Below are 144,179 nucleotides of genomic sequence, written 5' to 3'. Positions count from 1 at the left end.
AGACCTGGAGTACCTGAATAGTCCAATTAACATCAAGGAAATTGAAATGGTAATCAAAAGTCTTCCCAAAAGCAAAAGCCCTGGTCCAGATGGATTCACTAGCGAGTTCTTCCAAACATTTAAAGAGGACCTTTTGCCAGTCCTTCTCAAGCTTTTCCAGGAAATTGATGAAACAGAAACCCACCCTAACAGTTTCTATGAGGCTCATATCTCCCTAATACCAAAAGCAAACAAAGACACCACAAAAAAAGAAAACTACAGGCCAATATCCCTGATGAACACAGATGCGAAGATCCTCAACAAAATATTAGCAAATAGAATTCAACAACTCATCCAAAAGATCATACACCACGACCAAGTGGGATTCATCCCTGGGATGCAAGGATGGTTTAACATCCAGAAATCAATCAACATAATCCATCATATCAATAAAAGAAAAGATAAAAATCATATAATCATATCAATAGATGCAGAGAAAGCATTTGACAAGATCCAGCATCCGTTTATGATGAAAACACTCGCCAAAATGGGTATAGAAGGGACCTTCCTCAATATAGTCAAAGCCATTTATCACAAGTCTATGACAAGCATTGTCCTCAATGGGGAAAACCTAAGAGCCTTCCCTCTGAGAACAGGGACGAGACAAGGATGCCCACTCTCTCCACTTCTGTTCAATATAGTACTGGAAGTACTTGCAATAGCGATTAGGCAAGAAAAAGATATTAAGGGCATTCAGGTAGGAAAGGAAGAAATCAAGCTCTCACTATTCGCAGATGATATGATACTATACCTAGAGAACCCTAAAACCTCTACCAAGAGATTCCTAGAAACAATAGAGTCGTATAGTAAAGTTGCAGGCTATAGAATCAATACCCAAAAGTCCATTGCTTTCCTATATGCAAATAATAAGAGAGAAGAAAGTGACCTGAGAAAAGCAATCCCGTTCACAATTGCGCCTCAAAAAATCAAGTACCTCGGAATCAGCTTAACAAAGGAGGTAAAGGACTTGTATAATGAAAACTATAAAACACTACTTCAGGAAATAAAAGAGGACACAAGGAAATGGAAAGACATCCCCTGCTCATGGATTGGAAGAATTAATATTGTCAAAATGGCAATTCTCCCCAAAGCGCTGTACAAATTCAATGCAATCCCTATAGGGATACCCTTGACATTCTTCAAAGAAATGGAGCAAGCGCTCCTGAAATTCATATGGAACAATAAGCCCCCACGAATAGCTAAAGCAATCCTTGGGAAAAAGAAAATGGGAGGAATCAACCTCCCCAACTTCCAACTCTACTACAAAGCGGTAGTCATTAAAACAGCATGGTATTGGAACAAAGGCAGAGCTGAAGACCAATGGAATAGGGTTGAATACTCTGACATACACCCCCAAATATATGATCATCTAATCTTTGATAAGGGAGCAACAAATGTGAAGTGGAGCAAGGAAAGCAAATTGTGCTGGCAAAACTGAGCAGCTACATGAAAAAAAAATGGGCTTAGACCTCCATCTATCACCATGTACAAAAATCAGATCAAAATGGATTAAAGACCTCAACATCAGACCAGAATCCCTAAGGTACATTGAAGATAAGGTCGGCAAAACCCTCCACGACATTGAAGCCAAAGGTATCTTCAAAGCTGACACGCCACTGGCCAAGCAAGTGAAAACAAAGATAAATAAATGGGACTATCTCAAACTAAGAAGCTTCTGCAACTCAAAAGAAACAGTGACCAAAATACAAAGACAATCTACAGAATGGGAAAGGATATTTATGCAGTACCCATCCGATAAAGGGTTGATAACAAGGGTATACAATGCACTGGTTGAACTCCACAAGAAGAAAACTGCCAACCCAAACAAAAAATGGGATGATGAAATGAACAGAAACTTTTCCAAAGAAGAAATCCAATGGCTGAGAGGCACATGAGAAAATGTTCAACATCACTAATTATCAGGGAGATGCAGATCAAAATAACAATGAGATATCATCTCACACCACAGAGACTGGCCCACATCCCCAAAAACAAAAGCAACCGGTGTTGGCATGGATGTGGGGAGAAAGGGACTCTCCTTCACTGCTGGTGGGAATGCCGACTGGTTCAGCCCTTTTGGAAAACAATATGGACGATTCTCAAAAAGTTAGATATTGAGCTCCCATTTGACCCAGCAATACCACTCCTGGGAATATATCCCGGAGAGGCAAAAAGGTATAGTAGAGATGACATCTGCATTTTCATGTTCATTGCTGCTCTGTTTACAATAGCCACAATATGGAAAAAACCAGAGTGCCCGAAAACAGATGATTGGCTAAAGAAACTCTGGTATATTTACACAATGGAATACTATGTAGCTGTCAGAAAACATGAAGTCATGAAATTTGCATATAAGTGGATCAACATGGAAAGTATCATGCTTAGTGAAATGAGTCAGAAAGAAAGAGACAGACATAGAAACATCGCACTCATATGTGGAATATAAAGTAGCTGAGAGATACAAGCTTACAATGTTGCGATTCCTGGCAGACATTTCTCTGGACTTAGTTACTAAAATACTAAAATACAGAAATCCAAAACTATGCTGCTGCTAGTGCGGCCTCCTGACTTCATATCTCTTCATTCTCAGCAATGGAAAACAAATCACCAAATGCTTTCTTTTCAGCAGATCGACTTTAGGGGGGAGAAACTCCAAATCAATAATAGTGAATTTTTTTGTTTAAATATTGAATGTAATCAAAGTAAAGTGAAAGTAAAGTGAAATTTACCAGTTACACATGCGGGGTGGGGGGCTGGGGAGGTGGGAGGAACGGGGAGGTATATCGTGATTCTTGGTGGTGGAATATGTGCACTGGTGAAGGGATGGGTGTTTGAGCATTGTATAACTGAGACTTTAACCTGAACGCTTTGTAACTTTCCACATGGTGAATTAATAAAAGAATTTAAAAAAAAAAAGAGGAACATGGGTTTTTATATTTCCCTGAATTAATTATTAGTTAGAGATAATTATTTATGAGTATATTGATACCTATTACTAGAAAAAATATCATCCTGAAATCTAAAATTAATTCATCCACCACACAAAATAGAAATACTTTTCCTATTATCATTTTTGGAATAAAGCATTTAGGAACAAATTTTGTTTCACCTTTTTAAAAAGTATTAATGGTAGAGGCCAGAGAGATAGTGGAGAGGGTAGGGCATTTGTCTTGCATGTGGCAAACCTGGGTTGAATTTCTGGCACTCTTTGTGGTCCACTGAGCCCTGCCAGGAGTGAACTCTGAAAAGAGAGGCAATAGGAATCCTGAGCACCACAGGATGTGGCCATCCAAAACAAACAAAATTTATTACTGCTAACTCAGAGTAGATCCTGTCCCATACTACTGGCATGGCTGGTAGTGAAAGAATTCAGCATACATCATCATTTAGTGCTCTTTTACTTGTAGAAAAGTCTCTTTTCTTCTCTCCCTGCCACAGAACCACCCAATAAATGTAATTTCCCATTACTATTCCTTTAAAACGTATCAGTCATTTGACATATGAATCCACATTACATATGTGTTTAAATGTACTCTTATATGTACTAAAATACAAAGGTTTACTATGTAACATTTTACTTTAATTAAGTTCATAAATCTCTGTTAACAATGAAACAATGCAAAAGAAAGGGATAGTAACATCTATTCACCATCTGTGAGGCATCCCTAAAGAATGAAAATTCTATTATAATGAGCAGTCACTGTGCTATGCAATTTATATTTGTTATTCTAGCCATCTTTGTAGATATACTTATAAATAACCTCATTATAAATGATGAAACTGAGACTGAAGTGTGAAGCACTTTGTGAAAGACAAAGATTGCCATTAAATAAATCTACATTTTAACCCACCTTTTGAGACAGTTTATAATGTGCCTATTTATCAACCCAGTGGGAGGGAAAATATATGCACTGATCTTCAATGATATGCCGTGTGATTCTACAAGAATCTCAAAGAAAATTTATAATTAAAATAAGAAAAGAAGCATTTTTTAAAAGTCACAAAGAATTAACTTGATGAGTTTAGAGAGAAATTTCTCTAAAAGGATATGTGTAAAACAGGAGGAAAATGAAAATGTATGGAGTCAAATCAGAAGCCATACGAATAATGGCGTGGAAAGTGTAGTGTATGAGAGTATAAGCTTAGAAGCACAGATATTAAGTTCAGTAGTTGGTGTATTATAAAATTCCACATACTAAAATTTGGTAAACAAATAACTTAAAGCTGTTTGTCTCAAAAAAGTCACTTGAACTTGGTAAATAAAATTGCTAATTTGAATGAACCAAGAAAAGAAATGGAATCTTCACCAAATGTTCAGAACAACTAATACCAAAATTTTTAAAGAATTTTGTCCCTGATAGACATCCTCTCATTATTTTTATCTTTAATTCATTTCTTTTAAGATAAAATAACAAAGTGAAAGCCTATTCTATAGCAGCTCAAAATAGAATATTTTTGTTTAGATTTTTGTCATTATTAAAGATAGTGATATGACTCCCTGCTCTTATTTTTTTTTAATTTTTAAAACATTTTTTAAATTTTACTGAATCACCATGAGATAGTTACAAGCTTTCATGTTTGGGTTACAATCTCACAATGATCAAACACACATCCCTCCACCAGTGCACATTCCCCACCACCAATATCCCAGGTATACGCCCCCTTTCCCACCCTCCCCCTGCCTCTATGGCAGACAACATTCCCCATACTCTCTCTCTACTTTTGGGCATTATAGCTTGCAACACAGACACTGAGAGGTCATCATGTTTGGTCCATTATCTACTTTTGGCATGCATCTCCCACCCCAACTGGTTCCTCCAGCCATCATTTTCTTAGTGATCCCTTCTCTATTCCATCTGCCTTCTCCCCTCTGCTCAAGAAGCAGTCTTCCAGCAATGGGACAATACCCTGGCCCTTTTATCTACTGTCCTTGGGTGTCAGGCTCATGTGATGTTATTCTATCTCCACAAATGAGTGCATTCCCTCTATGTCTGTCCCTCTCTTTCTGACTCATTTCATTTAGCATGATACTCTCCATGTTTATCCAGTTATAAGAAAATTTCATGACTTCATCTCTTCTAACAGCTGCATAGTATTCCATTGTGTAGATGTACCAAAGTTTCTTTAACCAGTCATCTGTTTTAGGGCACTTGGGTTGTTTCCAGATTTTGGCTACTTGCTCCCTTCTTTTATCATCAACAGTCTCTCTAAATTTCATCGATTCCCTTGTGTCTAAAAATCTACAGTTATTGTACAGAGAGTAGAGCACTTGTCTTACATGTAGCTGACCTGGATTCAATCTCTAGTATCCTATATGGTCCTTCAAGCACTGCCAGGAGTGATTCCTAAATGCACAGCAAGGAGTAACCCCTATGCATTGTCCAGTGTGGTCCAACAAAACAAAGAAAAAAATATACCCCAGTTTTTCTAATTCTTTGTCTTTATGCCATGGTTCTCCTAAAATTGCACCTCTGCCAATCATCCTAGTTCTCCTTAGACGTCTAATATCCATCAAATGTAACATGTCAAAGAGAACCACTGATTCTGTATCACTTTCAAAATAGTCATCTCCCAATTCCATCATTTTCTATCCTGAATCATGTCATGATATTTCCAGTTTCTGAGGTTCCAACAGTGGCTTCTTCTATAATGATTTTTATCCTGTTCTTAAATAAATAGTAAGAATAAAATATAAGCATATATATGTATATGTCAAAATACTAAAAATGCATAGAAAGACAGCATACTGAATCTCAAGTATAATAATTAGAAATTACTTAAGTGAAGGTTCTACAAAGTGAAAACCTGATGACTTATCTGGCAAGCAGAACCCATATTATAAAGGGCAGCATGTACTGTGAAACTCTCTTGTTAGCATTGTCATCAAAGCTGAAAAAGTTCCAACTTTGACTCTTTGTTCCTGCATTTTCCAGCTCCAAGAATCAAAGGATAGTACAATAACCTTTCAGTGTTTATTTTAATTCATGGTTATATAACTCACTCTCCTGATTTTCCATTCTGCTATGTTTATTCTTCTACTTTGAAAATACTGCGAAACAAAGGCTCTTTTAATTAAAGACTTATGAAAAATAGAATTTCTGTAAGACAAAAATTCTAAAGACTTTAATGAAAAGAAATATAATAGATCGAGGTGACTTATATGCATCTGAACTCAGATCCTGTCAGATAAAAATTTCTGCATGCTTTTTCTCTGTCATTGCATGAAGGAATCAGCATATACCTCACCTCTCTACTTATTACCTACTCCACTTATCCTAATACCTGTCACAGTTCAGACTCGCAGTGCTGTATATCAAAAACCTCACTCTTAGTCATCACTGATAGATTTATGCACCTTAAATTCTATCATCACTGCCTTTGCAATATGGCTTTGTCCACGCTTTACCCTAGACTGATATTACCTTTCTTTACTGGTTTATCTGGAAATTATTTTCTCAGCCTTCCCTAATATAATTCTTAGGGAATTAGCTTCTTGTAATTCTGTTTTTTTCTACTAACTCTCTAGTCTTATTCAGAAAAAAAAAATGCTTGTTCATTTACCCTCCATTTTACTTTTAAAATCCTTTATTCTTCTTGCTGCTTTATACTTATCTATTGATTATAGTTCTTTCTAGAGTATAATGTCCCCATGGATAAAATCTACCACTAATCCATATTTCTATCCTTCCAGCAATGAATGGGGTCACAAAATAATAAATGCCCAGCGTGTTATTTGTGAGTCTTGAATTGAGGTAAAACCTATCATAGAAAAAGAAGTTCGATACTTATGTTTATCAGCTTCATTTATAATGATCAGCTACATGGGCAAGAGAGAAAAAACAGAGGGGGTATGTGCTTGCCTGGTACACTGAAGACTACAGTTAAACCCTTGGTACCTCAAAGGGTTGATTCCTCATATACCACAAGGAGTAAGTCCTGAATACTGCCAAGTGTGACCCAAAACACACATACACACAAAGTTAAAAAATACATTGATTATTGAACATTGTATGAGGGAAACACAAGTATGAAAATGTGTAAATCTGTTACTGTAGCCTCATGGTGACTCACTAATTAATAAAAAAATAATTAATTAAAAAATACATTGATTAGCTGCACATTAATCAACTGGGTAACAGTTTTTAAGACTTACATGAGATGCCTAAAAGAGTCTAATCCTGTAATAAGGCTGTTATTTTAGAGAAACAATGCAAAGTGAACATGAAAGGTACTAAATAGGTTTGGTTGTTCATATTTTATGTTGTAACTACTCATGATTTGTATAGAACAACCTCTTTTTAAAGGGCACATACAACTGTTTGAATACTACTGTGAAACATATCTTAAATAATGACAATAATAGTAGAGGTATTTTATGCAATTACTAAGTCAGTGGGTGGACAGAATTCATACCATTGTGAGTAAAATCTCCAAATTACATGACCATAATAGAATGAGCTATTGTCTTATTATTTTCCTACATCACTGCACATAACTTCAGAACCAACATTCTTTATGGTACACTTAAATACCAAATCTTGCACATATATTTTGGTTCTTGAAAGCTTGTTTGGAGGTTCTAGCAGGGAAACGCAGCTATTCGTATACCCTTGACCGAAGACTATTCCGTCTCTATTCATGGAAGGCCGTCCTCTTCGACCAAGCTCACAGCTTCGGGAGAGAGGCACATATGTAGAATCTCCTGCCCCCGTTCCTGGCTATCTTAACCAGGGCACCTCGGAGGGGGCAGGTTGAATTTCCCTCCTGTCCCCAAGCAGAGCCCCAGCAGCTGAAAACCTCCAGAACCCAGGCACAGCCATGCTCAAGGCCAATCTCCACATGCTCAGATGAGCCTCATGCATGAAGGAATTGACAGAGGAACCCAGGTATGAGGGACCCATGGCTGAGATCTCCAAGCCTGCTTGGATCGGAACTGGGCCTCCTCCACCCAGGTCCCCAGTTTTCCAGTAGCTTGGCAGCCACACCCACAAAATGCCCCCAGTCCCATGTAATCTCATCAATGGCCAAGATCCAGATACTATAAAACAAAGCTCCCGGAAGAGAGCGATGCAGAATCTCACACAATAGAGCCTGGCAAGCTACCCATGGCATATTTGTATGCCCAAAACAGTAACAGTAATGGACCTCATTCCCCTGACCCTGAACGCAACAGGGACAAATGGAAATGTTACTGGCACCCACCCAAGCAAATTGATGAGCAATGGGACAACAGTGATATGATGATATTTTGGTTCATTTTTATTTTAGGGGGAGTTGGGTCACCCTTGATGGTGCTTTGTACTCAGGGATCACTTGTGGCGAGCTCAGAGATCATATAGGATACTCAGGCACAAAGCTGGGTCAATTGCTTGCAAGGCAAGATCTCTGACCCCTTATTATTTCTTTGTTTAGTTTTTTTAAGTTAGTACTACTCTTATAGGAGCCACACTCAGTGGTGTTCAAAGAGTTGCCAGAGTCACTTCGTTTGTGTCTGTGTTATGCCAGGGATTAAATGCAGAGTTTGGACATGCAAGGCATTTATTCCACCATCTGAACCACATCAGTGCCCCTAATATTCATTGTTACTGTTCAGGCTGGCTTTCCCTTTTTCTTAGTAATTGTTTAATATTTTTCATATAACCTCTGAGTAATACCCTATTAAAGCTATATTTATATTTTTAATATTTTTATCTTAAACTGTGAAGGATATGTGTGTGAGAGTGCTGTATCTATTTCTATATTTATTTGTTGATTATAATATCTGTATATATCTCTATCTTAGAGCATTTATACGGAATAAATATATTTTAATCATCCTAAGATAGGGAACTTGAGTACAAATAAAGTTAAATGTAAGTTAAGTTAAACTTAAGTTAAACAGCTATATTTTATATTTCAAGATCTAATTCATTTTCATTTTTTATTTTTTTAATTTTTATTTTTTATTGAATCACTGGAGTGATAGCTCAGCAGGTAGGGCATTTGCCTTGCATGTGGCCTACCTGGGTTCGATTCCTCCATCCCTCTTGGAGAGCCCGGCAAGCTACCAAGAGTATCCCACCCGCACAGCAGAGCCTGGCTATCTACCTGTGGCATCTTCGATATGCCAAAAACAGTAACAACAAGTCTCACAATGGAGATGTTACTGGTGCTCACTCAAGCAAATCAATGAACAACTGGACAACAGTGCTACAGTGCTACATTGAATCACTGTGAGTCAGACCCTTGCAGAGCTGTTCATGATTAGGTTTCACTCAAACAATGTTCCAAGACCAGAGTACATTTCCCACCACCAGTGTTCTCAGTTTCCTTCCCATCATCCCCCTCCCCACTCCAGGTCTGTCTCAATGGCAGGCACCTCTCTCTCTCTCTCTCTCTCTTCCTCCCACCTATTCACCTTTTGGTAATTGAAAACAGGTAGATTTTAGTTTCAATTTCAAACAATATATATGCAATATGTATTAATTATGATTATTTCTCCAATTTATATTTAGTGCATGATAAAAAGAATCATGTTTTGCAACTATAAAATTAAAGGACCCCTTATCCTACTGCTACGTGGCTTGCACCTTTCCTGTTTAAGGACAATCACCAGAATTAGATAGGAAAGAGCCCTTCCAACGGCCTCAAAAAGAGTTTAATTTTTTTAAAGCTTTTAAGGCTTTCGTAAGTTTTTAAGCTTTTAAAAACCATGGAAATAGTGGCCAGGATATAGTATGGTGGGTAGGACATTTGCCAGCTATGCAGCCAACCTGGGTTCAATCCCTGACGTCTCATGTGGTCCCCTGAGCATGGCTAGTAGCGACTCCTGAGCACAGAGCCAGGTTTAAGCAATTATCATAGGAATGGCCCCAAATCAAAATAAAAAGCCATATAGAATTGTTATTAATACACAAAATCAACCACACAATATACAATTTAAGCAGGACCTGCTGGAACTGCTACTAGCATGTGGCTCCAAGTCTCTCAGCAACAGTGAGGAACCACTTGACTCCAGCATCTTTGGCCACTGCCCTCAGTCAGAGTATCCTCACTGCAGCTGACAATAGTAACCCAACAAGAACTCTGATCCTACATAGCAACTGTTGGGTCATAGTTCTGACAGCTGATTCCATCAGTTCATAAATTTACCTGACTTTAAAAATAATTATAAATAATTGTTGTAGCTCTACTTCTTTTTTGATTATTTTAGTTTTTGTTTCTGGACAACACCTGGCTCTGCTCAGGGCTTACTCCTTGCTCTGTTCTCGGATCACCTCTGGTGAACTTGGGGGTCATTATGGGGTAATAACGTAAGGGATCAAACTTAGATTGGTTACATGCAAAGCAAATGCCTTACTTGCTGAATTATCTCCTTGGCCCCTTGACTTCTTATCTGCCTTAGCTATTACCCAGAATCTAGACCACTAAAACTATATCAACTCCAAATTACATAATTTTTATCTATTTTCTCTACTTATCCTTTCTTCCAAATCGTCCTCAATAATCTCTATTACCTATTTTTCACATTATCTATTTTTTTAAATCTATTTCAGATAAAATCTTGGTATCTCCAGAAAACATGATTTTCCCTTTATCTTTTTCAGTCAAGGTGGTGTGTGTGTGTGTGTGTGTGTGTGTGTGTGTGTGTGTGTGTTGCTTCCTTTTCCTGATTCCAATGCAAAAGCGTCAAGCTAAGAAGAGGGATTAGTGTCGTAGTTTCTAGCACTGCATCGATATCCATTTTTTTTGAATCTTTAAGATTCATATCATTAGCTTCACTACTCAGCTCTACTCCAATCACTAAGTCAATCTTAACATCCACCTATGCACTACCTTAATTTTTACTTTCGCTGCTGAAATCATCTAGCAATATCTATGAACCATGTAATGAATTTTGATTGTGTTTATTAATCTTCACTAGTGGTCTCTACTTGACCTAAGTGACATGCTCCATCCTTCATAATTTTAACACTGATATCAAAAGAAACCCAACCACTTCCAAAGTAACCATCTCAAATATCCCACTCTGATCACACAAGTCCATTACTTCTCTTACTAGATAAGAATGATCCACTCTACCCTGAAACAGTCACTGATCTGCTGAGATAGCCAACCCTCTACCCCCACCACTTTTACTATAGCAGTTGGATTTTCTATCTTCTCTTTCCATATATGGGCTCATTGCCAGGTGCACTATAAATCCAAACACTCACACCCTGACTTTGACAATAAGGGAAACACTTTGTTGCAGTCCAGAATGCAAGGAAGGTAAGAACTTTGACTATTCATTCAGATCTATTTGCCTATTCCTTTGTTTTTGCGTTTTGTATTGTTTTGTTTGAGAGTACTTATGAATAAAAGTAGTGGCTGAAACATCTATCCTGTGTATTTATTGAATACTTGTCAGTAGGTTTCAGTATAGAATATTGAGGTCTCAGTATTGAGAGCCTTGATGTCATCAGGTCAATTGGTTTCTTGGATAATGATAATGTGTTTTCTTTGTATTTCTCCTAAAATAGAACTTGTAACAAGAATTATACTCTGCTGACTTTTTAAAGGTTAAAAACACCAGCAGAAACAGAGTTGGGATAAGGTGGGCCGTGTTTCTGAGTTTCTGTATGTTGCTTTTTCCTGAAAAACAGTTGTAAGGTATTTGCTTCCTATGTAATGCAATTACTATGAAACAGAGAGAGCGTAAGCTAGATTGTCTTAACCAATGTATCAGTGTTAGCTTTGTCTCTTTAATGCCATGTCAGGCAGCCTTTTCAGGTGACATTTTTAATAGTTTCAGTTCCATAGTTATTCATTTCTGTTACAGGTTTAACTAATTTCCTATGTTTCACTTTATGATCACAAAAAAATTAGAAAAGCATGGTTCTAGAGAAATCCAATTATAAGACTCTTCAAATATTTTTCTGCAATTTTTTTCTCTATTTTTTTCATTTCTGTTCTACTACAGCTACTTCCAACTTAGCTTAAGAAATAATAGATGGGGCTGGAGCAATAGCACAGCTCGTAGGGGAGTTTGCCTTGCATGCGGCCGACCTGGGTTCGATTCCCAGCATCCCATATGGTCTCCTGAGCACTTCCAGGGGTAATTCCTGAATGCAAAGCCAGGAGTAGCCCCTGTGCATCGCCAGGTGTAACCCAAAAAGCAAAAATAAATAATAATAATAATAATAATAATAATAGGGACTGGAGCAATAGCACAGCGGGTAGGGCGTTTGCCTTGCACACGACCAACCCGGGTTCGATTCCCAGCGTCCCGTATGGTCCCCTGAGCACAGCCAGGGGGATAATTCCTGAGTGGCAGAGCCAGGAGTAAACCCTGTGCAACACCGGGTGTGACCCAAAAATAAAAATAAATAAATAAAAAATAATAATAATCACTCACAATGCCAAGCAAAACTGAGGAAAATCATGAGTACTCTGGCCTTTTGGCTGAAAATTCTGGGGCTCTCTCCAGAGGCAAGTGAGCCAAGTTCCCACCCTGTCAAAGTCCTGGCAGCTACACCCACACCCCACAGATGCTGCCATACACATGGCTCAATTTCACTGTTTCACAACTAGTCCATTAAGAGACACTAAGTTAATGCAACTCCCAGGTACATAGATTCCGGAGTTCCTGGAGCGTTCCTTGCATGCCCACATGACACCTCCAAATCCTACAGTAAATAACAGCCCAATAGGACAAGAGCAAATTAGATGGAAACATAGCAGGGAAAATCAGTAAGCACAAACTATAATACAGGCTCAACTATCAAAAAATAGCTTATTAAATTCTCAGACAACGACTTTAATAACCCCATTGTGAGATACATCAGTTTTCTTTTAATAAATTATCTATTGATGGCCATTAATAAATAATTTAGTAAACTGATCATTTTGTTGTAACAAGATATATAAAATAAATTATTTTGTTCTCTCCTCTTTTTTGGGCAGTCCTCTTCCATCCGTACTGCCCAACTCCGTGTCTAGTTTAGATCTTTAAATTTTGGAATTATGTAGGACTCACATATAGGCTAACTACACATTTGAATATATCCTCATATCCTAAGTTTGATATTTTCTCCCCTTTAAATCATATATATAAATCAAATTTATATTCTTATCCCATCCAGTCTTGTAAGCCTTAGACTAGTAGCCAAGTACCTGAATGAAATACCACTTGGCTATTCTACAGTCAATCAATTTATGCAATTACCTTAACAATTTGCTTAAAATTGTCCTGTCATTTTTCAGTAATTAAAAAAAGGTAAATATATCATGTATAAGCAATAGAATTTCACCACACCAGTCCTTAAGATTAAAAACAGTAGGGAAAAAATAAATGTATTTCTGAACTACAATTGGGCTATCTCGACATAAACCATACTTTGCTCTTCTCAGAAATACTGTTTGTAATTATATTTATTTTTATGTTTATTAATTTTATTACCCCTTACACCTTACATGAACACTGTGGTTTACAAAGTTCTTCATGATGATTTGTTAGAGACATTCACTATATTAACACAAATTCAAGCCCGATTTTACCTTCCCACCACCATTATCTCCAATTTTCCCAGCTATATCTTAAGCCCATCCCATATAATTTATTTTATATTGCTTGTTATAATTAGTGAAAAAAATGATCAGAACTTGACTAACTTTCTCTCAGAAGAAAGTTAGTCAAGATTTTGCATCTTACTGTGAAACTATTAAGCCCTTGTATAACAGATTACTAAAATGTCACAGGTTAAGCCTAAAGTATCTCCTAGTGGTACCCCATTGACAGCATCTCATAAATATTTTTTGCTTGGGCCTAACAAAGAGGTACTGCTTGGAAAGGTGATACTGGGTGCTTATAGTGCCCTAGATAGTGCTGGTACTACCAGGGTTATTTTGTGCTGAAAGAGGAGCAGTTGGTGCCACGTATTGAATGTAGTGCCTTGTACGGGCAAGGCATGCATTCTACTCTTTTGAACTATATCCCAAGTCCTAGAGCTCTTATTCTTCCATCTTTTTCTAAGTCTTCTGAAGGCCGGAGATCATTGGTGAGTGAGAGCGAGCTTTCCTGATAGGTGCAAGTCTTGGATATAACAATGGTACTGCATTCATATAGAAACAAGATGAAAAGTAAGGCTGAAGACCCGCTTGAAACTATTATGTAAAAATGAGTGCTGGATTTTCCTTTTGTGTATGGCTCATAAAAGGGGAAAACTGTGCTCCTATTCATTTCCAGAATGGTGGTGCATGGGAGAGCAGCTTCTTTTAATAACAAAGATCTTCCAGCCGGGAACTGCGTCCAGTCTGCCTTTCACTTTGAAAAAACATGTTTATCAACTCAGAGATGAATCATTGCAGCATTTATGCTAAATTGACAGTCTAAGGCTACAGAGTTATTTTCCACTGCCACAGCTGACTTTCTCTTCTATTTACATCTGAATCTCTCCCACTCCTATTGAATAGAAAGTCTGAGGACCTTTCTGACTTCCAGAATCTGATGATGAAGTCCTAGAGGATAGGGCCTTTTGGAGTGTGCTGTCTTGAGGGCCAACTTTAGTTCAGTGGGAGCCCTGCTGCTTGCTCTAATTGATGTGTGATAGACATAACGGTTGCTCTGAGTCATCAGCAAATTTAAGTAGAGTACAATGTGTTCTGAAATGATAAAGACAAGCAGGTTCCCTTTCCTGCATGGTTCACTTCTAACTGCTAACAACACACAAGAGATTTAGAACACAAAGCTTCACACCGATCTTTATTATGCCTCAAAATATACCTGCCCATTTTAGTGGAGGCAAAGACAAGTTTATGGATCAAACTGTATTTGGACCTTGATATAAGGTCATGTATTCTTTTTTTTTTTTTTAGAATTGGGGAGTATTCTTTATTTTTTTTTAAATTTTATTTCATTGAATCACCGTGACAAAAGTTACAAAGCTTTAAGGTTTAAGTCTCAATCATATAATGATCAAATCCCCATCCCTTCACCAGTGCCCCTGTTCCCCCACCAAGAAACCCAATATACCCCCCTCCCACCCACCCCCTACACCTGAGTGGCCAATGATCTTCACTTTATTCTTTCCATATTTTGGATACATTCAATATTTCAACAGAGAACTGACTATTTTTATTTGGAATTTTACCCCAACAATAAAACCTGCTGAATAGGCATCATTAGATAGTTTGTTTTCCATTGCTAAGAATAAAGATTATAGGAGCTCTGGATTATTTGGATTTCTGTTGTTTTACCTCAGTTTACAGTCTAGATGCATTTCTATAAGTCTCTGGGTGCTAAAATGGGTTAGTAGAGTTCCCGGATCGTAATCTTTAAGGAGCAGAGGGGCCGTGTTGTGTGCGGCTGCTCTGGATCTCATCTGGGCCGAGGGCATACTGGTAACACTCCCATCCCATGATCTCTTGAGCGCCACATCACAACAAGCAAGTACCTCTGGGTTGTGAGTCCTAGAAAATGGCAGACACAGGTGGGCGCTGGTGCTGCTGCCGCTGCTATCTTCCCTGTAGAAAGAAAGCGTTGGGAGAGAAAAATCCTTCCCCCTCCCTGAGCGGCATGGGGTCGTAGCTCAGCTCACAGTCTAGATGCATTTCTATAAGTCTCTGGTGCCAAAATGGGTTAGTAGCCCTCCCGGATCATAGTCTTTATGGAGCAGAGGGGCCGTGTCGTGCACGGCTGCTCCGGATCTCATCTGGGCCGAGAGCATGCAAGGTCACTTATTCTTGGGGAGATAAGTGCTAATAAAGAATAGTTTTCTCTACCAATAATTTTTCTTAAACTTGTCAGATTATCAGAATCTTTAGGCGTTAAATGAAATACAGTGTATAAATGGCAGAAAATCAAATCAGGGACAGGATAGGTTCAAAAGCTGGTAGATACTATTAAAGGAGATACTGTTATATTAATTATCGTTCTCTATAGGAATCTAATGTTTTTTAAGCTGTTACTTACCACCTTTCATTTGTTATTAAATATTCTACTATTTTGGCTTACCTGTTCTTGGCATACTTCTTTGTATAATATATTCCCTTTCAGTTCAAAACAATTTAATTACCAAAAAGGACCAAAAATAAAACATTAGTCATGTCCAGAAGAGGCAGAAATAAATATTACTTTAAAATTCAAACACTTATTTATTTGAAGTTAATTCAACACAAGCTCTACTGAAAACCTGATTGTGATATTTGACTGTTTTTTTCCCATGTCTGTGATTTCTAAAAAAATATGAATGGACTTAAAATTAGGTAGTTAGACACTAAAATATAAAGAATATGCCAGAATGTTGAATAATGGATTTATGGGGGAGACACAAACACAATATAAAATTCAAAGCAAACAAAGTCCATAGTGATTTAATAGATGAAGCAAACTTTCTATCTACACACAGATAGAATTTATACTTCCTCTTCAGCCATGCTAGCAAGAGTCTAATGATTGAAGAAGGCTATGACGCACTTTGATAACACTGAGAGATTGCTATCACAGCCACCCCAGACTGCTGACAACTTAGATGGACTGGACATTTGCTATTCTTTTGGCCCCTTCATCTTCACAGATTACCTAGATTTTCTACTTCTGGTCTTTAATATTGCAATCTCCTATTCCTTGGGGCTGCCATAACAAAATACCACAGGTTGGCTCTCTTAAACAACAGAAATTAATTATCACAATTCTAGAGGTTCGAATATTAAGTAATAAGTGTGTTTGGTATTGCCAGATGCCCGTCTCCTTGATTTGCAAATAAACTCCTTCCATAATCCTCACCTGGTCTTTTTGCAGACACTCTTTCTCTTCTCATAAGGATACGAATTTTTTTGGATGATGTCTCCATGCTAATAAATGCATCATGAAAAATAATGACCTTTTTAAAGGGCCTGTCTCTAGATACAGTTGTATTGAGAATTAGGAATTCAACATCACGATTTTTGGAAAACTGTGTTCTGCTCATAACAACAGTCTTGCAAGCTAATGTACTAATAAGATCAACCCCAATGATGCTGATTGTTTAGTAGAATACTTTAATAGTTGAGTATGAGAGTTTAGGCAACTTCTGGGGAATATGTTTGTACCCTATTGTTGGAGCCTAAAGCTAAAGCAGTAAAACCATAAAGGCCCTTAAAAACACTCAGATACATTGGACCTTTGAACAAATTAATATGATAGCAATTTTTCACAAAAATTACTTAATCAAAACAACATTCATTGAGTATAAAACTTTTTCTTATTTATAGTGAAAAACAAATATAAAGAAAATTAAAATGAATATTCATGTATCAATTCAATTTAATCAAATATTAATTCATTTATGGTAATTATTTTTAAATACAAATTAAAAAATAAAAGCTATATTTACTTTACGAGAAATATATTACAAGTATATGGAAGCACCTATGAATATCTTTTTCATAATTTCTTCTTTTCTTCCCCACAGTCAGTGATTTTTTTATTTTTTCCATCTCTAGATAGGATATTTTTATATCTTTGCATCACACAAATATACTATTTGTCTTGTTATCAAATTTCATGTAAATGGCACTATTTATAGGTATCAATCCCCACTTTTTTATACTTGTGGTTCCAGCTATCTTATAGCTTTCCAAGGCATCATAAAATGTAGCCATTTATTCTTCTCTTAGCAGACATTTAGATTGTTTTCAATTTGTTAGCTATTTAAAAAAAAAACACGGTAAGAGTACTTGTACTTACTCTCATTCTTCACATGTTCGAAAGTTTTTCAAGAAACTAAAAGAAAAAAAAAAATTCCTTTCGTACTCCTATGGTGCAAGTCTGAATCTAAAGTGAAAATAAACAGGACAGGTTAATAGTGAAAAGCATACACATTCATTTCATTTTTTTATAGAACAAAGGAACTTCACAAGAGTCAAAACACCAAGGATAAGGTTAAATCTATGCATTTTTGTCTAAATTATATCATAGTATAGAGTCATAGAAAATATAATAAGTCTAAGGTAGGCATGAGGTAAGTGAGAAGTAACTGGGGGAAAATTAGTAAGATCTGTTTGGATTCTTCTTGAATGAAGAATGTCTTCATTCTTACGTCTTCAGAAACAAGTATTCACCTTTATTTTCTGGTATTTACTCAGGCATCTCATCAGAGAATCCTATAATGAGTTTAAGGAAAAGGATTTAGAGAGAGGTCAGTGACCTCCCTACTACTTTCATATTCTCAAAATTTTTTAGCTTCAAACAGTCTCGATGTCATATCATGGATCAGTATATCCTGAGCTTCATCAAGAATATGCTCCTGAAAATAAAAGAATTCATATCTCCAACTTTGGGAATCATAGACAAATAGCTTACAAATGGTAGCATTTATTATATTTCAGTTACACCTTCACCCAAATTTGGTGTTATAAAATATTTTCTCAAATCTTGAATATCTTATGTTAATTTTGTGTTATTTTAATTGACACTTTTCTAATCTCAGATAAGTATCTTTTGCAAGTTTATTTGCAATTTAGGTTCTTTTCTTTCTTAAAAGTAACTTGCTTATTTTTCTACCATGCTATCTCACATTTTATCATTGATATTTCTGGAGCTCTACATATATATATATAATTTTCTTCATTGAATATATTCATTGCAGCTATGTTTTGCTAGTATCTAGTCCATCATAGATTTGTTTATGGTATATTTTACTGTACAGAGAATTTCAATTTTTATATAAACAAATCATATTTTCCCTTTACAATTATTTGAAAACCAGAAATCCTGACCACTAGACCATGTGGAAGATGATGCTTTTGTAATTATTTGAAAAATGAATAATAGGTCCTTTTTCTATCCTGAGGGCTGGAGCGATAGCACAGTGGTAGGGCATTCACCTTTCACGCGGCCGACCCGTATTTGATTCTTCTGCCCCTCTCAGACAGCCCAGCAAGCTACTGAGAGTATCATGCCCGCACGGCAGAGTCTGGCAAGCTACCCGTGGTGTATTCGATATGCCAAAAACAGTAACAATAAGTCTCACGATGAGAGATGTTACTGGTGCCTGCTCGAACAAATCGATGAGCAACGGGATCTAGTTGGTTCTAGTCGCTTAGTCAGTTTTATCCTGATATTAAAATATTTATCTGCATTTTTATTCTGACTTTTAAATTTTCAATTTTTAAAAATGTGATTCTATTACTCATAATTAATTTAAATTGGTGAGTACACTTACTGATTTTATGATTTCTAATAGTTCTAATATTTTTATATCTTTGGTTTATCCTTTTCACCTTGCTGCAGGGAGCTTAGGTTTATTGGGTTACTCTCATCACAGTGCTCCCATTCCTCTGTGTTTCCTTGTAACCTCTTTCTTTGTGCTCTGTTGACTTGTAAATATTGTTTTTCTCCTCTCCTTAAGTCCTTTGCATAGTTAATTCAGAACAAGTTCCTTTTTGTATGGGCACAAGAAGACAATTTATGCTATGCTTTTGTAGCATAGGAGTAAATTGACTACAGATAATATTGCCTCTGGGGCATCTATTCTTTCGAACCAAATCTCAGTTGCCCTTACTTCCTAGCACCTCAAAAGCAAGGTCCCAACGACAGACTGGACGGGCCAGGGCAGGCCATAAGCTATGTATTACACTGGCATCAAAATGGGCCTGGCCAAAGTGCCATAATGCTTAATTATAAGTTAAGAGCTTGGTCATAGACAAATGCTGCCATGATCCAAAACGCAATAACTAGATTTGGACACTGCTAAGGTTAGGAATGATTAATCCGGCCTGAGCACTATAGTCTGAATCTGGTGAAATGTCCCCAGGAGAGTCACCTTACAAGCTCAATGTAACTTTTACTGTGTCCATACAAAATAACTAATACTAAGAAGTAGAATTAAGATATTAATTAAGTTATTGGACTTAGGAAAGGAGCAAAACACCTAAAGTGGTATTTTGTCCATGAGCAAAGGAAGGGCTTTCTTATGTTGATTTCGCTACTGGATGGGGTGTGGTGACTACCCCCACTATAGGGAGTTGGAGAGAGACAAGATGAGAGAGAGACCAGGACAGCAAGATGGAGCGTGGGGAGAATAGCAAGAAGGACAGAGGGAGAAGAATGTAGGGAAAGAATGAAGGTGCACGGAGAGAAGAGAGAGACGCAGCTGCGAGAGGGAGTGCAGAGAGATGAGTAGGAGAGACAGGAGGAGATGGGAATGAGGGGCAGTGTGAGACTAGAATGGGGAGCTTAGTGAGACTGGAATAGGCGGGTGGGGAGAATGGAATAAACGGCAACTGATCATCAACTGGCTTGGCCCTCATTTCCTCCTTCATCTGCCCCATGCCCTGGGCTGCCCCCGGTGGGGGAGTGGTCTAATTCCACTTATTGTGGGCAGTGAGAGGGAGAGCAGCCGGTGCTTCCCTTAGACACCCCCGCCCAGAGATTACACAATAGAGTCCATTCCACCATTGGTTATACTGTGTCTGGGGACTTAGTTTGTATTATCAAATTGTCCTTAAGAGTCCTTAGTATATGAAAATCCTGAGAAAGATGGGTTTGAAATGTCCATCAGTGTAGTTGTGTAGTCACTGCATCTGTGCAGTTATCTAAAATTTCTTTTTAAGTTTTATTTCACATGATCGTTTTCTGAACCTCTGTGGTCACTGTAAATTGGTATTATAACAGTACATGGTTATGTATTCTCAGGGGAAATACTCTTCCTTTCCTGACAAAGGCCCAGATAAATACCTATTAGATTTTTTGAGAAGATCAGCTGCCCTAGTAGAATAGCAATTCTACTTTTTAAAATAAGAATATATTCCTCAGGGACTGGGGGTTGGTAGCATAGTACTGCTTTTATTTATGATTTTCCATAACATTCCTGAACCAAAAATCCACATTAAGCTTTAAAAACACTAGAAAAGTAGAATAGCAACCAGCTACACCCACTTCCCAACATCTCTACTGCACAGAACTCAGCATCCAGAATAATGCGAGTGCTACAATGCTCTCACTTTATCTTAACAATTTTCTTAATTTTCTTATTTGTTCAGGCATGCATTTAAAATGTTTTGAAAATATTGGAATAATTCTAGTTATTTTGTTATTTATAAGAATTTCTGTAAATTAATGTCTTGTTTTCATGTTAATAAATATCATGTACTATATAGATTTATAGTTTCCTTTAATTGTGCAAAAGCAATTTACATTCTTAAATAATAATTTCATGTTCTATAGTTTCTATTTTCTCTTCAACATTTTATAATTTTTCTTATTCAGAAATCATGTTGGAGGTATAGCAAGAGGTTTAGAATTCAGATTAATTTCCTATAAACAAAACTGCATCATGAATTATTTATTTTCAGTATTTTATCTGAGTATGAATGACTGCCAATTTTCTGCTGTCATAAAAAAGTGAAAAAATAAATAAATAACTGAAATAATTGTACTAACAAGAAGTGTTGCTTGTTTGTACCACTTAAGGGTAGAAGGAGAACAATGTAAATACTTCCAAATTGTTTCAATAATATTTTGGTGTCCCATCTAGATAATTTCTCTGAACAGTTTCTCAGCTATCTAGACCTAATACCACTTACCTAACACTAGACAGCATCAAGTTACTCCTTCTCTGTAATTTCTCACTTTTCATTTTAGAAAGGTTTATCTACAAGGAAAATTTTTAAATCAAACACAATTTATTTTGTATGTCTCTTCATCTCCCCATTTTTACTTACCTTTTCTTTCAAAACTCCTGATCCTGTTTTCTCTTGAGAAACAGGTAGATGGCATACAATTCATCAGCAAGTAAAGGTCAGCTTTGTTTTTACTGTTTTTAAAATTTTGTTCATCATCTTATTTTTTCTGCATCTTCTAAAGTAATAAATAGTATGCTACATGGTATCCAGACAAATGAAACCAATATATGTACAAAACTTAATGGAATAAGGGTATAAGTCAGTGCTCAAATGCTTCTGATGTTTTACCTTTATTTTTATGAGATAGATCTATTCTGTGAAAGAAGAGAACAAAAGATTTTTCCCAATATTTTTACTCTACATTGAATAGAGATTATATGTGTTCTGAGAAATTTTGGTTATTGATAGATAATAAATCATGGGCCAGAGAAATTTTACAGCAGGTAGATTATTCATTTTGCACACTGCCAACCCAGTTTCAAACCTGGATACTACATATGGTCCCATGAGCACCTCCAAGAGATATCCCTTAGCAAAAAGCCAGGAATAAGCCCTGAGCACCACTGGGTTTTACCCTAAAGCAAAATACGTTAATTAAATAATAACTTACTGGAAAAGTTTTCTTACATTTTTCTACTTTTATAATACATAGTTTCTAGAAATTAATCTTTTAAGGGCCAAAATAAATGCTACACTTTTTCTATTACCAGGAACTTAAGAAGTTATTTATCAATGGCAACCTCAAAGTACCTTGGGATAAAGTATACCTCTAATATAAATCTCTGATATGAGAAAGGTTATCTTTGTTTTCAAATGATATTTTATCATTTAGGCTGAGGAACTCAGAATATGTGTAATTTAGGATGCTATGTTTTAAATTCACTTGCTGAATCCCTGTTCTATACCATGTGAGACTGTGACTATATTTGAAGAGAAACTTTTTGTTTTGGTTTGGTTTTTTAATTTTTTTAACTTTATTGAATCATCATGAGATAGTCACAAGCTTTCTTGTTTGGGTTACAATCTTACAATGATCAAACACACATCCCTCCACCAGTGCACATTCCCCACCACCAATGTCCTGGGTATACCCCCCTTTCCCACCCTCCCCCTGCCTCTAAGACAGACAATATTCTCCATACTCTCTCTCTCTACTTTTGAGCATTATAGCTTGCAACACAGACACTGAGAGGTCATCATGTTTGGTCCATTATCTACTTTTGGCATGCATCTCCCATCCCAACTGATTCCTCCAGCCATCATTTTCTTAGTGATCCCTTCTCTATTCCATCTGTCTTCATGAAGCAGACTTCCAGCTATGGGGCAATCCCCCTGGCCCTTGTGTCTACTGTCCTTGGGTGTCAGTCTCATGTGATGTTATTTTATACTCCACTAATGAGCGCAGTCCTTCTCTGTCTGTCCCTCTCTTTCTGACTCATTTCACTTAGCATGATACTCTCCATGTTTATCCATTTATAATCAAAATTCATGACTTCATCTCTCCTAACAGCTGCATAGTATTCCATTGTGTAGATGTACCAAAGTTTCTTTAACCAGTCATCTGTTTTAGGGCACTCGGGTTGTTTCCATATTTTGGCTATTGTGAACAGTGCTGCAATGAACATATAGGTACAGATGTCATTTCTACTGTGCTTTTTTGCATCCTTGGGATATATTCCCAGAAGTGGTATTGCGGGATCATATGGAAGCTCAATTTCTAGTTTTTGAAAGAATGTCCATATTGTTTTCCAGAAAGGCTGGCCCAGTCGGCATTCCCACCAACAGTGTGAAAGAGCGTTCCTTTTTCCCCACATCCACGCCAGCACTTGTTGCTTTTGTTCTTTTGAAAGTGTGCGCCAGTCTCTGTGGTGTGAGATATCTCATTGTTGTTTTGATTTGCATCTCCCTGATGACTAGCACTGTAGAGCAGTTTTTCATGTGACTTTTGGCCATTTGTATTTCTTTTTTGAGGAAACTTCTGTTCATTTCTTCTCCCCATTTTCTGATGGGGTTGGAGGTTTTTTCTTATACAATTCTACTAGTGTCTTGTATATTCTTGATATTAATCCCTTATCAGATGAGTATTGGGTAAATATTCTTTCCCATTCTGTGGGCTCTTTCTGTATTTTGGTCACTGTTTCTTTTGAAGTGCAGAAGCTTCTTAGTTTGATGTAGTCCCATTTGTTTATGTTTGCTTCCACTTGCATGGTCAGTGCTGTTTCGTCCTTAAGGATGCTTTTAGCTTCAATGTCATGGAGAGTTCTACCTACATTTTTCTTCTATGAACCTTAGGTTCATATCTGATATTGAGGTCTTTAATCCACTTTGATCTGACTTTTGTGCCTGGCATGAGACAGAGGTCAGAGTTCATTTTTTTGCAGGTAGCTATCCATTTTTCCCAGCAATTGAAGAGAAACTTTTTAAAAGATATCAAAATAAAGGCATTAGGTGGGTACTTATAAGAAGAAATTTGGACATAGAGAAATGTGAGGGATTCTCTCCCACAAAGGAAAGACCACATGGGGATAGAGAAAGGAGAGACGGGTGCAGGCAGAGTGAGCACTGCGGTGGGAGTGGGGTGCAGGCAGGGGTGGAGACAACATACTGACACCTTGATCTTGAACTTTTAACTTCCAGAGTGGTAAGGAAAATAAACTACTCATTTAAACCACTTTGTAACATCTTCATTATTGGAATCATTTTGAAATGTAGCTGCAATGAGAGATTTAGGAATATAAAAGTTATATTTTTGTTTTTGTTGATGAGGTGGGGAAGTGGTTGGAAGGGGTAGGATGAGGTAAACTATGCAATACTCAGGACTTACTCCTGACTCTACACGTCTGCCGAGTGCAAGGCAAACGCTCTAGCTGCTGTACATTGTTCCAGCCACCTGGAAGTTATATTTAAATCTGAGTGAATTGTATTAGTCTACAAACAGCAAGTCTTACAAGAAATTACCTTTGATTGCAGTCCACCACTGAAAAGGGTAAAATGATTTTAGTAAGAAACTGGGGATGAACTGGATATTTTAAATACGTAATTAGAGAAAAATCTCTTTTGAATCCTTTGATTGCCATAACACACCTCCCTACAAAAACAAAGGATTTAATCTCTGTTATGTGAATATCTGAAAAGAAAAAATGCAGTAGAAATGAGCAAATTCATATTAAACAATTTCTGTGCATTCACAATCTCAGCAAAGCATTATAAATAATGCTAATGAGAACATAGGCAGCAGATGAAATCAATACCACAAACATTAAAGATTAGTTTGATATAAAAAATATACAATATTTGGTGTGAGAGGAAGAAATCACTCAGTAAAGGAAATATCCATAACTTAAAAATGTATAATATTAGAAAAATAGGACAATATGGGCTGAAGCAGGTGGGGCATTCGCCTTGCACATGGCTGACCTGGGCTCGATTCTTCCACCCCTCTCGAAGAGCCTGGCAAGCTACTGAGAGTATCTCGACCGCACAGCAGAGCCTGGCAAGCTACCCGTGGAGTATTCAATATGCCAAAAACAGTAACAACAAGTCTCACAATGGAGGCGTTACAGGTGCCCACTCGAGCAAATCAATGAGCAATGGGATGACAGTGACAGTGACAGGACAATATAGCTTAGAATCCAGAGTTAAAATTTATATTGAGAGTGTTCATTCTCAACTAACATTGCCACAGTGGTTTCTTCTCTATCCAACTGCCATCTCTGCCAGTAATGGAGGCAGGCTTCCCACCATGGCCCAATCCTGGCTCATGCTTGTGCTGTCCTTGGGTATTAGTCTCATAGTATGATTTTGTGTGTCCCACAAATTAGTGCAATCATTTTTTTTTCTTTTTGGGTCACACCTGGCAATGCACAGGGGTTATTCCTGGCTTTGCACTCAGGAATCACTCCTGGCGGTGCTCAGGGGACCATATGGGATGCTGGGAATCGAACCCAGGTCGACTGCGTGCAAGGCAAACGCCCTACCCGCTGCACTATCGCTCCAGCCCCAAGTGCAATCATTTTATGTCTGTCTCTCTTTTCCTGACTTATTTCCCTCAGCAAGATACTCTTCACACCCATCCATTTATAAGCAAATATCATTACTTCATTTTTCCAAACAGCTGAGTAGTATTCCATTATGTAGATGTGCCATAGCATTTTTATTCAATCACCAGTTCTCGGGCACCCAATTGTTTCCAGATTCTGGCTGATGTGAATATTGCTGCAAAGAACATAGAAGTGCAGATGGCATTACTGCTGTGTGTTTTTGTACCACAAGGCATATTCCCAGAAGTGGTATTGCTGAGTCATATGGAAGCTCAAATTTTAGTTTTTTTGAGGAATATCCATATTTTTCTACAAAAAAGGCTGGACAAACAAGTCGGCATTCCCACCAACAATGAATGAGAGTCTCTTTCTCCCTGCATCCACACCAACACTGATTGTTCTTGTTCTTTTTGATGTGTGCCAGTCTCTGTGGTGTGAGATGATATCTCACTGCTGTTTGATTTGCATCTCTCTGATAATTAATAATGTAGAGAACTTTTTCATGTGCCTTTAAGCCATTTGTATTTCTACTTTGAAGAAGTTTCTATTAATTTCTTCTCCTCATTTTTTGGTGTGTTGGAAGGTGTGTTTTTTTTTTTTTTCGTAAAGTTTTATTGAGGCCTTAAACCCATTTTAATCCATTCTAATTTGAATTTTGTGCCTGGTGTTGAAAGTAGGTACAAACATAATAACCTCTTAGTATATGTATAGCAAATCACAATGCCCAAAATGAGAGAAAGAGAGACAGAGACAGAGACAGAGAGACAGAGAGAGAGAGAGAAAGAGAGAGAGGCAGACTGGGGGTGGAAAGTGGGCATAGGGAAACTGGGGACATTGGTGGTGGGAAATACACTGGTGGAGGGATGGGTATCAGAATGTATGACTGAAACCTGATCATGAACAGCTTTGTAACTCTATCTCATGATGATTGAATAAAAGAAAAAATAGTGATATTTATATTTACAAAATATATTAAATTACATATGAAAAGAGCAAAGTAAATTATAGTAAAATAAGTGAAGCAGGAAACAATGGACCAGATTATAGAGTGGATAAGGCTCTTGCCTTGCATGCAGCTGACCAGGGTTCAATCCCAGCACTGCATATGGTTTCCTCAGTACTTCCAACTGTGATACCTGAGCACAGAGCCAGGAGTAATCCCTCAGCACAGCTAGGAGTTGTTCAAAAAGAAATGACATACTATTTGAAGAGTAAAACATGAAGACAAATACAAAGGCAGCATATGTAAAGGTAAAGCTTAATATAAATGTTATGTGAGCAAATTTACTAACTGCATGAAAATGTTCAACTCTTCATAAAAAAATAAGTATAATCAACACCAACTCAATTAGGAAATAAAAATCACAACAAAAGTCCTCAAATCACTGGGGAATTAAAATGAAAGGCTTACATATTCCACATATTCCCATAGTAAAGATACACATTTCAGATATTATTAATTGAGCTTTGCCAAATATACAAATAAGAGATAATCCAGTCTTACATGAACAGTTTGCAATGCTATATTATTAAGAGATAAATACATAGGTACAAAACTCTTGGAAAATAATTTAGTTAGCATAATTTGTTTTAGCTGTTTTTAAGAAGAAATAAAAGGGACTCATGTGGAAAAGTGACAGAGGTCTAGAGTTAGGCTGAGTTGCAGATTAATGAGTGATCTTTCTATTGTTATGATAATACATATATACTGTAAATGTTTAACTGTTAGTAATATCTAATAGTATACGGTAATAACATTTCTTAAATTTTTATTTTATTTTAAATAAATAATACATTTAAAATTTCAACAATTAAAAAGTAGAAAGGTTTTAAAATTTATTAACACCTTTGCCAAGACACTCAATTTTCAAATTCCCTAATGCACACAAACAATGCAACTAATGTCATTAGTTATTTTGTCTTTATACACTTTCTTAATATAAAATAAATATTCACTTTAATTTTCCCTCCCCATTTTTGAACACTAAACATAGTATTCTATATAATTGTCTTTATCTTCAAATATATGAGATCATCCTACATAATTTGGTAAATATTTTCTATATTAATATGCACAAAATATATATTTATACATAATAGTGTATAGATATTATAAAGGTATATACATTTCATATATTTCAATACAAAACATAAATATATAAAGTGTTTTTATATGATATATATCTTTCTATCTCAAAAGCATATTCTCATGTTTTGTTCTGAGTATACTGGTTTAATTAGGTTCATGGTATCTAATCATTAGTAGTGCCCTTTCTATAGGCTATATTATATATATTTCAACGTGTTTTATCTTCTACCCTTTTCTTCTTGCAAACAATTATGAATATCCTAGGAAAATATTTAACATTAAAATAAAATTTAATATAACTATGAAATATTTCTCATGTATGAAAATATTTTGAATTATAAATTACCAGAAATACAGTTGCAGAATCAAGATAAATCTTCTTTTGTAGATTTATAAAAAGGAATATCATTTTTGTTCTAAAAGCACTGTAAGGTACTTTGTTTTCCCATAATCTCCTAGAACACGAGACAGTTATCAAATTACTTCATAGTTTAAATTTTTATTTCTTTTAAGTTTATTTTAGCATATTTTCATATTTTTCTTTCTGTTGACCATCTGTTCATCTCAGCTGCCTTCTATTGGATTTTCCTTTTCTTATAAGTTTCTAGAAATCTTTTAATATATTTGAGTACTGTATTTTTGGAATGAATTGAAAAGTTTCTTAATTTGTCTTTTTACTTTTCATGTGATTTCTTTTTAGGTAGAAAAACTTTAACATCATTTAACAAAATATATCTATTTTTGTTGTCTGGAGTTTGAATCATAGTTATAAAGTTCTCCACCTCAATACTATGAGATAATATTTTAACTTTTTTACTGAGACTTTAATATTGTAATTTTTTTGAAAAATTTGGCATATTTAAGATTTATCATAATATTGATTTATAAAGTTATAGTGATTTTAATCGGAAACTTTTACAAAGGATATATAATATATAGATTGTTCTCAACTTAGGCTACAATATTTTAAATGCATTATTTTGAGAGTATGACCTTTAATGTTTATATTTGCAGTGTGTTTTTTTTTCACATTACTTTAAAGGTCATAAAATTTAGTTTAAATGTTAAGTAAAGATGGGGCTGGAGTGATAGCACAGTGGGTAGGGCATTTACCTAACATGCAGCCAATCCGGGTTTGATTCCCAGCATCCCAAATGGTCACCTGAGCACCGCCAGGAGTAATTCCTGAGTGCATGAGCCAGGAGTAACCCTTGTGTATTGCCACGTGTGACCCCAAAACAAAGCAAAACAAAAGAAACAAAACAAAACAAACAAACAAAAATTAAGTAAAGGGGGCCTGGAGCTATAGCATAATGGGTAGGGCATTTTGCCTTGCATGAAGCCAGCCCGGGTTTGATTCCCAACATCCCATATGGTCACCTGAACACCGCCGGAAGTAACTTCTGAGTGCAGAGCCAGGAGTAACCCCTGTGTATCACCTGGTGTGACCCAAAAAGCAAAAAAAAAAAAGAAAGAAAGAAAGAAATGTTAAGTAAAGGAATTAAAAGTTATTATGCTGATCAAAGTCAGCCAGAAAGTGAGGGACAGATACAAAATGATCTCTCATTTGTGGGATAAAAAAGAGGCATGGTAAGGGAATAAAAAATGCCCCCCCACAAAAAAAAAAAAAAACACCTCGAGAATGGTCTGCAGAACTGAGCTTACTATTACCAAGATAGGGGAAGGTGATGGGGGTTTGGGATTCAGAGTTGGGGACCTTGAGATAATAATGGAGGAGAGGAGTCAAACTTGGTGGAAGCTATGAGGTTGGAACACCATACTCATGGAAACTTACCGTTAATAGTGTGAATTACGGTGACTAATTTTTTTAAAAAATAATAACATTAAAATAAAAGTCAAGTAAATTGAAAATGACCAAGCAACTCTTGAAATCATCTTTTTATAAACTCAACATTAGCATTGCTGAAATAATTTCAGAAAAATTCTGATAGAAAACCTTTTGCTCCAGTGTAGTGAACTGAATTAAACTGAATTAAATATTTTTGTATGCTTGGATTAGCCAATTTAGAAGATCCATGTTTCTCTCTATTTTTTAAAACTTGTAAAGTGACAATGTGTTCAATATTGTTACCTATAAAATTCCTAGAGTAAATTCTATAAAAAAACACTTGTCATAAATTAACATAGTAGGGGGAGATGCCTAAATCATCCCATGGAATGCTTTTCCTAAGCAATATCTCAGCTCTCAGCCGCACCACATAGATACTGAGCAATCAATATGAGATGACAGTAAACTTCTCCAACATCTGACCATCTATTTTTCTTAAATCATTGCAAGGAATCTTAAATATAGCGAGGAAAACCAAGAATCAAACTGAATCCAGGTGTTCTGCAGACCACTGTCCAATTGAAGAACATTTGCAAAGGGATGTGAAAAGGGCACAGAGAAAGCTGTTTTTCCTTTTAAAGCAGGGAACACAGTCTACTGTACACAATAGTTCACTTCCTGGAATGATGCTTCTTTGACTTAGACATAGGCTGAAAGCTTCATCTGACAGTACTGGGCTTAATGTCACCATCTATTGATTTCTAAGATCCTGACATGCTGAGAACAGTGGATTAGACTTTTTTTGTCTAATATTGTTTCCAGGGTATTGCCTCTCCTTGCAGACTTTAATCTAATCTAATCAAATATTGAAAAAGAATTCTAAGCAAAATAACCATGGGGAGAAAAAAATAGGGTCATATACAGAAAGATTGAGTTTAATAGAAAAATATAAAGTGTCAATAGAACAAGGTGGAAGATACTGAAGCAACTACAGTATTGCCAGGCTGATTGAGCCTTGCTTTAATCCTAGCATTTCCTTGAACTGTTGTGTGATTTTTAACAAGACAGACTTTAGAGGTCCCTCTTATATACCATTATATGCTATTTTATTTATTTATATTTTTTAAAATTTTTTCATTAGATGCTATTTTAAAATGACGGGCTACTTAATTGCTAAAATGATCCTTCAGTTGTAGCATCTATTATTCTCAAAGAAATAACAGAGATGACTTTTGGTTGGTCTGAGCGATACTAATAAATTATTTTTCCCATTTACTTCGGTGTTAATAAATGTTTTGTTCTGCTTTCTCTTAATCTGAGGTGTTAAATTGACAAACGATTTCATAATTATTTCAAGTAAAAAGTATGTACACTCACAAATTTCTGAGCTTTCTATGTCATTGATAATATCTAATGTTTTTCCACTGCTTGAGAAAATTTTGTTAAAGCATGTTTATAACATCAATTTCATGGCAAAAAAGTATATATGGTCTAGAATTCTTCGAACTTGTGAAATGCTTTCAAATATGGGTCAGCAAATAAATTATAAAAAAATATTTTCTCTATTATTTCTGGCTAAAATTTTCAACTTTTGCTAGAGTTCTTCCCCCAACTTAAGATGGTATATGCTCTAATGAATCTATGAAAACTGATAGTAAAACTACAATGAAAATAGTATAATTTTAAATGTATATAAATGTATCTATCATAGGGAACAAAGATTAGACTTCATTAAATGTACTCAAACTATGGGCGTTGTGAGTGGGAAATCAGGTCATGAGCTCCCAGTATCACAAGGAAATATTTCTATGGTCCAGGTAATATCAAAATATAAATAATGGACATCTATGTAATTTTATGTTTCACATACCCACTAACATATGAAAGCCATAAATTAAACTATCATAGTTTGGTATGTACCATTTAGATATAATAAATAAGGAAAAAAATGTATGAAAACTTTATAAGTCAAAAGTAGGCAATCTGAGGTGTATGAATATTGATTCTAGAAACAAGATACTTCAATATGGCCATACTATTTCTTTTTTTTTTAGAAATGTAATAATCTGTTTTTAATAGCCTGGGACAGTCCTTTATAAAAATTAGTATATGAAAGGACACTCAGTTTTTGTGGTCATTAATTAGCATGGCATGCAGTCACCAAATATAGATAACCTTCAGTAATTTTTTTTCCATGAACATAAACAGAAAACTCTAGTTTCTATTTTTTTTTCTTTTTGGGTCACACCCAGTGATGCACAGGGGTTACTCCTGGCTCTGCACTCAGGAGTTACTCCTGGCGGTGCTTGGGGACCATATGGGATGCTGGGAATCAAACCCGGGTTGGCCACGTGCAAGGCAACCGCCCTACTTGCTGTGCTATTGCTCCAGCCCCAGAAACTCTAAAATTTCTCTAAGACACAAATTGCTAGATTTTCCCCACTTATCCCATAAAAGACACTTAATTTTGACATCTCGTAGATAAAATATATATACATTGTGTCCTCTACTATGTACATACTCTGAGACTTTCTCATGATAATTTTCTCAGAATATTTTAAAACGTCTCACTGAATGTTATAAAGTGTCAGAAAATTATTTTAAAACTACCTAAATTAGCACTTCTGAAACTACAAACAACAGAACTCCCCAGCCTATGTTTCACAAATTATACCCAAACCTATCCAAGACATCAAGGATTTTATGGTTCTTACCGTGTTTAAGTGAAAGTAACAGACTAAATTCAAAGAGTAAGTTATGTGAAGTATAAGAATGTGCTTATCCTGTCATTTCTGCTGAAGGTCAATGTTTATATTAGGTTATATTTCAGTTTATATTTTAGAATCAAATAAGAAAGGAATTCATTATGAAAGGGACAAACTTGGGCAAAACTCCACCTCTGATGGCCATCAAAGACCAACCATAAGCTATATTTGCTTTTAGCATCTGCAATTCACAACTAAAAGGAACTAACTAGTAACAGTTACTCCCAAAAAATATGGTTGTAGTGAGATTATTTTTTTCACTAAGAAAAAGGGTCCTGAGTATCAAGAGAATCATATAACAAAATCTATCTCATATTGTTAGGACAATTATCATCTACATTGCAGATTAGGAAAGAGTGCAATATAACTTGTCTTTATCACATAACACTGAGGACAGTAAGTAAAACCTTTCTTAAAATTTTAATTAAAATATTTTCAATTTCTTATTTTTTTTTTTTTGTAAATCCTCTCCATTAGAAGGTGACTTTCTGGAAAAAAAAAAAAAAAAGAAGGTGACTTTCTGAATCTTAAATACTTGTTCTACTTACTACTACACAACTAGAACCAAGAACAACTAGTGCCCGGGACAGAGTAAGTTATCTCTAATAAATGCTAATGTTAAAAATGAAATGAGGACTGGCGAGATAGTGCAGGAGTTAAGGCATTTTCTGTTCACAGGGAGGACCCTGGTTTGATCCCTAGAATCCCATATTAGTCCCCTCCAGTACTGCCAAAAGTGACCCAGAAGACAGAACCAGGAGTCAGCCGTGAGCATTGCCAGGTAGGACCCCAGAATCCAAAAACTCATAATTAAAAATAAAAGTAATTAAAATGAAATCATTTACTTTTACAGGAGTGACACTTCAAAATTGAAATGGCCATGTATTGTCATTATAAGATTTTATATGTCAAGAAATTACTTTCCAGTAATTTGGAATTTATAATAATGTTATTATCAAATGTATTTGTTTAAATCAACAATATGGTCAAAGTAACATTGCTATATGTTTACATGTGTGTAAAAACCATTTTGATGTATTTTATACTTTAAAAAACTAATGTCAATTTTATGCCTTTATGGTATCATGAAAAAATTACTCATAACAATATGATATATTTTCTAAATTTACAGGAATTCTGTTTATTATGGAAATATTGAAAGGGCATATAGGCAAATTCACATTTCTGCATCTAAATTTTACATAGTGACATTCTATTTAACAGAACTCTATTCATCTTCAGAAATAAACAAAAGCATGAAACAATCTAGACAGAAAAATATGATGGTCTTATGAATATAATAAACAATGATCTGTTTTGTCAAATTTCTAAATTCATACAAAAGTGGGTAGAGTAACAAAATTTACCAAAGAATATATGCCTAGGATTTAATTATAAAAATGGTTCATGAAAAGTAACCAAATTTATAGGATGACAAAAACAATAAGATATACCATGTACTGTGTATACTTGCACTTGTACCCTTTATTTGTAAAAGTTTACTAGACCTATTCTTGAAGACTGACAAAACAGCATGTTGCAGAAGCAAATGGCTTCTACTGAACAGACTGTCAAGGATCTAGTAGTAACACAAGAAATTTTTTTTTCCTGAGCAAGGATCATTTATTCTCTTTCTACAGAAAGTAGTTTTCTAAACTATCCATTAACCCTGATTGCCATATATTGGTTTGATTAACAAGAAATATAACCCAAATGCACTGCAAATATTCCACAGAACTGATCTCAAAGCTCATCATGAAAGACTGGGGTGGTTTTCTGAAAACATTTTCAAATATCAAAACATTTTCTTACTATTTAGGTTATAATTCTTTCTTCAGTACCATCTACTAATTCTTTATTTTAGTGTCTTCTTAATAGAAGATCTGGTATGAGATTTTAGAATTTCAAATTTAAATGATCACCATGAAAGGCACAATAGTGTAGTGGACAGAAAGGAATACTATACATTTGGTAAGAATGAAAGATGCTGGAAAGGATAAAAACCAAACAAACATGACATAAAAACAATATCTAGCTATTTTAGTACTGAAGCTATAGGAAAAAAAAAACAGTTCTAAAGTAGGAAACCAAAATTACAAAGTCTAGATACAAAATAAAAAAGAAAAATGTTCATTGCAATATCAAAAAAATGATGGATGCCATTAAAATAGAAAAGGAAACCATGGGAAGCCAGACTCTATGAGCATGCGCATTTCCTGTCATCTGGTCACAGAACTAAAACCTTCCAAAAAGACGGAATTAAGTGAACAGTTTAGCAAGTATAAATTAGTTAGCAAGAGTTCTGGTTCATGGGGAGATTTTAGAAAATTAGCAAAGCACTTCCTTTATTCATTGCGTAATTACTTCCAAAGAGATAATAATTCCTTTCCCTCTTGCAACTCACTATTTCCTTTCCAGTAGAAGAAACTATATAGGCATAATTTCTTAATCCTCCCTCCAGTATGGAGGAATTTTGATCTTGTAATTATCTGGAATTTTTGAATATTAGAAGTAAATGAAGATAATCAATGAAACAAGTTATATGGTGTTGAATTTAAAATAATTTTTCCCATCCTGCTCCACCTTTTAAAGTGATTTTTTTAATGTGAGGTATTAAGTTACATCTCCAGTGTAAACATTAGCTAAGCACATGTTCTTAGACCCAAGTGATTTTAGGGAAATTTCAAAGATAATGCTTAAACATTATAAAATTTTATGCTGGGCTAGAAACCAGATTGGGGAAAGCATAAATTCTTGGTTCAAGGTAGTATAATCAGCAGGGTTCGGGGAACTCTCCACTTTCAAGATGAATAGCAAAAAGGTGTGTCCATTAAGAAACAACAAAACTTCTTTTAAATATGTACTACAGATTGCTAACTATAGCTTGCTGGAACAAGCCACAATCACCATGCAGGCTCCCTTTTTTATATTAAAATCTAGGAAACATTCAAAGCATTAGCAATACAATAACAAACAAGACAGACTAAAGGCCCTGTCTGTGTGGAGTTTATCATATACTAGGGAAAAGTATAAAATAAACAAAATAAGTGAGATATATTATTAGATGTGTATTAGAAGGCTATAAGCTCTACAGATAAAAAATAGAAAAGAGAAAAATGAAGAACTCATGTAATTTCAGATAAGAAATTTAGATTTCTAAAATCTAGAATTCTAAGAATGTGACATCTGAATAAACATAGGAAAGAAATAAGGTAGTAAAACATATCCATATCTGGAAATAGAAGGATGGACAGAAGTGCAAAAATTCTGAGGTGGTGGAATGCTTGGCAAATTCCTAGATAAATAATAATTTCAGTCTGGCAAGAGAAAAAATAATAAATTAAATATTTCTAAGAGATTATTTTAGAAAACTGAAGGTCAGAGGTGCAGGGCTGAGTGGGTATATCATATAGAACTTTAGATTTAAGACAAAACAATCTTTCATTATGCATGCAAACCCAGTCAAAAAGTATGCTCTTGTGCTATAGTGGTGCTTACAATCTTCACATGAACTCTGTTCATATTCCATTACAAATTTTACCTATGGGGAGTTTTGAGACAAGTTATCATCATTCATTCACCATTTTTGTATTTATAAATTTACCATAAGAATTCAAAGGCAGAGACAGGGAGAAAAGATCTCACATATAAGTAAACTAGGTGAAAATGATAGTCTCTGGTCACAGTGATAATGATGAAGCATAGATATTTGTCACACTTTGGGCACAGATATTTTTTTAAAAGTTTGGGTCTTTTTTTATTATTATTTTTTATTTTTGGGTCACACCCAATGATGCACAGGGGTTACTACTGGTTCTGCACTCAGGAATTATCCCTGCCGGTGCTCAGGAGACCATATGGGATGCTGGGAATTGAACCTGTGTTGGCCGCGTGCAAGGCAGATGCCCTACCCGCTGTGCTATCGCTCCAGCCCCTGGGCACAGATATTTTGAAGGATGCATATTAGTTTGCTTCTTAATTATAGCTAGTTCTGAGAGAGAGTTTGGAAAGGAAAAAGGATAACACAAAAGCTTTAAGCCCCAGAGTCAAGATGATTACAGATAAATGTGAGCTGAAAAGGCGAGAGTGAAGCAAGTTTAGAGTGAAAGAACTAATATCTGGTTTTGTTAATGTTAATTCTGAGATGTTCACTGGACTTTCAAATAAAACAATTTTATATATGAATTCAAAAGGAAGGATATTATCATCTTCTTTATGAACTCTAGAAAAATTTTCTGGCACAATAAGTTCTGCAATCATATCTTTTACCTATTAGGGGAAATTTTACAAATTAGCATGCAAATATTTAATTCCTGTACAATTGAGTAAATTATATATGTGTATATCTGTTTATGTGATGGAGCATTTTTTTTCTTGAAAACCAAAGGTGTTCATGGTTTTTGTCAGATCCTTTTATGATCTCAGTTAGAAAAAAGGAATGGAAACATACTTATTTTAATTTGTATGAGAAATTGCCATCAAAGATTTCAATACTACCTTTTTCATAAAGTAGTTGTATGAAGACATTCCACACCAGAACACTGTCATTTTCCCCTGGTCACATTTTATTGATCAAGTATTTAACTCTTTATTTCAGAAATCCCAGGTACTTTTTAGTAGTTTTCAGTATTTACAATTGAATAATACATTTCTGTGAACTTTTTGGTGACTGTATCTTTGGCCTTTCGTGCTTTCCCTAGTTGACCTAAGTAGGTTTCCCTCAGGATGATTTTTGTAATCACTTGAACACCATGTGGTTTTTGAAACAAGTAGCAATTAATAATTCTTATAACTTCAAATGCTGTTTTCAGGAAAATTGTCTGTGTATGAGCTAAGGAGAGTCATACAATCTATCAGAGAGGGTTATAGGTCAATGTAATTGAGTTTCTTTTCCCTTATTAGATGGATTTTTATCCACAAGTAGGATGAATATGTGAAATACACAGAGACAAGCCCTTACATACTGAATGAGCAACTTTTCTTAGTAGGCTGAAAAACTTTAACTAAATATTTTTAACAGTAATTATTTTAGTAGAATTTATTTGAATCAATGTTTTATAATCAAAATGCCTAATTAGGTCAATTGATTGTCCAATATTTTATATTAAAATAGAAAATTGTTTTATTCATTAATAATTTTACTGAATTTTAAGTTAGAGTATTTACTCAGAATTTTAAGTTAGAGTATTTACTTGGTGTATCCTTTGAAAATTTTTCTAGAAGTTATAAATATTAAAAATATAGTTTTAATTAAATGAATGCATTGTTCCCCTTAAGACCAAACACAAATATCAGAATATTTCAGGTATTCTACAACTAATAAGCTAACTATATTTTCTCTATAAACAAGATATTATTTTCCATGCTTAGATTATGTTTTAGAAATTCCATTTTAAATATGCAACAAATCCAGAATTATAAAGCTCAACATTATTCGGTATTTAAAAACAATAGCTGTAGGGGGAAAAAAGTGTAAAATTTATAATCCTGTATTGCAATAAGTAATTCTATTAAAAGAACAAAAGTATTTGAGCAAAATAATATAGTATGTACTATTATCAAGAACCTTTATGATTTCCTTTTATATCATTTGTCCTGTTATAGTCATTTTGAAAACAATACTTAGATTTTTTTAAATTATATTAACCTTTTAAAAGAGTACGAGAACTGGAAAACTGAATTACTTACAAGATCATTCTTCAAATTTCTATGATAACTAGAATCAATACATTGTAATTTCTAATGAGGATGCTTTGTTAAGGTTCATTTCAGGATCTGGAAAGACGGTAGAAGGGTTCAGGCGCTTTCCTTGCATATGGCCACACCAATTTGAACCCACATGTGGTCTCTCACAGCACTGTCAGGAATGATCCTTGGGTACAGAGTCACAAGTAAGTTCTGAGCACTGCTGGGTGTATTGTCTCCCTGATAAAAATATTCATTTAAATCTAAGTCCCTCTCATTTCCCACAAAAATAATTTTGACAAAATAAAAGCACTGGTACCATTTTGGACAAAAATATTTGCATTGAAAAAAATTGAACCCGCGTCAAAACTGAGCAAATGACTTTTATGTTGAAACAAATACACTATTTAATACCTAAGTGTATTTACATTACTTATGTCCTATTTTTATCTGGTTTCAAAGCACTTTTTAATTCAGCAATATAATTTGCAATATTTTTTAAATAGTATGATTTGGGTGTTTGATCCTACAGAATAGCTGCTTTATTTTCCTACAATCCAGGACAATCAATTTTCACACAGACCAGACTTCATATGATAATAAATTATGGGATTAACCAATGGATGATTTAAGTAAAAACAAAAATTTGTGAAAAATGTTTTCTGTCATGAAGGCTGTGAGAGAATAATATTTCAAAGTCAAAATCCCATTTGTATTTGCACTTATTTAGTCTGTCAAATATGTTCTAAACAGTGCCAATAGTACACTGAAAGTAAGGTTTTTTTCTTTCAACTATAAAATGGTATCCATTTTTACACTGAATATAATTATACAGTGCATTTTCAGCAAAGCTATCCTAGTTCCAATATTATTTTGTAGAACTTCCAAGTTCTGAATGTTCCGATTACCTCATACCCTGAAAACTATTATCTCATATACTGTATCACATATAGGATGGAATATACTCTTATTAGCTTATTGCCATGAAAAAAAGTGAAGTAACATGTCTTAAAATTTAAATGTCATCATAAGACAATGTTCATTTCATCTTGTGCATTTAAAATCATTCTGAAATCACTTCATGGCTAATGGCAATTTTTCAAGTAATTTTTAAGAAATACAAGAGAAGGAGCAAAGGAGATCTTATCAACCAGCTAGACCAATGAGCTTTTTGTATAAACAACAAGAGTGTATACATCCCTCCAGCAAGTTTTCTTTTTTTGCTTGCTTTCTTTCCTTATTATGTGTGTGTGATCATTGATCAAATTCAAGGTCTCACACATGCAAAACAAATACTCTACTACTGAGACAGCACACTAGCTACCAGCAGGTTTTCTTGATATATATAGATATGAAAATATAGGTATAGATATAAATATCTATATATATCAATAAATATATGATTAATGATATCTATATAAAATACCATAGACACATGCATAAACCTTTATGTTGTTTGCAGAGACAAAGCATTCTATTCCTGAAGACACATTATGTTATCCATTAAGGGTCTTTCCACGAAGAGTGATAAATGTGTTTCCCAAAATCCATAACTCCATTTTCTGAAAGCATGAGAGACTTCCCTCCAGGATATGGAAACTTCAAATGTTTAATATAACAATTTGACCTAGTTACCACTGTTCAAGAACCTAGCTCTCTTGTACATTCAGTCCTGTAAATTAAACAAGCTTTTTTATGACAAGATTTAAGTGATGTCTCTGCATGTAGACAAACAATTTTAGACAAACTGAAATAAGATGAAGCATGCGTGTCCACTTCAAAATCTTGCTAGCGTTAAGTCTAATACTTGTGTATTATTTGGCATAATTCTAGGTATATGAGCAACATATACCTGGGACTGTATTGATCTCACACAATAACTACTTTAAAGTTGAAAGCAAATCTTTATATCCTACTTCAAGTGGTATTTACAGCTATCTTGTGTTGGGACAATTCCCAAGCAGGAATCAGGGGCTTGGTAGTTACTTCTAGTTATATTCAATCAATCAATGATATATTTCAATGTTGGGGCTTGTGGTGGCCATGCTGCTCTGGCTTTGTGATTTTGGGGAACACCAGTGACCTCCACCCCTGCAGTGCTCAGGATATATCTAATGTTATCTAATAATATAGATGCCTAAATTTATATTTTGTAAGACAGTACAAATAAAGTTCATTTTCTAGTATCACTGCTTTATTCTATTTTTAAAGAGGCACTTCTTTATATTTCTTAGATTACATTTTTATGAAAATCTCTTTCTTTAAAATACCGATCAGAAAGTGTATGCAAATACTACAAACAACATAAGATAAGCAGTTTATTTTCAAATCAGCTTTGGAAGAAGCTGCCCCTGAAACAGTGAAGGGAAGAAGATACATTAAGAAATGGTAGATGAAGCAGATAAAGTAAGAAAATTAAATGGGCCACTGGTTTATTTCAGTTTAATTTCATAATTCTTTGATGTCCACAAATTGTGATACAAGATGAGTAGAAAAAATCTGCTCACAAGAGATGCAGATTCATTAAAGTATGTGTGTGCATGACACAAAGAGAGAGAAAGAGAAAGAGAGAGAGGGAGGGAGGGAGAGAAGGGGGTGTAGCATCATAATTATAAAGAGCACAAAGTTATATAATAATAGACATACTATGTGACACAGAAAATCTCAGTAGAGGGGAATAATTTCCTCCTTAGTAGTGGAAATTATATGGTGCTAAAAGATAAATTTATAAATTTCATCAACTATCCCTGCCTAAGTAACTTGAATAGTATTACTAGAAAATGAATTTACTCAAAGAATGAAATATTTATAGCAATTCAAAAGGCATCACTGTAATTCTTTCATTCATTTAAAAATATTTTACACAATAAACTTGATTTTCAATTATTTACTTCAAGAGGAACAAATTAGAGCAATAGAGCCAGTGCAAAGTTTCTAAATATACAGTAAGGAGACAGTGTGACTGATACTTTAACTGCACAGGTATCCACAGTAAATATCATTTCAGTTATTTTAATATATGACTGTTGCCTTATATTAGGGAAAAGAAGTTGGGTATACTGAATGTCATCTGATGAAAGTAAGATGCGCATCAAAATAAATTAATTAGAATGAAAAATTAGTCACCCTTCTATACTGTTATATTTTATTCTAAGGTATCTCATTTTATAATACTTGCTTATAAAGTATATAAATGCCACAACCATAAAATATAAGTGGGGTATGCAAAAAAAAAAAGAGGAGAGGAGAGGAGGGGAGAGGAGGGAGGAGGGAAGGGACAGGCAGGAAAGAGAAGAGAAGGGAAGGACAGGAGGGGAGGGGAAGAGAAAAGAAGTAAGGGAAAGGAACAGAAAGGGAGGGGAGGGGAGGAGAAGGCAGGGGAGAGCAGGGGAGGAGAAGAGAAAAGAGGGTAGAGGACGGAGGGGAGGGAGGGGGGAGAAGGGAGGGGAGAGGAGTGAGGAAAGCTAAAAGAAAAAGTAGATGCATCGATGGTTAGGTTTCTCTTTAATCACAATTTAGCCAATTTCTGAACATTTGTAAGAATTCCTGGTAGTCTTTCGTAGTTGATTTGAGGTTATCTTTTTTAATGGGTCTCTATTTTTAAATATTAGACAGTTCATCAGTATACTGAGGATTGGTATAATGATCTTTGTTGTAATATTTTAACTGCTGAATTATAGTTACAGTATTTGAGGCTTTTGGCTTACATATATGTATGTATACATATATATATATATATATATATATATATAAGGGAGATTACACACTTTTATTTCTTTTGGTTTTCAAGTGTTTCTTGAGATTCTTTTTTGGTACAGAGAATATTTTATGGTGAATTTTTAATCCTAAAATTTATCACTTTAAAAAGTTGTAGAATCTTGCTTTCACACATTGAGATTTGAAATGCAAAGTACAATTTTAAAAACATTCTACAACTAGAACTTTTATGAATTATAAACAAACAACTAGAACTTTTATGAAATGTAAACAAAATATGTGAGAATTTAAAATCTAGATTTAAACTATAACATGCTATCTCAAGATGCCTCTTGGAAGACTTTATTTATGTCTTCTAAATGCATCAGTTTTTTCTGAAAAAAAAAATGTGTATGTTTAGAATCACTATGATAATTAACTTGAATTTGAGAAAAGATGTATTACACTTAGTCATATACTACTATGCTATACCGAGATGTTTTTGAAGAAAAGATAGTCTTCAGTAAAGTGGCACAGACTCATGATTGCATAATAACTTAAGTTGGAATTTTCTTAAAATAGGTACACAAAGTCTATTTCACCATAATTTTATCAACTTTAGAGGAAATGATTTTCCAGTATTAGCATCTTGTATAATAATCTGTGGGATTTCCAAATCTGCTGAGTGTCAATAATGTTTTTCATAATCAAGTAATATTGTAGAGTTATTAGACTTCAATCAATATGTGTGTAAATTTATATGCACATATGCATAGACATATGCTTTATGTATATACATATACATATATTTCTAACAATACATAAGAATTAGAAATTAATTTCTTATCTGTAAATTTTAAACATTATGTTCAAAGTCAGTTGCCAAAACACTATTCAAGGATGAGTTTGCTTTCTCTTGGTCAAAGACTGTTGGAGGAAAATATACTAAAAGTAGCTCAGACAAAGATATAATAGGTCTTAAATAAAAGACACAGGATGACAGCAGTTTAAAAAGAACCCACTCTCTTCCAGAACCCCACAACTAAATTAGGGAAACATTTTTCCACAAGACACCAGAAATTAAACAACATATCAGAATTCAAATGTTCAGTTTACAATTCCATCTACCATTCTTTGTCTCCAAAATGAAGGGCCAGTGATATTCACTAGGACACATTTTCCGTGAAATGAAAATCATTAAATAGGAAGTACACCTTTATAATAATTTTCTACCATTATTTAGTTCCCCGTGCCCATTAAAAGTACAATAGAAGATGACAAGAGTTTCGAGAAACAATCAATGAAACAATCACTATGATAGCAGAAATATGGCTTCATAGGAAACAGGGCTATGTTTAATTTGCTTTTATTAGTTATGTATCTTTTCTGATTTTTTGTTACAGTTCATTTCACTGGCATAATATGACTTAGGAGTCAGTCTTTTCCAAGTGAAGTTACTACCAAAATTTACAAAGTAAATGTGAAGATTACAGTGTATTTACAAAGAACTTGGCACTTACAGAATAAACATTTTTTTCTTCAAATTCAGACCAGGGCACCCATGGTTCAGGCAAATGGAAAAGTCTGATGCCTTATTATATTCCATGCTACATTAACATGAATAAATACGTTTCCAGCTGGTAATTTCTCCACAGTGTTGTCCCTGTGACTGATATCTAGTACCTTCCATTTCTAATCCACGGGGAGTGTAGAGAAGCTATCAATCTAGAGAGAGCAATGGTTGCATATTTTCTTCCTCATTTTTATCCATGTGTTTTAGTACAGTTGGATCCACTACCGATTGGGATCTGTAAATGACAAAGTCAGTGTTAGTGTGATATTATCAAATAATCACATCCTCTTTGTCTCTTTACTCCCTTCATTACCATTTCTTCTCTCATGGATAAGTATTATCTTCATCTTCATCAAGGAATTTATGAACTAGAATAGCTGTACATTTAGAGAGAAATACTTAAGTTGGCATTTTGTGTCAGAATGAGGGAACAACTTCTTCTGACATCTAAATAGAATAATGAGCAGCAATGGATTCTTGACAATAACAGACTTACATTCTCTGCATTATCCAGCAAGTCTCTTTCCTTTTCCTTTTTATATTTTTAAAAAATTATTAAATATCTATGATTTGCAAAGTTACAAATAGTTGTGTTTTAGGCATATAATAATTCAACACCAAGGAGTCTTTTCTTTTAGACAGAAAAGTTATTGTGCAAGACAGATATATTTCAACAGAACATTTCCAAGTGGAAAATAATATTGCAGTGAAATTATTGTTATAAGAAATAAAATAGAAATTATAGGCATCTTTATTCCTATATGTGGCTTTATAGAACAAATTCAACAAAAATATGATTTTTATCATAATATTTTAACTAATGATTACATTAGACAAAAATTAAAAATTGAATGTGTTGTTTAATTACCCAGTAGAATATCTGAATAAGTGTTCCTTTAAAAAAATCTAATTATAATGGAAATGAATGAAACTCTTGAAAGCTTCATGAATGCTTTGAGAAATTAAAAAGGAGTAAATCCCTCTTATTTTAGCAGACAGCCTAATCTTATTTATGATTAGGAAAGCAAACAATTTAAAATCTTCTTACACGTGTCTTTGATAGCAGGTGGGAATTACATCTCAACTTAGCAAGAGGAAATGACATGAAACTGAGAAGGAGAATAGTCAATGAAACATACTACTATTGTGGCAGGAAGCTGCCATCTTAATAGCTATGGCATTAAAGAAACAGCTGCCCTTCTAAAACTCTCCCTGGTAATGAATTTTTCCCCTGCTGCTGCATTCCAGTCAATTGGCTATTGCTGTGGCAATATGCCTCATAAGCAGACCTCATTAACTCTCAAAAAGAAAGGCTATAATCTAAAGTACAACAGCACATGCTAATGAAAAGAACAGCAATGGAACTAATTGCTAAAAAAATAATTTCAAGATTGACTGATAAATTGACTGTCTCATTTAAATAAACACAAATTTATTTCTAAAGAGGGAATGAAAAAATAAGATGAAAGTACTAAAAAAAAGGCTTTGCTCTCTAAGCTATTTTCATTATTTTATCTCAATAATAGGCATCATATGCTTACATTAAGGGAAATGACTCAAAGGTGTCAAGAGAAGGGGAAGAGACATATGAGAAGGAAAATGAAAAGGAAAAAGAATAGAGAAAAGAGGAAAGACATTTTACATTGCATTCCATATTAATGATAAAGAATGAGGCTATATAAAGGTACAGAAAAATAAATTTTAACAAAGCAGTCACTTGTACAAAATACTTAACAATTATAATTTTCACGCTATCTTTAGAGTTAACTAGGGAAACTTACAGTTTCTCTCATTACTGGAAATACAATATTTATCACAAAGATTGTACAGAATGAATATTTTGACTTAACCAGTAGTTTCCAAATTGAAAGAAATTCAGTGCTAAGCATTGAAAATAAAGAACAATGATGTTAACCTGGCCTCTAAATTGAAGAATAAATGCCAGTGGATTCTTGATAATAGACTTACATTGCCTGCATAATTCAGAAAGAAAGCAATTATTTACAGGTAATATATAAAAAATCCCCCAAAATATGTAGTATAAAATTGAGTTATATCCTAATATTTAATTGCTTACATAGAAAACAAAGTTCTTCAAACACAGCAAGGTATACAATTTTAACATCTACCGTAATTAATAGAAACACAATCACTCACACCTTCATACCTCAACGTCTTTTAAATTCTTATTTCTCTTAACTATTTTGTTTTAAATCCAGAGGCTATGATGACTTTAATGAATGATCTTAGATCAGTGTATTGTTCTTCCTGGAATTGGGTGCCTAAATTTTCTTTTATCAGGCACTACAGATAGCAGATTTGTTAGATAATGAATATTGGCTCCATATGCAGAACAATTTCTCCATAAAAACAAAAAAATAAAAAAATTTTCAGCCAAGATTGTTTTGTTAGTTAGTTGCCCTAAGGACTGTATTTCATTGAAGATTTTGTTTTCTTATCCACGCAGGATCATAACTGCTAACGTTACTCTGCTTCAGTTTCCGTGGAGGCGCTATCATTAACTCAGCAGTCTCCACACAGCCCCCACAGTCTGCAGCAAGTGGCATTTATATTTCCATAACAGCAAATAATTTTAAATTGTTTATCTCTCACTATTTTATTCACTTACTATGTCTCTACTATATTGTGCTATAACGTGGCATTTAAGGGCAAGATACCAGAACAAAATCGATTCCCCGAACCTATTCCCTTATTCACTATATCTGGGACTATGGAGAAAGCCACTAAGCTGCTAAGACTGTGCTACCTTAGATGACAGTAATAGTTGGAGATGATCACATTGGACAAGACCTGAGTGTTGAAAGTAAGTAAAAGGATATACTGGATAGTCTTTCAATATCTGTACTGCATATCACAATGCCCAAAAGGAGGCGGGGAGAGGGAGAGGGAGAGGGAGGGAGAAAGAGAGAGAGAGAGAAAGAGAGAGAGAGAGAGAGAAGTGCCTGCCATAGAGGCAGGCAGGCTTGGGGTGGGGGGGGGGGTGATGGGAGGGAAACTGAAACTGGGAACACTAGTGCTGGGAATTTACACTGCTGGAGGAATGGGTGTTGAAAGACTGTATGACTGAAACCTAATTGTGAACAGTTTTGTAAAGAACTATCTTACAGTTATTCAATAATAAAATCTTTAAAAATATTTTTAAAAGGGCTGGAGCGATAGTGCAGTGAATAGGGTGTTTGCCTTGCACAAGGCCAACCCAGGTTCAATTCCCAGTATCCCATATGGTTCCCTGAGCACTGCCAGGGGTAATTCCTGAGTGCAGAGCCAAGAGTAACCCTGTGCATTGCCGGGTGTGACCCAAAAATAGCAAATATATATATATATATATATATATATATATTTTTTAAAGACTGTGTTCCCTTATCTTCAAGTTGAAGGAAATAATATCTGCATAGCACATATGTAATAGAGCAATAGAGCCAAGTATAATCCCAGCACAATTTTGACATATAGTAAATGATGGGTTAAGTGACATAATTTCTAATATTGCCTATGTTGTAATACTATCATTACCACTTTTTAATTGTGTAACACGTGGAGGAAAGTACTTATCTTTGCATCTAGGTCTATTTATCAGTAAGGAGATAAAAACCACTGATTAGTTTTATACAAAAGCAAAAGTTACAATAATGCAAAGCCTTAGATAAGGTTTGACTTGTAACAACAATGTTTAATAAGTCAAAATGTTTTTTTAAATCAGAAGCTTTTGTTCCATAATAGTATTAATATTGCTGCTCGTGTAAGTATTTTATGTCCAACACGATCCTAGGTGCTGAACATAAAGAAGACACAATCTAATAAACTTTCTCTCTCCTCTGCATGACTATATTATCCCTCCATATATTCACTTATTTACACAGTGAAGTCAGAATCTTCTTTTCACATCTGCAAAATTACCCAAAGGAAGAATTAGCCTAAATTCTTTCATGAAAGAACTGTTATTTTCCATGTTGATCTAAAGATAATTTTAAAATCTGGAAGAAAGCAGAAGAGATGTGGCATAAAGTGAAAGTCAGAAGCTGCATTTTCCCCATTATTTATGGAAAGAAATCATTACTCCATGACACAAAGATGAGGACCAAGAGAAGCAACTTTTTTGTCTTCTTCAGAAGTTTTCAAATAAAACCATGAAAGTTTCAAATGATAGAAAACCTACACAAACAAGAGATAATCTGAAATTCTAATCAGTCCACTTGTCAGAAGCAAGGAACTCTGGGATCAGAGGTCAATATTCTGTGAGCCAAATCTGCAGGGAACAAAATGATTTAATTAAGTGGAGAAGAAAATCAAAATCTAAAAGACTTCAAAAGGTGATTATAATAAGCCATATCTAACAAGATGATGCTAGTCAATTAAAATGATGTGTCTGGAAGAAAAAGCTGTGCCCTGAAATAGAAAGTAAAAGGGCACAGAAATACAAGTAAAAGGATTTAGTAGTTTTAAGAAGCTCAATGAGTCTGAATGTACTTTGGTTGCTGAACAACAGAACAGAGACAATGACAGCTACCACTAAATGCAGTCAGTGTTCTCTAAAGAGCAAGAGCAGAATTCTGGAGATAAAATGTAAGTAGTGATAGCATCAAATGTCATTCGATAATGTAAATCTTTTATGGGTTCATGAAAGATATCAGAGACTCCATTCATTTGTTCAACTGGTATCTAGTAGGTAGACCTTTTGTGCCAGACCCTCTCCATACACTGGGGATGCAAAGGGGAAAAGTACAACAAAACCATTAAAGTCTCTGCACAACTTGCTCGGGAAGGGGACATAAAATTAAATAAACTCATCATTTGACTTAGAAGTATTCTGAAGTAAATAAAAGAGATCATTAAAAATGGGTGATAAGAAAAAGTATGTAGTACTAATTAAAAAGAAATATCAAATGACCCTGTTGAGGATATAAACCTTTGAGTGTGACCAAACATTTAAAGATACATTTAAAGAAAAAACGAATATTACAGACAGCAGGCACAAGAATAAATGTCCTTAGAAGCACAAAGAAAATAAAGAGAATGTTGTTTCTAAAAGGTAAAAGGAGGAGAAAAATGGTAGATTCATTTAGAAGGAGGAAAAAGTAGGCAGGATCATATCATGGGGCATCTTATAACCCATGATGTGATGAGAAATTGATTCGATATATTTTATAATAGTCAATAAAAATAGAGAGAACTGAAACTAATCAATTCATTGTCTGCATAGTCATGTAGGGAAAGAAGAACAAACAAGCATACACCAGTGGTGGGAATCCAGATAAAGTTGCACAAGGCATGAACACAAAGGTGCTTAGAGGGTCACATTAATGAGCATAAAGGAGAGTAGAAACAGAACTGGCACAGAATAAGAACATAGAACTTTTATCTAGACCTTTGTGTCCAAATTCTTATATAGTTCTTTCCAGAGTGAGACAACTCTGTGTCTTCCTGTCACTGAAAATAGATTATTAATTTTATGAAAGATCCTATACTCTAAGGATTTGAACCTGAGTCACCACATATCAATTCAGTGACTTTGGGAATGTAGTATCATTTAACAGGGATCTGTTCCTATAAAATAATGTTACAAGAAAGGCACCTAGAAAGAGTCGAGCTCATGATAAGTACAGAGTAGATGATAGTAAATGCTAACTATTGTATTAGAATTTTTATTAAGATATCTATAGATAGCCCCCACACCTGGCTGTCTTCACCGGGGCCCCTCAGAGGGGGGGCAGGTTGAGTTTCCCTCCCAACCTGAGCAGAGCCCCAGAAGCCAAAGACTTCCAGAGCCCAGCCACAGCCATGCTCAAGGCCCATCTCTACATGCTCAGATGAGCCTCACGCATGAAGGAACCAGCAGAGGAACCCAGGTGTGCAGGACCCAGGGCTGAGATCTCCAAGCCTGCTCAGATCAGGACTGGGACTCCTCCACCCAGATCCTCCTTTTTCCAGTAGGTAGGCAGTCACACCCAAAAACTTCCCCCCGGCACTGTGTAACCCCATCAACGGTCAAGATCTAGAGACTATAAAATAAGTTTCCAGAAGCACGCAGCCTCTTATTGTCTAGTTCTCCCTCTCAGAGAACCCAGCAAGCTACCCAAGAGTATCCTGCCCACATGGCAGAGCCTGGCAACCTCACCTCAGCATATTCAATATACCAAAAATAGTAACAGTGATGAGTCTCATTCCCCTGACCCTGAAAGAGCCACCAATGTGGCACCATTGGGAAGGATGAGTAAAGAGAGGCTGCTAAAATCTCAGGGCTAAGACAAATGGAGACGTTATTGACACCCACTCAAGCAAATCGATGAACAATGGGATGACAGTGATACAGTGATACAGTGATACAGTGATCTATATCTAAATCTATAGAAAATTAATTTTAATAATTGTTTTATAAATTTGTTTTACAAATAAATTTGTTTTTAAAATAATTGTTTTACAAAATTCTGAAGATTTAATCAAATAATTATTTGCTGCCCCCCAAAATTCACTATATGATATTCACAACTCAAATGTTAACAATGGTTTTGAATAGAACTTTTAGCACTGAACAATCCACTCAAGTGATTATCCAGTAACTTATCGTTAAGGGAGCATAGAACTTAAAACACTTATGGAGAACCATGGAAGGGGAAGACATCACACACAACCAACAAAAATAGCAACATCAGCGAGAAAGAAAGAAGTCAGGCTCAAGGAATAGAAGTCCTGCTGAGGAAGTCAGGGCTATTGACCAAAGCACCATAAATAAGGCCTTTTACTGAGAAGGATATAAGACAGGGTATCTGATGACATGCCAGATACCTTGGATCCTTCCTAAACTCAGGGAGGAGAAATGTGCAAGACAAGGAAACTTAATTTTTGTGATACAAAATAAAACCAATATATAATCTTTGTTACCATTATTCAAATCTTCGGGGAAATCAGATTAGGTTCTTCTGCTTTGCTATCCAGTGCAATCACTAAGCCGATTATCCACTTGTCCAAGACTGGCAACAGCCCAAACTTCCATCACTACCAGACTAAGGCCCTGCCTCTACACACTGACACGTGCGGATGGAAAAGAAAACAGGCACATCAATACTGTACGAGCCAAAGCAGGAAGTCAGGCTATGATGAACTTTATCAAAATGAAAGAACTCAAAAAATACAAATGTTTCACCACAGGAAAAGCTAGATCTTTAAAGAGAAAATTGGCAGAGATACTAGAAAGGAAACATAAGCGTTTGATGTAGCGTTTGAAGACTGAGCGTGTGCATATGTCTGTGTGAGCTTGCCATGGATCCCTTTCTTCAAAAAAATAATCTTACACAAGAATCATTTAAAAAGTGCCTAGTGAGGAGAGCTGTTTAGGAAATGGAGTAGGTGCTGCTGTCCTCACCCTGCCCGTTTGTCCTGAGACACTCTACCTCAGTTTGAAAACCTACGGGATTTGGTGACTGCTACGGTCTCTGCTAGAAAATCTGTGTATTTGGAATGACACTAAATTAAGAATACCACAATAACTTTGTCTTCTAGTTAAAATTCCTAGAAAATTCATGAGGGTGCAAGAAAAGCTTTAAAATGCCACCAGTTTCCTACATAGGAACATGTAAACTTGAAGTTAAAACTTGGAGTAACCTCTCCCTGGACTCAGCCCACTTCCCAGTGACCTCCAGATTACCTCTTCATGGACTTCGGAGAGAGTTCCTTTTCTACTTCCTTCATCGGCATGCTGTAGGAATCCACATTGTATTCACTGTCATCATCATATTCGTGGTCTAGCAATGTTCTTGCCCATGTTCCCATGTCATATGGGGGCAGCATTCCCCCAAACTCAGAGGGCAGGATCTCAGGATGAATTAGCTGGTGTAGACTATTCAGGTTGTTACCATGCAAAAATATCTACAAAGGCAAGAGAGGCATGGAGAAAACACAAGAGGATAAATGTGATACACTCTAGCAGTGAGGGAATGAGGAAAGGAAAATGTCTGTTAAACGATAAAGTTTTTCACCTACTCTGAAACACGTTATGCTGATATTATCCTAGTATCTCATGCAACACTCTTAGGCTCAGGGATTTTAAATAATTTCTAGATGGTCAAACAGTCATTGGGTTAGAGAGAATTATTGGTTTCCAGTGTTATAATAAGGGATATAAGCAAAACCTGTTATGCATGTTGATTTGAACATGATCCTAGTTAATTGAGCAGAGTTGATGATGTGCAGAATGAAAACTGTTAAACAGAGCTTTCTCATAAGGGACAGATCAATTACAGAGTCCAGCCAAGTTAAGCCTAAAAGCTGTTGCCAGCATGGCTTGTCTTCATCATCCATCAAGAAAGGATACTATAATCATTAAATTACCACTTTATACTGCAGAGAGTGAGACTGGGATGTAAATAAAAGTAGATTAGCTTCATAATAATGAAGGTTGAGTTAAATTTCATGTTCTAAAGACTTATGTTCTAGAATAAATGGATTGAAATTGCAAAGTTGTATGTATTTAGTAATTGCTGGTACTACTATTTACATATATCTTTATAAAACACTGAAGAATTACTTATGCCACATACTTGATATTTTTCTCAAAAAAAAATCACACCCTCCTTCCTCTTCTTTCCTTTGATGTCATAACTAAAAATCAGTCTTTGTTAAAGCATTGTGATCAATTAATACATTCATAGTATATTTAAATCAGAATTGCAGTTTATAAGGGACTTAAAATAATTTCTTACTTTACATTTGAGATGGATTTGCTACCACATTCACCTTTGCATTTTTCAGACTTTTAAAGTACACTGAAGAAAATATAGAGCAAAATACACTCCACAAAATCAAATAAAATGAGAGATAGAAATCACCAATCAAAAAGTAATTTCAGGGGCTGGAGCGATAGCACAGCAGGTAGGGTGTTTGCCTTGCACGCGGCCGACCCGGGTTCGATTCCCAGCATCCCATATGGTCCCCTGAGCACCGCCAGGGGTAATTCCTGAGTGCAGAGCCAGGAGTGACCCCTGTGTATCGCCAGGTGTGACCCAAAAAAAAAAAAAAGTAATTTCAACAAATTATGAAAAAATAAAAAAAGACAAGAGTAGATCCCTAGTCAAAACAGACAGAGTAAACAGTTGCCTTATGTTTAGCCTACAGAGGTGGTAAATGCCATCTGTCACATGGCAGATTAACTGCAAACTTCAGACCTTCATACTATATACTCCTGTTCGCAGAGTAACAGTCCAAGAAATCTCTCTTATTTTTTTTTAATCTCTGTCCTTTCCTCCCCTAGCCCAAAAGTTAAGCTCTAGCACATAAAACTTTGTTTCATTAATTATATAATCTTTCCTTGGAAATGTGTTTCTTTCACAAAGAAAACACTTTCAAATTATGAAAACTTACTACAATAAATCATGAGAGGAAAAAAACGTAATCCTAGCAAACTACTTCCTTTCTTTCTTTTTGCTATCACTGTTTCACTGTTACTTCCTCCCTCAACAACTCTCTCCTCTTTCACTGAAAAAAAAAAAATAGGACCACCAGATGAGACCCACCCACCAGCATCTGTGTCCATATGTGTGCCTTTGCTCCTAGAACAGTGGAAGGATACACTCTACACCCGCAACCTCTCCACTTGTGTACTAGAATTCATCCTCTGTCTCCCAGTCAGTTATGTTTCTAAAGCAATTTTATTATCTCTCTCACTAGAGTTTTCCAGTCAGAGAACAAATTTTTCAAACTATTCGACACCCTGCTTCTATATACTGATATAAAAAACCTCTCCTGGTGCTACTTCCACCACAGTTAATTTCCTATTTCTCTCCTTTCCTTTATTGAGGAACTCATCAAAGAAATTACTTACATTTTTAAACCAAATATTCTTGCCCTATACCTCCAGATTCCAGCCTATATAGAATTTGCCTTCTACTAAAGCAAATAAATAGTCTTAAGTAATATCATTTTGAATTCAAGTTCAATATTTTTTGGATACTCAGTAACTATAGCTATAGTGGATGATTTTCCTCACTAAAACATTTTCTCCCAGTATCTCTTCCTCTTCTTTTGAAAGATAATCTCTTATCAGTCTCTATTGATAATTACTCCTTGTTTCCCCAATACGTTGATATCAGAGATCTTCAGGTTTTGGATCTCGAATTTATTCTTTTCTCTGTACTTACTTCCTAGTAATTTTTTTTCAGTTTGTCACTGTCACTGTCACTGTCATCCCGTTGCTCATCGATTTGTTTGAGTGGGCATCAGTAACGTCTCTCATTGTGAGCCTTATTGTTACTGTTTTGGGCATATCCAATATGCCACGGGTAGCTTACCAGGCTCTGCCGTGAAGGCGTGATACTCTCGGTAGCTTGCCGGGCTCTCTGAGAGGGGCAGAGGAATCGAACATGGGTCGGCCACATGAAAGGCGAGCTCCCTACCGCTGTGTTATTGCTAGTGATTTCAAATATTATCCCTACACTGGAAATTTATGTCTTGAATCCAGACTGTTCAAGTTTAATTAAAGATTTACTATATTGTTCTCTTTAAATATTTTGAACTCCCTATTGGTATTTTTCACTCTACACTTCTCATCTCTACCTTTAAAAAGTCGATTAGCACCTCAAATTCCACATGTTCAAAATCGAGCTGATAATGGTCCCCTTCAAATAATCACCCAGCTATTTTCAAAATTGGTTAGGGATCAACTATTCTTCTAGATTCTCAAACCTAATCCTTTGACTTGTCCTTAATTTATCCCATAATCTAAATTGACAGTAAATCTTAATTTCTAACTTTAAACTGTAACCTGAATGCAAGTATCTGATAAACTCTGCAACTATAGTTGAACTCAAGCTGTCATCATGCTTCTGACAATATTATGACATAACTAACTAACTGCTCTCTCTACTTTCATGTTTTTACCCTAATTTTCTACCTCTATTCTCAAACAAATACCAGATTCACCACATCAAAAGATCACTCAGTACTGTTACTCTGCTCAGAGCTCCCCATTGACTTCTCATTTTTTCCTTAGAGTAAATTCTAAGACTGTTCTCTAAACCAAGCTTCTTCTACTGGATTCCTATTGAAACATGTCATAAATGTGTTAATCCCAGGGTACTTGCAAATAGCTATTCTTTATGTTTTCAGATATTTCCATAAGTTCCCTCTTTCCCATTAGTAGGAGTCTTTGCTGAAAATCCTCTTTGGGGAATATCTTCCCTGGTGAAATTTTAAATATTGCAACCTTGCCCAACATAGAAAACTCGCTCCATTTCCCACCTAATGTTTCTTACAGTATCTCTGATCTTTTAATGTATTACTTAATGTAATTACCATACAATGTAATACTTAGATAATGATAATATTGAATAATAAAATGATAATAAAACACCCTGCCCACTGTGCTAATGTTAAGTTCAAAAATTTGACTTTATTTCTACACTGAAAAATAATGAGGCACCATTTGGACCAGAGAAATATGACAGAGGATAAAGAACTTGCCTTGCATGCAGTGACTCAGTCTCAATCCCTGGCACCCTGAGCACTGCCAGAAGTAATCACTAAACATAAGCCAGAAAAAGCCCTGAGCTGGGTTTTGCCCAACACACACAAATAAATAGGTAAAGATGCATCAAATTTTTATTTAATGTTTACATTTTACTTTTAGCTAGTCCTGGTTTCAACAAGTTTAATTAAAGATTTACTGTATTGTTCTCTTTAAATATTTTTTCTTCCTCTTTTTAATATAAGAAGTCTGATTATCATGTGCTCTTTTGATTCAGAATACCATACAATTCTATGAATTGGTTTGAATAATGCATCCATTTCTATTTTATTAAATTATGCAATGAACAAGATTATTGAAAGTCTCTTGGAATGAAAAGGAAGAGAGTTGAATACTTTTGAAAAACAGCAATGAATAGAAAAGAGAGTCAATTGTATTGAGAAAAGTAGAATTTTGTATCAACTAGTAGGAAAACGTCTTTCCTCTTTTTAGAGAGGAACAACAATGCATGATGAGAAGCCCATCACAAGATAACTGAAGTATGACTAAGCTCAAAGATGAAAATTAGTCATTAGATTCTAACTTCAGCAAAGCTGTTTTGTTTCATAACTTAGGTACAGAAAAAAGGTTTTAACTCAAAGAACTAAAACTCTCCTGAAAGCTGAAGATGCCCAAGCTGCCATGAAAAAAAAGAAGAAAAAGATGTTTGTTTATGCATGAAAGACTGCATGTGCTGATGAGACAGTGAAAATAAAGGTCCCCACTAACACCTAAGGTTGACACCCCCATCAGCCCAGTATATTGGAGATTCTGTGAGATTTAAGTTAGAAAATGAATAATCAGGTATTTTGTTTGCTTGTTTGTCAAAAAAAGATTTGAATCTATTCCTTAGCTTTACCCTTACCATTTTTTCAGAACATAGATTTATTTTTTCGAGGTTCTAGAACCACTGTTTTATTAATTATTTTTACATATTTTGTGATATCACAAATTTTTAGTGAAGTTTTGAGACATATTGACCATAGCTTTACTAATATAAAAAAAAAAAAACACCTGCTGGTAATGGGGCTTATTAGTCGCTCTCATATCCCACTTATGTGAGGTTTTGACAGAACATAAAACATATATTTATATCAACTGAACCTTAATGTGTTTGAATAATGCTACCATACTTAATCACTAAAATATCAAAAAAGAAATAATGTAGGTTTACATTGTGCATTGATTATAAATAGATATTAAAATTTTCATAGCACAAAGTTTCAGTTAACACGATAAAAGTCAGATACCTCACTTCCATCTGAATAATATTAGCAATGGCTTCTTCAAGGTATTGTGAAAATTGTCAAAATTAATCAAAAAGCTCTGAGACCTGGAGTTTTCCTTGTTTTTCAACTTGAAACTCTTCATTCATTTTCAATGGAGCAGATTTATACTAAAATCATGTTAGAAACAAGTCAAGTCTATCATGCCAAGAACAAGTCTTTACTCAAAGTCCTTCAGTTACTTTTCATATCACTGATTGAAAACCCAGGATTTAGGCAAGCATTTGCATGGTACACAAGGTAGTTCCTCTATTCCTTCCCTAATAACTCCAGCTTTCAGGCCTCTATTGTTTATCACATATACCAGATATGTTTCTTCATAAAGACCTGAGCCTTTGCTATTCCTCTGCTTGGAACTGTCTTCCCTGTATGTATGCATATTCAGCTCTACTACCTTCTAACTGTAATTCAGTGAATTACAGTTACTGTAATTGCTTAGCCTTCTATGCCTCATTTTTCTATCCATCAAAAAAGAAAAATAGCAACAGTTAGCCTGAAGCCTAACTTCTAAGGATTAAATGGGTTAACCTAAGTAATGTACTTAGATCAGCATGTGGCATGGAATGAAGACTAAAAAAAAAGATTCCCTAGTAAATTTTTATGGAAATCAATAGGTATTTTATATCATCACCTGATCCTAAATAGCCCAAAGTTTGAAACTATTATTTATGAGGTCTTGAAGGAGTTCCAAGACCCATTATCCAATTTGTATGTGAATTCCTCATACCACCAAGCAATCTCCAGCCACTTCCTACGCTGATTGTTTTATAATTCAACCTAATTCTGACATTACCTACCACACTATGACACCAGGTTCTGCAACTGAATACTAAGGTTCAGTCCTGCAAAACTGTCCTCCCATCTTTCCCCACATACCCACACAGATAACTTCAGACACCAGTAGCAATTTCAGGACTACCCATACTTCTGAAAGACTAGTTATATAAACCAGTTTTCAGAATCCCACACTTGGGTTAAATTTATTTGCTGGGCATTTCACAAAGCCCTGAAAACTTTATTTATTGAATTCCTGGTTTATTATACATGGTGTTAACGTAGAAGAGCCAGGTGGAATACATGCACAGTGCAAGGGATAAAGGCCATGTGGCTTCCCTGCTCTCTGCAGGTGCACGGTTTTCCTCCTCCTAATCCCTACCATTTTCTAAATTGTCTCCTTTTGGGTTCTTGTGGATGCTTCCTTATATAGACAAGAGTATTAAATTACACGTAGAAATTAAACCCGATCTCCTGAGATTTTCTTCTCCCTGAAGTCTAGGGTGTGAGTGAAAGTTCCAACCCCCTAACCACAATTTTGGCTCCACTGTCAACATAGCCCTATACTTTTTGTTTTTGTTGTTGTTGTTTTATTAGTGAATCACCTCGAGGTAGTTACAAACTTATGAACTTTTGTGTTTGCATTTCAGTCAGTGATCATTTACCCATCCCTCCAGCAGTGCCTATTCTCCTCCAACAATATTCCCAGTATCCCTCGCCCCACTCCCACCCCATCCCCCACCACCCCACCCCACCTCTTCAGCAGGGCATTCCCTTTTGTTCTTTCTTCTTTGGGATGTTGTGGTTTGCAACAGAGGTATTGAGTGGCCATCATGTTCGGTCTATAGTCTACTTTCAGCACCCATCTTTCAACCCGAACGGATTCTCCCAATATCCTTTACTTGGTGTTCTCTTCTCTTATCTGAGCTGCCCTTTTTCCCCAGCATGTGAGGCCAGTTTCCAAGCTGTGGAGCAGAGCTCCAGGTCCTTATCTCTACTAGCCTTGGGTGTTAGTCTCCAATTTTGTTACTTTATATTCCACAGATGAGTGCAATCTTTCTATGTCTGTCTCTCTCTTTCTGACTCATTTTCCTTAACATGATCCTTTCCATGTTGATTCACTTATATGCAAATTTCATGGCTTCATCTTTTCTAACAGATGCATAGTATTCCATTGTATAGATGTACCAAAGTTTCTTTAACCAGTCATCTGTTCTTGGAACACGGCCCAATTTTTTTTCTTTAGTTTTATTAAAATGCCATGATGCACAAAGTTAGTCACTGTTGAGTTTTAGACATACAGTATTCTAACACCACCAGTGTCAACTTCTCTTCACCATTGTTCCCAGGTTCTTTTCCACACAACCCCACTCCCATCCTGCCCTCTTGATAGGCACCTTTTGAACTTCAGTTGTTAAAGTTTGGATCTCATGATTTCAGTGTTGTTGACTCTGAGGTGAAGGTATTTTGCTCTGTCTTCCTTAAAAACAATGATGTACCCAAATCCTCTTAATCCCTGACCTCCTTTGTTTCTCATCTGTCTCTTAGGTGAATCCAAAGGCATTAACAAGACACCTTTGATTCTATTGATATTTAGGAAATTCCAAGGAATATAGTCTCTGTTGTTTAAGAAGAGACAAAACTCGAGTATACACACACACACACACACACACACACACACACACACACACACACACTTCCTGAATTGTAAATTATAAATTAACTTTATTTCTGATGAAATAATAGAAATACTTCCTAAAATGCAGATTTAGTAGCTTACAGAATTCTTTTTCAGGTATTGAAACACTTCTAACAAATTTATATATAAAAACCCTCTCTTCACAGATATTTGATGTAAACACATTTAGCAATTACTTCACCTGACACTTATGCCACTAAAATACCTGAAATGGCTGTTTATTCATTGAAAAACACAGAAAACAATCTTCCACATAGATTTAGAAGCATAGTTTTCTGTTAAAGTAATACCTTGAAAATTGGTCCAGTATAGTGGTAAATATAACTCTAAATGTGGAGCTGGTAGATTTTGCTTCATATCTAAGATATAAAATTTTATAGCTGTATAATGAGTAAGCAAATAACTTCAATCTTAGGACTTAAAATTTTTCTCAGCCTTTAAAAATAGAAAAGTAATTGCTTTCTGTTTTCTTCAGACTTACATATTAGAATGCACTTTAATTTAGTTTAGCAATAAGTAATAAATGTGGTCAGTATTTATCATATGCCATTCACTGTACTAAATTCTCATATCAATAATTAAATAGACTTTGAATATTCTAATTTTTAGATGAAATTAAACTTTAGAATTCAAAAAGTCTCTTAATTTCCACACAGCATTCTTCTAAAATGTATCATAGCAATCAATATACAATTGCATGAACTCTATCTAATTCACAATATTCAAAAATATACATTAAAGTGAAATGTCATAGTTATTTTTATAATTTTATGCAGACACTAGTGTGTTATGAATGTACTAAAATGATTTCCCTATTTTTGACAAAGCAGAAGTGCTAATAAAATATTTCAGATATATTGTTCAAAATTAATCAAGTCATTTAAAATTTTTTTAAAAATTTAAAGTTGAATATTTATGTACAATGTAGAAGCATATTTTACCAAAGCCAGTATTATACTCACAGTATACATCACAGATCAATAAATACAGGAGAGGAAAGCACATAAGAGGAAAGAATAAATACCCTTTTCCGAGTCTTCTCCTTTAGGAAAGGCCGGATCACAGTATATAGTGCATGGATGTACCAGGGCTGGTTAACAAAATGAATTCCTCCAAATCGTGCTGGGAAACTATCCTACAACAAGAAAGAGAAAAAGCAATCAAAATGTCTTTGATATGTGCAAAAGGTTTAGGTTAGTTTATATTACACAAATTTATTATTCTACACATGCAAATGGGGCTATGTAGTTAAGAAGACTGAGTGGCAGGAGTGATAATATAGGTGGTAGGGCATCTCCCTTGCTTGCTCCTGGCCCCCATTTGGTCCCCTGACCTCTGTTAGGAGTGATCCCTGAGCACTGGCAGGTGTGACTCAAAAACCTAAAAGAAGAACAGTGAAACTTTTATAAAAAGTAAGTAAATGTGTGTGTAATCACAAAAAAGAAAAGATCCTCAGCACTGCTGCTGCTGGACACGTGTGTTCGTTCGGTAGCCCTGAGCTGCCTCCCCACTTGCCCACCTCCCCAGGGACCCCCATCAGAGACACAGAGAGACAGGGAGACAAGGAGGCTGGGGACCACAGTCTGATGGTGAAAATATCCGGTTTAATGCAGATAGAACATCTAAAGGAGGGTTGAGGTTAGGACCAGTGTGATAGTCATTTACATAGATAAACATTTGGCTGAGGAAATTCTTTTAGGGAGATCAACACAAGGAGACACACTGTCTCCCAGGGGCAATTGTATTGCTTTTATGTTTCCCTCTAATTGTATGAGTTATCGATATCAGTTTGGATAAACACAGTAAAAGACAAAGATCCCAACACTTAGTTTTTTGGGCTGAGAGCAAACAAGGCTTTAAACACTTGGTGGTCTGGGCTCTGAGTGCAAGCAAGGCTTTTACTGTAAATCCCAGACTAAGTTCTTAGGTCAGTTTAGCTAGTCTTTCCCCAGGGGGTCCTGTCTCTTAGGTTGTAACAGTTTTCATGAAAACCATGCATTTATGCTGTCTAGAATGTTCCATTTCACTGCTGGGTAGTTTTGTCACTTGCCCTGGGTCCATCCCAGTCCCACGGCAGGACCTCCACTTTGGGGTATTAGGAACTACAGCAACTGAAGCCTGAATCAAGTAGTTATGACCAAGTGATTATGCCCAGGAGCAGATATATTTCAGAGTCAATCAACTCCCAAATATTAGGAGTATAGCATTAATGGTCTTTCTGTGTTTAACCAAAGAACATTGCTCTATGGTAACGTATAAAAAGGCTATAGAGGAAACAGAAAAGCAAGTACAAATATACAGCACTTCAAATACAAAGCAGTATCAAAACAAGTTCAGAATTACCAGAAAATTTTGTTTTACAAGCAATTGAGATTGACATGGGGGACTGTGACAATGCAAGGTAAAATACAAGGGAAAGATTACAGATAAACTTTAACTAAGTTAGGGATGCTAGCAAGGGTAATATAAATTCCTCTAGGAGGTGGAAAGGAGAAAATACACTGATAAAGCCTAAAGCACTTAGGGTTAATATCCAACAAATGTGTAATAAAGCAAATCCTTGTTAAAAAAAGGTTGTCAGTAACAATTTCAATATTTTTGAGACTTGCATTTTTGTACTTCAAATCATTAACAGTCCTTACAGGTCAAGAAACATAAAAGGCATTAGGAATTTGTCAAATAATGAATCTGTGTTATGTAAGTATTAAATTGTTCCATTAAAATTATTTATATATATAAAAGAAATTATTGTCAGCTTGCTAGGGAGGGCAGGGATGGTGACAAAGGTGGTGAGATGGGTGGTAGAATATTAAATACCTCTAACAAATCATCATGAACAACTCTGTGTTTAAATGTAGGGGAAAAAAATTTGTATTTATATTGAGTACTAAAATTAAAATATTTTTTCATTAAATTTCCTTTTAGTAACCAACATTAATAATCATATAAAATTTACTTTATTCTTTGTATCATATCAATTATGTTACATGCATTACTACTTAAAAAAAGGGAACATATTTAAACAAACTAAATATCAATTGTCACATAAAAATTTTGGATGTAGTTTGTGAGATTAAATGAAAGTAAAAGCCCTTTGAGCATATACAATGACAAAAATGAGGCTACTTATAAGGCCAGTCTCCTCTATTTGCCTTGTTTAAGGTACAAATGAACCTAAAGGAATCTAGAGAGGTGCTTTCTCACTTTTCTGCAACTTACTAGGAGCATTCTAATTTACTACCCAAACAGGAAGGGAATCCTTAAGCAAAGTGACCCATTAGCTAAATGAATATATATTTATATTTATATATATCTGAGTATACACTAGAGTATTCTATAAATACCATATAAATTAATCTGGTTCTTGGGACTAGTTCAAAATACCACAGTAAACAGACTACAAAAATCTTCCTTAAAATACTATACTACTAAAAATGTCCATCTCTCAAGTGATGTCATAATAATCAGAATTCTTGATTCTACTAAGTACATGAACTGAGACACAAAGGAAAGTAAGAAAATTAAAATCTATCGTAGGTGTGGTTTTATTTTTAATTTAAGTTTTCTCTCTAATAAGATTTCCTAGAAAAACATTAATGGAATAGACTTGTTAAATATTTTGGACTTGGGGGTGACATAAATATTAGGAATTAATGTGAGTTTTGTCGATTAATTTTCAGAACTGATCAGCATATTTTAAGTGATCCTCTGAAAATAACAAACTAGGAAAAATTACAACTTAGATTAATTAAACATGATATGTTATATATATCAGGGTCTGCTTTATAAATCTGTGGTTTTAATTAATCAAGAGGTCCTAAGTATGTCATCAGAATTAGCATAAATATGTTTAAGCTATGACATGTTATAAACACCAGATGCCTGCCACTCAGCTTAAGAAATAAAAATATACTCATGAAGTTCACTATATTCAATTTCCCTTACCCATTCTCACATTGGCACGGTAGCACTGTTGTCTCATTGTTCATCAATTTGCTCAAGCGGGCACCAGTAACGTCTCCATTGTGAGACTAGGCATTACTATTTTTGGCATATCGAATACACATTAAATAATCCTAACATTGTAATCCTCATGAATAATCCTCACATTAAAAATGTTACATTATAATATCTTCATCTATAATTGTACTTTATTTTATAAAATTATGTATTTACTAATTTTTGTATATTTTGGCTTTGTATTTTGTAAATTTTTTGTGACTTTATGGACACACATGTAATATGCTGTTACCCATTAGTACTATCACTTTTTAATTGTATACCATTGTATAGAATACTACAATTTGTCTGGATGGCATTATAAAGACTGCCCCTCCTCTGAACATTTTAGTGCTCGAGAGGTCAGAGTATGCAACCCAGCAATTTGAAAGGTTTAAAGTGGTTTTGGAACTTTTAGACCAGGTTTAAACAAAGGTTTCTCATCAGAATGTTGAGCCTACAGAAAAAGAGAAATTCTCAATCTAAAAGCCTCCATCTCTCTGGAGAGCTCGGGAAGTATCCCGCCCGCATATAGAGCCTGTGGAGTATTTGATATGCCAAAAACAGTAACAACGATGGTTCTCATTTCCCTGGCCCTGAAAGAGCCCCCAATACATCATCAGGCTACACTAGCATGCAAAAGAGACGAATAGAGATGTTACTGGCACCCACTTGAGCAAATCTATGAACAACAGGATGACAGTGATACAGTGACACAGTGATTAATTCTCATGTTGGTCTCTTCCCTTCCCACTCCACTATTCTCTCGCAAATGTCCATTCTCTACTATTGTCACAATAGTGCCTAATTTCATCACTATTCCCAAAGAGGAATCGAAAGAGCTATGCTATGAGTATCACATCTCACTCAAGTGAGAGAAAGAATCCAGAGTTCTGACCTCCATCGACGGTCAAGAATCAGGGATGCTGTCTCATTTGCCAAGGCATCAAAAATCAGATTGGCCGGTCATGTAATGCGATTCAGAGACAACCGCTGGACTAGAGCTGTTACTGACTGGATTTCACGGGACATCAGAAGACCACATTACCGCCCACCAAATAGATGGTCAGATTTCTTCGTCAAATCCCTGAATGAATGATTTGAGGCTCTTCCTGTTCCTGGAGCAAGCAGATATCATTGGACTGCACTAGCACGAGACAGGGACAAATGGAGACATTACTGGCTCCCGCTTGAGCAAATCAAAGATCAACGAGGACAAGTGAAGTGATACAAGAGATGGTCTTGTGATTTTCTTTCTGCATAATTTTTAACATTTAGTAAAGGAAAAAAAAATAGTTTTATCTGCCTCCACTATGACTCAACTGTGAGCTCTTTGAATACAGACTTTCTTCTATGTAGTCTGTTAGTGCTACGTTCCCACACCCATATCTTCTCACTTGAGAAAAACTGAAGCATGAATCTCACAGACATAGTTCTGAATGGGATTCTGCTGCTGAAGCACACTTAAGAAAAACTTAAAAGACAACAGAGAAGCAGAAGTCACTATACTTTTGCAGTGACTGGAGCTAAGTCAATTCTAAAGAAACTGTTCTTTATGGTAGTGAAAGAGGAGGCCTCAGGGCTGGAGCAATAGCACAGCGGGTAGGGCGTTTGCCTTGCACACAACCGACCCGGGTTCAATTCCCAGCATCCCATATGGTCCCCCAAGCACCGCCAGGAGAAATTTCTGAGTGCATGAGCCAGGAGTAACCCCTGTGCATTGCCGGGTGTGACCCAAAAACCAAAAAAACAAAAGAGGAGGCCTCAGTTTACCCTTGCCAGCTGCTGTGAACAGTCAACTTTTGATGGACCCATCCTATATTTTTCACTCCTTGTAAATTCCTAGACTTTTTCTAATAAACAGGAGTTGACAATTGTCCATCGTAAAATTCTGCCCCAGGCTTTAGGCTCACAGGAAGACAAAGATAATGGACAATATCTGAGGCAGATGATCAGACAGACTCAAACCAGCCTGACCACCCATAGATTCCCTGAATTCTCCATCACACAGAGATCCAGTTTCCCTATAAAAATCTCACAAAAGGAGCCACAGTTAACTTAATCCTAGACTAACTTCCTCTCCACTTGGAGAGCCCCTTTCCTTTTCTCTTCTACTTTTCAAATAGTTACTGCAAATAGTATTCTACTTTCAAACTCTGAGTCTGAATGTCTTTATTATTCAATATTTTAATCCTTGAAAATATTCAAGAACCTGGGAATCATGAACAAACACAGAGACCCACCGCTGACTCTGCCTCACCTGTAAGAGATCTGTTCAGTGAGCAATAGCTATGGCTAACCCATAGCAGTCCTTATAAATGTTGTTCCTATTTTGCTAATGAAGAAATTGTGGCTCAGTAAAGAAAGATTACTTAAACAGTCTATATACTAGAATTTTTATTGAATAAATATGTATCTAATTCTGCTTTGGGACTTACATACACACATTTTTTTAGCAGTATCTCTGAGGCTGACATATCGAATATCGATATGCCAAAAACAGTAACAACAAGTCTTACAATGGAGACGTTCCTGGTATCCGCTTGAGCAAATAGATGAACAATGGTACGACAGTGCTACAGTGCTCTGAGACTGGATGCCACCCTCTATTTTCAATATATTTCTTGCTGGATGAGAAGTTGATCAGAAAACATCAGCAAATGGCTGGACATAGTAGTTTCTTGACCTTTGGAACACATCTGCAAACTGTGATCTCAAAGCCAAGAGAATAGTCTTCCCAAACTCTCTTAACTTCAGTTCTTCCACTGAGTTCTTAACATTGACCTTTTGTATTGAATTCATTTTTCCTTCAACTACCCATTAAGATTTCAACTTTGTGCAGTGAACTCTGAAGCAGACTATGACTGATCCGTCTTCTTATTCCCATACAAAACTCCCAATGCTTATAATACTGAAGCTTGTCTATTGTGCATTTTAAGTAGGTAATCCTAAGTCCCTCCTCCAGTCCATGTCCCTTTTCTCTTTGTATGACTCTGCATGATCTCACTCATGCTGTCCCCAATCTGACCTTCCCAGGTTACAGTTTCCAGCAGTGCTATGAGATGCCTTGAGTCCTTTACTGCCCTCCTGGTGAGGTCTGCAGCTCTGTAGACTGTCACTGGGCGAAGGTACTGCCTCTCAAGTCCTGAGCCCCTGCTGCAATTTGTCTCTTCAACTCCCCTTTGTTCTCAAGTCAGATGGGTGGGAAGTGCTGCCTTCCTGCTACTTACCTCAGGACATGTGACTTGTCTATGAGAGCGAGAGTTCCATCTCCTGCCACCCCTTTTATATTTTTTGTCATCCCCACCTCTTTGTCTCTATTGTCTGATTCACTATCCCTAATATTGGTAAAATTTAAAATAACCAATTAATTAAATTATTTGACCCCTTGCCTCCCTAGTCTACATCCATCTTTAAACAATCACAATGAAACTATGTTTCTTAAAACACGTATAAAAATTAAGACATTTATTTTGAAGGAATGATGAAACTTTGAAACATTAAATTAGATTACTTGGTTCCAAGAGTGCTCAACAAATTAAATGCTTAATTTAAAATAAAGCGTGATGCATCTATGCAGTTTGTTTCCTGTAATCTAATTTAAAAAAAAACACTAATTTTTCTTCCTTTTTCTGATAAGTGCTAAAAATGTTGTAGAAAATATTTATTATTTCTCTAAATACCAATATGTCGGGTAAAATTTTGATTTAATATAATTATTTTCATCCAAACAATTTGTTGTTGTTGTCATAAATGTCTGTCTACCAAAATAAGTTGAATTTTCAAGGGGCCTTTAGACTTTAAAAGAAAGAGGTGCAACATTTTGCATTTGTGTAATACCAATAGGAGTTTAATCCTATCTCTTTACAAGGGTCAAGATCCTTTGTTTTCAATCTATTTGCATTCATTTACATGTGGCTCATTACCATGAGACAAGCACAGAAAAAAACTTTCCAAATAGCTAGTAATTAAATAGTTTCCTGGCTATCTCTTAATTTGGCAGAAGATAAGCAGTTAGAATGTTTTGGTAAAAAAGCTCTGTTTCTCCTGTGAAAGTAATTGAATGACTGTGTACGACAGTCTCTCTCTACTACAGATGAGGCTAAATACACAGGGCTCACAACTATAGGTCTGTTCTTTTCAGTTCCAGTTGCTGCACAGGATAATAGTGGTAAGAAATGGGAGCAGGACTTGGAACTAGGACAAACATCTTTCAGAAATCTTAACCTTCTTGAGATGGGTAGGGAGTGTATATAAATATATGGGTAGGGGCTGTATACAAATAATGAATTCAGCATGATTAAAAGATAAACAAATGAAAGATATATTACGCTTTCTACAAAGAATACCCCAATACCCCAAAAGACATTTAGGAAAATATGGTGTAGTTCACAATTTAATGAAGTTAGTATAACTGGACTGGAGGGATAGCACAGTGGGTAGGGTGTTTGCCTTGCACACCGCCTACCCGGGTTGGATTCCTCCATCCCTCTCAGAGAGCCCGGCAAGCTGCCGAGACTATCCTGCCTGCATAGCAGAGCCTGGCAAGCTACCTGTGGTGCATTCAATATGCCAAAAAACGGTTACAACAAGTCTCACAATGGAGACATTACTGATGCCCACTTGAGCAAATCGATGAACAATGGAATGACAGTGCTACAGTGCAAGTATAAATTTAAAATGTTAATTAAATCATATTAATGCTACCTAAAGAACTGGTGGCTGGGTAAAGTGGTGAGCAAGAAAAGTAGCTTCTAAGAAAGAAGTGCTTTCACCTCTCTGGAAATACCTGGTGTCTTCATTGAATTAGGACTGTAAAGTATCCTAGGGAACAACTACACTGCCTGGACTAGATTTTTAGGAAACTCATACAGATTCGTGAGGATTTGAAACTGATGTACGTGCACAACTGAGGAATAAATGAAAAACATGCATCACATATACAGAGAATGGCAGAAAAATGTCATCTGGGATGTGAATTTTACTATGTTAATGAGGAGCAAGGAGCCTAGAGGTTAAAATTATTTCTAATGTGTTAAAGAATAGAAGCTTCATTTATGCTTAGGAAAATGCTGTTAAGAAAGCAAATAACCACACTAATAGTTTTGAAGGCAGTGTGACTGTGGTTGCATTGCTTTAGTGGTTCTATAATTAGCATTTATTATTTGGACAAATAGAGCCTGGAACCTTTTCTGGTTACTCAGACCACATCAGCAGTTAGGGCTGCTACCCCTAGTTACTGAATTCCCAGACTCAGAACAAAAGGCAATGTTATCCTTTCCCATGCAAATGACATGATTACCTGTTCACATTATAGTGGCTTTTTGGTGATTTTATCATGGTTGAAATCTTAACACAGATTGTCATTTCCATTTTTTTTTATTTTGTTTTTGAAATATTTAAATCTAAAAGATACAACTTCATTCCTCTCTGACTACTTAATTATTACTTGAAAACAACAATGTGCTGATTCCATAGAAAATAAAAACATTTCATTCTACCTTTTTGTTTTGTTTCCTGCTGTTTTGAACACATGATTGAAGCAACACATTATACTTAACTTCTAGATTTCAGTGATAAATAAAATGTACTTCTGTCAACAAAAGTTATTAGTTTGTGTTTCTATCCCAGTTAAAATACCAGAATTACCTGTTTCATCAGCATAATTATCCTGCAGAGAACATCTACTAAATTTTACTATAACTACACAAGAAGGGCCTCTGAAATTTGTGGTCTAGAAAGTAGTATAGTTTAATATCTCAGACAATCCTATTTGTCCTACAGTGGGTGGTCCTGACACCTACCTTCAGTGGTGCGGGGGCGGGGGAGGGGGGGGACTGCACTACAAAAATACAAGTGGTATAGTAGCCTCAGGTGCAATGGGGGAAGGAAGCTTTATGGTTGTTTCCTTAAAATATATAAATTTCAAGGGCAAATGAGTGATGATATATTTTTTCTGGAAAAAGATTAGGTGGTCAAGCAAACTTATATGTCTAATTGCACAGAAATCATCAATTTCCTATTTTCCTGTGTACACAGAGGAGCACTTGGTGCTTGGGTAACTATGTTTTAAATACAACCCTCCCCAAAATAGCACTGTAGCATTGTCATCCCCATTGTTCATCAATTTGCTCGAGTGGGTACCAGTAACGTCTCCATTGTGAGGCTTGTTATTGTTTTTGGCATATCGAATATGCCACAGGGAGCTTGCCAGGCTCTACCGTGTGGGCAGGATACTCTTGGTAGATTGCCAGGCTCTAGAGAGGGGCGGAGGAATCGAACCCAGGTCGGCCACGTGCAAAGCAAATGCCCTACCTGTTGTGCTATCACTCCAGTCTCTCCCCAAAATATTGGTATAAAATACTGATTAAGACCTGTATTACAAAAACAAAGCAAAATTGAAACCCTCAAGTAGGATAATGTCTCCACATAAAGTGATTGCACAAAAACATACATAGTGCATTATCAAAATTTTATGCTACATATGCATTTACAAAGTTAGCCTTCTTACAGCATGATGATAACAAATCACTCTTATCAAGTATGACTAGCATGCTAAGTGGCACACAGTCCACTTTGAAGCACTGCCAAGAATTCTGCACACTCGCTGGCCCCTCACCCCTTTCCTTCAGTTCTTATTGTTGCTATTGCTGCTTCTGTGGTGACACAGTCAGCAAACTTGGTTTTAGTGCTTGTACACTTAGTTTTGGTGTTCACACACTTTTGGTTGAGATACACCAGAAATCACATACTGGTTGCAGTACCAGGAATCTAAACTGCAATGCCAGTGCCAAGATTGAACTTGGCATGTTGCTTTAATAAGGATTTGAAACCACAGCTTCCCACCTGCAACGCAGGCAGACAAACAGTAAGGGCAAGCATAGATACTGAAGGTGATCCCTTCCTCCTATCTTTGATTCTGTCTTCCTGGGCCACTCTCATCTCCCAATGTCATTACCTCAGCCACAAGTTACTTGATTCTCATTGATGTCCTTGACCTTGTTACTTCTTCTCTTTATCAGAATATAAACTCCTTCAAGGTAAGATTTGGTATGATTTTCTTTTTATTCTCAGCTTGAGTAACTTTCAGGAAATATTAATAAACTTGAACATTAGTAAAATATTAGTAAGCACTGTAGCACTGTCGTCCCATTGTTCATCGTTTACTGAAGCGGGCATCAATAATGTCTTCACTGTGTGACTCATTACTGTTTTTGACATATCGAATATGCCATGGGAAGCTTGCCAGGCTCTGCCATGCGAGCAGGATACTCTCGGTAGCTTGCCGGGCTCCCTGAGAGGGATAAAGGAATTGAACCCAGATCGGCTGCATGCAAGGCAAGTGCCCTACCCGCTGTGCTATAACGCCAGTCCAAATATTAGTAAAATGTAGTAAAACAATGCAACTGAATCTCACAAAGACAATGTTCATGATAAATGAACTAGTTCCTGACATTCCGTTTGCTGTCAATGGAACAAACATCTCCAAAAGCAGCCGTTAATGTGTACACAGGTCAAGAAATCAACATGACGAATGATCTGGCACCTGAGCTGCACAGGAGAAGGAGAACAGTGTGGAACTCCTTCAAGAGCGTTGAAGAAGTTGTTAAGAGGACAAAGAACCTTGAGCTCTGGGCACATCTTTTCAACTCCACTGCACTAACATACACCTCAGAGACCTGGGCCCTATGAAAACAGGATGAGAACACTATTTGGGTCTCCCAAAGAGGACTATAAAAGAGCTATGCTTGGAATATCACGTGTCACTCAAGTGAGAGAAGGAATCCAGAGTTTCAACCTCCGTCGATGATCGATAATCAGGGACGCTGCCTCCTTTGCCAAGGTGTCGAAAATCAGATGGGCCAGACACGTAATGCAATTTGGAGATCACTGCTGAACTAGAGCTGTTACGGACTGGATCCCATGGGACATGAAAAGAATGCCTGGCCGAAACCAAGTGGAAACAGAGATAAACAGATGGGACTACCTTAAGCTGAGAAGTTTCTGCACGGTAAAAAACACAGTGAACAAAATTCAAAGACAATCAACAGAATGGGAAAGACTATTCACCCAATACCCATCTGATAAAATGTTGATATCAAGGATTTACAAGGCACTGGTTGAACTCTACAAAAAGAAAACATCAAACCCCATCAGAAAATGGGGCGATGCAATGAACAGAAACTTTCTCAAAGAAGAAATCTGAATGGCCAAAAGGCACATGAAAAAATGCTCCTCATCACTAATCATCAGGGAGATACAGATCAAAACAACAATGAGATACCATCTCACACCACAGAGACTGGCCCACATCCAGAAGTACAAAAGCAACCGGTGTTGGCATGGATGTGGGGAGAAAGGGACTCTCCTTCACTGCTGGTGGGAATGCTGACTGGTTCAGCCGTTTTGGAAAACAGTATGGTCGCTTCTCAAAAAATTAGAAATTGAGCTCCCATTTGGCCCAGCAATACCACTTCTGGGAATATATCCCAGAGAGGCAAAAAAGTACAGTCGAAATGACATCTGCACTCGAATGTTCATTGCAACACTGTTTACAATAGCCAGAATCTGGAAAATACCCAAGTGCCCGAGAACAGATGACTGGGTAAAGAAATTCTGGTACATCTACACAATGGAATACTATGCGGCTGTTAGAAAAGATGAAGTTATGAAATTTTCATATAGATGGATCAACATGGAAAGTATCATGTTAAGCAAAATGAGTCAGAAAGAGAGGGAGCGACATAGAAAAATTGCACTCATTTTTGGAATATAAAGTAACAGAATGGGAAACTAACACCCAAGATTATTAAAGATAAGTGCTGAGAGGATTACTCCACAGCTTAGAAGCTGGCCTCACATATTGAGGGAAAAAACATTTCAGTTAGAGAAGGAATTACCAAGTAAATGGTGTTAGGAGGATCCACTCAGGATGGGAGATGCACCCTGGAAGCAGACTACTGTCCGAACATGATGGCCACTCAATACCTCTATTTCAAATCACTACACCCAAAAGGAGAGAGAGAGAGCGCAGAGGTGGGGAGGGGGGAGAGGAGCAGGATGGGGATGGTTACAAGGATGCTGGGACCATTGGTAGTGGTAAATGGGCACTGGTGGAGGGATGGATAATTGACCATTGTATGACTGAAATGTAAGCACGGAAGTTTGTAAGTCTGTAACTGTACCTCATGGTGATTCACTAATTGAAAAAAATGAAAAGAAAGAATGCCTGGCCGCCCACCTGCGAGATGGTCGAACTTCTTTGTCAAGACCGTGAATAAACGATTTGATGCTCTTCGTTTTCCTGGAGCAAGCAGATGCCATTGGGCTACACTAGCACACAACAAGGACAAATGGATATGTTACTGGTTCCCGCTTGAGCAAATCCATGAGCAATGGGATGACAAGTGATACAAGTGATGTGTCAGAGATTGCACAGTGGGTAGGGCGTTTGCCTCGCATGTGGCCAACCCAGGACCACTGCAACCGACCCACTGCAGAGGGATTCCATTCCTCCATTTCTCTCAGAGAGCCTGGCAAGCTACCAAGAGTATCCCGCCTGCACGGCAGAGTCTGGCAAGCTACCCGTGGCATATTCAATATACCAAAAACAGTAACAACAAATCTCACAATGGAGACATTACTGGTGCCCGCTTGAGCAAATAGATGAACAAGGGAGACCAGTGCTACAGTGCTATAGTCTGCTTGAACTCTTTTACATTTTACTCTTTACTTATGACCCAGACATTCCTCTTCAGAGTTAGAGTTGATGCTACTAAGTCACTAGGATAACATGAGAGGTTTAACCAGGTTGTACCATCCATGAAAATAAAATATAGTGGTTATGTTTTGACATATCTAGTTTGTTTAATGACTATTTAAAAAATGTCCTACTGTAATTTACTTCAAATATGAAGTAAGTGGATGATGACACAAGGTCAAAGCTATTAACTCATACTTTTTACAGGTAATCAAAGATTGAATATGAGTCATATAAAGAGGATAATCATAAAGGGACAATAGCATACATGTTAAAAATATGAAGCTTACAGAATTTGTCAAATAATGAAATGTAGAGAGGCATATGAGAGATTACTGATAGTGCATTTCTATACTTTAATTTTATTCCATAATCCACTGATTGTTCTTGAAAGTGAAATAGAAAAAGATATTTTAGAGGAAGTATGAAGTGTTGAATTTCAAGTATGCAATCCATACGGAGATATCCCAAAGCTTAGATAACTCAGACTGGAGTGCAAATGTAGAAAAGCAGAGCAAAAAATTATGATTCATAAATATGCTAAATGACATTTTAGAATGCTACAGTAATCTCTATATTTAAAAAGTAATAACAGCATACATCTTTCTCCTTAAATTCTCGGTAATATTATGGAAATGGCTTGAGTAAGGACTTAAGGAGAAGAGGTCACTAAAGTCAGAGTGATGTTTACCAGTCACTTGCCAGAACAATTTTAGCTCTACCACTTCCTTCCAAAACTGTGTGGTATCCATCTGGGTGAAGAGGCAGTAGATATAAAGAGACTAAGAGAAAGCCTAAAGATACCGAGGCATGCACGTGTCCTTCAAAGAAGCACACACATGAACAATAGTACAAGAAAGACATATCATGAGCCTCTGTTACCTGGCACTGCTATTCACAGAGCCACCAATGGTATAACCCAAGGATCCAAACCACAAAAACAAAAACATTTCAAGCAGTTTTAATATTTTCATTACAAATAATTAACACCATCCTGATACATATCAAATAAAGTAACTTTTGAGGCCTTAGTATTTACCCCCACAGAGTTTAGCAGGATCAATATTAGATATATGTACCAAGGTGAAGAAGAAAGAAAGAGCTATCATTTGGATCTGCACAGTTGGTTTCACCCTAGTATTACCTGTATGTCAAAGTTCAATTTAAAATGATAGAAAAGAGACCAGTTCTGAAGAAATGTTACTCAAGATAGGACTGACATTATGCCAACAGTAGAAAGTGAGCAAACCTGAAATTCTTAAGTTTTAGTTGACTTTTAAGTTAAAAGTCAACTTAAAACTTGACTTTTGGGGCTGGAGCAACAGCACAGGGGGTAGGGTATTTGCCTGGCACGCAGCTGACCCGGGTTCAATTCCCAGCATCCCATATGGTTCCCATATGGTTCCCCAAGCACCGCAAGGAGTAATTCCTGAGTGAAGGGCCAGAAGTAACCCCTGTGCATCGCTGGGTGTGACCCAAAAAGAAAAAAAAAAAAAAACACAGCTTGACTTTCAAACAAGTCATGATTGCTTCTCAATGCAACAACACTGGGAACATTAAAGCAGAATTTAAGACAAGTTTCTCGGATAATCAAGACTCTACTGTAAATTTGTATCACAAATTATTTTAAGAATCCAATTTCACCTGTCTTTTATAATAGTTCCATAGGATGAGAGACGGGTCCAAGATCAGGCATAGAGAAGAAAATGTATATTCATTTACTAACAGCCTATTGTTCAAAGTCTATTCTTCTGTTTTTCAAAGAAATAAGAAACAAAGTGAGATAATGGGATCAATCAAGACAACACTGTGATGACGATAAAGTATAATTCCATGTCTTTTTTGACTGTCAGCACCATCAAAGGTTTGTCTGAGCTCTGACTCTTCTCTCTATGGATTTCTAAATGTCCAGTGTGCAGGGATTATGGGGATTTCACTAAATGAGTGAGATTCATTCTTTGTTTTACTGTTGAGGTGTGTGTGTGTGTGTGTGTGTGTGTGTGTGTGTGTGTGTGTGTGTGTGTGTGTGTGTGTGTGTGTGTGTGTAGCAGGGAGAGTGTCAGTTTGCTCAAGGTTACTCTTAGCTCTTTGTAGGTTCAGGGGGCTATATGGGGGTAATAGGGATCAAACCTGGGGTGGTTGGATGCAAGGCAAGCACTACACTCTGTTGTTGGAATGTAGCTCTAAACATTTTAGACTTAACATTGGTTTGTCCTATCTCCCTTGCCATAGGAGCTTAGGTTCATCGGGTTACACCCATCACACTGCTCCTGTGTCACTCCCATTCCTCTGTGTTTATCTGTAAACTCTTCTCTGTGTTCTCTTCCCCAACTGGTCTATCACCTTTTCACTCTAATCAGACTCTGTTAACTTGTAAGGTCATATCGTTCTAAGGACACTTGACTTATATTCATTAGTGAAATATTGCTTTTCTCCTCTCCTTATCTCTTTTGCATAGTTTACTTAAAAGCAATGTCCTTTTTGTACAGACACAGGAAGACAGTTAATGTTAGCCTTTTGTAGCTTGGGAGTTAATTGACTCCGAATAATATTCACTCCTGGGCATCTGCTTTCTCGACCTAAGCTTCAGTTGCCCTTAGTTCCTACCACCCCAAAAGCAGCATCCCAGTGAGGATCTCAATAGACCCAGAGCAAGCTCTGAGCTACCCTGGCATCGAAATGGGTCAAGCCAACGTGCCACAATACTTAACTGTATCTTAAGAGCATGGTCATGGACAAATTCTGTCGTGATCCAAAAGTAGCGATGAGCTTAGGATGCTGCTAGGGTTAGGAAGGACTAATCTGGTCTGAGCACTGTAGTTTGAGATCTATAGCAAGATGGCCCCAGGAGAGCAATTCTACAAGTTTAAAGTATCTCTTACTGTGTCCACAGAAAATGATTAATATTATGAATGTTTATATGTTTTTTGGACAAGGAGAGGAGAAACACACCCATGGGATTCCTCTCTTGGGTGGGTTGTCCTGCTGAATGAAAATCTGTCCTAAAAGTAGCTTCCCCTGAGGGAAGGACTTTACCTTTGTTGATTGTATCACCATACCTATGCGTAAGCCCCAACCCTCATGCTTTGCTATTTAACTAAGGCTGTAAAAGTGGGCTTGGTGAGAGAGAAGAAGGACCCAGGGAGAGGCAGAAGCACGAAGGAGAAGTGTAAAGGAGCAGAACCCAAGACGAGGATGAGGGGCAGGAGAGAGAGAAGCAGAGGAGAAGCAGAGGAGAATGGAGATGAGATTGGAATAAATTGCAGCTGACACCAACCAGTCTCCCTCCTCGTTCCGCCTATCACCATCGGACTCTCAGTGTGGGGGAAGTGGAGGAGACCACCGAACACAAGAGGTGAGAGAACCTCCGTGGCCCTTCATAATTTATTTTTTGTATATACATATCCTGTACTATCACTTCCATTCCCTTTTTTTGATCTTATAGACATTTTCCTCACAAAATGATTCATGAGAACTGTTTTTACAATAATTTTTACAAAGCTGCCTTATAAATTTCTGTTTAATGCACAGATTCCTTGCTGTCTCAGAATTCCATCATCAAGACTGTATTTTCTAGGATTATGGTTGACATCTAACATGAACCAAGAGCATTTATCGTTCTTAAAATATTATCATTCTTTAACCCATTGTAATCACATGGCTTTACCAGATGACATCCTCACATTACTACTAGATTTCTCTGTTAAAGTACATTTATTTTGTCTGGTCTAAAACATAAATACTCACCTACAGAGAAATTCAATTTCAGAGTGGCATTCATGACCTTCTACTATTAAGTAGTAGAAGTATTTCCAATCCTGTTTCCTACTTTCATTTCTTCATGACTGCCAAGAAATGACTAAATTAACCTAACTGCTAACACCTAAATGGATCATTTACATAATTGTTACTGCTTTGTTCGCTAAATTATCACTCAGCTTGTAACAATACATTTTCCCTTTATCACTCAAAATCTGCCATCCAGTTCTTATGCACACAAGTTCAAAATCCCTCTAGGACTTCCTTTGGGCATCATTTTCTAAGTTCTATTCTAAGTAAGAAAAATGGATACTTTCTATCTATCCCCCTTGATAATTTATTTGCACAATAGAGTTCTTGTAATTTTCACATCAGCTTTAGCTATAAATAATTTTTAGTAGTGGGAAATAATTGGATTATATTTAACCTGGTGACTTCATAAAATGTGCTTTCATAATCATGTCTGATCTTTTACTCAAAAACATGTTCAGATTTCCATTGATTCTGCTTTCCTTCGTCTAACTGTAATTTTCCTTTATGGTCCCCAAATGTAACCTACATAACCTTATGTATTAAAACTGCAGTTTTCATAATGTGTTCAGCTATGATTTCTTAATATGTAATAATCTACCCATGAAACTATATTAATATTATTTAAGATAGAAGTTAACCTTTTAAACATAACATGCCATATATTTATTTGTTAAATAATTTTCTTTAGTTTTTACTGTTTATCATGACTATTGGACTGGAATGATAGCACCAATGGGTAGGGCGTTTGCCTTGCACATGGCCGACCCAGATTCAATTCCTCTGTCCCTCTCGGAGATCCCAACAAGCTACTGAGAGTACTCTGCCTGCATGGCAGAGCCTGACAAGCTATCTGTGACGTATTTGATATGCCAAAAACAGTAACAACAAGTCTCACAATGGAGACGTTACTGGTGCCCGCTCAAGCAAATCGATGAGCAACAGGACGAAAGTGCTACAGTGCTGTAACTGTCACTGTCACTGTCATCCCATTGCTCATCGATTTGCTTAAGTGGACACCAGTAACGTCTCCATTGTGAGACTTGTTGTTACTGTTTTTGGCAAATCGAATACACCACCAGTAGCTTGCCAGGCTCTGCTGTGCGGGTGAGATACTCTCGGTAGCTTGCTGGACTCTCTGAGAGGGGTGGAGGAATCGAACCTGGGTCAGCCACGTGCAAGGCAAAGGCCCTACCACTGTGCTATCACTCCAGGGTTTATCATGACTATTTAACAGTTTTTGGGGTCATCGAGATTGTAGTGCTTGAGATAGTAAAGTGTTTGCTTTGCATGTGACCGACTCAGGTTTGATAGCTGGAATGTTCAATCCTTGGAATAATATTATTCCTTGAGCACAATTGAAAGTGAACCCTGAGCTCAAAGCTTTGAATATTGCTACATGTGACCCCAAAATATAAAGTATTATAAAATTAAAATAAGGCTTTTTTTTTAGAGTTTTTAGGTCATATCTTCTGATACCCAGAGATTTGTCCTGGTTCTTTGTTCCAGGCAAGTCACATGCTCTAAACCCTGTACTATCTGTCCTCCCACTCACACCCCCAAGTAAGCTTTCATATTAAAAATAGTACATCCCAAAAGGTAATGTCTATACAGTTTTTATATGAGTAGAAAAAAAGGAAAATGTCAGAAATCTACCAATATCATAATTGTTACATATTGTCATTGCTTGTATATTTTATTGTTCTCTTCTTTGTAATTTATCTTTAATACAAGTGTGATCAAAATTGACCTGCTATATCACACATCGCTGTCATCCCATTGTTCATCGATTTGCTCCAACAGACGACTGCAACATCTCCATTCATCCCTGTTGCATGCTAATGTAGCCCGATGGCATACTGGGGGCTCTTTCAGGATCAGGGGAATAAGAACCATCGTTGTTGCTGTGTTTAGCATATCGCATACGCCACAGGTAGCTTGCCAGGCTGTGCCATGCAGGTGGGATACTCTCAGTAGCTTGCTGGGCTCTCCAAAGGGGACAGAGGCTTTTGGGGTGGCCTCTAATCACCTTTACAGGTATTCCCAGTCTACCGAATGTAAGCTTTTGGTCGACCAGCATGTTGTAACGAAAATTTTATGGAACATTAGCATTTCAACTCTAAAGCCAAATAAATTCTAGATGTATCCAAAAAATAAAACTATTTTTTTTCTTTTGGGCAACACCAGTGTTGCTCAGGGATCATTCCTAGTGGGGCTCAGGGGACTCATGATATGCTGGGGATTTAACCCGGGTCAGTCACGTGGAAGACAAATGCCCTACCTGCTTTTCTTTTTCCTCTCGTGACATACTCAGTGTTTAATAAGTATTTTAATATTTTATAATTCTTAATTTTATAAGTATTAATATTTGTAAGCAACAGTATAAGCACGTGGCAAAATATAGAGTAACATGCAAAATCAAATAACATTAACATATTTTCTCCAGCTGTTTAATTACACTCACTATTTTTTTTTCTTTTTGGGTCACACCTGGTAATGCACTGGGGTTATTCCTGGCTCTGCACTCAGAAATTACTCCTGGCAGTGCTCAGGGGACCATATGGGATGCTGGGAATCAACCTGGGTCGGCCGCATGCAAGAGAAATGCCCCACCCGCTGTGTTATCGCTCCAGTCCCAATTACACTCACTATTATGTTCTTTTGACCCTGTGAGCTCTATGGAAAGCACAAGTTATAATTCTTTCTTATACAATAGAATGTCTTACATTACATTTAACATCAAATATAACCATTGCCAATATTATTACAAGTTCTTTTCAGACATAACTCCAGGCAATGAAAAGTCCATCTGTCATAATAAAGATACAGTATCCTAAATGGAGAAGTTTACTCTCCTGTGCTTTGAGAACTCTTAGCCTGACAACTGGCTCAGTTTAGGAAAATAGGCATGGTTTCCTAAGTTGATACTGGGATATGCATCCTTGTTTGTGTTCACTATGGATGAAGAATTTAAACAATGTTTATTCCCTCTCCATATATATTTATCTAAGAATATCATGTTTAAAAATCATATCCAGGGCCAGAAAGATCCAGTGGTTAAGACACTTGCCCTGTATATAGTTGACTTTCGTTCAAACCTCTGAGCCCCTGTAGGAATGTTTCCCAAGCACAGGACCAGAAAGAAATTTCCCCCAAACCTAAAAAACAAAACAAAAACCCCTACGGCTTATTGAGAATCAAGTCTCTCTAGCTGCCATTTCAACCCTTCTACTTATAATAACTACATCCAACATACTCCTGATACTTAATTGCCACTACTTAGTCAACATTAGTTGGCCAACATCAGTTTTGAATTATTCCACATTTCTCAAGAACTACGTTCACTGATTTTTTTCTCATGCAACATCGCTTTCTCACATCTGCTTAACTACTAACTTCCGGAACCTCTCAAAACACCTTCCTGCAGTATATACTTTCCCAAGAAGACCTTATACTATTTTATCACAGGTAAACGTTATTTAGAATTTCAGAATTCTACAATATGCCTTAGTCCACTAATAATTATTAGTATGAAATTCTTTGCCAACCAGATGTAGAATTGTTTAGTTGATTTAAGGCTATTCATACTATTCAAGTAACTGAACATCTTAGTGAAAACAACAAAGAAAGGCATTGATGTTGATTAGTACAATAAAAGTTTCTTCATGTGACTACAACAAAAATATATCCTTCCAAGAGTGAAAATCATTGTGTTTTACACTTTAAAAGTGAGTCAATGAACCAAGAACTTCCATGCATAATAAATTTCTAATAATTTTACTTCACTATTACTTTACAGCCTGGAAGAACAAAATCAGGAACTGACCATAAAGTTCTTAGAGGAAACTGACTTGAGTTTTTATTCAAAATGATGCATATTTGTAAGACATGGTGGGATCATCCCATATAACTTGCCTGACAGGAAAAGATAGGCTCATTAATCATAGTATGTAACAATTTCAGTGCAGTATCAAACAGTAATCCTTACAGTGTAGAATTCTGCTTATATTGTTTTGTAAAGCACAGTGTAAAGAAGTCCATGGATGGTCTGACGTTAACCAAGGGCCTTTTTTTGAGTAGGCATCTGTGCAATCCGTTTCATACTTGTCAACTTGTTTAAATCTCATAATAATGCCTGATAGAAGGTATCAATCCCACTTTTTAAAGTCACAACAAAGACTGGGATCAGCTAAGTCATCTATCTAAAATTGAAATCTGAATGTGGCAGCAGCAAGATTTAACCCCAGGAATGTTTGATGCTTAAGTCTGTTCTATTGTAACAATTGCCAGAGGAGACTTTCCTCCCCCCCACTAACTATGTTCCTTATGCTTATTTTACAAATAACTCTTTTTTAAAAAGAAAATAATAAAAATATCAATATATTACAGATGTTTTGTTTTATTAATGAAGACTATTTCTTTCTCCTCTACATGGCCTTGTGATGAAATGCAAATCAGGGTCACTTTTCACACTCTATCCAGCTAATGATAGATGAATACATTACATTTATAAAATTAGGTTATAAATAATACCATGAGAAATAAAAATTATAACTTTAATTTAATAGTTATATATAAGCTCCAGTAAACAATTTCAAAAATAAATACTATTAATAAAACTTAAACATGAAGGGGGAAAATGTCTTTGAAAGAAATATTTGGCCACATGAAAAATGTATCTTGACCAAACTGTGAAACTCAGGATAATTCAGGAAGTATCTGCTGTTCTAAGGGCTGTTATTGATCCCAAGAGGCAAATGAATTAAAATCTTAAACATTTTGGGGATGGAGTAACAGCACGCATTTGCCTTGCACGCAGCCGACCCAGGTTTGAATCCCAGCATCCCATATGGTCCCCTGAGCACCACCAGGAATAATTCCTGAGTGAAGGACCAGGAGTAACCCCTGTGCATCGCCGGGTGTGACCCAAAATGCAAAAAAAAAAAAAAATCTTAAGCATTTAAGTGAACCGGAAATAGAAATTTCTGGGAGCTGTCCATGGTGGTCTCAATTAGCCTAATGCATCCTGACTGGTTTCTATGTAGAGTTGCCACGTTAGCTCTTACTGGGGTTAAGGTCGTTTCCAGATCTAAGTATCTATAAAACTAGAAAACAGCCTCTTATGATTTATATCAGAACTCTTTTATTCTTCTTTCACTGACAAGATTACTGCTCCAAATGTATCATATAGCAGTAACCCACTAAAATGGTGATTATCTTAACCCATATCGAGAAACAGAATTTAGCTATTACCAAAAACAGTTTGTTTACTATCTCTACAGCATTATTGTCCTGTGTGGGGTATAATATGCTTTTCTTGGTGACCTTGAAGAAGATAATGAATGACATAAAATATCACTGAAGTTTTTTGAAACTAGATGATTAAGTTGCAAATTTATCTAAATCACTGACCATTTGCAATTAAGTCTAGTGTAATAAACTTAATTCCATGCATTTTAGGTTTGGCAAGTTTTTGATTTGCCAAGAACTGTCGGTATATTCCCTGAAATCTTGATTTTATAAAAAAAAATGTATGCAATATTTCACCCCAGAAAACAATTTCTAAAGATTTAAAGAATATAATAATAGGACCCTCTGCGCCTAAAGACTTTGATTCCAAAGATGTAACACATTCGGGCATCCAGCACAGCATCTGATAGCAATGCACTGGGACACCAAACTGGGCTACAACTCTGTGCTGCCGGGGGTGGATTTTTTTTCCTCCCCACCCTGTCTTCCTGCACGGAAAGTGGCGGGCTGGCGGCACCCATGTGGCAGGCGCCATCTTCTGTGACTCCAAACCCAGAGGTATTCGGATTTTACTTTTGGGGCTCCCAGGAACTCATGGGAAGGGGGCGTAACCGGCACGCCCTCGGCCCAGATAAATCCGGAGCCGCTGAGCGCGAATCGGACCCTCTGCGCCTAAAGACTTTGAATTCAGAGACTTCTTACAGCAATGCACTGGGACTGTGAGCTGGGCTATGTAATTTCTGGCAGAATTTTCCCTGGACTTTATACAGAAATCCAAAACCGACTTAACATTGGTAATTGTCAGCAATGTGAAGTGGTTCCATTTGAACAGGTCTGACTTGGGGGGGAAACTCCAAATAATACCAGTAAGTTTTTGTTGAAATATTGAAGGTTTTTAATGTAGCAGCCACCTCTGGACTGTGAACTAAGCAAAAGCCCCACGCTGGCCAACGTGGCGTGGCGTACAACATACTATGAGGTGCAGGAAGGGGGATGAGGGGGAAAAAGAAAAAAAAAAAAGGGGGAAAAGGAAAAAGAAAAAAAAAGAGAGAGAGAGTTATGCCAACTATAGTGAGTTTTGTGTTGAATTATGGAATGTAATCAAGGTAAAGAAAAAAATGAAGTGAAATTCATTAGTTATACAGTAGGGGGTAGGGGGTGGGGGCGGGGGGTATACTGGGGTTTCTGGTGGTGGAATATGGGCATTGGTGAAGGGATGGGTGCTTGAATATTGTATAACTGACATATAAACCTGAGAACTTTGTAACTTTCCACATGGTGATTTAATAAAAATTTAAAAAAAAGAATATAATAATAAATTTAAACATGATAAATCGGTTAGAGATAGAGTATAGAGGTAAGACTTTTGTTGTGCATGGAGCCAAATCAAGTTTGATGCTCAGTACCACATATGGTGCCCCTATTACTGCCAGGAGTTACTCCTAAGTACAGAATACCATTGGATGAGGCCAAAACCACAAAAATTTTAAGAATAATAAAAGGATTACCACATAGGAGAACATTATTGTATCTCCTAGATTTTTGTGTTAAGGTAAAAAAGCAGCTCATTACCTTAACATTCTGTGATCATAAACTAAATGATGTTTGGCTTTAAAATGACACTTTGAAATAAATAATTAAATAAATTAAATGTTACTTAAAAATATCCAATTCACTATGGATGACTGAAAAAGCCCAATTCTATCGCATCTTTCTGCAAATTTAAATGACCGTAAATCATATAAACCATAATAAATATACTACATCACTGCAAACTAAATTGAGCAGCATACTACTAAATTATATTTTCATAAGATTTAAAAAAATACATGTGATTCTATTCCACTTTACACAAATGAGATAATTATTCTTTGACCTATTGCTTCAGTTGAATATAATCTAAAATACTGATTACTCTGTATAAAACAAACATGAGGACTCTAAAAAGTAAAAAAAAGGAACCTAGAAAGTAATAAAAATAATGAGAAGAAACCAAAATAACAAAAAGGTGGTGAATTCCAAGCATTACGATTTTGTCTTACAAATACCAAATTTAAAGCTTCAACAACTAGAAACTCCAATGTATAGACCACAAAGAAAGAAAAATAAAAGTCCTAACAAAATCTGGCTTTTACTAGTCAAACAACCAAGAATGATTTTTTCTAAAAATAGTGTGCCAGAATTTTGGGGCCGGAGAGATAGCACAGCGGGTAGGGCGTTTGCCTTGCACGCGGCCGACCCGGGTTCGATCCCTGGCATCCCATATGGTCCCCCAAGCACCGCCAGAAGTAATTCCTGAGTGCAAAGCCAGGAGTAACCCCTGAGAATGCTGGGTGTGACCCAAAAAGCAAATAAATAAATAAAATAAATAAATAAAAATAAATAAAACTCTTAGCTAATATCTTAACTACCCCAGGCAGATGTCACAGGAAATACAAAACCAACATGAACAACAACATGTGGCTACACTCTTAGTCACACAAGCAATGAGCAAAAGAGAGGCAAGGGTGTAAGGTTGTACTGTGTCCAGACCAAAACTTCATTCCTGTTTAATCAATGTTAATATACTTGTTGTGAAATTATCTTGACATATGTAAGATGTCACCACTAAGGAAAAAAATAGTACTTCTCTCTGTGGTATTTCTCACACCTACACATGAATCTCTACAATCTACAATGATCTCGAAGTTAAAATGAAAAGTTTGATCGAAAGTACATGAGATAGGGGCTAGAGAGATAGCATAGCGGGTAGGGCATTTGCCTTGCACGTGGCCAACCCAGGTTCGATTCCCAGCATCCAATATGGTCCCCTGAGTACTGCCATTAGTAATTCCTGAGAGCAAAGCCAGGAGTAACCCCTGTGCATTGCCGGGTGTGACCCAAAAAGCAAAAAAAAAAAAAAAAAAAAAGTACATGAGATAAAACATTATTATACAAAAAGGATTCAGACCACAGATTTAAAGTAAGTGTTATAGAATTTTTAGAAAAGGAATAAGATAAAAAGTGGAACCAGCCACAGAGCTAGTAGAATGGGCAGGGCACTTGCCTTACACATAGCCCACCCCAGATAATTCCCTCATCACTTCGTATGGTCCTCCAGATTTCCAGAAGTGATCCCAGAATGCAGAGCTAAGAGTGATGCTGGATGTGATCCCAAACCAGAAAAACATTAATAATAATTTAATTTAAACTAAAAAAAGATAATGCTACATGCCATAACCATGCCGCCAGACCCCCACTATGCTGATTCTTTCAGGGCACCCGAAAGGGGGGAAAGTGAGATTCCACCCCACCCTAAAGGACCCAGCCTAGGCAGCTGAGAAGCTCCAGAACTCCACTGCCACCAAGCTCACAGCCACTCTCCATAGGCTTGGGCCGAGCCTCATCCAGACAAGAACCTATTTCTGGACCACTCGGCCACAAGAGAACTCATACCTCACACCACTCATACTCCAAGAATACCGCATTACATTTGATGGGGTTTAAAGTAAAAGGCAATTGATCGTAGAGGGAATTTTTTAACAAGTGCATATATATATATATATATATACACACATACATATATATACACATACATATATACGTACATATATCATCATTGTCATCATCATCCCATTGATCGTCGAATTTCTCGAGCAGTCTCAGTAATGTCTCCATTCGTCCTAACCCTGAGATTTTAGAAGCCTCTCTTTACTCGCCCTTCCCAACGGTGTCGCATTGGAGGCTCTTTCAGGGTCAGGGGAATGAGACCCATCATTGTTACTGGTTTTGGCATATGAATATGCCATGGGGGCATTGTGAGGCTCTTCCATGTGGGCAAGAAACTCTTGGTAGCTTGCCAGGTTCTCCCAGAGGGAGAACATATATATATATATATATATATATATATATATATATATAAAAGCACACAAGTCTCTACCTTTAACAACATGTTAGTGATGTCTTACAGAAGGGCTTAAGGTCCCTGGGTGAAATATAACAATCTTCACATTCTTTCCTCTAAGGAAACTTTTGTGGAGCATTTTCAGTGGTTTTTCATAACAAGCAAAACAAAATAAATTATTTCGGTTCTGCTTTGGGACAGGGGTTGAGGTTCAGTATAGAAACATCTGAAACATGGTGGTGGGAAGGTGTAATGGTGATGGGATTGATGTTTGAATATTAAAGGTAATCAAATATTGTGAAAAAAACAATAATGCTTTTTTCTAACTAAAGGACAAATTTTTAAAGATACATATGTATGATTATAAAGGCTAATGGTGTAGAAAAATTAAAAATCTTTACAGACAGTGCAGATAACTATGAGATCAAAAGAACTTATTAAAAGTCATTATTTTTGTCATAAATGATGGACTCCTAACAATTATGGTATAATAGTTTCAAAGTACTAAGAATTATTTTGAATCTGTATTTCTTCATCTAGCAAAAGTATTAACCAATGTTCTGAAAGAATACACATATTTTAGAGAAAGTAAATACTCTACTACTATACCTCCTCCATATTCTTTAAGGTTAAATAAAATAGATTGAGTTTAGACAAACAAAAGGAAAATACAAAAAAAATTCAAATCAAATGAAAAAATAGCTATAATAAAAATGAATAGGTTTAAATTTGCAAAATTACAATTCTAATATAGGCAAAGTTTAAAAAATTTTTAAATTTAAAATTAATTAAAGAGCTCCTAGAATAAAAGAAATACAGATTTCTTCTGGTACACTGTATGTTTAAAAAGCTATCTAGTGATAATGTTACTACCTTTACTGATAATATGTTTATTTTTTGTTCAGACTAATATTAGCTTTATTTTAATATTTTTCTCATCATTTTACTAAACAATGATTAAAACGTCAATATGTTTATTTATTTATTATTGTTTTGGGGACACACCTGGCAGGGTACCATATGTGATACCAGGGTTGAAACCCAGGCTAACTACAAGCAAGGCAAGTACCTTAAGTGCTATGCTATCTCTTCAGCCTCTTCAATGGGGTTTTTCAAAGCACTTGATAAATATGGTGAATATTTGTGAACTCTACATTTTAAACTTTACACATGATTCTTTTCTCTAAGTCAATGCAATCGTTAGCAAAGATTTTCCAGTATATCAAGAGCTAATGTTCTTTTCTGGGAATTTTATAAGTTAGCCCTATCTTGTATTTTTTAAATGTCTTATTTTATGAAAAAAAATCTCAAATTCACTACAACTGTATAATTAATAGAGTTTTAAGTCTACAGAGATGACTGAATCTTCTCTTCAGCTCAAGATCTTTTTTAAACTTAATCTTGGAATCAAGGTTTTTTGTATCAAGTTGAATTGAATGAATCCTGGCTGTGTTGCTGTAGAAATATTTACTATATAAATATCACTCTTATACTCCAGGTACATAGGAATGGCCAGTCCCCTATCTAGACTTAACAAGTTAGTAACATTTACAGTGTTTAGAACCCACTGTCATAAAGATACATGCATCAGTTAGAACTTAGATGCACGATTTAAACTTCCTCTAAATATTAATTATCACGTCTTCCTTTTGAGAGCATAAGCAAAGCATGCTGTAGAGAGCTAACTGAAGAGTCATCAAAGTTATTTTTGGAATCCAGCACTATGAAACTGAGTTTACGATATTCATCATTTCTCCTCTAAGATGACATTTAGACTTTGTACTTACTTCAATTCAACAAATGCAAAAGGAAACAAAACACCACTTTAGACCTAGAACCAAAAAATCTCAAATGTAATCCTCGAGGCATTCCTAGTCTATAGAAAAAAAAATGGAACTAAACAAACTTCCTTTTAAAGAGGCATTGCAATTGTCACTGTAATAAGATAAAAAAAAAAAATGTGGTTCCTTGACTCATAAAGATCACTGTTACTAAGATTTTCATCCAGTGAGCTCAAGTACCTAGTGACTTAACGGCAAAATGTCAGAGCCAGTTACACATTTTGGTTTTGTTGAAGCAGTCATCATTACCTCATGTAATTGCTTCATATTCACCTTCAGGAAAAAATTCTAATGCATGAGGGTCCTTCTAAATGTAGTTTACTTTAAGGCAACAAAAAATACTTTCTAAAATAATATGTCAAGTTTTCTTCTGATAAAGTAAAGAAAATGAAGTCCACGGAAAATGGGTTCTCAGTATAATTTTAATGAAGTTATAAAGTTATAAGTTATAAAAAGTACTTAAATTTTTAGATAAAACTTAAAAGATTACAAGAGTAACAACAATGGATGAAGCAGAAGAATTCCTAGCCAATAAGATTCTGGCTCAATAGTAGAATAATTTCAAAGTTTAAGAAAAACAATGTTACACATTAACTTGAGATTTCAAAAGATTCCAATATATAAGCCCATTCATAAGTTACATTTATAAAACCTCATGAAAAGATAAGCACATTAATTGAATGAATATCCATAGGAAAAACATGAGATCAGTAATGTCCTAAGCCACATTTTCCCAGAAGTATTAATGACAAATAAAAACTAAACATATTTAATGTACCCAGCATGATTTTGTAGAATTTGTTTACATTGTAACATCATTACCACTGTAGCACTGTAGCACTGTCCTCCTGTTATTCATTGATTTGCTGGAGCAGGCACCAGTAATGTCTCCATTGTGAGACTTGTTGTTACTATTTTTGGCATATCAAATACACCATGGGTAGCTTTCCAGAATCTGCCACTCGGGCAGGATTCTCTCGGCAGCTTGCCAGGCTCTCTGAGAGGGGCAGTGGAATCAAACCTGGGTTGGCCGCATGCAAGACAAATGCCCTACCTGCTGTGTTATTGTTCCAGTTCTCTACAGATCGCATAAATGATTACCACAATCAAGGTAATTAATGTCTATCACTTTACAAATTTACCTTCTTATTTGTGTATGTGGTTTAAAAAAAAAAAACACTTGACATCTATTCTCTTAGCAAATTTTAATTAAAATAATGTGGATTAACTGAATTCACTATGCTGAGTGTATCCCTCTCACACATTATTTTAAAACTGAAAATTCACATCATATTTCCATTTATCCCATCTTCCAGACTCCAGTATTCCAGTAAGCGTATTTTGCTACCACTCACTGTTAATTCTACATTTTTTAGAGTTCTAGTTACAAGTAAGTTCAAGTGATCAAGAATACTTATATTTCTGAACTTGTCTCACTTCACTTAGTGAAATGTCGCAAATGGAAGATTTCTCTCCCTTTTCAGGGCTTAACGATATTCCGTTTTGCCCTTTTTGGAGGGGTGTGGAGAAGCATTACACCTGGCACTGCTCAGGGGCTATCCCTGGCTCCGTGTCTGGGGTTTACTCCCAAGCTACTGCAGAGCCTGGCAAGCGACCCGTGGCATATTCGATATGCCAAAAACAGTAACAACAAGTCTCACAATGGAGACGTTACTGGTACCCACTCAAGCAAATCGATGAGCAACGGGATGACAATGACAGTGACAGTGACAGTGCTTAGATTGGGGAGAACAGATAGAGTGAGGAATCTACTGGGCCTCCGGCATTCAAATCATGCACTTAATCTGTTGAGCTATCTGTACCAAGTTTTCAGAAGGTTAAGTGGGTGTTTATTATGTTATTATGGCGTTATTCCTGGTAAATTAATTTGAAAAGAGAATTTTAAAATGCAGTTATGCTGGGAGCGATGAATTTATTAAGATGTGTTTATGTAGCTACAGAAACAAGATAACTTGCAATTATTAATCTTGTTAATTCTCTATTTAATATAATACATAAACAAAGTCAATAGTCTAAAACCAGATGATGTAAATCTCAATGACTTTGACCAAAAAATTATTTGCTTCTTTCCTTTTCGTTGCTTCACTATGTAAGGTGAATGATAACTCTTCTTTTATTCCCAGTTGTTGAAAGTATAAAAGTCTCAAATTTTATTGATAATAATGTATACTCTCTAATTCAATAAGTTAAGAATTCCATGCTACTCTTTTCAATTTAAATCAATAGTAATATCTAATCTCCACAGAGAGACATTTTTAACAGATTTATATGCTAATCAAAATAAATAAACTGCAATTTTGAAAAAACAGTAATGCATATACACATTTGCTTGTGAGATATAAGTACATATATGTAGACATTTGGTATATGTGTGTGCATACATATACATATATATATTTTACCTTACCCATTGTCAAGTGTTTCATAATTGTTAACCTCCTTTCAGAGAATATTTATATAGCGTTTCCATTGTTAACAATCCTATTTTTAAAAGTCTATTGTTAGCTTTAAAGAAAGACCTCCTATGTCCTACTTTGACAGACAAAACTACTCAGCTAAACTCACCATGTTTTCACACCATGAATAAAGCTACTTTAGGGATTTTGCTCATTTTCTTTCAGTTTAAATAACAACTAAAAGGAAGTACACTTAGCTCAGACAGCTATGCATGTGATGAACAAATTGTCACTTTTTTTTTTTACACACTGCCCTGTCACTGTTTCTCAGTATGGTTCTCCCTGTGCTTAAAATCTGGGGTGCGGGTGGGGGTGCAAGAATGTTCCCACCTTCAGGCTGTCTCAACACAGTTCATGAGTCTGAGCTCATCTTTCAAAAGAGACTGCTATTTCAATCCCTTTCTGACCATGCTACCCTACATTTACAAGGTAGTTGGTATGCAAGATGTACTCATTGTCATACTGTAAGCCTGAAAATTATTGGCACGTTCACAGTCATTGTAAAAAAACTTTGTTGCAATAGCATTTATTTTATTATAAATTCCTAATTTACTCAAAATGTCACTGAGTCCCTTTTGAATATTCTATATTATCTTTCACCTCCCCCTCATCGCCCCCCCCAGCTCAAAATCCTAGAAATAACAGGTAGAATTTGAAAACCTGAATAAGCAAATGCTAGAGTAAAGATCTTTTGGTTTTGCTTTGTTTTGGGAAAATATCTGGCATTGCTCAAAGGTTACTCCTGGCAGGGAAAAGATCCTTCTTTCTCCTTTTTTTTCCCTTTTCGGGGAATAGCAGTGTGGTGTCTGCCATATTATGAGGACTATTAAGCAGGTAGGAAAAAGAAGGAGAAAAAAAAAGAGTTATGAACTTGAAACAGGGGGACTCAGGGGCAGTCTCGGGCCGGGGGCAATGCTGGTGTGCACTCTGCTGAGATTCGACCCAGGTGGCCACACATTTGTGCAGCCGCTCTACTGCTGATCGACTACGTGCCGAAGGGCAGCTAGACTACTTTTGGTCCCAGCAACTACTTGCAGCCATGTCTCTAGACTGTGAACTAAGCCATAGCCCCATGCTGCCCCAGGAAGGGAAATGATGCAATTTCTAACATAAATCTCCCTGGACTTAATTACTAAAATAGTAAAATACAGAAATCTTAAACAGCACGGCCGCAATATCAATAGCAATAGCAATAGCAATAGCAGCCACGCAACTTCATATCTCTTCATTCTCAGCAATGGAAAACTAATTATCAAATGTTTCCTTGTCAGTAGAGCTGTTTTTTTGGGGGGGAACTTCAACAACAGTAGTGAATTTTGTGTTGAAATATGGAATGTAATCAAGGTAAAGAGAAAATGAAGTGAAATTTATCAGCTACGCAGGCAGGGGTGGGGAGGTGGGAGGTTGGGAGGTATACTGGGGTTTTTGGTGGTGGAATATGGGCACTGGTGAAGGGACAGTGTTCAAGCCATTGTATAACTGAGACATAAGCATGAGAACTTTGTAACTTTCCACATGGTGATTCAATAAAATAAATATTTTTTTTAAAAAAAAGAAAATGTACACTGGTGGAGGGATAGATGTTCAATCATTGTATGACTGAAACTCAGACATGAAACCTTTGTAACTCTATCTCATGGTGGTTCAATTAAAAAAAAAATAACAACAAAGGTTACTCCTGGCTCTTTACTCAGAAATTAAGAGTACAATTAAATAAATAGGAAGACAATTACTTCTGGCAGTGCTCAGAAACAATATGCGGTGCCAAGGATCACACCAGAGTGAGCAGCATACAAGGTAAAAACCCTACCCAGTATTATTGCTTCTGAGACTAAAATTAATGAAGTACCTCATCTGCATGGTGAAAGCACCATGATGTCCTGAGTCATTTGCATGTCCCTCTGTTTTTGGCAAGAACCCATAGGTAGGACTGGGCTTCCAAATAAACAGGAAGAATTGATACTGAAAGCATTTTCAGTCATCTACATGAATGACCAGAGCTCTGAGACAGAGCAGATTGGTTGTTGCTGTTAACAGAGGACACTTGAGTCAAAAGGACCAACATTAAGTACTGAGAACTGATAACATAGTCTTCATTCTTTCACAAGTTCTATTTATTAAGGCCTCTTACAATATCTGGCACTGATTTACAAACTTCGTTATGGTCCTACATCTGAGCCCTATGTAGCCATTCAAAGGGCTATTCAGTTCCCTTGTTACAGCCTTGCCAGCAGGTCATGTCTTGACTACATTATGTTCTTTCTAGCAGATGCAGTTTGGGGATTTCTGTGAAACTGTCAAAGCAAAAACACAGAGACACAGCCACCCAGGGCTAACAAGTAAATCAATCATAAGGGACAGTCAACAACATAAGTAGGGTAAGGATAATTATTTTTTTAATTCACAAATCAAAGATTCTAGAATTTAAAAAAAAAGTGTTTGTAGTGCCAGACAGCTCAATAGACTGAGTGCACGCAGGAGGCTGTTTGTTTTAATCCCTGGCCCCACATGATCGCCTAAGCTTCCTGAGCGACCCCTGAGCCCGTAGCATGCAAGCACCACCAGGTATGGCCCCCAAACAAAACATGTTTGCATGTATACTGCTAATGAATTTTAAGAATGAAAATATTTTTAGAAGAAAATAAAATAGAGCAACAGCAAGCAGAAATTCTAAAAGCACATTTCTCTGTAAATTCAGTCTAGTCTATTCTAGGCATTTCCAAACATTTCATTTTTTAATTGGCTTCCCAGGCAGATAACTTGGAGTCCACGAGTCACATTCACTTAATCTTGTATTGATTGTCTAAAATGTTTTCTGTTACTATGACTACCCTAATCAATTAGCTTCTTGTAAGTAGGAAGACAATTTTCCCTTTCCTTTTTCTTTGCAAAGAAGCTTGACTGCTTATTATCATTAAAAAATATCTGGTGTTGTCTCTCATCCATTAAGCAACTGTACTATGTTGGTTAAGATGTTTAATGTCTTTCATTTTGCAAGAAATATTTGTAGAATCAGACTATAGAAACATTAAAAATTTTCTTAGCACAATACCATAAACAGATTATCAATTTGTGGTTGTGTTAGTAATATTTCCCCTTGTTTTTCAGAAAGAAAAAAAAGTCTTCACTTAGCCTCCAGCACAGGGCACTTGGAAGCTTGCAATTTAAAAGATGTCACTTGCAGAGGAAAAGAAAGTGATTATGTTCCTGTGAAATAAAAAGTGCAACACATGTATGGAACTTAAAGGGTATGATGATGAATGAAATCAGTCTAAAGGAAAAGAATATACAAAGGAATATAAAAATATTTCTTTGTCTTTCTCAATATAAAGATAGTTAGAAAGCAACAAATGGATACAGGCAACATGAGTTAATCTGCAGAGTCAAAACTAACAGGGGTGTGTGAGGGCACTAGGAGGCATTGGTAGAGAAACAAATTTATTAATATCACCAAATGTGCTGTTATTTGTTACTGCAGACCTAAGAAAGTAATACAGAGAAAATATTACATATTGAGATTTGGAGTTTTAAAAAGACTAATGATCCATAAAACAATGTTAGGAAATAATATGGTGCATAATATTTTGTAAACATAATTTTCCCCTTTCTCAATTCAAAAGCAAATGCTTTTGAAATATTATTATGGAACATTTACTCTTTATTTTATAAAACTATTGGCTACCATATTGGACTGGAGCGATAGCACAGTGGGTAGGGCGTTTGTCTTGCACATGGCCAACCCGGGTTAGATTCCTCTGTACCTCTCAGAGAGGCTGGCAAGCAACTGACAGTATCCGCCCACATGACAGAGCCTAGCAAGCTACCCATGGTGTATTCAATATGCCAAAAATAGTAACAAGTCTCATAATGGAGACGTTACTGGTGCCCACTCAAGAAAATCCATGAACAACACGACAACAAGGCTACAGTGCTGCCATATTATGATGACTTACCTCTGTCAGCTTTCTTATTATGGCCACTTTGCTAAACTTCTATTAACATAGAATGAAAATCTTTTCCTAAGTGCCTGCTACAGAGGCAGATGTGGGGAGAGGGAGGCAAACTAGGGACATTGATGGGAGGAAATATACACTGGTGAATGGATGGGAGTTGGAACTTTATATAATTGAAACCCAATGATGAACAATTTGTAACTGTGTATCTCACTATGATTCAATAAAAATGGTTTTAAAAAATTAATTCTAGCCACATCTTTGCTTAACTTGATCACTAAAATGAACCCTAACTTATTCAAACATTCACTATCTCATCCCTGCACTCTTTGGGCTTATTTAATTTATTAATCTGAGAAAATGTTACTTGATTAGATTTTTTAGACTCAACTTCTCACACACACACACACATCCAAAAAAAGATACTGAGATCCTGGTATCCATGGATTTATAGCTAATAGAGCTAAAAAAAAAACATCATTGTCATAGATGAACAGAATTAGATTTAATATTTCTGAAATGAAATAGTTTCTTTTGCTTTAAGGTTATAGTCTGCTCTAGAAAACTCATGTTGTTAAGAAAAATTAAGATCTATATTAGTATCAACACACCACACACACACACACACACACACATACACACACACACTGTGGAATTTTTGGCTGTAATGTGGTTAAGTCATTGAGGAGAAAAAACTAATAATTTAGATTTTTGGATCTTCCCCAACAGCCATATCACTATCAGAAATTCCTAAGTGCTGGGGCTGGACTGATAGCACACCGGGTAGGGCGTTTGCCTTGCATTCAGCCAGCCAGGGTTTGATCCCCGGCATCCCATATGGTCCCCCAAGCACCACCAGGAGTAATTCCTGAGTGCAGAGCCAGGAGTAACTCCTGAGCATTGCTGGGTGTGACCCAAAAAGCAAGAAAAAAAAGAAATTCTTTTTTTTTTTTCCTTGTGTCTACTGTCCTTGGGTGTCAGTTTCATATTATGTTATTTTATTTATTTTTTTTTCTCTTTTCTTTTTTCTTTTTTTTTTTTAAATTTATTTATTTTTAATTAGAGAATCACCGTGAGGGTACAGTTACAGATTTATACACTTTTGTGCTTATACTTCCCTCATACAAAGTTTGGGAACCCATCCCTTCACCAGTGCCCATTCTCCACCACCCGTAAACCCAGTGTCCCTCCCACCCTCCCCAATCCCATCTCCCCCCCACCCCACCCTGCCACTGTGGCAAGGCCTTCCCTTCTGTTTTCTCTCTCTAATTAGCTGTTGTGGTTTGCAATAAAGGTGTTGAGTGGCCGCTGTGCTCAGTCTCTAGCCCTCATTCAGCCCGCAACTCCCTTCCCCCACATGGCCTTCGACTACAATGTAGTTGGTGATCGCTTCTCTGAGTTGACCTTTCCCCGGAACGTGAGGCCAGCCTCGAAGCCATGGAGTCAACCTCCTGGTACTTATTTCTACAGTTCTTGGGTGTTAGTCTCCCACTCTGTTATTCTATATACCATAGATGAGTGCAATCTTTCTATGTCTGTCTCTCTAAAAAAAGAAATTCTTAAGTGCTGAGTGGCAGCACAATGAATGTTAGCACAGTGGAAACTGTTATCAAATTTTATTTCTATGCCTAGGTCTAGAGAAAGAGGCGACACTCCTGACTGTGAAGTGTGTGTCTGCAAAGAAGCCATTGTCTTGTCATTATTCCCTAAACATGTCTCAGTACCTTTCTTTCCTCTCAGTACTGAGACTGAATAAGAGAGCATTTATGGGGGCTGGAGCAATAGCACAGCAAGTAGGGCATTTGCCTTGCATGCGGCAGAGCCGGGTTCAATTCCCAGCATCCCATATGTTCCCTCGAGCACCGCTGGGAGTAATTCCTGAGTGCAGAGCCAGGCGTCACGCCTGCGCATCTCGAGTGTGACCCAACCCCTGTCCCCCAAAGAAAAAGAGGATTTTTTCCTGGCTATCAATTGGAAAGTCACATAAAAGGTTGTGTGAGTTAGGGTTGTAGCTCAGAGATAGAATGCTTGACTTACAAGTATGCCGCCCTGAGTTTAATCCTCCTCACTTACAAAATAAAACAAGAAAGAACGATTTTGGGGAATAATCTTGTTCGCTATTTTTGCTTGGTTTTTGGCCACATCCCGCTTGCGCAGGGCTTTTTCCTGTCTCTGTACAGGGAAATACTCCTAGGACCATTGAGGAACTGTGTGAGGGTGCTGGAGATAGAACCTGGTTCAGCCTCATGCAAGGCAAATGTCCTTACCCACTGCAGTATCTCTCCAGCCCCAGGCATTACAGGCTCCCATCTACTTTCACATTTTCACATCTTTCCCATTTTTATAAAATTTCTTTTATATGACTTTCTTTTAATTAATCAGCAATTAATGTAATATTTGTTCTTGAAGTTAAATATTTATTTTAAGTTAGACATTTTGTTGTTCTAACATATTAGATACAAGAAGTCAAAACTGGGGATTAAGAAACTGAATAATTTATAAATCTTTACCTGAAGGCCTTCAATAGCCAATCGTAGCATGCTTGGTGTAAGTTTAGAGGCTTGCTTAAAGGTGAAATTACTCCAGTCTATGATCAAGACAAACCCATTCACTTGAAGCTCAGGATCTTCAATCATGGCTTCTAAGGAAAGTAAGATGGCACGCAAAATATCCACCAATGTATACCTATCAGCAACAAAAAAGAACTTCATTAAATTTGACAACAAATTTTGCAAAATCTATAAAATCTCTAGTAATATAAAAATATCTTGGATTTTTGTCAAAGAATATTTACTTTTATGTACTCAAGAAGCATATAAAATGTTCTACCAAATCAAACTACAATGCTTCTAAAAATTCTAGTTTTCTGCATCCTTTAAAACTTTTCTACCGCACCTTTTTGTGGTTTCTTAAACCTTATTTCAACTAAAAAAAACTATACATGATTCTTTAAAACAGATTAATAATACTCTAGGTAAGCCTGACATTTTACTTCTTCATATTTGAAAATTTTGAGATCAATATTTGTAAGATTTTCAATAAATAAAAACATTATATGGGAAGTCATAGTTTAAAACTTGCAGCAAGTTTTAATTCCTTGTACTGAACTTGTATCATAGAGATAGAATATAAGGAAAGATGGAATAGACAGAAAGAAACCTATGAAAACCAAGGGGAAAGTATAGCTGCCTATTACAATATGATGAATGCTATTAACTTTCAGGGTTGTCTTATTTTTCTGCTTTGTATCTTAGTATAGTGCCTAATACAAAGTAGAAATATAACAAATTCCCTTAATGTTCTTATAAAATGGAACAGAGTACAAAATTTCTACTAGTAAATTATTATACTATCATGAAAAAGTCAGCAAAAAGAAGAAGCCAAATTTAGGAGTTCTTCAGAGGTAAAAAATTGTAAAAATTTAATAATAAGATGTAGAGATTATGGGAGAGAATAAAATGTGACATAAATTCTAGTTTCAGAACCTAAGTGATACATTATTTCATTAAAATCAATAATGCAAAAAAGAAGACATAATTGGAACTGGACTGGAATATGCTATTTAAGGAATCATTAAAATTATGAAATTTATGAAATGTGTCAGTAACCTCAATTTATGATTAGCTGTATCTCAAGAGTTTTCTCCTTAGGCAAATGTTCAGAAAGAGATACAGAGACCTTAGGAAAGAAGTGAGATGAGGATTATGTATTAATAAAAGTCAGCTGCGTTTAAAGAAAGTGTTGGGCTCACCAAGAAGACAGTACCAGAGAGATGTGCAGGAGAAGCTCTGCTTTTCACTTCTAAAAACATTTGGAAGCAAATGAAGAAAGCATGGTAGTTCAAAAAAGAAATTTTAATCAGCAATGAAACTTTAGGTGATTTCTCACTTTCTGTAGGTCTCATTTCCACATCTATAAAATGATTCAAATATAAGAGAATCATTTTTGGATACCAGCATTGACCACCCCAAGGATACAGTGTCATAAGCTCCTGTCTGCCTGTCATAAGGTGTGTACTTGGATATGTCACAGGTATATAAATTGAAGCCTGTTTTCTTATATGAATGAAAGAAAGCAATGGTGATGATCACGGTTTATCTCACTGGTAGTGGCTAGGCAAGTGGAAGAAAGGACCAGAGGGTAGTTGTTGAAGAATTCATTCAGATAAAACCATTTTCACAATGGTAGGTATAGAGATATCACTGTCACCGTCATTGTCATCCCGTTGCTTATTGATTTTCTCAAGCGGGCACCAGTAACATCTCTCATTGTGAGACTTATTGTTACTGTTTTTGGCATATCAAATACGCCACGGGTAGCATGCCAGGCTCTGCCATGGGGCGAGATACTCTCGGTAGCTTGCTGGGCTCTCCAAGAGGGGCGGAGGAATCAAACACAGGTTGGCCGCATGAAAATTGAACACCCTACAGCTGTGCTATCGCTGAAGCCCATAGAGTAGATACTCAACAAATTCTGGTTGTAATATACACACAGCATACTTTTTATTAGAACCACAGACATGGTATACCAGGCAGGTATAATCAGAACTGAAGAATATTTATACATTTTTAGCTTGAAAGTTAGTGATGATCTTTATGAAAGCCTATATTTGCTGTAAATAGCAAAAACCAAGAGAATATTTCTAAGCTATTACAAGCAGGCTGGTTTACAGGCCTAGGGAAACAGCATTCCTCAATGCTTACTGAATATATAAAACAATTAAACTCTTTCAGAACTCTATTATGTATTTGTCTTTAAATTATAATATATTTGTACAGTTAAATGATCTGTCACTTTATAGTGGATTATTTCTTTTTCTACATACAGTAACTTATCTATAAACATAGACAAGAAAGTTAAAGCAAGGTTTTATATAGTTTTGTAAAATATATTTTTTTCTGGTTGAAATGCAAATACCCCTCTAAAATATTACTAAATTTCTAAGATTTATAATAAGATCACACACAAAAATGGAAGTTATCAAGGCCAACAGAGTTTCCATTTATAAAGGTCATTCTTATGTCACCTATGATAATATAAAATAGTTTTTATTCCAAAATAACATTAAGTAAAATTTGAATTTGAAATCAAACTTGGAATAATTATGCATTGTGTGCAGTAAAAATAAATCATGATACTAGGAAGGACTGAAAAGAAGAAGCAATTTAATTTACATACCTGGATTATGATTTTTTAAAACTATCCAAATAAGGAGAATATTGGTACGCATTTCATTATTCAAAAAAAAATAGAATAAGTTCCAGATAAGCAATGAAGGTTTAGAAAATACTCAAAAGCATGTCCAAGTTTCTTAACAATTGTGCTCCAGAAAGTAGAATTAAGTAGTTTTTATATAAATCATATTAATTTTATTTATTTATTTATTTTTGCTTTTTGGGTCACACCTGGAGGTGCACAAGGGTTACTCCTGGCTCTGCACTCAGGAATCGCCCCTGGCGGTGCTCAGGGGACCATCTGAGATGCTGGGAATCGAACTCAGTTTGGCCGCGTGCAAGGCAAATGCCCTACCCGCTGTGCTATCACTCCAGCCCCAATCATATTAATTTTAACATATAAGAAAAATAAAGAAAATATACTAGCTAATTGCATTCAAAGGAAAAGTCAAAAGCACTCTTGATATGCCTGTTCTCTGTGGTCAAGCATGTCACATAACTACCATTAGCAGCTCTGAAGGTTATCCTTAAACAGATTATTATACCATATTGCATTAAGATCTGTGTAATTTATTCCAAAGAAATGAGGCCTTTTAATTAACTTTATCTTTTAGGACTCCCCCATCATTCTTTGAATTTATTTTTAACTGTTGAAATACAAATAAGATTTTACTTCAGTAAACCACTTGTTCATATTTGAGGTTTACACCTCAGTCACTGAAACTCCATCATTGCTATTCTTCCTTTGTTGGAAGAAAGCCATAAATAACAAACTAGCACATTAATGCATCTCCTGACTTCTGATTGTGCTTCCCAGAATAGCATTAAGTTAAGCCTGAATCTGAAATCAACTTGGAGATGATGATGCATAGCATGTAGTAAGAAGAATAATGATTCCAGTAAGAAATTTTACAATAGGGACTCTAGATAATGTGTATCATGGCTCTTAAAAAAATCAAAGCCACTATAATATAAAAACTATGTGGAGAAGAGTTTAACACACTATCTCCTGAAGAGCAAGTTTCTCCTTTATCTGGCCATGCAAGTCTTAGGGGGCTCTCTCGTATACGTTTTTCTCCAGTAGTTCACAGGCATCCTTTAACAGAGCTTACAATATGTCCAAAGAGAAACCTACATCGCAAGTCGGTCATTTTCCCCCTATACTCTCTAACCCTTTCCTTCAGTCTGTTAAGAAGAAAAGAATTGGCATCTTGGCATAAAATTTTAGCAGCACAACAGCAAGCAATTTCCCTTTGTCGCTAAATCAATCAGCCATTATTAAATTCTTCATTAAGGCTGCCCCACCCTTCAGTTTTCATTAAGCCATGTTTTCTAATGTCTCAAGCACTTTTCATTAGAAAGGTGCTAGGGGAAGAGACAGGGAGAAGAATTTACTTTGTAAGTGCCACAGGGTATCATTAGTTCTAAATGTGATGAACCTAAGTGTTTTGTGTTACCTGATTGGCAATAACAGCAATATTCTGTGTAATGATTTAACATTTCCACAACAATTTTATAAACATTATCTTAATTTCAAAACAAACTCAAAATCTCTGTTAGTTTTTTTTTACTATTATCTTGGAAATGAATACATAGATGATGTCTCTGAGAATTTTATACATTAAGACACAGATTTCAGAGATTGAAATCGTTTGTCTGACCCAACGACAAAGAAGAGTGCTTATCAGATAAGCTAGTCTTCTAGATACAATACAAACCAGTTCTCTCTACTTTTTAGAGTGTTTAAACCTTGAACATAGTTTGAACATCTGTTCTTCTTTATCATAATTCAGTAGCATAATGTGTGTCTGAAGATAGATCATAGAGTCAGTACAAACATGGACCCGTGCCAAATACTAGATCAGCTCCAACCTGACCCAGAAGGGGTCTTTGGACAAGGAGCAGTAACAAGACAAGACTTAATTGTTGAACTGGAAAGAAGCTTAGATTTACAAATTCTAGAGAAAATAATAGACTCGAAAAGCTTCGTCTGTCTGGCTTAGTGTCACTGAGCTATAGAAAATTAATTGTTACAGCCTTGCATAAATTTTATTGTGAAGAAAAAAATAGGTGGACGACAACAGAATCATCAGCAATGAAACATCTAAAGGAAAAGGTTTCTTTGAGGGGGAAGGGGAAGGTTTAAAAATATGTACCAACAGATATTTGATAAATAAAATTAACTAAAATATAATTTAAAACAAAACAGGGCAGAATTGTGCTGGAAAATATAAACATATCAAAAATAAAATTCTTTAAGACAGAATAAGCAAAGGTTTCATTAGTATAATTTTTACCTTTAGATGACTTTTTCTATTAACAGCATTTCACTGAACTTTGTATATTTTATGTTTACTGGTTTCTAATCCTTAGGTTGAAATTTTATAATTAGGAGAGCTTTTTTGATACAATTTTACTTAATTATTTCCCTCAGAAATGGTAGGAACTCTCTCTCTCCACACACACACACACACACACACACACACACACACACGCGCACGCACGCACGCACACCATAAAGTGTGACTAATTCTTAATAAACTTGCAAGTTGTGTGGCTGTGTATGAAATATTAAAATGATCTGTGTACTCATCTGCAAAATAGGGATATTAGCAGGACTACCACACATCAGAGTGTTTATATGGAATAAACATTTTGAAGTGCTTAGAAGAGGATCTTACACAAAACACATATCAGAGGTATTTTAAATCAATGAATGAACATACTAATTAAAACATTAAAAAATAAAAAACTGGGACTGGAGTGATAGCACAGTGGGTAGGGCGTTTGCCTTGCATGCGGCCGACCCGGGTTCGATTCCCAGCATCCCATATGGTCCCCTGAGCACCGCCAGGAGTAATTCCTGAGTGCAGAGCCAGGAGTAACCCCTGTGCATCGCCTGGTGTGACCAAAAAAGCAAAAATAAATAAATAAATAAATAAATTTTAAAAACTGAAAATAGAAAGCTGGTGTTCTCTCTACAATGTGTGTTTCAAGGGACCAAGGGACTAGTCTACAGACCTATAAAGGTTGACAATCACTTCCCTACATGGCATCTTGGGTAGTCAGCAGCTGTCTTTCTGCCCTCTACTCCAACACTGATGACCTGTACCCCAACTGATCATTTCAAACCTCTGCTAGTTATTCTTCTTTTCATGTCTTTCTTCCCAGAGGATGTGTGGCTCAAAGACTTTGTCTCTGTCACATGTCTTAATCTTCCTCTTAAGGTTACTAGTTTCTACCTACCTACATATCAGACATATTACTAAAGTGTGCTTTTAGAAGTTGGATTTGACTTAAGTACTATCCATTTAGTTATTTAATGTCAGAAGGATTCAATGCACAGGAATATCCTTTCCTCCATTTCAAAAATTCCACTTAATATATTAATGAAATATATGTAGGTGTCCTCAGTGACTTAAAAGATCCCATTTTCTGTGCATGCCAGAATGAAGGAAATGTTGTAATTTACTAAGAATAACGTGTTAATTTGCTAACCATTGGCTCACATTTTGAACTAGCTTTAAATTTATTTTGAGGCACACTTCATTGTATCATAGTAACCTCAAATTATTTACTTCTCTCCAACTTTGTTGAAAGTCACATGTTTGAAATATGAAAATAGTCTTGTCAGGGCCTAACCCAACCAATAACCTTCTAAAGACTGATACTCTTGACTTTTGTTGTTATTTCAGGAATGTTTCACTAATTTCTGCATGATTGTCCCAGTTTTTATAGATTGACCTATTTTTAAGAGTTTTGTTCTAATATTTTCTAATATTTGATAACATTTCTCAGGTCAGTATTTTGTATCTCCCATTTTCTATGCTATAAACCAAAGACACAGTTTGAAATAACCTGCAATTACCAGAGTACTCATTAAACCAAAACTTTCCTATAAAGAAACATTAACAAAGTTCTTCTAAGAAAGAAATTCCATGGAATCCATAGCTACTATGTCTATTGTGATCCTAATCTTAATATCTGCCATAACATAGATATCAATGTTTCAATATTTTCTCATAAATATCCTTTACTTTGCACTATACATGAGACTATAAAGAAAAATGTTGCTAAATACTTGGTTTTTTACATAATTGGAGACTTTTTTAAAGTTTTGAAACTCAGAACAAAGCACTAAGTCTCCTTTTTCTATTTAGTTTTATTGAGATTATTTTATGAGTGTTTCTTTCCAATCATCTAGGTGATTTCCTTTGACTATCTAAATCTATTCCAACGTACTTTATTTTATCTTCTGTCCTTTTTATTTTATTTTTGTACACTTCCACAGGACTGGAGCAATAGCACAGCAGGTAGGGCATTTGCCTTGCATGCGGCCGACCCAGGTTTGATTCCTCCGTTCCTCTCGGAGAGCCCGGCAAGCTACTGAGAGTATCTCACCCTCACGGCAGAGCCTGGCAAGCTACCGGAGGTGTATTTGATATACCAAAAACGGTAACAACAAGTCTCACAATGAAGGCATTATGGTGCCCGCTCGAGCAAATCGATGAATAACGGGATGACAGTGCTACAGTGCTACACTTACAAATAAAAGTTTGAATTAAAGTGAAACTGTATACAGCACACTATTTTTTTACTAACATTACATAAACTTTTATTTTAAAAATATGCCATATTATTTTCACAAATGAAACATAATCATAATACAAACTGAAACTAATAAATGACCATTTGCATCATAACTTTTAATTCAAAAAGTGACAGAGTAAGGACAAACAAGCTGACATTAAAGATGTTTTTGGAAAATTCCACAATAAGATAGGGGATCACTTCTCGGTCTTTTGGCTAAGATCAAGTGAAGATAGAGGATCATAACAATGTCTGACCAGTCTACCCCATCCAGAACTTCAATACTCTAAGTGATAATCAATGTCCATTATAACAAGCGAAACAGAGCCAGACAGTCAATGCTTTCTGAATTGTCATTATTCTAAAAACCATTTTCTTAGCTTGAACTAATTATTTTCTAATAGTTATCAGTCTGATTTCAGAAAAATGCATGTTTTAGTGTACTAAATTATATGGAACTACTTTAAAAATCTAAAAAGTCAAAATACTATTTGCAGGCTAGATGACAACTTAGAGCTTAGCTATTAGAATACTCAAGATCATTATGTTTCAGATGACACCAGTTATTCATGAGTATTCATAATTATGTGCCAGTAGGTCTAAAGTAGAAAGACCTCATTCCCTGCCCTAGAAGAATAGATTTTAATTTCAAAATTTCTCTTTGTAAAAGTAGTGGTATCTCTTCACCCTCATAATCTATTATCCTCTTACTCTATTGTTTAGATCAGGTGGACAATTCTAAGACATCTTCTGACACTTAAGAAAGGCACTATCAATCCATAAATACAGCATGTTCTACATGGGGACTACATCTCCCAGTGATCAGTGATGTGGTAAAACAATTCAGTTGTTTTAACTTTGAAGAATTTAGATAAAATGGTGTGAATTTTTTCTAGCTATAGTCTATTCAGTAAGTGCAATAAGTAGTCTAAGCCTGTTCCAGTCTTTTAAAAATATACCACAGACAACAAACGAAAGTCATTTTTGGCATTTTAGGATTTCAATGTTTTTAGATTGCTAGAAGATGGCATACTGTAAAACATTACGATTTTACTTTTACATCCCCAAAGATTCCATGACTCTTGTAAAGAACTGGAGGTCGACCAAATTTTTACAATAATGTAAAATTGACCCAGAGAACACTGCAGTAGAGATGCTGTTTTATTTATAGCCACCATCTCACACACTTTTATTGCTTTTAGTCTCCTGAGGAGCACAGACAACAGACAATTTAATATAGGAGGAAATATAGTTCAGGCATCTTACTATTAGAACTCTTTTAGTACATAGTTCAATTCAATGCTGATATATATTAATAATTAACTAATTTTCACTGTTATAAATATAATAATGATATCATAAGTTTTCATCTTTTTATACAGATAACTATTTTAGATGTCTTCAGAAAGCTTTCTTAATTATTTTTAAAATATTGTTTTTTGTTTGGAAGTTGGGAACACCTCTTTTTTTTTCAATTAAAGGGGAGTATTTTCTTCTGCTTCATTTCTGTAATTACCTTTACATTCCCTTACAATTACCCCCTACTGCACCTTTACAACAATGTCCTAGTTTCCTAAATGTCAGGTAATTCCCTGAACAATTCAAGGAATACGGCCAGAATCATAATCAGATGTTAGTTTCCTCGGGATACCCATATTGATGTGGAATGATTGGATCAGAACAGGAAGGGAACAGCAGATTCACAGGGAAAAGAAGGGAGAAGAAGCACAGACTTCAGCACGTGGTAAACCCACTTAACATAGCAATTGTAGGGTAAAAATCTAGGGAAGGTAATAGAGACTATAGGGGTCAAATCATTTCATCCTCAAGTCTGCAAAGTAAAGGAAAGAAATTTAAGCCAAATATAGGAACAAGGGTATACTAGGTACATCCAAAAAGGCAGCCATTGTTTAGATCCTCTGGTAGGGCAGATGTTCTTATGCATGTGACCCAAAGGTTATGATAAAGGTTATGGAGAATGACAAGAGAATAAGCCTGTTAAACAATTATTCTTATCATTGTATACATGTAGATTGGGATGGAAGGCAGAAAAGAAGCAGCCAAGAAGCTGTTTTAGGTACACAGAAGAAAATTCGACTAAATTGTAAACAATGTCTAATTAGTATACCTTTTGAGCTTATTATATAAATTACTGATGATAACTTTTTACTTCCAACTATAGAAACAATTCACGAGCATCACTCTATAAGTCCTGATTATAGACATAGTAGCTTATCTTTAATTTCATTTTTATAAAATTTTAATATTTAAGATTCTGTGTGGACTAAAACAAAAACAGTATATATAAAAATGGATAACTTTCCACCCATTTTAGATTTCCAGAGATAGATTTTGATTCTTGATAGCCAAACTTTTTATGAAAGCATGCAATGAAAACAAAACATTTCTTTAGTAAATTCAGAATAATCATCTCTCCATATACATTCTATAAGTGACTTTCAAGTTTCTGCAGTTCTGTGAATATTAATTCACCTGTAGAAATAAATAAATATAGGTCAGATGTACTTTTATGTTTCTCCAAATGAAATTTGCCTTCCTAATGTCATCTTTAACAGACTTCTGGACATACTCAGTTATACAATTGTTACAGCTCCTGTTTGACTATAGCCAGATAAATATAAAGCTTCAATCTAGTTGCTATGAGTATTACAGTAAGCAGGTTAGTTAGACATGAGCAGACTTCCTGTAGTACATAAAATATCAGGTTCTTAAACAGAACTATTTTCAGTTGTGATAGTCATAAAAACTGGTTTGCATGACTCTGCATCATACCTGAGATGAATTATATTTTCAAGAATCAAAATGAATCAAAAGATGCATTTTATATTTCTACAAACTTTTCTGCCTGATGAAAAGGAAATTAAGAACTTTCACTGCTTACTTTGAACTAATCCAAGTAAGCAAAATAGTTCCTTGCTTCCTGTGAGTTTCTTAGTTTTATGTTGGGATAGTGCAAGGAGTAGTTTGCCCTTATATTTGCCACCAAAAAAAAAAAAAAAGAGTAGCTCTCGAAAATGAAAGGATAACACTGAACAACTGAAGAGAAAAATTGTTAAAATATTAATTTACATTTTAAGATGCCTTGACCTTGAAAAACCTATCTAGCTCTCTATATGATTTCTCAGATACTAAATGCCTTTTAAAATTGCACCAGAGATAGTGACATCAAAAGTCACCATTCACAGAATTAAAAATACACTAATGTTTTTAATAACCACATTCATAGCTTTAGTAACATATTTAAGTTCCCAGTAATAATACATTAGGCTGAAAACGCCTTATAAAAGTCTCTTATACTTTTTGTCTCATTTAGTCTAAGGAAATAACTGATTCAGAAGAGTCACCATCATTTCCTATTATCACACAGATGAAATAAGAATATTTCTTCTCTATCAAAAAGCAAAAACATTTTAAAAGTACCAGTGGATGCGCCTGAACATTCCCACTTTCGTCCCAAAGATGAAAATCACATCAGACAGGAAACACATTCTTTAGATTAGTGACAGGTGTAGAACAAGCACACCAGTCAGCCTTCATTTCTAGTGTCACAAGGCAAGCTCAGTGACAGAGGATACAACTCTTCCTTTTCATTGCAGTGACACACATCACATCATACCGTCATCTACACATCACCAAGCACAAAAGTTCTCAAACAATGAAATTACTTGATCTTGGTTGAAAGCCAGGCTATGCTTGAAGTGTAAACCTCACTACGAAAACGCAGGGTAATGGTTATAACAGTGACGCTCGGGCAGATGAATCTACTTTAAAAATTTCCTTAGGAGAAAAAGTTCTGGCCATTCTCACATTTTTCACACAAAACAGTAAACTTAGGAAATAAAATGTAGCATCTTAGTTTAGAAATGAAACAACCTGATTGGCCACAATTATACCTTGTAGCAGCCATTGGGGGCTTTGGTAGGTTTCCAAGGTAAAATTGAAAGTCTTTTACCACTCCCTACTCAGGGTACCTACAAAATTCATTTCCCATTACCGTTTTCTTCCTTTCCCTGCCAAATAAAACCGTCCAGCTGCAAAATTAGGACATGATTTAAAACCTAAGATTCTGGAAAATGGGAGAGTAAAAGAATCCCTAGTAGAAATGGGGGTTTAGAATTTACCTGTTCTGGTCCCAATTGGCAGCAAAAAGGACTAAAATCTTCCTGCCATAGTGGTCCAGATTGGCCAGGCCCCCGGGAAAGCCATCCTTCAGTGCCTGCTTGATGCCAGGGTCAGTGGCCTTGAAGCTTTTGAACATGTCCAGGTTCTGCTGCCGGTACTCAAAGTACTGTGCCAGGAGGCGGAAGGCCTCGAAGTGATGAAACTTCCTGGCCCGCAAGAACCGTAAGATGAAGGCATCATCTGTGCGCAGAAAGCCAATGTCCGGCCTGGTAATGACCATATCCCTCACCTCCTGGATGTCCTGGTGCAAGGTGTCTGGGTTCTCATTGAGCTCCAGGCGAGCCTTCTCCAGGGTCTCTGGAGAGAGACCGGCTTGTAAATGAGTCATTGTTCTGCTGACTCTGGAGCCTTCCGGTCCTCCTGCTGACTGTCCCAACAAACCACCACGCTCTGGCCTCCAAACCCCGGGCTACAGCCGGGTTCCTCTTCTGCGCAGGAAATGGTTTGTCTTGGTGTCCAGTCAAGTACCCTGTTGCTCCAGCTTTCCAGCAGCTTTTCTGGGAAGGCTATAAACTTCGTTCCCCAGCCCCTAAAGAAACACAACGCCTGACTTTGGTTCCCTCTTCCCTGGCTTCGAAAAAAGGATGCCGTCAGCCCAGTTCTCCACTTCTCGTCCTTTCTCTCACCTAACAGAACACTCGGACTCCCAACCAGCACGGGTGTTGGCGCTCCTGGCGCGGTCCTCTTCTCTTCCAGGCTGGAACAAAAACAACCCCCACGCACATCTCAGCCCCAGCGCTGCGAGGCTTCTGCGGGCCCGACTGAAGGCTGAGCCTGCCAGGGATAGCGATGGGAATTCTGATTAATAATAAGGTGGCTCTCCAGCGCTGCGCTCCAGGGCGGGGAGAGGGAATCTTGGCCAGAAAGAAAAAGAAAAGAGGAAAGAAAGCTTTATTTCTCCTTCTGCTTATCCAAAGATGCTATTTAAAAAAAAAAAAAAATTAAAGGCATTGGTGAGATTTAATTGGAAACAATTAGGATCTAATTAGATTGGAGACTGCCGATCACGCACATTCTTGCCTGCCCTCTTAGCTGCGCCGTGATCTCATAAGGGCACCGGGAGCTTTTGGGGGTGGCGATGGCACCAGCGTGGGCGCCCCCCGAACCCCACCCCCAACTTCTTCCTCCCTCTAAACCCCTTTATTTCAAAGGACTGGCCGCCGGGTGGGGGTGGGGGTAGGGGCGATCGCTCCGGATACTACATCTCCAAAGCTCCAGGGATGGGGGGAGGGAGGGGGAGGAGAGAGGAAGGAAGATGGGGCGCAAGGGGATGAAATGATCTTTACCTTTTTCTACCAAGCCCCAAAGCGGGAGAAAAGAAAGAGCAACCGGCTCCTACCAGCACAAGCCGGAGGCGGGGACGCTAAGCAATGCGGCACTCCTCGGCATCCATCAGCTTCGGCAGCGACGGCAGCATCAACTCCTCTTGGTGGGATGGAGCGAGCAGAGAAAGGGGGCGGCAGCTGGGACCCGGGCCGAAGACCACCTGGGTGGCAACCTTGGCCGCATCGTCCGCTGCCTCTTCCAGTAGGCGGGGGTGCGGGGGACCTAGAGGGGAGAGGAGACTGGGGGCCCCCTCCCCGCTGTCACGGGTCCACCCCCGGGGCCCTGCCGCGCTCGCCTCGGGGAAAGGAGAAGAGAGGGAAGCGGGACTCCTGGGCCTGGGTGGCAAAGGCCACGGAGGCGGCTGCCGCCTTTGTGCGCCCCGAGCGGCCCGGGCCGAGGCGGCGGGGCTCCGGCCCGTCTCGGGGCGCGCACGGGCGGCGGGAGTCAGGTGCGCCTCTCCCGGCGGCGGCTGCGGCTCCCACCGCGGCTGCTAAAAGAAGACTCGGCTCAGCCCAACTCCTCTCTAATTATCCCAGCACCGAGCTGGCTGCTACGTAAGCACCCAGCTCACGCATGCACCCGGCTCCCCTCCGCGGCTCTCCCTCTCCCCTCCACCCCCCGTTCTCTCTCTCTCTCTCTCTCTCTCTCTCTCTCTCTCTCTCTCTCTCTCTCTCTCTCTCTCTCTCTCTCTCTCTCTCTCTCTCTCTCTCTCTCTCTCTCTCTCTCTCTCTCACGGCTCTGGATCGGATGACAATTTCGGGTGGCATCGAAATAGCCCGAGCCCCAAGTTCAGCCGGCTTCGGGGGCCACTCCCAGGCTGGCTACGGGAGTGGACAACGCCTAGCCAGGTGGGGCAGTGGCGCCTTGCAGCCTCCCCCACGCCCCTCGCTCACCCTTTGTGTGCGAGACCCCCGGGGCGCCCCGGCCAGTGCCAGCTGGAGACACGGTAATTCACATGGACCACCCCCCCACCCCCCACCCCCAGTCGGATTTCTGCGGGAGGCAGGTCTGGAGTGGAAGCGGGTACGGAAACGTTTTGTACTTTCCGCATTTGGTTGTTGACAATAATGTTGCATTCAGAGAAGAAGATCCGAGTGGTTCCGAAGCGTCGTGTTGATGATGAAACCTCTGGAGGAACTTATAGGAAGAGTCGTCAATCATAAACTCCGGCTGGCCGGCTAAATTCGTATTGAAAGAGCATCCAAATGAGCCCGTGGCAGAAAAAAAAAATGCAAAAGATTGAGAGGGGCGGGGGAGGGAAATCTCCAAGGAAGGCAAAATAGGCTTTTAGAATCACTTCTCATTCCGTAATAAGGCATTTCTGGAGACAAGTGATCCCTCAGTTTTCCCCATCTGTATACTGGAATCATTCATAAATAATCTTTAAACTTAAAATGACTGTCTATGGCGTGACCCACATCACTGAGTATGTCACTAAGAGCAACTTTTGACTTACAAACCGGAGAGACGAGGAGGTCCCAAAATCCAGTCCACTCAAGGCAGCATAATATTTACTGAGGTCCACTGGCATGTGATATGTTGTTCTTGATTCGATAAGGAGGTCTCCTTTGAAGATAGGAAAGACTAATCTTTCACAATTAGTAGTATCCGCCAATTATAGACAGGGATGGCAAATCTATATCTTTGTTTTAATTAAATCAAATTAAACTAATGTAGGCATTAGAATAAAAATAAATAACACACATTATTTTCAAGGAACTTACATTTTAAGTCAGAGAAAAGAAAAAACAGCATATATAAGTGTGCATTCCGTATATGCACATATGAAATATATAACTGGATACACAACAATTCTTCTTGTAATTGATGTGATTATGATTCTCCCATTCTAAATGCAACTCACATTGTTAAATAATTTGGTTCCTCTTTCAAGAAATGTCTCTAAATTTATTTTGGGCTAGTACTCTAGAAATTGAAGATAATTTTTCTTTTGTAATCTATATAATAAGATTCTAATGATCAGAAATAAGAAATTTCTCCATGTAGCTTTTACTTATGCCTGTTTAATGAGTGAAACACTAGCTGCCCTTTCTTAAGAGCTTAGAGAGTAGAGACAGCACCTCCATCCGAAGGAAAGGTACATTTACACCGAGTTTTAAAAGACAGAGTGACACTCTCCCTAGCAAAAGGCAGAAACCTATTTATGATTTTTAAACTAAGGGCTGCTCTCTTCTAGAGCCACCCTTTGTGCTCTTTGTGCAATGTCCCCTCACCCCCTGCACTACTATCTCTGAGGAATTAAAACTCAGACAACCAGGGTAAAATGAGCTCATGCCTTCCAAAGCTGCCCACAGTGTCTGAGCAATAATTTGCTTTATTTTTTTAACCTAGTAGTTTGGTATCTTCTACCAACACCCAAAAAAGCTGTGACTACCTAGCGTGAGAGACTTTCAAGTAGAGTTAAATCTTAGATCCTTCAAGGCACTTAAAAATCAAATCCTTACTTTTGCTAAGACAACATTTTCATAGAGAACTCTATAAAATAGAAATTGTGTAACTTTTATTTAGTGATCATCACTCATATATTATTAAAATAATTGCTTCTACTAAATTTGCTTTACTGCTTTGTTGTTTGTTTTTGAGGGACACCCAGTGGTGCTCAGGGCTTACTTCTGGCTCTGTGCTCAGGGAACACTACTGGGATGGCTCTGAGGATAAGGCAGAATGGCTAGAGGCATGGCAAGTGCTCTATCTGCTTTACTGTCTCTCCAGCCCCATGGACCTCATGTTTGCTGTTCTGTTTGGGGGCCACACTGGTCAGTGTTTAGGGCGTACTCCTGGCTATGCATTCAGGGATCTCTCCAGGGTGGACTTGGGACCATACGAGAGGTAAAACCAGGGTCAGCTGTGTTCAAGGTAAGCATCTTTTCTGGCCCCATTCATTTATTATTATATCATATAAATAAAATTTCATACAGTACAGTTGTTAATAGTAGATTCAAATAGAAATACATAATATTTTCATCATATTTCATCCTTTAATGGTGGTACAATAATGTTCTACTTATATATTTGAAATTCATTATAAAATCAAAATAAACAATCAAAGAAATCTAAGAAAACACAGTACTCATTCTAGATGATAGCAGGATGTTCTGTTCTCATTCAATATTAATTTGCTTTGCCAAATTAATATAATGCAAGAAGTAGAGTACAAAATAAATTAATGAAAACGGAATTAAGGAAAGCAATATCAGAGAATTAATTTAGGACTTCAAGTCTTTTTCGAGTAACCTGAAAAAGCAGGTTTAAATGATATCAAAAGTGAATGTTTTTAATGTCATTTATTGTCAAATAAAACATACATACAAGAAACAGTAACAAAAAATAGACACATCAGTGATACATTATAGAGGAAATAACTTTGCAAATTTCCACCCAGATTAAAAAGTACTATATTGTCAGTATCTAGAAAGTCCCCTTCACCATCTTCTCTACTAACTTCACGTTACAAAGAAAACCTCTCTGCATTTATTTTGAAAGCAGTTCATTTTTCTCTTACATTTACAAACTAAGTTGCTGTACTACAATACACCAAATGGACTATAATTTAGGTTTTCCTTTTTAAAAAACTTAAATGAATGCAATCTTGGTAATTTTGTGACTCACCACTTCATTCAACTTATGTTTGCGAATTTCACCCATATTGTTGTATGAAGTTATTTCATCTTACTTACTAATGATGCACAGAATTCTATCTTAAAAACAATATATACTTAGCCAATGTACTGCTACTAGAATTCAGGGCATTTATGAATCATGATATATAAATATTTTGGTAAACTTCATGGTGCATACGGACTTGTCTAGGAACAAAATGTTGGTAGTATGAGATGTGCACTGAAAGTTTGGTAACTGTCAAATATTTTCCAAATGGTGTGCTTTTGTCCCCCATCCTTGCCAATACATGAGCTTTCTCTCAATGTGTCATATTCTCACAAATTTTACTACCCACTATTTTATCCTTCTATTTCTGATTATTTTTTTCTTTTTGGGTCACACCTGGCGATGCACAGGGGTTACTCCTGGCTTTGCATTCAGGAATTACTCCTGGCGGTGCTCAGGGGACCATATGGGATGTGGGAATCGAAATCAGGTCGGCTGCATGCAAGACAAATTCCCTACCCACTGTGCTATCACTCCAGTCCCCTATTTCTGATTTTGAACACTTGGAAATGCTTGGACATGCATTTCCATGATTACTGATTCGTTCAGCAAATCTTCATGTTGCTCTGGTCATTTGTTTAACATTTAGGGGAAGGGTGATTTCAAGAATTTTGCACATTTTTACATGAATCTTGTACTCTTTTATTACTGACTTGTAGGATTTCTTTATAGATAATATAAACATGAGCCCCTTGTGAGTTACATTGTTGAAAACTTCTTCATTCAGTCTTGCCTTTTCCAATAGTATCTTTTGGCTAATACAACTTCAGTACATTAAGATTTATTCTTGATCTTTATTTCCTTATTTCAATTATGCATTCACTTTTTCCATTCTGAATGGGACTTTTTGTGTCATCTTAAAGAACATTTCAAAGTTGCCCAGCTATTTCTTAAAATTATCTTTCAGAAGTTATATATCTGATTCTATGTTTTATGCATGTTATAAAGGATTGATTTTTTTTATTTTCCCCCCACTTTATTTAAACATTGTGATTTACAAAGTTGTTCATGATGATTTGATACAGGCATTCAATATTCTAACACCAATCCCACCACCACTGCCACTTTTCCTCCACCACTGTCTCTAATTCCCCAGCCACCTCTCAAGCCTGCCCACATAGTGGACCCACAGTAATTAATTTTATGTTGCTTGTTACCATTAAATGATTAACAGCACTGTAGCACTGTTGTCCTGTTGTTCATCGATTTGCTCTAGTGGAGCACCAGTAACGTTTCCATTGTGAAACTTGTTACTGTTTTTGGCATATCAAATACACCACAGGTAGCTTGCCAGGCTCTGCCGTGAGGGCAGATTACTCTCGGTAGCTTGCCTGGCTCTCCAAGAGGGATGGAGGAATCGAACCCGGGTCAGCTGCATGCAAGGCAAATGCCCTTCCCCCTGTGCTATGGCTCCACTCATTTCTCATTTTTCATTATCAAAAATGACTAACAGAATGATCAAAAATATTTCTATGGGAGAAAATTTGTGAAAGTTGTTCTATCTTATCATGGGGATACTAAGTCCTTGTCTGAGAGTTTACTAAGCTGTTGTTGCAAGTTAAACCATCTGTAATAATAGTTTTGTTACTCGAGATTGGTTGACTTCTGCAACATTACATCCCATCCAATCTGGTGTGATATTACTAAGGTGTCAGTGTTACAGAATTTGAAGATCTCACACCAAAAAATCTAGAATATTTAGCTGGACAGTCTGGCCAGAGGCCTGGTGGCATCTTTGGAGTTTAGGATGTCTGCAGTGCCTGTGTTAGGGCAGGAGCTGGCCCTCTCTTCTTTGAGATCAACCCGCAAGTCTCAGCCAGAAACAGTGTCTGAAAAAGTTTTGCCAGGATTAAATGTTTTATATAAGTACTCAAGGGCTGGAGCTATAGCGCAGCGGGTAGGGCGTTCGCCTTGCATGTGGCCGACCAGGGTTTGGTTTCTCCGCCCCTCTCAGAGAGCCCGGCAAGCTACCAAGAGTATCTCGCCCACACTGCACAGCCTGGCAAGCTACCCATGGCGTATTCGATATGCCAAAAACAGTAACAAGTCTCACAATGGAGATATTACTGGTACCCGCTCAAGCAAATCGATGAGCAACGGGATGAGAGTGACAGTGACAGATAAGTACTCAATTGACTCAGCAGCACATATTACAACTATAAACTTCACTGTCACAAAATAAGTGTTTACATGTGAAAGCACTTAATTCAATGCAATTTTTAAATCTATAAGATATGATTTTACACGACCAGTATTACTCGATGGTCCTAAAAGCATAGGCCTAGAAACTTGTGAAAAATTCCAGACATATTTAATAGAAGATTACTTGTATGGAGTGTTAGAATATTTTGTGTTCAGCTTTGAAGGATATTCTGATTTCGAGATATTTTGATTGTTATTAAACTTGAGAATTATGGCTCTAATATTTTCCCTCCATTTTCATTGTTCTGTCTTTCTTCCTATAGCTCTGAGTTTCCACATAGTGGGTTTTTTGTTTGTTTAGGTAATATGCTTAAAATGTTGTTAACCTTCATTTGAAGGTTTTGAAGAAAAAAGTTACTACACCTTCATCATCACTGATGCTCACTGCCATTCAAGATTCCCCACTATCCTTAAATCACTTCTAGTCTTCCTCTCTCTTTCCTTCCCTCACTTGCCCCACCCCCTTCACCCCTTCAACCCCCTCCACCCCCTCTGCTTGCAATCTCAGACCTGAAATCAAAGACTGGGGGTTTGTCTTAACTCAGTATTGACTATGTCTTTGTTTTGTTTCTTAATTTACCACAAATAAGTGACACTGTTTTGTTTGTTCTCCCTCTGACTTAATTAATATGTTCTTCAGTTTTGTCCAAGTTGCAACAAACCGCAAGAGCATTTTTCATGCCATAGCTTAGTATTCTATTGTGTATTTATGCCACAATTTCTTTATCCATGCATCTGACTTTGAAAAGTTCCGTTGTTTCTGTGTGTGTCTGTCTATGAACACTGCAGCAAACATAGGTGTGTGTGTATATCTTTTCAAATGAATGGTTTTGTGGTTCTAAGAAGTGTGGTAGCAGGATATATAGAACCTCCATTTTGGTGTTTTAAGAAATTTCAGTTGTTTTTCCACAGTGGCTAAACCAAATAACAATCCCACCAACAGTGAGAGATCTTTTTACACCACATACTCACCAACACAGTTGACCTTATTCTTTTCTTTTCTTTTCTTTTCTTTTCTTTTTGCTTTTTGAGTCATGCATGCACAGGGGATACTCCTGGCTCTGCACTCAGGAATTACCCTGGCAGTGCTCAGGGGACCATATGGGATGCTGGGAATTGAACTCAGGTTGGCCGCGTGCAAGGCAAACGCCCTACCCGCTATGCTATTTCTCCAGCCCCCGACCTTATTCTTTTTGACATACGTAATTTTCACTGATGTCAGATAAAATTTCATTGCCATTTTGACCTCATTTGCCTGATAATAAATTTTAATGTTACATGACTAACTGTGACTGTATTTCCTATTCAGTAAAGTGTCCGTTCACTGTCTCTCCCCATTTCTCATGGGGATTTTGTTGTTGAATTTTCAATACTTTATCTGTTTTGAAATTAGCTTTTTTCCTAATGTATAGTGTACACATCTTTTTCTCTCACTTTGTGTGGTCTTTTTAATTTTAGCCTGTCTTTCTTTTGCGATGAAAAGTATTTCTAGTTAATTGTAGCTCCAGTTGTTTGTTTCTTTGTTTGTTTTGTTATACCTAGCAGGGCTCAGGTATCACTCCTGGCAGTGATGGGGGGACCATTAAGAGTGGTGGGATCCTATCAGGGTCAGCAACATGTAGAGCGAAAGTCTTATACTCTGGACTACCTCTTGGTCCCTCCATTTTTTTCATTTGTGCTTTTTAAAAACTTTGTTTTCTGTTTTGTCTTTGTCAGTAGAGTCAAATCACTGAAGACATATCTGAGTTCTGTATCTTACAGAGTTTTGCCTATATTTTCTTCAGTGTATTTCATGATTGCTGATTCAATTTTGAAATCTTCAACCCATTTTTAACTTTTCTATATGGCGCAAAATATGAATATAGCATTGCCTTTTGATTTTCCTTCTTCTCTTTCTCCTTCTACGACTCCTTCTTCTCTTTCTTTTTTCACATGTGACTGTGCAGCTTTCCCAGCATCACTTGTTGGAGAGGTTTTCTTTGTTTTACATCATGTACAGAACTTCTTTGTCATATATCACAGGGATTAACCCATATAACTAACTGAGGTGTAATATATCACAAGGATTAACCCATATATCTAAAGTTTTATATTTAGACTCTGAATTTGATTCCACTGATGCAAGATTTTATCCTTTTTTCAGTGCCACACCATTTTTTATTAGTATAGTTTTATATTGTGACTTAAAAATCAGACACTTAAATACTATCTTCTTTTTTTCTCATAAATGCTTTGACTTTATGGTAAGTTTTATGATATACAAATTTCAGTAGTGTTTGTTTTAGAAGTTTTTGCCACAGTGATGAAGCTAAAATTTCATTATTAGCAGATGATCTGATGATATCCATAGAAAATTCTAAAGACTCTACAACTAAAACAGTCTTAGAAACAATAAGCCTAAACAGTAAAGTAACAGGCTATAAAATTAGTACCAAAAAGAAATTTGTTACATTGTTACATACAGGCAATGAACTACAAAAGAATGAAATAACAATGACAATCCTATATAAAACAGTGTCCAAAAATACCAAGTACCTAGAACTAACCTTTGAAAGAAATAGAATACCAGAAAGTTTTTAAAATACACATGTTCATGGGTTAGAAGAATTAACATTAACAGATTCAATACAATCCCCATTCTTTAAAGACTGAGGATCCGTTTATTTTTAATCTGAAGAGTATAATTTACTGTCTCTTTTAATACACTACTGAGGTTGAAAATTAGTTGTTTTACACTGTTCCTATTTAACTTTACTTATGTTTTACTTAGGGTTTATTCCTGGTTCTGTGCAGGGTACTATATGTGATGCCAAGAACTGAACCCGGGTCTGTGGCATACAAACCAAGCATCTTTCCTATTTCACAATCTCTTCAGCCCCTTTTGGCTATTTTAAAATTTGGTAACTGAGCTTATGCTATCTATAGAATAAATTATAGTTTATGATGATATTTTCTATTCTGGAGAATTTTTACATTCACTTCTTTCCACCACTGGGAACTGACATATAAACTACTGGGCACTAGAACTTCAGATAAAATTAATTCTAGTTCAAGGAATACAATTATGGGTTTCATTTTCTTTAAAGGCAAGTACATTTTTTATTGGAGGACTCAGAACCTATCTTTTGAAATTTGAAAAGCATTGGTCATTTTCTCAAACTCTAATCATAAAATGCCCCTAAGGAAAAAGTGACCTGAAATATTGGATGTACTTCCTTTTAGTTCTTTCTGAATCTATGTAATTGGCTTTCTGATATTTAAAATTATCATCAGTTTTGCTCATTATCATTTCTAGATGTTTTTAACAGGAGTATTGACCTATAAAATACCTAAAGTAAGTTTAATTTAAACCTGTTTCCAGATTTTCTTCTTACAGAGAGAAACTGTTTTAATATTAGATATCATAATATTATATTTAAATGTATGATTAAGAAAATGCAAAACTAGATTCTGGCAGGAGTTACCTATGCATTATTAAACATCAGAGAGATGTTCACATGTTATGAAAAAATTGCATATGCTTTAGAACATATTTCTAAATTTATCATGTGGTATTTATTTTTCAACATTTTTTAAATTTTCATCATTAGTAAATTTCACTCAGTCATGGAGTGACTAATCCCCAAAGTATAGGAAAACATTTATCAATTTAGACTTTATTTAAACTAAGTGTTTTGATTTTGATTAATTATTTTTCCTTAGCACAGCAAGTCGGGCATTTGCCTTGCATGAGACCGACCCGGGTTCAATTCCTCCATCCCTCTTGGAGAGCCAGGTAAGCTACTGAGAGTATCCCTCCGTCACCGCAGAGCCTGGCAAGCTACCCATGGCGTATTCAATATGCCAAAAACAGTAACATCAAGTCTCACAATGGAGACGTTACTGGTGCCCGCTTGAGCAAATCAGTGAACAACGGGATGACAGTGCATGACAGTGAATTTTTCCTTAGGCAGATACTATTTCTTGAGCATGAATTTGAGAGTCAGGCGCTGAGCTGGAGGACGCAATAGCAGTGAGATTGGGGAAGAGCATTCCAGGGTGCATCTGGCCCTCAATTCATCTTATGTTCTAATGCAAATATATATGTAAATACACACCTACACACCAACAAAATCTTTCTCTCTTGTGTGGGAGCTGGTTGGGCTGATGGGCAGGACCTCTATTTAAAATTTTATTTTGAGACCATTTTATATTTGTATGCAGCTTTATCAAGTAGTATGAAGAAATCTCAAGCATACTTGGTTAAGTTTTCCCGTGATAGCATGTCACAATTTGACATTGACATAGTCAAGAGACAGAGCATTTCAACAAATGTGTATATATTACCCTTTTCTTGAAACATCTATTTCTAAAAACTGTATATAAATCTTAGACTAATAGATCTAAATACACTAAATAAATAGATCTCAATATTTACATTTGATCTTTGTATATCAAATATACAAAATGATAGTTTTCTTTTCCACAATTAGAAGATTCATAACCAGCAGGATCTCTTGGGGAACAGAAGCACTAAAAGAACAATAAAATAATGTTTGGCAATCTTCATTGTCACAATAATTCACACTTTTTTGTGGTAGTTAAAATTAGATTCTTTCCTCCAGTGTCGTATTTAGTATGTCAAAAACAGTAACAAGTTTTACAATGGAGACATTACTGGTACCCACTCAAGCAAATATATGAACAATGGGATGACAGTGCTACAGTGCTACAGTAACTTATACATCCATAATTCCAATATGTCCATAATTCCAATACAGGTTAAGTTGTATTAAAATAATCATCAAAATCCACCCCAGGATAAAAAACACTATATAAAATGATTTGAGAGTGGTGGTGGTGTATATGTATGGATATGTGTCTATATACATGTATGTATTATATGTGTGTGTAGCGTGATGAAGATCTGGATGAACTTGGCTATTTTAAAAGCAACCATATACCATATATATATATAAAAGCTATATATAGATACACACTGACACTCTTGGCAACAGTTAGCGTAAGCAGTGCTAAGGCTCCTAAAATGAGTACCCCAATCTCAACAGTAGAAATTAGTTGGAGTGAAGATAATATCTATAGAAAACATGTGGAAAGCTGCTATTTTTTTCGCGTGTTTCAGACTTGCCATTTCTGAAATGAATTCACTTGTATCCAGACTCATCGATGGCGGTGAACATGCCTGTGACTAAATGTTTGTGATATCTCATCAGTAGATAGAACAAATTCCATTCTGCTCATTGCTCTTGTTTTGAGGCATGTAATTTCCATTGTAACATATTTTCAAACCAACTGATCAAATATAAATTTCTTTCCTTTTCACAGGAATGATTTTGTTCTCAAAAATATTGAAATTTCCATGACTGCATAATTTCTTATTTGTCATTATCTAATAAGATCTGGTTTAGTTGAAAGAAATATAATTTGCTAAATTTCACAAACTAATGTAAATATTCTACTAGTTCATGGAAATCTTATAGCTATATGCTCAGCATATATTAAGCACTAAAAACATAAAATAAAATTCAGTGAAGTAGAGGGAGGTATGACTTGTAGAGCTAAAATAAAATCCTTATATTCCTCCAAGAATAGGTCATTTTTTAAGTGGAAATTTCAATTGAAAAATTTTTAGACTTTTGAAAGTCTTTGGCTTTGGACTCAATGTGATACATACAAGTAAGTAATGTTTCTGTGATTTCTTTTGTAGTCACATAAATCATCCTTTGATAGCATTTACCTTAGATTTCCAGTGCTTAACTTCCTCTCATACTATAGCTACAAATATTAATGTATCTTTCTCAGGCTATTTATCCCCTAAAGAGGATTACACGGTAAAAAGAAAAAAGTCCTAAACCAGTCCTGTAGGATATGTGTTAAGGATTAATAAGAGGACATTCTCAATAACACAAAGACATTTTTTTAAAAAATCAGTCTAGGTCCAAAGCAATAGTACAGTGGGTAGTGGGTAGGACCCTTGCCTTGAATGCGACCAACCTGTCTCTAATTTTGGGCATCACATATAGTCTCCCATTCACTGCTAGAAGTGAACCCTCCCTGACCACAGGGCCAAGAGTAAGCAATAAGAATCGCAGGGTGTGACCCGGAAGCAAACAAATAAACAAAAATCATTTTAATTCTATTTAGTGAGAAATTTATATCGACATGTTTGAAAAGAAGTTTATTTAAAGATGCAAAAGGAGAGTCAATGCTTTACTAATTTATCTGCTTTTTTATCAAATCGCTATTGAGAATTAATTATTATGTAGGCTTTGTGCTAGGCAGATCTCTACTTCATTTTAAGGTCAACACCAGAGGTAAAGTGCGCTGGAGTTGAAGTTGAATTGTTAAAGGCTTACATTTTGAAAAAGCCTCATTTTAGGGGTACATATCTCGATTTGTGTCTGCTAGTTTAAGATGACTTCTGTCACTGTCACTGTCATTGTCATCCCATTGTTCATGGATTTGCTCAAGCAGGCACCAGTAACGTCTCCATTGTGAGACTTGTTGCTATTTTTGGCATATCAAATACCAAGCCATGGGTAGCTTGCCAGGCTCTGCCATGCAGGCGAGATATTCTCAGTAGCTTGCTGGGCTCTCTGAGAGGATGGAGGAATCGGACCCGGGTCTGACGCGTGCAAGGCGAATGCCCTACCCACTACTGTCACTGTCACTGTCATCCTGTTGCTCATCGATTTGTTCGAGCAGGCACCAGTAACGTCTCTAATTGTGAGACTTATTGTTACTGTTTTTGGCATATCCAATACGTCACAGGTAGCTTGCCGGGCTCTGCCGTGCAGTCGGGATATTCTCAGTACCTTGCTGGGTTCTTCAAGAGTGGCGGAGGAATCGAACATGGGTCGACCATGTGAAAGGCAAACGCCCTACAGCTTTTGCTCCAGCCCCTACCCGCTACAAATTTATAAATTCTAGCAATACTTAGAGAGCTGTGTGGGTTTCTCTGGATTCCAAAGACCACCCCTTTGGCCTCTTATTTGAAGTTTTGCCCACTGCACACACTGCAGCAGCTTCTGATTCATTGTGGTCAGATTAGAGTCAGGAAGGAAAGAGAGAAGGGAAAAGTTAAGCAAGTAATAGCTATTGCCTGTGTTCTTCAAGGTTTGATTTTTCTCCCAGATCTTCCTGTTAATGTTCATTTTTCAAAGCCTTTAAGTGGTTTCTTTTAGTGTTCCACCCAGAGTTTTATCTCTTGGGGTCCTAGGTATAGTACACAGTGTTTGCCTTGAGCATTAACTCACCCTGGTTCAAACCTGTGCCACATGCTGTCCCCCAAGCATCATTAGAACTGATCCCTGAGCAAAGTGCCAGGATGAAGCCCTGAGTACCACTGGGTGTGACCCAAAAATGAAGAAATAAACAAAAAAGAAGAAACAGAACACCAACTTTGTTCAGGGGCAGAGTGGTACTACAGGAGTAAGAAACTTGACTTGGGGCTGGAACAATAGCACAGTGGGTAGGGCATTTGCCTTGCACGCGGCCGACCCGGGTTCGATTCCCAGCATCCCATTTGGTCCCCTGAGCACCGCCAGGAGTGATTCCTGAGTGCAGAGCCAGGAGTAACCCATGTGCATCGCCAGGTGTGACCCAAAAAGAAAAAAAAAAAGAAACTTGACTTGCAGGGACCTTTCTGATCTCTGGCACAGCATATAGTCCCCTACTGTCCCCTGGAAGTGACCCACGAGTGCTGGGCCAGTAAACCCCTGAATACCACAGGACATGGCCCACACCTCTAAAAAAAGAACAAAAACACACCAAAACTAAAACCTTCAAATTACTCCTGACTAACAGATCCAAACATCTTGGCCAGAATCTCAGGATTACGAGATCATAAAATAAGAGTTAGCAAGGTTGGAGTCTTTTTTCTTTGGTTTCTGGTCCCCGTCATCCTGGCAGAAAAGATTCCACCTGAAAATCCTGCCAAAGTGCTCTGGGACATCTCACACTCACAACATAGGTAGTGATTCTCTCCCTGAGGGCAAAATATGACGCATGCCTGTGCAAAGAATAAACTTGGCTTAGGAGTTGGGGCTGAGTTAGAAGGACAGAGATGCAAGAAGTCTGAAAGAGAATTTCGTATTCTGGCATTGGTTCTCTGGGTCCATTTCATTATTTCTACAATGGGAACAATTCACTTCTCAGGTCATTGCTGGAGCCATAGTAGAGTGGGCAAGGCATTTGCCTTGTACCTGGCTGACCAGGCTTCCATCTCCAGCACCCCATATGATCTCCAGAGACCAGGAGTGATCCCAGAGCTCGGAAACAGTGTTAAGTCCTGAGGACCACCAGATGTGACCCAAAAAACAAATAAAATTAATTGTTGAGACTAAATACTTACGGGAAAAAGCCATAGAAATGATCCACATAGCAAGTTCTTGAGAGCATTCAATAGAGGGCAACTACTATATTTAAAGTAAAAAAGAAGATTTAATAATCAAAGATGGTTTTGGGTTATTTTTTAGGAATAACTCAGTTCTACCAAATCACCGAAAACAAGTTTCTTCAACCCATTTTAGATTTCATTCCATGTAATCATAAATAGTTCTGTGGAAGTTTCTGGAGGTCAGAATTACCAGCCATGCTTGGGAAACTATTCATTGCTGGGGATCATGTGACACAGTTAAAAGATGGGGGTCCCTCATACAATGTAAGTGCTCTAGCCCTGTGAACCATCTTCTGGATATCAAACCCTGTGAGTTTTATATAGTTTCTGGAAAGCCTGCCTGCCAGTGTCATGCTCCCACTCATGAAAGTTTAGGAAAAAGGAAGAATGAGCTATAAGAAGAAATCTGGGATTCTACTCTCTTCTTTGTGTGAAGTTAGAAATGTTTCCTAACATTAGTGCTTTCAGTCTTAGTGGTAATTGTGCAATGTGATGCACTTCACACCAGATCATTACAAAGCATATTTGTTGGTTCTCTGTGATAGCTGCTGACCTCAAGTTCAACAATTGGAGCTTGTTTTTGTTTCAGAATAGTGAGACATCTTGTATAACAATACTTCTGATAGCAGTTTTGTCATCAGTAGCTACCTTACTTTCTCTGTATCTAATGGACCCAGCTGCTCACAAATGAATCCAATGTAGCTACTTCTAAAGATGCTGTTCCTTAGCAGCTTCCCAGATTAGTTTAAAGAAAAGTATGGTGGAAATCATAGGATTCAAATTCAAACGTAATTAGTGGCCCACAGCAGAGTATCTGAAATATGAAGCAACCTGAGTAAGACCACAAGGAGTCTTGTTAAGTGCTGCAAAATAAAGCATATTCGGTTTCCAGACATTCTGATTTCTTTTTACACTATCTACATGACCAAAACATTCGCTGACCTTCCAGTTTGTAACCCCAACATTATCTATTATTTTCTGCCTAAGTTCATCCTCTAAATTGCTTCAAACTGAGAGTTTGAGGATCCCTCTGTAGGACCTATTTGGACCATACCGCTTTCTGGATGACCAAAGTATGCTGCTCCTCTTACCTATTCCTCTATCTTTCTTACTTCCACTGCCAAACCCTCTGGAACGTGTTGTGGCTTGGCCCTGAAGTCTTAAATTTCCTGCATCACAGTACCTCTGAATTGCCTCACACTGGACTCATAGGTGACTCCAGCCCCAGTCCTCAGAATTAAGCTATGAAACATAACCCAGGTTCTTACATGCTACTAGCCATCTTCTGCTTCTCTGGTTCTGATTGCTCTCCTTGCTGCTAGGACATTATTTTATTTATTTTTTTTAAATTTAAATTTTATTGAATCACCATGTGAAGGGTTACAAAGTTCTCAGGATTATGTCAGTTATACAGTACTCAAACACCCTTCCCTTCACCCATGCCCATATTCCATCACCAACCACCCCATTATACCTCCCGCCCCCTCCCGCCCCCCCAGTCCCCGCCCTTGTAAGTGATAAGTTTCACTTTGTTTACACTTTATCTTGGTTACAGTCCATGTTTCAACACATAACTCACTATTGTTGCTAGGTTTCCCCCCAAAAAAGAGAAGACAGTCCCACTGTCAAGGAAGCATTTGATGGCTCTCCATTGCTGAGAATGTAGAGATATTAAGTCCCGCTGTTTGTTACATAACTTTTCTATTTTTTCCCCCCTCGTCCCGCGCCACCGAGATCATGCCTGTTTTGTAATCACCACGCTGCCTGACAAAGGGAAAACAAACCAAAAGAGATGGCTATTTCTCGTCATCAGCCGGCATGGGGCTCTGGCTTAGTTGATAGTCTGGTAGAATGTAGGACATTATTTTATATCTGTTACTAGGCTACAGTCATCAGTGAACATTGTTTCTAGAAATTGAACCTGAATTCTCTAATTTGTTAGTGTTCTGATATCAATGGAGGCTGCATATTCACTCTCCTGGAATATATGGCTTCCAGAATCCTGACCCAGAGTACATCTATCTTCTTACAATGTGTAGAAATTGCATTAGACCCTCCTGAAAAGATCCAGATGCCCAGAACCATCTCAGAAAGTACATTTATTCTGCTTTATGATGTCTTCCTTTATTCAACCTGCATGAAACTGAGTCTGCCAAAATTACAATTCGAGGGTGAATATACATGGAAAAAACTGAAATAGACCCTCAGTCTTTCACTCAGTGGATTATGCAAATTTCCCTTCCTAATTCAAGAAACAGTGGAGAATTTAATGTTTAACACAAGATGCAAAGTGGTATATAATAAAGAGGCCAAGATGCTGTCTTAAAAAACTAGAAATCAGTTTAGTCTAACTATTAGCCATACATATTCAAACAATTTGGTTGCAAAGGTTAAAAGACAAATTTACTCCAAATAATTCAGCACATCTCAACAGCTTTATAACATATATCTGTGAATTTAGTATGGAAAAATATCTAAACAACCCTAATAATCATATAAAACATAATATGAAAATAACATAATAAAAACTTGTAACAGTTTTATCTAACTAGTTTACAAAATATCTTTATAAAAAATCACTACTGAACATAATAGTCTATTTCTGTTCTGTTTTGTGTTTTATAGTTTTCTAGAAACTACAAATCACAGGTGTAAAGATACCTACAGGTTTTCTGAATTCCAAGTGACAAGAAACAGCTAAAGAGTTTGATGTATGCTTACTGTAGAGTAGAACTAATATGACTGCGATGACATCAAAACTAATCCAAGAGTAAGTTATTTCAGAAGACTTAATTCCTACATTAGGAAAAAAGTGAAAAATATCATTTATAGCCTACATATATATATATATATATATTACTTTTTGGGTCACAACCAGTAATGCTCAGGGGTTACTCCTGGCTTATGCACTCAGGAATTACTCCTGGTGGTGCTCAGGTGACCATATGGGATGCTGGGAATCGAACCCGGGTTGGCCGCATGCAAGGCAAACACCCTACCAGCTGTGCTATCTCTCCAGTCCCTATAGCCTATATTTTTAAAGTATATTTTGCCGAATGCAAATTAATCTACTCACTATCCACTATAATCAGCACATTATTTTTTTCCTCTGCTATTAAGCACACAGTGCCCCAGACTATGAAAGACTCAGTCTGGCTTTCCTGCAGAGGGATGTACAAATTGCATAGAGTCTGGCTACCACTCGGGGTCAAAAGCTCACTGCACTAAGGATTCTAGTTTTGGCAGCAATAATCTCATTTCGTTTTCAATATAAAATGAAATGTTTCACTTCTAATACTAAAAACTATTGAAACTGTCTCCGTGTACAACCTATTACATCTGTTGTATGCAATTGTTTAGCTTTGTTCTGCTGATAAATTTCAGTGTGACCAGGATTTAAGCCATTGGAATAGATTATAAGATGGAGCTCTGATTTGAACTGTTGGGAGACACTCATCTTTTTATTGGGGTAGAGTTTGCCGTATGTGGCAGTGCCCAGAGGCCACTCCTGGCCTCCTGCACAGGTCTACTTCTTATATTGCCAGAGAACCTTGAAGTTCTGTGCCAAGAACGGAACCCTGCACTGCTGCATTCAATGCCTGTGCGCCAGTCCACTGAGTTATGTCTCCTGTCTCAGAATTTTAAAGACAGAAAATTCTTTCTCTCAAATGAACAGCATATTTCACAAGGTAGACATGCTTCAGTCTAAGAGGCTTAACCCAGGAAAAAACTCATTTTAAGTATAAAATATTAGATTAGACATGATGAGAATAAGGAAATGGCATGAAATTAGGAACATCAGTTAAAGCAAGAGCTTCAGCTTTATCTCATGAAATTTGTCTTTTAGTGTAATGCCCAGACTGTCTGGTCTACATGAAAATTAACTTAGCTAGTACGGCTTAAATCATCCTCCAAAGTTCATTTTACTGCTAATGTTAAATTATATTTAAAATTTTAAAAAATGGGCATTGCTTTGAGTGTCATATAATAGATTGTCGACAATAATTCCTATTGTCTGTCATCTCACTTTGATGAAAATTAAAAGCTGAGGACAACATTCTCTTAGGAAAAAACTTACCTCCAACAGAATGGTCACCAAATTTATAATATTAGCAAATATTCCGGACAAAGCAGAGGAATAAGATAAAAGGAGAATGCCTAAGCATTAATTAATGTGGCAAGATTTTAGCTATAGGAAGTACAATATTTCCCTTATGAAATTCTATTTCTGTCTTAAGCATTTTTTCAGAAAAGAGAAGAAATCAGAGTTGCTCAAGCATCGCATAAGCTTTGGTCAAGAATATATACACTTATCTTCTTCATATTTATGATTTCTTCAAAGTCAACTCAAAAGAAATATTTCCATGCTCTATCAAAATGTTATTGAATTAAAAATATAATATTGTTTATAGCATTATCTGATGTTATGAATCTATTGTTCTATCTATTCCTCTCTGTTCTCTTAAATGTTTGAAAGGTTATTTAAAGTCATTGTCTTCTCTTGTCATCATCCATTCATCCTGCACTGTGCCCTCTAACTTGCCCCATTAAAATTGTGCTCATCATGCATCAGCAGTTGTCACTAACAAATCGCTGCTAAATTTACTTAAATTTCTGTAGCTTTTACAATGTCATTCTGCTCATATTTCTCCTCATTCAGTTTTTATTGGCATAGTCTGTTATCTGAAATGTATTTCCTATCTGTTTTGGAGTCCTATTTCCTTCTATTAGCCATTTTCCCTTGGTAATTTTACTATAAGTCTAATTTTACCTACAAGCCTAATTTTATCCACTGTATGAATAACTCATGGCAAAGTTATTTGGATTGCTTGTTGTGTCCATGCACTGGAATATCAAGAGCTATTTAAAATATGTAGCAAGTAACTTATGATAATCTATAAAAATCAACTTTTATAAAATCAACATAAATCTTTTGTTTACAAAAAATTATCTATGTATAAGCAGAAGGTAAGCAAAATATAGTAATAGTTACAAAACTTTACTATACTTGTTTTATGGAATGTATTACATAGTACAGTTACCTTCTAAATTATGTATTTATATCGTGGTGAATTTTGTATAAGCATCTATTATTTTGATAGCTATAAAATATAAAAGAGAAAGTGAGAAATAGGAATATAATGGACTTCATTCCATTGTCACATTGATTAAATGATATAGCATTTGGCACTGTCTATGATACTTAGTAAGAACACAACAAATGTTAACTATCATTATTACCTCACTCGATCTTATGGTTTCATTAGTCTTAAAATCCTAAAATGTGGGTTCCTCAGGGTTGCATTTTCAGCTTCTCCTATTACTCTTTACACTTCTCCTGCCACTCCCCTGCCAAGTACTCACACCTCTATACTCTGAGGAGTTCGTCAACCCCACAAATATATTCCCAAGATTACTGTTTTTTGTAGATTTTTAGACTCCAAAATGCAACAAATATAAGATAGAATTCCTCTTTTTTTTTTCCTTTTGGGTCACACCCGGCAATGCACAGGGGTCACTCCTGGCTCTGCACTCAGGAATTACTGCTGGCGGTGCTCAGGGGACCATATGGGATGCTGGGATTTGAACTCAGGTCGGCCTCATGCAAAGCAAACATCCTACCTGTTGTGCTATCGCTCCAGTGCATGATATGTATATACTTGCTATTTTAATTTAATGGTCTTTTTTAGTGATTTTGTGGCTATATTAGTACACTTTAATGAATTATCTTCTTTGATTAGTGCTATCTAGAAGTTTTCCTGAGGAATTTGAAACTTTACTATTTCACTCCTTCAAATGAGTATGATTTAGTATTAGTAATATTGTCATGTAGATACAGATTTAGAATTTCCAATTTTAGATAAATAATATTACTACCTTTGAGAATCTATCCACAGACCCTTAGAGCATAATTCAAAGCATTTCATCAACAGAACATATTGGTTGCCTAGGAGAATGGACATTGATTATGTACCAATTAAAGCAAGCATGACTCACACTGAATGGAAATCAATGGACTATCTGTATAAAATGCATGATCCTCTCTTCACCGTCTGGGAGCATGGAGCTATGCAGATGGCTGGGAAAACAGATGGGCTTCATGGTCACACTGAGCTGCACTGAAGTTCAAGAAAATTGAGTCCAAAGCATGTGTGGCCAAAGAAGTACCTGGAAAACGTGTATTTGCATCTCTCACTTCACGTAGCTGCCAGCTGGCCTAGAAAAGGAACTGCAGATGGAGATTTGTGCACTGCTGGCCTCGGGGATCACAGGAGGTCCCAATGGAAGAAGGTTGCAGGAAGGGATAAATCTAGGGGAGGGACAAAATAGGTTCCTTCTCCCACTGTTGCAGACAGTGTGCGTGCCTCAGTTTAAGAATGCAAACTATATGCTTTCAAAATGCTGGGTGTTCATGTGTCTCTCTCTCTCTCTTTGTAAGAATGGAAGTTTTAAATGACCCCTCAAGGCTGCTTTGATTCCTTCAAGAGCATTTTCAGGAGGAAAAAAACAAACTCTGAGTTGCTGTACAGTTTGTTATATAACACAAGAATGGTGAGCGCAAAGGCCCCAAATCTCATCAGCTCCACTTATTAGATGCTATAACCGTGTTATGGTTTGCACAAATAATTGAGTATTGCAATGTGATGAAACAGAAGCAACCACCATTGTGTCTGAAAAAGCTCTGTAGATAATGTGAATTCTGTAAAGCTTAAGCAACTCATAAGAGCTCTGACTAAAAGTTGACTATAACTGTCATTTTCTCCCACAGAAATTATTTAATCCTACAATGTAACATAGAACATTTTGGGAAAAAACTGCTGATATAACCCCCGATTTCATTGCTCTTATATAAATATTTTCTATAATACACTGAAAACTCTACATGTATTGCCAACCTTCTTTGTGTTTAACAATAAAAAGAAAAAGAAAAAGCTCCTTATTTCTTTAGGCTTCATACTTGCCTCATGCAATTTTTTTCGTAGTATTTCAGAGAAAGAACGTCTGTTACCTGAAGTTTATAGAGGGCTCTTGAGACAAACTCACCTTACTAGTCCAACATTTTGCTTCCTTCCACTCTTCTTTTCCTCTGGATTGAGTTGCTTCTTCCTCTGCCCCAATTATTTGTTGCTGGATTAAAGCACTTTTTTTTTTGGTTCTGTATAGCAGAAGTGTTTTTCTATCAAATTGAACTGTTTCCCTTAAACAGTCCAAAACAAATCATCCTTTTCTTTAAGCTAATTTAAAGAAAAACATAATTTGTTGCTGTTTAGTCACATAGAACAAGCAAGGACCAGCAAGAATTGAAAGAATTTACATTAGAAGAGACATCTAATCACCATGTTAGACACCAATATGCTCTAAATATAGATTGTAAACTAGACACAAAGATGTGATGTGAACAGAAGCAATGAAATACAAAATATAGCATTTTCTTGCCGTTACTACACAAAAATAAATATTCTAGGTAAAAATACATTTCAATTACATGGCGTTTCACTAACAAAGATTAAATTGTCAAACTTTCTAAAGGTATATTTCATACATACTAATATTCAAATGTTCATTCTAAATAGTTCCTGTTCAACATCAGTTGAACAAAATATTTGGTAAAGTGATTCAGTTTCATACATTACATAAAACCTTCAACAGACAATATATTTACATTTTTGCATAATTGTTTTCCATTTAACATTTTGTTTGGTGCTTATTGTGCTCTGTTTCTATTAAAATGACTTAATACATTAAGGCTTAATACTCTAAGGTTTAAGTCAGTGTAGATATTTTATATATTATTTCTGCTTAACATCACAAAATTCCTCTCCAGACTGTCATTATTAAATTGTCATTTTAGAAATGAGGACGGAGAACACAGAAGTTTAGGTGCATGATCAAAATACCATTTCTGGTATGAGCCATTCTCAGGAGTCAACTTGTAACTCAAGGAAACTATAAATCTGATGATGCTCCTTAACACTTTATTCATTTATTTATTGTTTGGGGGCCATATCTGATGATGTTCAGGGCTCACTTCTGTATCTGCTCTGCATGGATTACTCACATGAGATGTCAGGGTTCAAACGCAGGTCAGCCACATACAAGGCAAATATCCTACCTTCTCCACTATCTCTCCGCCCCCTGTTCTTTGCTATAATATCTGTGCATATTTAGTGAGAACATTGTGATTGGTATAATATGTATATATATACATATATTTGCACCATTATTATTTTTTAATAATAACTTAATGCAAATGGAATTGTTAACAGGTGAATTAACAAGGTGTTGGGGAATCATTTAAAAACATTCTGAGGCCTGAGAGATGTACAGGATGTAAAGCACTAATCTTGTATGTGGTCAACCCTGATTAGATCCCTGGTATCACATATGGTGTCTCATATAGTCCCTGAGGCACTGCCAAGCGTGCTCCCTAAGGGCAGACCAGGACTGATCCCTGAGCACTGCCAGGTATATCCCCATCTCCATCCATTAAAAAAATTCTACGTCTGGAGCAATAGCACAGTGGGTAGATGGTTTTCCTTTCATGTAGCTGATCCCACTTCATTCTCCCGTACCACATTTGGTCCTCTGAGCCCTTTAGGAGTGAACTCTGAATGAAGGGCCAGAAGTAATCCCTGAGCACCATGAAGTATGGCCCCAACCCCCAAAAATAAATAAATAAACCAAAAATAAAATTCTACGGAAAAATTAAAGGACTGAAGAGATAGTGCATGGGTTAGAACACCCAGCTCTGATTAGATTTCCAGCGCCACATCACTCAAGCACCTCTGAGTATAGCCCTGGAGGCCTCAAGTACTACCCAGGTGGCCCTGATGGTCCCTGGCAAGCAGGAACAAAGTCACACTGCACCCTCAGGTTCTCATATTGAACTTCTGACTTGGTTGGCTGAGGAGCTCCAGATAGTATCTCTGGAGCCTCCTGAACATTGCTTGGGAGACCCCGGCCCCCAACAATAAAAGCGAAAGCGTTCTAGGAAAAAAAAAAAAACCTGAGAGTAACAAAATGTTTTAAAGTAACCAGGAAAATTTAAGCTACATTTTAAAGGTACAAAGTACTTTGTAAAGCCTTTTTGCCTAATTTTGCGTATGCTAAAAAGCCCTCTAATGAAAAGTTAAAGAAAATAAAGAGGATTTTAAAAACACTCACTTGGGAACAGAAATGGTAAATTATTCAAGTTAATGGTTCCTTCTGATGTTGGCAAGAGAGTAATTCTGGAGGAAGTCCAAAACTGCAACTCTTAGAACTTTAGATCTGAAGATTCTACTAAACTCACGCCCTTTCAATAAATAAAACTTTCACTTTTCAAAACCAGTACACCTAAGAAAGAATTCAGAGGAAAAATATGTATGAAAAACAAAACTTAAAAATTCTTTCTTCAAACAATGAGAAATATTTTTCTCTAAACAATAAATAAAATTTAAATGAAAATAAAATACTATGTGAAAATATTTTCAACTTTATGTTACATGATTTGGTACCTTATAATAATATTTTAATAAAATCATAAAAACCTTGCTTTATTCAAAATTATGATAAAACCAATAATATGTACAAATTTGGTACAGAAGCAAAAAGAAAAGTGGAGTTTTACTTCAAATATTCTGTTATTGGATAATAATTTACTCTGAGGTCTTTATATGAAGATCATAAGGATAATATATAATTATTATTAGCATACTATATAAAATATTACATATACATTATGATGTAATATATTATATAATGACACATTATCATGTAGCATTATGTAATTATGTGGTAATTAGCAATAATATCACATTATAACAAGATAATATATAATACAGGAGAGGAGTATGCTAGATTAAGGACTATATGTATAGGAAAATACATATATGTATACTTTTTTTGCTTGTTTGATTTTGGTCTACACCGAGCTTTGCTCAGGATTGGTCCTCTGGCTCTGTGCTCAGGGATGACTCCTGACACTGCTTGGGAAACGAAATATGGTGACAAGAATCAAACCAGTATCAACTTATTTAACATAAGCCCCCTACCAATCTGAATCTCATGAAGGCAATGTTCATGAGAAACAGACTGGTTCCTGACGTTCCATTTGCCCTCAATGGAATGAACATCTTAGAATGGAGCAGTTATGTGTACCTAGATAAAGAACTCAACATGACAAAGAGCCTGGCACCTGAACTGTGCAGAAGGAAGAGAGCAGCATGGAAAGCCTTCAAGAGCATCAAAGAAGTGGTTAAGAGGAAGAACCTACGGCTCCAGGCACATCTTTTAGACTCCACTGTTCTTCCTGCACTAATATCTGCCTCAGAGACCTGGGCCTTATAAAAATAGGATGAGAAGGCTATTCGGGTATCCCAAAGAGGATTCCAAAGAGCTATGCCTGGAGCATCACGTTTCACTCAAGTAAGAGAAGGAATCCAGAGTTCCGACTTCCATCAACGATCAACAATCAGGGACGCTTGCCAAGCCATCGAAAATCAGATAGGATAGACATGTAATGCAATTCAGAGATGACCACTGGACTAGAGCTGTTACTGACTGGATTTTATGGGACGTCAAAAGACTATCTGGCCACCCCCCACCGAGGTGGTCGTACTTCTTTCTCAAGACCCTGAATGAACGGTTTGGGCTCTTCATGTTCCTGGAGCGAGCAGACGCCATTGAACTACACTGGCACGCAACAGGGACAAATGGAGACATTACTGGTGCCCACTTGAACAAATTGACGAACTAACAGAATGACAAGTGATACAAGTGAAGTGATACACTACCAATATGCTATAGATTACTTATGAATTATTCACATTCTTGGTCTGACAGCCTGTCCCCCTGCCCCCACTCACACACAAACCACTTGGGAAGAAAAGTTACATAATGGAAAATGAGAAATGTGAAATGCCTGGCTTGTTACCACCCTTAGTGACACAAAGCTAACATAGATCAAGATATTTAATAGCCCCAATGATTTTCCCATATTGCTTAATTTAGATGATTTCTTCATTTTTTTTTTCTAAAAAGGCAGAGACGTAAACTGTTTTGTAGAAGTAGCTAAGTGCCTAAAATGATTTATTGCTGATCATTGATTACTCAATGTGACTATTCTAGAGCAGTTATCTCAACAGTAAAAGCAAAGACAAAAAATCATGTAATCGCTTATGATGTAGAAAGTCATTTGTCAAGACTTAACATCCTTTCAAAATTAAAAAAAGTCTGAGCATACCTGGTATGAAAGAAACTTACCTCAACATAATAAAAGCCACATAAAAAATCCACAGCCAACAATACACTCAATGGTGAGAAGCTAAGCTTTTATTCTTAGATAAGAACAAAATAAGCTTGTCTACTGTCACCACAACTCTTCAATTTTGTTTTGAAAGGCCTAGCAAGAATAGCTACTGAAGCAAAACCGTCCATAACTTCGAAGCTAAAGACATCTTCAAAGATAAAATACTGTTTTGTGGTGTGAGATGATACCTCATTGTTGTTTTGATTTGCATCTCCCTAATGACACTTTAGTGGGAATGCTGACTGGTCCAGACTTTCTAGAAAACAATATGGACAGTCCTTCAAAAACTAGAAATTGAGCTTCCATATGACCCCACAATACCACTTCTGGGAATATATCCAAGGGTGCAAAAAATCACAGTAGAAATGTCATCTGTACCTGTATGTCCATTGCAGCACTGTTCACAATAGCCAAAACCCAGAAACAACCCAAGTGCCCTAGAACAGATGACAGGTTAAAGAAACTTTGGTACATCTACATAATGTAATATGATGCAGCTGTTAGGAGAGATGAAGTTATGAAATTTGCTTACAAGTGGATACACAGAGTATCATGCTAAGTGAAATGAGTCAGAAAGAGAGGGACAGGCATAGAAGGACTGTACTAATTTGTGGAGCATAAAGTAACATAACATGAGGCTGACATCTAAGGACAGTAGATAGAAGGGCCAGAAAGACTGCTCCATCACCGGAAGCCTGCCTCATGAGCGGATGGGAGAAGGCAGTTGGAATAGAGAAGGGATCACTAAGAAAATGATGGCTAGAGTAATCGGTCAAGAAGGGAGATGTGTGCTGAAAGTAGATAATGGACCAAACATGATAACCTCTAAGTATCAGTATTGCAAACCATAATGCCCAAAAGTAGAGAGAGAGAGTATGGAAAATATTATCTGCCTTGGAGGCAGGGGGAGGTGGGATTGAGGGGGTATACCATGGATATTGGTGGTGGTGAATGTGCACTGGTGGAAGGATAGATGTTTGATCATTGTGTGATTGTAACCCAGACATGAAAGCTTGTAATTATCTCACAGTTATTCAATAAAATAAAATTCAAAAAAAGATGAAATACTGTTGACTAAGCTACTGGAAGCTTAGTCCAGTTAAATAAATGGGACCACATCTGCACCTCAAAAGAAACAGTGTCTAAGATATAAAAAAAAAGCCCACAGAATTATAATAGCTATTTAACCATCTGATAAAGGATTAAAGTCAAAGTTATATAAGGCACTGGTAGACTTTACAAAAAAAAAATCATCCAACCCCATCAAAAACTGGGGAGAGGAAATGAACAAAACTTCCTCAAAGAAGAAATTCAAATGCCAAATGACACATGAAAACAAATGCTCTTTCTTACTAATCATCAGGGAGATGCATATCAAAACAATGAGACATCATCTCAGCCACAGAGACTGGCACACATACAGAAGAACAAGCAAAAAGAACAAGAATAACCAATGCTGGCGTGGATGCAGGGAGAAAAGGACTCACTCATTGTTGGTGGGAATGCCGACTGCTCAGGCTTTTTTGGAAAACATTATGGACATTCCTCAAAAACTTGAAATTGAGCTCTCATTTGACCCAGCAATACCACTCTAGGAATATACCCTGAGGACCCAAAAACACACAAAAGAATCATCATTTTTACTTCTATGTTCATTGCAGTACTATTCACAACAGCCAGAGTCTGAAAACAACCTAAGCGCCTGAAAACAAATAACTGGATAAAGAAATTATGCTACAACTACACAATTGAATACTATGCAACCATCAAGAAAAATGAAGTCATGAAATTTGCTTTTAAATGGATGAACATGGAGAGTATCATGCTGAGTGAAATGAGTCAGCAGGAGAAGGACAGACATGTAATGACTGCATTCATATAAAACCTCTGAGTACTGAGCAGGAATCCTCTCCTGAACAAAATCTGACCTCTATACACAGATAACTAAACTAGGACAAGGAGAAAACAGAAAAATAACTCCATTTATAATGGTACAAAAATAAGTACCTTGAAATAAATTTAACCAAAGAAGTGAAAAATTCATACACTGAAAACTGTAAGAAATAAATGGAAAACATAGAGAGATGAAAGGGCAATCTGTATTCATCGATTAAAAGAATAGTAAATGGCTATATTACACAAAGCAAAACATGATTAATAGAATTCCTATTAAAATTCAAGTGGTATTCTTCACATAAATAAAAACAATTCACAAGAATTACCTGGTACTACTAAAGATTCTGAATAGCAAAATCATTTCTTAGAAGATAATAACAAAAGGCCGGAGCAATAAATAGTGGCTAGGACACTTGCCTGGCACACAGGTGTTGCTGGATGTTGCCCCAAAACAAAAAAATATTTAAAAAAGTAAAAAATATAAAATATAAAAAAATCCTCCCTAACTTCAAACTGTACCTCAAAATATTTTAATTTTTCAAGTATACAGATCTCAGGGCTGGAATGAATGGAGACATCACTGGTGTCCACTTGAGCAAATTGATGAACAAAGAGATGACAAGTCACGGTGACAGTGATACAGAAGTATACAGATAGATGAAAGATAATTGGAAGAGAATTGAGAGCCCAGAAATAAATCTATACACATATGGATGAATAATTTTTACAAAGTTACCAACAGTATATAATGAAACAAGGAAAGTCATTTCAACAAATGCTCCTGGGAAAAGTGGACAACCATGTAGAAAAGAAAAAAAAAAACTATATCACTAACATCAGACACAAAGACCAATTACAACTCTAGAATTTGAATTTAAAACCTAAAATCATAAAATACAGAGAAAAACATTTACTTTAGCTTTCATTTAAGAATTTAAGAACATTCATCTCAAATGTCTAGGTATTTAAGTACTGAACTCCAACAGCAATGGAAGCAAAAACAAAATTTAAAGAACAGGGATCACATCAAATTTTAAAACATTTCCACTTCTTGGTGAAAAAAAGCTGTCAAAATGTAAAGAGAGCCTAATAAATAGGAGAACATACTTTCACATAATGTCATACTATCAGTAACCTGACAAGGAGTTACTATCCAAGATATGTAAAGAAATTATAAAACCCAACAACAACAATTAGAAACTGGCCAAACTATATAAATAGACAGTTCTCCAACTAAAACATAAGTGGTCAGTAGGCACATGAAAAAGTACTGAACATGTATTCTCTGTATTAGAACAATGAAAATTAAAACAACATTGAGCCATCCTGATACAACTATTATACAAAATACAAGTAGATCAGAGAGACTGACAACAACAGTGTTGGTGGGGCTGTAGTAGAAAGGAACCCTCACTCATTGTTGATTGGTACAGCCTCGAATGAAATCAGTATGGATGTTTTTAAGAATACAAGTCTAGGGGCCAGAGAAATTGTGCAGCAGCTGGGTCCCCTTGCACTTGACTCACCAGTTTCAATTCCTGGTATCAAATATGGTTGTCAAAAAAAAAACAACAAACAACCAAAAAAAAAAACCCAACCAAATATGGTTGTCAAAGTGATTCTTGAACATAGAGCCAAGAGTTAGCCCTGAGCACCATCAAACATGGCCCAACAAAATAACCAAAATGAGAAAAAGAAAAAAATATTAGAACTTCCATATAATCCAGTGAATCCCACTTCTTGGTGTTTACTCCCAAATACAAAACCATTAATTAAAAATACATTTGTGTTCACTGCAACACTTAGTGTAATGCCCAAGACATGGAAATAACTCAAATGTCTAACAGCGGGTGAATGGCTTTAAAAAAAAATTATGGCGTGCATACCCAAAAGAATATTCTGTAGCAGTAACAGAAGACAAATTCATACAATCTGCTGCACCTTGGTTAGAATTAAAGAGTATCATGTAGAGCAAAATAAGTCAGAGAAGGACAAATGGAGATGGTCTCATTCATTTGTAGAATATGGACACAAGAGGAGAGACTAGAAAATACCGACTAATGACAAACCCTTGACTTTGGGTTATAAAACCAAGTATTACAGTGGAGAGAGGGGATGAGGGGGAAAATCCATACTAGAGATGACATAGCGGTGGAGAGTCAATAAGAATTTTTTGGGGTCAGAGTGATAGTACAACAGATAGGGCATTTGCCTTCCATGCAGCCGACCTGGGTTTGATCCTCGGCATCCCATCTGATCCCCCAAGCAGCACCAGGAGTAATTCACAACTGCAGAGCCAGGAGTAACCCCTGAGCATTGCTGGGTGTGACCCAAAAAGCAAAAAAAAAAGTAAATTGGCATAACTATTATGATACTGTGGATGGTAGTATAAAAAATTCTCCAGTAATTTTAACCCAGCTATTATTCCACTTGTCTGAATTTATCCAAAAAGCAAAATCAAATCAACAGGATATATTTAGCCTCCATGTTTTTTGCAGCTTTGAACAATAGCCAAAAGTTGAAATTATCTAAATGTCCTCAGACATATAAATAGCTAAAAAGATGCAGTTAATGCAATTACTTCGCATATGGCTGACCTTGCTTAGATCCAGACACTGTATGGTCCCCTGAATCAGAGGAAAGTAAATCCAAATGTAGCCCAAAGCACTGTTGTATGTGCCCAAGCCCCCACACGCCCTGAAAAAGCTAACACACAAAAAGGTTTGGTGTATATCACAAATAAATGCTTGTCAACTATAAAAAACAGATCAAATTCTTCAGCTGCAACATGAACGAACCAGGTGGAAATTATGCTTAGGAAAAAAGTTAGAAAGATACACATCAGTGATTTCACAGATGTATCATAGGAAGAGTGCATCAAACATGTGAATAAACAAATACTAAATAACTATATTGAAAACCAGAATTAATAATTACTGGAAAGTAATAAGAAAGTGGGGAAAAAAATCACAAAAAGATCCAATTTATGAGAAAGGACTAATTAGATTTTTACTCTTAATGTAATATCACTACAGGTTGATTTTTTTAAATGATGCACCCCAAAATTCATGCTGCTCTAGTGCAATGTCACTTCAATTAAAATAATTTACATGTTTCTTAAAAAATCAAATACTATTAGGTGAGATTTAGTTGAATCTAACTTTAGTTATTTTTAGCTACTCTATGTCTTGATTAAAAAGCTTAATATATTCTTATTTAACATAATTTGTGATAGGGAGGGACTTAATAATGCCAGTTTGTACATTGCTTTCTGTCTTGTAACTTTTCTCTTCCTCTATCTTCCTTTGTTTTCTTCCATTGTGTTTTGTGACATTTTATAGTGACATGCTCTGAATTATTTTGTGCGTATAGTCATCTTCTTTTTAAGGCAACAGGGCTTACATAAAACTTCTCAAAACAATTAATTTTAAGCTGAAAATAGCTTAAATAACACTAAACACTCTACTTTTTTTTCCTTTTGCCCACCATAGATACACACTTTGTTATTGACATCACAAATTAATTTTTATATGCACTAATATATTTTAGACTTTTTATAGATTCCCTTCAAAATTCTTAACTGGAAAAAAATTGATTAGTGTGCCACCATTCCAGCATTTGTTCATATATTGTCCCTTATCACAGACTTCGCTTTCATTTGCTTCTGTGTTGCTGTCCTTTAATTTAAAGTAAATGCTCAACTTACCATATATTTGTAAAGCAATCCTAGTGGTATTAAACCCTGTTTTGGTTTATTGAAGGAAATATTTCTTCACTTTTGAAAAATTTATAGCTACAATCAATATATTTTCTTGGATAATAATTTTTAATTTAGGCACATTCAATATAATATTCCAGTTTTCTCTGGCCTAAAACTTAATACCTCAATCTAGAATATCTTTTAACTGACAACTTGATATGTCTCATTCAAAATGTTTTTGGGTATGTCTTGGTCCATTGTGCTTCTTCTTAATTTGTTATTTAGGAAAAATGGCTACAGTATTAATAGTATTCATGTTTTTAATAGACAAAGTCCCTTCATCTCTACCACTATTAATGTACCCAAAACCCTCCACTACTGTACTAATGCTATGTTTCTTTGGCCTAAATATCTGTTCACTTTCTTCTATGGAATTGTAAAGCCGTTCATTTCATCAAGAAACTTGTGTTCCCTTTCTCAGTTTTCCTTCTGGGACTACTGTAATATGCATATTGGTTTACTCTCTAGTATAAGTACAAAAAATTTACTTATTTTCATTTATTTTTTCTCCTCAGAATGCCATGCAATAAAAATCCTTTCTGTATAAGTTTGACCCACATATTGTGTGGGTTGCAGAGCAGTATGTGATATAAATTAGAGACTGTCTTTGGGGGCCACCCCTGGTAGTGCTTGGGGGCCACTCTTGGCTCTGTAGAGATCATTCCCAAGAGTGCACTAGGGACTATGTGGTGCTGGGAACTGAATCTGGGCCTCTAATGTGCAAGAATTTGCTCAGTTTACTGAGCTATCTCTCAAGATCTAAACTGAAAAATGCAGTTATAGAGCTCAGTTGTCTGATTTGTAGAGTTCTTGTAAATACAGTGTTGGTAAAGCTTCTATTATAGTATCAAACATTTAGTTTTTAATAAGCTTGAGTTTCCTCTTCCTTTAATTCTTATATTCAGCATTCTTTCTCTCCATATGCCCTTAAACTTTTTTGAGAAGTGCTTTATGATTCATACATCACAAAAGTAGGGGGGAAAATATCTTGCATGGTTCCCAGAAGGAATAAGTGCAATTCCTTCACCAGAATTATTTATTTGTTTGCTTTTTCATTCCCACTTTCAATATAAGTCCATCCGCCTTGTCAATTTCTACTCAACCCCAAATCCAATTTTTCTACAGAATTTTACATTCACATGTCTGGGACAAATACTGTATAATGTTGTAACAAATGGTAAAGGAATATGGAATCCAGAATTCACAATCTAAGTGCTAATTCCAGAAAAAAAATTCATTGACAAATTTTTCAGAGTATGTTGAGGCAATACTCTGGCATCAAAGCAAAGGGGAAATGTGCTAACATAATAAACAGTGGACTGGGATACAGCGAGATTTAGTGATCAAAAATAGAACAAATTCAAGTTAAGTTACTGGTCCGACATATGGTCCCTGAACACTGCCAAGTGTAATTCCATATCACAGAGCACAGAGGCAGGAGTCACCACAGAGCACTAAATGTGACCCAAACACCAAAAAGAAAAAGTTGAGTCCCTTTGTCCCTCTCATGGAAATTTGTTCATTTACAAAATATATCAATCATATGGCTTGCTGAGTCATGGGTAAATGATATTAATACAATTAGACTTCACTGTGTAAGTTTTTTTTTTAATTTTGTATCTTGTCAGGCCGTGTTTGTAATGTTTTGAAACTTCCAAACATCTAGTGACAAATTACAATTGTATAGACAGAAAACTCTAATAAACACTACTATAGATTTTTCTCTCGGAACACATTTTCAGCAACATTTTTTGTTCCAATGTAACATACATCACTGCCCTTTACTTGTGAATTTTGCTTCCTCCAAGTTGTTTTCACTTCTTCAACTTACATTTTATTTTTAAATGAGTTATATTACTTTAAGCAGCTTCAATGAAGCATTCAGTTTGAGACTATATGGTTTTAAGCTATATTGGCCTTGTTCCTTTTTGATTTATTAATGTTCATTGCTTTTAAAAATAGACCAAAACCCTGGTGGAAAGGAAGCATGCAAATCTAACACAGAAGGTTTTATAATTCAATAGCACATTAAACTGTTTCCTATGTATAACTATTCTTTGCTAATAAGCCAGTTTGAGAAGGTCAATTTCGTAAGGCTGCTTAATCACAATTCCCAATGGACCGTGTGTTTGCCCTGAATGTAAATAGCTATTCTTATAATATACTACTTACTTATATCTGTCATATTTATTTTCTCTATATCATATATATTTTATAAATCTCTGATGTCTTCAATTTAGAGGCAAAATATGACTAGTCAGTTGGCTAAGAATGTAGCTTGAATAATTTTTCAGCACTCACTCAAACTTTTATTAAATACATTAACACAAGCCAAAATTATGTAAAGAATGATAAACTATAGACTAATTTCTATTTGAAAAAAAATAAACATTTTTGCATCATAAAACAATATGTAATTATGATTCTATGTGATTATCTGTCTTCCCATTGTTCATCGATTTACTCGAGCGGGCACCAATAACGTTTCCATTGTGAGACTTGTTGTTACTGTTTTTGGCATATCGAATATGCCATGGGTAGCTTGCCAGGCTCTGCCATGCATGCGGGATACTCTCAATAGCTTGTCAGACTCTTCGAGAGGGACGGAGGAATAAAACCTGGGTTGGCTGTGTGCAAGTCAAACCCCCTACCTGCTGTGCTATTGCTCCAGTCCTACATGACTATATGTGCATGTATATGTGTGTATAACATGTATTTATATATATACATATATAAATACATATAGATTACTATATAATTGTCTGTATCACTGTCATCCTATTGTTCATTGATTTGCTTCAGTAGGTGCCAGTAATGTCTCCATTTGTCCTAGCCCTGAGATTTTAGCAGCCTCTCTTTACTCATCCTTCACAATGGTGCTGCACTGGAGACTCTTTCAGATTCAGGGGAATGAGACCTATCATTGTGACTGGTTTTGGCATATCGAGTATGCCAGGGAGAGCTTGCCAGGCCCTGCCGCGCATTAAACTATAAACTATATATAAACAAACATATAAACTATATAAAAACTATATATATTATATATATCCGATATAATATATATATAAAAACTATATAAAATGTGGAGAGTCAATGGAAATAGCCAGAGCTTTAGTCTCACCTAGACTATGGGTTAAATTGAAAATATAATCCTATGGTTCAACTCTACCTTTTTTCTTGGTCGTACTTCTCTTCATTGTACGGCATAAGCTACTCTGAAATGGAAACGGATATAAAGATATAGATATAGATATAGATAGATATATCATATACACACATATACATGTACATATATCTTGTAGAATTATAATTACATATTGTTTTATAATTATAAATGATTAGTATACAATATATGATTCCTATTATTTATAAATAGAAATATTAATAATGAATCCAATATTCACATAAGATCATATTGCATACTATATATACATATATATACAAATACACAGTGATCATATTTAGTACATATTATTATATCATATAATATTATAATATAATATATGTTAGCATATAATATTATATTATATTATACATAATATATTACGTGGAATATATCAGACAGAATGACATAATCAATTTGCTTCATTTATGAACCCAACAGGACTGGAGTGATAGCACAGCAGGTAGGGCATTTGCCTTGCACGTGGCTGACTGGGTTTGATTCCTCCGTCCCTCTCAGAAAGCCCAGAAAGCTACCAGTGGCATATTTGATACGCCAAAAAGCAGTAACAACAAGTCTCACAATGGAGACATTACTGGTGCCCACTCAAGCAAATCGATGAGCAACGGGATGACAGTGTATGACAGTGCTATGGCAGTGCTACAGTGCATGAACCCAAAAAACATCTCTGGAATAAAATAAGGTGGGCAAACCATAGGTAAAGAACCCATTAGAGTTTAGAGGTCATAGTTTCTCTGCTAGAACCATTCTATTTTCCCAATATACAAATGAGTTTTTGTGGATGTGCTCCAACAAAATATGTTCCTCTTTGTGATAGCCTCTCAGGATCTATATTGCAAACCATAATGCCCGAAAGTAGAGAGAGAGTATGAGGGAAATTGTCTGCCATAGACATAGGGGGGAAATTGGAAAGGGGGATATATTGGGGACATTGGTGTTGGAG

The 144,179-nt window shown here is 36.4% G+C and overlaps 1 protein-coding gene across 2 annotated transcripts; it reads right to left on the bottom strand.

Annotated features, from left to right (window-relative positions):
• Window positions 1–33,460: 33,460 nt before the first annotated feature.
• CLVS2 (clavesin 2) lies at window positions 33,461–108,972 on the bottom strand. 2 transcript variants are annotated; one of them, XM_004613982.2, is made up of 6 exons: window positions 108,833–108,972; window positions 107,433–108,347; window positions 96,037–96,211; window positions 59,599–59,709; window positions 50,964–51,184; window positions 33,461–43,535 (listed from the first exon to the last, which is right to left on the bottom strand). In XM_004613982.2, exons 2-6 carry the CDS (start codon window positions 107,819–107,821, stop codon window positions 43,448–43,450), a joined length of 984 nt encoding a protein of 327 aa, XP_004614039.1. In that variant the 5' UTR covers window positions 107,822–108,347; window positions 108,833–108,972; the 3' UTR covers window positions 33,461–43,447. The 2 variants fall into 2 exon arrangements, with proteins under 2 accessions (XP_004614039.1, XP_054990534.1); XM_055134559.1 differs by having other exon boundaries at window positions 108,780–108,918.
• Window positions 108,973–144,179: the final 35,207 nt, after the last annotated feature.

The sequence above is a fragment of the Sorex araneus genome, chromosome 4 (assembly GCF_027595985.1).
Source record: "Sorex araneus isolate mSorAra2 chromosome 4, mSorAra2.pri, whole genome shotgun sequence".
Lineage (NCBI taxonomy): Eukaryota > Metazoa > Chordata > Mammalia > Eulipotyphla > Soricidae > Sorex > Sorex araneus.
The sequence above is the reverse complement of the archived record's forward strand: the minus strand, read 5'-3'. Positions and strand labels throughout refer to the sequence as shown.

What these genes read in the sequence shown, in the direction of transcription:
- CLVS2 (XM_004613982.2), bottom strand. Translation starts at nt 107,821, where the DNA reads ATGACTCATTTACAAGCCGGTCTCTCTCCAGAGACCCTGGAGAAGGCT. An exon ending in GCCAATTGGGACCAGAACAG is followed by an intron (nt 96,212 to 107,432) that starts GTAAATTCTAAA and finishes TGTTGCTGATAG; the next exon opens with GTATACATTGGTGGATATTT. An exon ending in AGGAGAAGACTCGGAAAAGG is followed by an intron (nt 51,185 to 59,598) that starts GTATTTATTCTT and finishes TTGCCTTTGTAG; the next exon opens with ATATTTTTGCATGGTAACAA.